The following is a 144,179-nucleotide window of genomic DNA, read 5'->3' as shown; positions in this document are numbered from 1 at the left end:
GTATGATGAGCTGACGGGCAGTCCTCAAGTCCAGCAAATTACCAGCTGCCCCGGAGTTCACAAAGGTCTTTCCCAGGAGATCTCAGCCTTCAGTGTGACACCAGAATCCGTAGGGTTGGGAGTAATGGCTGCTAACATCACAGTCCTCCCAACACTGGGACACCTAAGCAATTTCGTGCTGGAGCTGCAGCTTCGGACATTCGACCGGCTGGTGACCTGCTTCCCCACAGTAATAGCAGCGACCTTGACTCCAACGCTGGAACCTCTCATCGGGGCAACCCAATCTGCACGGGCTCGACAAAATCCTGACCAGGAGTCAGGTACACGTCGTAACCCCAAGGGGACGATGTATAGAAACTCCTTACAGAACAGGACTGGAACTGAACTCTGAACTCCGGAATGCCCGGAGTTGTAATAGTGTCATGCTGACCCCTACACTGCTGTAGTGCCTAAGCACTCAGCCATTGTTCTGTCATCCATGTGCCTATCTAAGAGTTGCTTTAATGCCCCTAGTGTATCTGCCTCTACCACCACCCCCGGCAGGGTGTCTGTAAAACGCAGACATCCCCCCCAATACTTTCCACCAATCACCTTAAAGTTATGCTCTCTTGTAGTAGCCATTTGTACCCTGGGAAACACCTCTGGCTGCCCACTCTATCATCTTGTACACCTCTATCAAATCACCTCTCATCCTCTGAACCACAGAAAAAAGCCCTAGCTCGCTCAGCCTAACCAACAAATAGTACGGCTATTACGGTGATTTCCACTTGGGAAGTTGGCTCTACAGAGAAAAGACTTACTCACTCAACCTGTGGCTATTGCATTCACTTTCACCTGGGAACATTTATCTAGTTTCATTGTGAAAGATATCCACCTTGTGGCTGGCGTATCCAGCAATTTGTGGGTTAATGTGGAGGATAAAGTCATTACTAAGGCCTAGGTAGAATGGATGTGGAGAGGATGCTTCCTATAATGGGAGAGCCTAAGACCAGAGGGCACAGCCTCAGAATTAAAAGGCATCCATTTAGAACAGAAATATGGAGGAATTTCTTTAGCCAGTGGGTGGTGAATTGGTGGAATTCATTGCCACAGATGGCTGTGGAGGCCAAGTCATTGGGTATATTTAAAGCAAATGTTGATAGGTTCTTAATTAGTAAGGGCATCAAAGGTTACATAGAACATAGAGCACAGAAAACCTACAGCACATCACAGGCCCTTCGGCCCACAATGTTGTGCCCACCACGTAACCTACTCTAGAAACTGCCTAGAATTACCCTAGCACATAGCCCTCTATTTTTCTAAGCTTCATGTACCTATCCAAGAGTCTCTTAAAAGACCCTTAGGGGAAGAATGTCAGGAGAATAGGGTTGAAGGATAATAAATCAGCTGTGATGGGATGGTGGAGCAGACTTGACAGGCTGAATGGCCTAATTCTGCTCCTATGTCTAATGTTGTATGAATATCAATTTTATTCAATGGTGTGCATAATTTTATTGGTGTGTTAAAGTTCCTCCCCACACCCTGTTTGGTGCATTGGGCATCAATCTTGTCATTTCTTTAGCATTTGTCTGTTTTATGAGTTGCTAGCTTGACGTTCAACTCAGCATGGATGGAAAGCGTGATGCTGGAAATGTCATGGTTCCGGTTGGCCGTTCCCCTTTAACACTTCTTTTTCCCTGATCATGCCCCAATTTCAGTCAATTGCTGCTAGTTACCCAATAATCGTACACCTGGCTTTCATCAGAGACTGGGAAATAAATACGAGGACGACTCTATCACAGGTTGCCAGTTCGTTGGTTAATTCTTGTGTGATACTTTGTTCCCTGTTCTGATTAGAACCGTTAGTTCTAAATTCCGCTCTAGTTTCTAGAGAGTCCCTGTGAATCTCATCTTCTTGTCAAGATCCCTCTGGTTTCCGGCTCTATGTTCAGGTCTACGCCAGCCTCCCCAACTGAGTCGACGTGCCTGTGTCCTGTGCTTGGGTTCTCCTCCGTTGCCCCCGTGTAACAGGAAATCCAATTGGGCTTGATTGTACTTAGAACTTCGAACTTTTATTACCAAGGTGTATATATATCTTTACAACCTGGAGATTCATCTTCTTGCAGGCAGCCACAAATCAAAGAAACACAATAGAATTCATGAGAAAACCCACACAACAAAAGCAGTCAAACGCCCAGTGAGGAAAAAGACAGAACAAGTTGTGCAACTGATTATAAGAAAAAAGCAAGCCATATTGTGCCCGAAAGTAAGCACACAGCCACAGAGCCAGTTTTAGCGGAGCCTGGATCCAGAGCTGGGCTGGGAAGTGGCAGATGGAGCTCAATTCAGAGGAGTGTGAAGTGAGTCACTTTGGAGGGCTGTACGTGGAAGCAGAGTACAAGGTTAACGAGAGGATTCTGAGCAGTGTGGAGGAATAGAGGGATCTTGGGGTCCACATCCATAAGGTTCCTCAAAGTCACTGTGGTTAAGGAAGTGTGTGTTGTGTTGGCTTTCATTAGTCGGGGATTCAGTACAAGAACTGCAAGGTCATATTGCAGCTCCATAAAACCCAGATCACACTTGGACTATTGAGTTCAGTTCTGGTCACCCCATTATAGGAAGGATGTGGAAGTTTTAGAGAGTGTGCAGAGGAGATTTAGTAGGGTGCTGCGTGTATTGGAGAACATGTCCTATGAGGAAAAGTTGAGCAAGCTATGGCTTTTCTCTTTGGAGTGGAGGATGAGTGGTGACCAAGGTGTACAAGATGATAAGAGGCATGCATACAATGGACAGCCAGAGATTTTTTTGTCTCCTAGTGTGGGAAATGGCTAATACAAGAGAACAAAATTTTAAGGTGATTGGGGGAATTACAGGGGGGAATGTCAAAGTATAGGGGGGATATAAGTTTTTACACAGTAGGGAGTGCATGCAGCACCTGGTGATAGAGCCTGATGCAAGAAGGACATTTAAGAGGCTCTAGGACAAGCACATGGATGATAGAGAAATGGAAAGCTAGGAAGGAAGGATTTGGAGTAGGTTAAAATGTCAACAGAACACTGTGGAGCAAAGGGCCCGTACTGTGATGTAGTGTTAATGTTTTTCGTTCAAACAGACATTTTCATAATTATAAAACAGCAAATAAAGGCTGAGAATGTAAAAGAACCATTGAGCGAGAAAACTCAGTGAAACTCTCAGAATTTTAGAAAATTAATTCGAGAATGGCCAATGAAAACACAGCAAAACTTTGAAGTTTAGAAGTAAAAGCTATGCCTTGCTATTATTAAAGCAATAATTTATAGTGGATGTCATACCCTAGTTTAAGACCATGCATTATTTTACTAATACAGTTATGCTGTTGGGTATTTTCTGCAGATTTTATCAAAATGCAATAAGTGTTCCTTTAATTACATCATACAATCGAGTATTTCATTTATTTTGCTGTTTAAAATAATAATTCAGTTGATTAAGTTTGGCTTGTTGAATTAGCTAATAGAATTCTCAAGAGAGCTTGGAAGAAGATCGGGGAAAATGGAAATGGATAACGAACACTGGAGAAAGACACAGTGAAGTGGTCACAGAACCCATTTGGAAGGGCAGATACGGATGTTGGAAAATCTTCGTGTAGACTATGGTCTCACCGAGACTGTGTGAACAGCTTTTAGTTGGTTAGAACACGACTTTGAAGGAAGTTTGGCATTTTTTTACCTTGGATGTTGCTTGAATATTTATTTCCTGGGACAGGTTCTTCAGTATCGTGAGCAAACAAAGTGAAGCAAACTGGATTGATTGTGCAACAGTGATTATGTGAACAATGTAGACTATTATTTATATACACGATGGGCCCTTTTCTTTATTTTGTATTATATAACAATATTGTGTTTGTTATAGTTTAAAATATTTTGTCCATACAATTTTGATCTAACTTTATACTGGCATGAGTTAAATTATTACTTCCTGGCAAAAAGGACGGGCATCCAGTAACTGCTTTTGTTTTCCTGAGAAGGAACACTCAAACTCCTGTGTTTGTACTCACCTGAATCATATTTACCCTAAAAGGAAGTCACCTGTTACTTTTAGGTTGAATTCCCAGTAATAGCTAATTTATTACCAGCCTGTGGTGAGAGGTTACAAATTAAATTATGACTAAAAACACAAAGAAAGCTAAGTAAAAACACAAAATGCTGGCAGAACTCAGCAGGCCAGACAGCATCTATGGGCGGAGGTAGTGATGACGTTTCAGGCCGAAACCCTTCATCAGGAGTGAAGTAACATGGGATGGTCGAGGGGGGGGATAAGAAGTGGGGGGAGGGATGAAGTAGAGAGCTGGGAAGTGATAGGCTGGAGGGAAATGGGCTGGGGGAAGGTGGAGAATTATGGGAAATAAAAGAGGAAGAAAGGTAGGGCTGGGGGGAGATTATAGTGAGGGGGGAAAAAGAGCGAGAAAGAGAACCAGACTAAAATTATAGATAGGGATGGGGTAAGGGGGGTAAGGCCATTTATACATCGGAGAGACCTGCCACAGACTGGGAGACCGTTTCACCAAACACTGGCGCTCAGTCCTCCAGCAGTGGCGGGATCTCCCTGTGGCCACACACTTCAATTCCACAGACCACTCCCACTCCGACATGTCTGTCCATGGCCTCCTCTACCGTCAAGATGAGGCCACACGCAGGTCGATGGAGCAATACCTTATCTCCTGCCTAGGTAGCCTCCTACCTGCCAGCATGAACATCCAACTCACTGACCTCCATTGATACCCCTGCCCCCCCCTTACCCCATCCCTATCTATAATTTTAGTCTGGTTCTCTTTCTTTTTTCCCCCCTCACTATAATCTCCCCCCAGCCCTACCTTCCTTTCTCTTTTATTTCCCATAATTCTCCACCTTCCCCCAGCCCATTTCCCTTCAGCCTATCACTTCCCAGCTCTCCACTTCATCCCTCCCCCCACTTCTTATCCCCCCCTTGACCATCCCATGTTACTTCACTCCTGATGAAGGGTTTCAGCCCGAAATGTCGTCACTACCTCCTCCCATAGATGCTGTCTGGCCTGCTGTGTTCTGCCAGCATTTTGTGTTTTTATTTATTTCCAGCATCTGCAGATTCACTCGTGTTGCCTAAGAAAGCTAAGTAATACAGTTAGTTGCATAATGTCTTATGGATAGATAATTATACATGTAGATACAATGATGGGGTAGAGATACGTCTCTACAAAAGGAGGTGTGAGGTGCTCCTTACCCCCCTCTACCCTGCAGGTCACCCTTGGTCAAGATGTAGTACCTGCTGAGCACCCCCACCCCCAAGGGAGCAGGTGATGGATGGCCGTGTGAGAAGCTGGTGCAGATCACAAGTCCTGGTTAAGTGACTATTGATGCCAGGCAGACAATCTCTGAAGAGTATTGATAATAGCTGAAGTAACTGGTCTTGTAAAGATACTGCCCAGAAGAAGGCAATGGAAAACCAATTCTATAGAAATGTTTGTCAAGAACAATCATGGTCAACAGATGGAAGACCATGATTGCTCACGTCATTCGATACGGCACATAATGATAATAATACATATCCATTTATAATGTGGACGTATCCAGTTCCATGTGGTATACATCTGTATTTATAGAACATAGAGCGTTACAGTACAGTGCAGGTCCTTTGGACCGCAACGTTGTGGCAATCTGTTGATCTACTCCAAGATCAATCTAATCCTTCCTTCCTGTAGAGCTCTCCACTTTTCAATCACCCGTGTACCTAAGCGATTTATAATGTTTCAAATATCTCTGCCTCTACCACCTTCTCTGGCAGTGCTTGCTACTCTATCTTTCTTTTTCAATCTTTTTATTTGTATCAACTTCATAAGATTGATACATAATTATTGGAATTACAAAATTAAAATAAACATAAAAGGATACATAAACAATAAATACAATATAGTTAAGTCTTCCCAAATCATATGTGATACGAGTATAATATGAACAAGACAAAAAAAAACAAACTAGGTATATCAATATGAAAAAAAAACAGAAAAAGAAGAAAAAAAAATACCCAGAAAACAAGAACTAATCTAACAAACTAACCACTAACTTAAAAAAAAGAAAAAGAAAAAAAAACATGGGCTGTTTATAGTATCTAAGAAAAGACAAAGACTCTTCAGTGTCATCAACTCTGATCCTCTCTACACATATATAATCAGAAACAGAAAAAAATAGGATTGGAACAGGGTCAAACTACATCATGTGAAAATATTGAATAAATGGCCTCCAAGTCTTTTCAAATTTAATAGAAGGGTCATATATGACACGTCTAATTTTTTCCAAATTTAAACATAACATAGTTCGAAAAAAACAATGAAATGTGGTAGGGGGATTAATTTCTTTCCAATCCACCAAAATAGATCTTTTAGCCATTAATGTAAGAAATGCAATCATCCGACAAGCAGAAGAAGATAAATGGATTGACCCCATCATTGGTAAACCAAAAATTGCAGTAATAGGATGAGGTTGTAAATCAATGTTCAATACCGTGGAAATAATATCAAATGTCTTTCCAATATTCTTTCAAAGATAGACATGACCAAAACATATGAATTAGAGAAACTATATCAGAATGACATCTGTCACATATAGGATTTATATGGGAATAAAAATGAGCTAATTTATCCTTGGACATATGAGCCCTGTGCACAACTTTAAACTGTATCAATGAATGTTTAGAATATATAGAGGATGAATTAACTAGTTGAAGAATTTTATTCCATTTCTCAATAGGAATAGTAAAGTTAAGTTCCCTTTCCCAATCATTCTTAATCATAAAAAACCTCTGAACGTATTTTCATAATTACATTCTAAACATTTGATACTACACCTTTCTGAAAAGGATTTAGTTCTAGCATTTTCTCCAAAATACCCATAGAATCTAGATTTGGAAAGGTAGGAAGTACGGTGTTTAAAAAGTTCCTAATCTGTAAATATCTAAAAAAAGAGATCTGGGCAAATTATATTTATTAGATAATTGTTCAAAAGACATGAAACAATTATCCAAAAATAAATCAGAAAATCGTAGTATACCTTTAGTCTTCCAAGCTAAATAGGCTTGGTCCATAATAAAGGATGAAAAAAGAAATTGGATACAATAGGAATGCTAAAACAAATTGATTCAACCCAAAAAATTTCTGAAATTGAAACCATATACGTAGAGTGTGTTTAACTATCAGATTGTCAATTTGTTTATGCAATTTAGAAAGAGCAAAGGGAAGAGAAGTCCCTAAAATAGAACCCAATGAAAATCCTTGTACAGATTTAGTTTTCAAATTTACTCAATGAGGGCTAGGAGATAAATCCAAATCCCTTAACCAACAATTCAAATATCGGATATTAATTGCCCAATAAATGTGCTTGCCACTCTATGTGTAAAGAACTTACCTTTGACATCCTCCCCCCATACATTCCTCCAATCACCTGAAAATTATGTCTCCTTACATAAGCTATTTCAAGACTGGGGAGAAAGTCTCTGGCTGTCCATTCCATCTATGCTAATCATTTTGTACTCCTATATCAAGTCTCCTTCGCTGCAAAGAGAAAAGTTAAACCTGATTTCATAAGACATAAACTCTAATCCAAGCAAAATACTGGTAAATCTCCTTTGCACCCTCGCTAAAGCTTCTACATCTTCCCAAGTAATGATTAATAATGATTAATATTATTATTAATTTATTAATAATTAATAATATTATTAATGTATTGTAACAATATATTATAGTGAGGGCTTCACTGTGATGGACTGGACCACCCTTCATAGGCTTTTCTGTTCAAGCACATTGGTGTTTCCATACCAGGCTGTGATACAGCCAGTGTCAATGTTCTCTCCACCACATAGAAACATAGAAAACCTGCAGCACAATACAGGCCCTTTGGCCCACAAAGCTGTGCCGAACATCTCCCTACCTTAGAAATTACCTAGGGTTACCCATAGCCCTCTATTTTTCTAAGCTCCATGTACCTATCCAGGAGTCTCTTAAAAGATCCTGCCGTATCTGCCTCAACCATCGTCGCCGGCAACCCGTTCCACGCACTCACCACTCTCTGCGTGCAAAAAAACTTACCCCTGACATCTCCTCTGTACCTACTTCCAAGCACCTTAAACCTGTGCCCTCTCGTGTTAACCATTTCAGCCCTAGGAAAAGGCCTCTGACTATCCACATGATCAATGCCTCCCATCATCTTATACACCTCTATCAGGTCACCTCTCATCCTCTGTCGCTCCAAGGAGAAAAGGCCAAGTTCACTCAACCTATTCTCTTAAGGCATGCTCCCCAATCCAGGCAACATCCTTGTAAATCTCCTCTGCACCCTTTCTATGGTTTCCACATCCTTCCTGTAGTGAGGCAACCAGAACTGAGCATAGTACTCCAAGTGGGGTCTGACCAAGGCCCTATAAAGCTGAAACATTACCTCCTGGGGTCCTAAACTTAATCCCATGATTGATGAAGGCCAATGCACCGTATGTTTTCTTAACCACAGAGTCAACCTGTGTAGGAGCTTTGAGTGTCCTATGGACTCAGACCCCAAGATCCCTCTGATCCTGCACACTGCCAAGAGTCTTATTTGCCATCATATTTGACCTACCAAAATGAACCACTTTACTCTTATCTGGGTTGAACTCCATCTGCCGCTTCTCAGCCCAGTTTCGAATCCTATCAATGTCCCGCTGTTACCTCTGACAGCCCTCCACACTATCCACAATACCTCCAACCTTTGTGTCATTAGCAAATTTACTAACCCATCTCTCCACTTCCTCATTCAGGTCACTTATAAAAATCACGAACTGTAGGGGTCCCAGAACAGATCCCCAAGGCACACCACTGGTGACCGACCTCCATGCAGAATATGATCCGTCTACAACCACTCTTTGCCTTCTGTGGGCAAGCCAGTTCTGGATCCACAAAGCAATGTCCCCTTGGATCCCATACCTCCTTACTTTCTCAATAAGCCTTGCAATGGGTAACTTGTCAAATGCCTTGCTGAAATCCATATACACTACATCTACTGCTCTACCTTCATCAATATGTTTAGTCACGTCTTCAAAAAATTCAACCAGGCTTGTAAGGCACGACCTGCCTTTGACAAAGCCATGCTGACTATTCCTAATCATATTATACCTCTCTAAATGTTCATAAATCCTGCCTCTCAGGATCTTCTCCATCAGCTTACCAACCACTGAAGTAAGACTCACCGGTCTATAAATTCCTGGGCTATCTCTACTCCCTTTCTTGAATAATGGAACAACATCCGCAACCCTCCAATCCTCCGAAACCTCTCCCATCCTCATTGATGATGCAAAGATAATCGCCAGAGGCTCAACAAAATCCTCCATCGCCTTCTACAGTAGCCTGGGGTACATCCCATCCTGGTGACTTATCCAACTTGATGCTTTCCAAAAGCTCCAGCACATCCTCTTTCTTAATATCTACATACTCAGGCTTTTCAGTCCACTGCAAGTCATCTCTACAATCGTCAAGATCCTTTTCCGTAACGAATACTGAAGCAAAGTATTCATTAAGTACCTCTGCTATCTCCTCTGGTTCCATACACACCTTTCCACTGTCCCACTTGAATGGTCCTATTCTCTCATGTCTTCTCCTTTTGCTCTTCATACTTGTCGAATGCCTTGGGGTTTTCCTTAATCCTGTCCGTCAAGGCCTCCTCATGACCCCTTCTGGCTCTCCTAATTTCTTTCTTAAGCTCCTTTCTGCTAGCCTTATAATCTTCTAGATCTCTATCATTACCTAGTTTTTTGAACTTTTCGTAAGCTCCTCTGTTCTTCTTGACTAGATTTACAAAAGTCTTTGTACACCACGGATCTTGTACCCTACCATCCTTTCCCTGTCTCATTGGAACGTATCTATACAGAACTCCATGCAAATATCCCCTGAACATTCGCCACATTTCTTCCATACCTTTCCCTGAGAACATCTGTTCCCAATTTATGCTTCCAAGTTCCTGTCTGATAGTGTCATATTTCCCCTTACTCCAGTTAAACATTTCCCTAACTTGTCTGTTCCTATCCCTCTCCAATATTATGGTAAAGGAGATAGAATTGTGATTACTATCTCCAAAATGCTCTCACACTGGGAGACATGACACCCGATGCTCTCCCAGTGGGAGACCTGACACCCTATGCTCTATAGAAGTTTCAGATGACATACCAAATTTTTGCAAATTTCAAAGGAAGTAGAGGTGCTGCTATGTCTTCTTTGTGATTGGGTGCCGGACTCAGGACAAATCCTCTGAAATGATAATGCCAAAGAATTTGAAGTTCCCCTGATGAGGACTGGCTCATGATGTCTGCTGTCCTGCTCCTGAAGTCAATAATCAGCTCCTTGGTTTGGCTGACATCGAGTGAGAGGTTGTTGTTATGGAACCACTCAGCCAGATTTTCGATCTCCCTCCTATATGCTGATGCATCACCTCCTTTGATTCGGCCCACAACAGTGGTGTCATCAGTAAACCTGAATATGGCATTGGAGCTGTGCTTAGCCACACAGTCAGAGCAGGGTCAAATCACACAGCCTTCTGTGTGTTTCTCACTGAGCCCAAATACTAAACAATTTGGTGGGGCGATTCGAACCAGAGTGATAGGACAGAGGATCGGGAGGCTGATATACAAGTAGATGACTATGGGGAAGGACAGGCCATTCATAGGTCAGCAGGATGGGTTGAAATGTGTCTTTAAACTAAGAAGTTCAGGTTCAGCAGTTTGGAAAAGTGAGGATAAAGTAAAATAGAAGGACAGGGCAGGAGAGGTTATGGGAGTCTCCGGAATAAGTCAAAAGAGGAAAAAGTTCAGCATAATGAGGGGGTGACCTCATTGAAACCTATCGAATGTTGAAAGGCCTAGATAGAGTGAATGTGGAGAGGATATTTCTTATGGGGGAGTCAAGGACCGGAGGGCACAGCCTCAGAAAAGAGGGACGTCCATTTCAAACAGAGATGAAGAACAATTTCTTTAGCCAAAGGATGGTGAACCCGTGGAATTCATTGCTCAGGCAGCTGTGGAAGCCAGGTTAGTTGGTGTATTTAAAGCAGATATTGATTCGTAGGGAGAAGTCAGGATAAAGGGGTTGAGAGGGATAATAAAATCAGCTATGATGGAATCACAGAGCAGATGTGATGGGCCAATCACCTAATGCTGCTCCTATATCTTACATAAGACCATAAGATACAGGAGCAGAAGTAGGCCATTCAGCCCATCGAGTCTGCTCTGTCATTCAATCATGGGCTGATCCAATTCTTCCAGACATCCCCACTCCCTTGCCTTCTCCCCAGACCCTTTGATGCCCTGGCTAATCAAGAGTCTATCTATCTCTGCCTTAAATACACCCAATGACTTGGCCTCCACAGACACTTGTGGCAACAAATTCCACAGATTTACCTCCCTCTAACTAAAGTAATTTCTCCACATCTCTGTTCTAAATGGACGTCCTTCAATCCTGAAGTTGTGCCCTCTTGTCTTAGACTCCCCTACCATGGGAGATAACTTTGCCATATCTAATCTGTTCACTGCCCCCAGCACAGCCTCGGACTGTGTTGGTTGTTCATACGTTTCGCTGTATGTTTCAATATACATGTGACAAATAAAGCAAATTTTTCTTTCTTCCTTTCTTCTTTCTTTGTTAAAATCACTGGAGAATTCACACTTCCAAATGATTAGACCTTGTCAAAGCGAAAAGTCTGCTTTCAGTATCTTGTCTTTTAACTTTTCTGTCCACTTTGTTTCGCAAGTTTCCAAAGATTATCCTGTCTAGTTAGCTATCATAAATAGTTTCAGCATGAATTTCTGCCCAAGGTTTCACCTTGACAGACTTATCAGGCTGAATAGTGGCACAATTGTCCTCTGAGGAATCAATATCTGTAACTCCGGATTTCAATCTTGTCAGAAACAAAACCACAGCAATGGATTTCTCACTGCGGACAAACCTGTGGCACCTCTGAAAGCTGAGTGAAATTAATCAACCTGTAACTCTGCTGAAACTTCTTCTCAGGGGAATAACAACTCTCCTGGGCTGTGAACCCTTTCATTAGACAGTGGAAACACCCAAAGATTTAAAGATTCAAAGTATATATGTAATATACAACCCTGAGATTTGAATTCTCCATGGGCAGTCATGAAATGAAGAACCACGGGACCAAACTGTTCAAAGAAAAAATATCAAGCATCAAACCTCCCTCCACCCTCCCGCGCACAAAAATGTCGCACAAAAGGCAACAGACAAACGAGTGAGGACTCAGAAGATAAAGTCAAAAGGCATATTTCAGTTCAGTTCAATTCAGTGTTCATTATCAGCAGGCCATCCCAATTCAAAAATCATCCAAAAGCAGTAGCAAAAAGAGTGACCAGAACTAGAACAGATTATAAACCTGAATTAGAGTCCAAATTGAGAATCTCAACAATTAAACCTTGCTCCGTCACTATCTGCCGACAGCATCGAGGGAGAGAGAGATCACTCCAACTCAAGGACCTTCCCTCAGGAGCAGTGAGAGAGAAAGAGAGAGACCGTAGCACTTAGGCGCCGTCTCCAGCTGCAGCAAGTGAGAAGCTGGTAGACAGTGCTGAACACTCGCTCGCCCTCAATGATTTCAGTCTTCCCAGGCACTCTAATTGGTGAGAGAGAGACAGAGTCGATTGTGGTCTTCTGGCTGCCCGGCCTCCATGCTGGAACCTTCACTCACAGCCTTGTGGAACACTCTCGGAGACGGCAAAGCACCAGATCGCCCGATCAGCCCGAAATTACACTGCCAGAATGTGGATAACAGGCTCCAACAGTAGCAGAACAACATCTGAAATAAGGAAAAGATGTAAAAGAAGCGAACAAAATTGCCTTGTGAACCATCTTGAGGGTGTCACCTTTGGTAGTGTTGTTTGCTGGCGCTGTCTTCGTTGTTCACCAGTTCTAAAACATACTGATTCAGAGTTTAAAGTCAGTAATAACGCTTTTGTATGTTTAAAATTTGATCACCGATTTTCACTGGGGTTTGCATTATGTCCTGTCATAACTAAGAAAAGCACGAGTCCTCAATGGATCTTATTGGATAGTAAGATGAACAATTTTTACAATAATAATAATAGTGACTTTGTACAGCACATTTCATACATTAAGATGTAGGCTCAAAGTAAATTACATAGATTGTAAAGATAGATCAATATAGACATAAAAAATGAGACAAAATTAAAAACGATAAATAAAGAGAATGATTATAAATGTAATCGAATATGCCAAATTATAGAAATGTAAATTCTATAACTTACATTTTGCATTTTACAGGCATTCAGTAGTTCTAAGAGTGAGCTGAGCTGAGGCCTCGGTCAGTCAGAGTTGACCACGGATGTTGTGTCCCGGCTGCCTGGATACGCAAGCCAGGCCAGTATGAAATGGAGAGCAAGCTCAACACGTACAAGCAAGTTGGATGCCCGTGTAGCAAGCTCCCCCTCCCCACGCTTCTGATGAATCCAAAGGAACGGCAGAGACTGATACAGTTTGGCAGCAGCAGCGTCTCAGGAGATGCCAGTCAACATTGAACTCAGAGTCGGTCTGACGTAGGGACACCTGCTCCGGATATTTCCCTCGAGGCTTATTCCCGAAGCCTTCCCCATGAGTGGGTACTCCCAAGGGAGGTTTGAGATCAGAATTTTCTTCCTCCTAGATGAGCTGCCAACCACGGCTGGTGGGCCCCGTCTGCCCAAAGTGACTGGTTTAAGGCAGGGTTCCTGGCAGACTGAAAGAAAACACAGTACAAGGACTGGATCATGAAGGGGAAGGGGCAGTGAAAAGTTGATGCCAATGCTATGGGCATGTGGCACATTGCGACGGACTGCTGAGGAAAAGGGCAGTGGGGTATCAGGGTTCAATCACCAACTATTAACAATTCAAACAGCGCAGTCTCCTTCAGTTTAATGACTTGTTTTATTTGTCACACTGGAACATTGAAACGTACAGTGTTCTTTGCATCAACGGCCAACACAGACCGCAGAGCTGCTGTGGGTAGCCTGCAAGCGTCAACGTGCTTCCAGTGCCAACATAGCGTGCCCACATCCCAGCAACCCTGAGCCTAGCCTTGGAATATGGGAAGAAACGTCCTAATGGCCAATCTGAGTGGGCTCAATGCTAAGATGACTGGATGGGGAGGGGGATGTCAGAATTAAGTTCTTTACACAGAAAGTGGTGAGTGCATAGAATGATATACCAGAGTTGGTGGTAGAGGCAAATATATTAGGGGCATTTAAGAAACTCCTAGATAGGCACATGGCTGTCAAAATGATGACATCTATCATTAAGTGCCCCCATCACCCAGGACATTCCTTCTTCTCATGGCTACCATCAGGGAGGGGTTACAGGAGCCTGCAGACATCGTCAATGATACAGGACCCCCATCACCCAGGACATTCCTTCTTCTCATGGCTACCATCAGGGAGGAGGTACAGGAGCCTGAAGACACACACTCAACATTTCAGGGACAGCTTCTTCCATCAGGTTTCTGAAAGGACATTGAACCCATGAACACTACCTCACTACTTTTTTTCTCTTTTTGCACTATTTATTTAATTTAACATTTTAAATATATACAATTACTGTAATTTACAGTTTTTACTTATGTATTTCAATGTGCTGCTGTGGCAAAACAAAAAATTTCACGTTATGTCAGTGACATTAAACCTAATTCTGATTCTGGATGAAAGAAAAATGAAGGGTTAAGTAGGAGGGAAGGGTTAGATTGATCCAGGAGTAGGTTAAAGGGCCGGTTACCATTCAGTATCTCTAACTAAAATAAAATGTTAATCATTTTTGTCTGGGTTTCTGTCTTACATTCACATTACAAGAGGTTTCTTATACATTTCGCTCCTCTGGTTAGAGAAAGGATGTGAAGGCTTTAGAGAGGGTGCAGAGGAGGTTTACCAGGAGGCTGCATGTCTTACGAGGATAGATTGAGTGAGCTGGGCTTTTCTCTTTGGAACGAAAGAGACTGAGAAGTGACACACACAAAACGCTGGAGGAACTCAGCATGTCAGGCAGCGTCCGCGGAGGGGAATAAACAGTGAACGTTTCAGGGCTAAAATCCTTCATCAAGACCTCCATAGATGCTGCCTGATATGCTGAGATTTATTTATTAATTTTATTTATTTAGAGATATAGTATGGAAAATGCCCTTCTGGCCATTCAAGCCACACTGTCCCTGCTACCCCGATAACCCTGACTTACCCCTAACCCAATCACGTGACAATGGACAACGACCAATTAACCTACCCGGTAAGTCTTTGGACTGCGGGAGGCACCCCGGGGAAAACACACACAATCCATGGGGAGGACGTACAAACTCTTGACAGGGGACGCTGGGATTGACCTCTGAACTCTGGCATCCTGACCTGTAATAGCGTCGCGCTAATCGCTACGTGACTGGATTTTCCAGTTGCTTGGGAATTCGAGAAACTCGTGCTCGCGTTTAAATATTAGGTTTAAATTGCGTAATTTCTTTAATTACTTCCCACGGCAAAATGCAAAATGCAGTCCGAAGCTTCTCTTTGCTTACATATTTTCTAACCTTTTTATTTGCAATCTCACTTTAGGTTTCAAATGAATTAATCTAGAATATTATCTCTTCAACTAAAGGAAGCAATCTCCCTTTTCGTCCTAAACATCACGGTATTTTTTAAAAGTTATTTTGAACAACATTCAAAATGCTGGAGCAACTCATCAGGACAGGCAGCAACTATAAAAATGAATAAACAGTTCATGCTTTGGGCTGACACCCTCCTTTAGGTCCGTCTGACCTGCTGGGTTCCTCCCCCATTTTGTGTGGGTTGCTTAAGACTTCCAGCATCTGCAGAATCTCTTGTGTTAATAATTTATTTTAATTTATTCTGCCGCAGTGAAATTAGTCCCTGTATAATTGGTTTCCCACCTAATAAATCTTGGTTAATCTGTGGTCCTAGGGCACTGCGACATGTTGGAAAATATATGAGGAGCGCCTACCCTGAAGAAGTTTAAATCTTCTCCCATGGGAGTTCAGTGAGACCCTCTCTCTCTGTGATTTCTGCCACTCTCTGACTCTTCGACCATGTACTCAGCCAGATTCATTACCACAGCCCCCCTTCTCTTCTCACCTTCCCGTCACCTCCCTCTGGTGCCCTAACTCTGTCCCTTCCTTCCATGGTCCACTGTCCTCTCCTATCAGATTCCTCCTTCTTCAGGCCTTTACCGCTTCCACTTATCACATCCCAGCGTTTTACTTCATCCAAAATCAGAATCAGATTTATCATCACCACCGTATGTGGTGAAATTTGTTGACTTTGCAGCAGCAGTACAATGCAAAACATGGTGATAGAGAGAAATAGAATCTGCAAATTACTATGTATATATATGTGATAAAATGAAATAAGTAGTGCAAGAAAAAAGAAAAATAAGTATTGAGGAAGTGTTCATGGGTCCAATGTCCATTCAGAATTCGGATGGCAGAGGGGAAGAAGCTGTTCCTGAATCACTGAGTGTGTGTCTTCAGGCTTCTGTGCCTCCTCCCTGTGGTAGCAATGAGAAGAGGGCATGTCCTGGGTGATAGGGGTCCTCCAGTGGCGTCACTCCTTAAAGATGTCCTGCATACGACAGTGGCTAATGCCCATGATAGAGCTCTCTGATTTTGAAACTCTGCAGCTGACTTTGATTCTATGCAGCAGCCGCCCATACCAAACTGTGATGCAGCCAGTTAGAATGCTTTCCACAGTACCCCTGGAGAAACCTGTGAGTGTTTTTGGTGACACACCAAATATCTTCAAACTCCTGATGAAATACAAGTGCTATCTTGCCTTCTTTATAGCTGCATCGATATGTTGGGACCAGGTTAGGTCCTCAGAGATCTTGACACTCAGGAACTTGAAATTGCTCACTCTTTCCACTTCTGATTCCTCCATGAGGACTGGTGTGTGTTCCCTCGTCTTACCCTTTCCAAAGTCCACAATCAGATATTTGCTGTTATTGAAGTTGAGTGCAAGGTTGTTGCTGCCACACCACTCAACTAGCTGATAAATCTCACCCTGTACGCCCTTTTGTCATCATCTGAAATTCTGCCAGCAGTAGTTGTGTTGTCAGCAAATTTATAGATGGTATTTGAGCTTTGCCTAGCCACACAGTCATGGGTATAGAGAGAGCAGAGCAGTGGGCTAAGCACACACCCCTGTGGAGTGCCAGTGTTGATTATCAGTTATGCTATTTCCAGTTGTGGTCTTGTGTTTAGGAAGTTGTGGATCCAGTTGCAGAGGGAGGTACAGAGGCCCAGGTTCTGGAGCTTTTCAATCAGAACTGTAGGAATGATGGTGTTAAATGCTGAGCTGTAGTTAATGGCCAGCATCCTGACATGGTCATTTGTATTGTTCAGGTGGTCTAAGGTCAAACTTGTAGATCACAGGTTCCTAGCCTGATGTCCATGGAACCCTTGGTTAATATTTGTGGTCCATGGAATAAAAAAAGTTGGGAAGCCCTGATCTACAAGTTTACAGGTGATACCACTGTAATGGGCCACGTCTCAAATAGGGATGTCGGAGTACAGGAAGGAGATAGTGAGCTTGAGGGCATGGTGTCATAAGAACAACCTCTCCCTCAAAGTCAATAAGACAAAAGAGCTGGTGATCGACTTCAGGAAGGGAGGTTGTACACATGCTCCTGTCAGTATCAACAGTGTTGAGGTTGAGAGGGTTGAGGGCTTGATGTTCCAAGGTGTGAGCATCGCCAGTACCCTGTCCTAGTCCAATCACATAGATGTCATGGCCTAGGAAGCTCACCAAGCGGGGAATGAGCCAATGTTTGGCTACAAGAGTGGAAATAGAGGCAATTTGAAGTGGCAGAACAGAGGCGAGGTAGAATTAAGGAGGTGGGGACCAGGCCCGATAGCAAGGAACAAGCTGAGGTTTGACTGATTTAACTGCTGGGCTGAATTGGAAAGGTCGATTATGGAGCATATCAAAGCAGCGGGCCTGGTCTGAGAGCGAGGAATGATCCAAGCATCGGATGAGTTAAGTGCTGTGCCGGATTGAAAAGCTCAGGGTTTCGGGGCTGGAGCTGAGGAATGGGCTGTTTCACCTCACTGGCCACAAGGTTTACTTGTCTCTACACTGAACTAATCCTGTAGCCTACAACTAACTGGCTCCTGGACCAGCTGCGACTGGCTCCGTGGCTTCAGTTCTCAATGTTGTTCGCTTGTTTCTACTGTTAGCACAATTTAGTTTTTTTTGCACTTTGGGTGTTTCACCGTCTTTTTTAATGGGTTCTATATTGTTTCTTTGTTCTGTGGCTGCCTGTCAGATGAATCTCAAGGTTATGTATACAGTGATAATAAATGTACTTTGGACTATGAACATCCTCAGGAGGCTGAAGAAATTCGGCATGTACCCATTGACTCTTAGCAATTTTTATCGATGCTTTCCATCTGGTTACATCACAGCTTGCATGTGACTGCAAGAAACTGCAGAGAGTTGGGACACTGCTCTGTGCTTCACGGGAACCTCTGTGGACTCTGTCAGTTCATCTCGCTACCTCAGTAAAGCAGCTGGCAAAATCAAAGGCCCAACTTACCCCCGAGGTTCTTTTAGTTGAACTATAAAGTAGGGGTCAGGGTGGAGATAGCAAAGGAGGTGTGAGGTGCTCCTTCCCTCCACTAGCCTGCGGGTCACCCTTGGGCAAGGCGTTGCACCTGCTTAGCCCCCCCACCCGATCAACATCACATGAAACCATGTGGGTAGCCAGTGGATGGTCATATGAGCAGCTGATCCTGGTTATGTGACCACTGACACCAGGCAGACAATCTCTGAAGAGTATCGATAACGGCTGGGGTCACCCGTCTTGTAAAGGTACTGTCCAGAAGAAGGCAATGGAAAACCACTTTTGTTGAAAAATTCGCCAAGAACAATCATATGATTGTCTACGTCATATGACACAGCTCATAATGAGAGAATGATTTACATTGAACAGATTTCTTTATATAATTTTATTTGAAACATTTGAACTGGGAGCAGGATAAGACCAACCAGCTCTTGAGACTGCATCACTATTCAACAACACAACAGTTTAATTTCTATGACATTTTCCTGTTCTCTCTCTTCTCCCCCTCCAATGAAGAAAAAAGATACAAAAACCTGTAAGTACGTACCATTACTATCTCACCAGCATCATTTTCCAGTGGTCCATATCAACTCTCACCTCCCTTTCATTCTTTTTATAAATGAAAAAAACCTTTTAGTATCCTGCTTTATATCTTTGGCTAGTTTGTCTTCATATTTCATCTTTTCCATTCTTATAACTTTTTAGTTGCCTTTTGTTGGATTTCAAAAACTTCCCAACCACCCAATTCCCACTCAGTTTTGCTACCTTATATGCCCTTTCCTTGGCTTTTATGCAGTCGTTAACTTCCCTTGTCAGCCACAGTTGCCTACCCTGCCATTTGAGAACTACTTCTGTGGGACCTTTCTATTCCAAGAAGCTGCTCTGCCGTCATCCCTGCCTGTATTCCCCTCCAATCCAATGAATTCGATCATATTATGATCACTGCCTCCTAGGGTTCCTTTATATTACTCAACACCCAATCTAAGATAGCCTTTCCCTGAGTAGGCTCAAACACAAGCTGCTCAAAAAAGCCATCTCACAGGCATTTAACAGATTCCCTCTCTTGCAATCTGACACCAACCTGATTTTCCCAATCCCCTAGCCCAGGGGTCGGCAACCCGCGGCTCCGGAGCCGCATGCGCCTCTTTCATCTCTGTGCTGCGGCTCCCCGTGGTTTGTTAGTTTTTGAAATGTAATTCGAAATTTGAAGATTATGGTGATCTTGTACAATCTAAATAAAACGTTGTGGCGACCCCATTTCCTGGCACATCCGAACCTGCTCACAATTAGCCACCGTTCCGGCTAAGGGAGATAGCCTGCGGGGGTTTGTGAGTACATGTCTTTTGGAGCATCCGCGCCCACGGGGGGGGGGGGGGGCGGGTTGAGGGAGGCTTTAAAGCAAGGCTGTTTAGTTCGAATAAAGTTATCTTTGACTGCAGTGTTGTTATCTTAGCGCTGAGTGTAGCACACCGCCACAACGTGTTTTTTATCGCTATTAATATACGTCACCACTGCCAATCCCTGACACCTGCTAGTGCGCGATTTCTTTTAATTTTTCGATCGAAGGTAGGCTAACTATGGAGTAACCTTCAACCCAACGTCTTTTTTTTGGAGTTCAAAACGTTTTTGTTGCATGCAGAAATGTAATTTCGTTTTCTCTGCAGGAGTTCATCGATTTCATAAATGTAACACATTATAGTTTGTTTATACATAGCATAAAGGCAAAAAAAACCCATTGTATGCAGTGTTATTTCATTTTAAATGTCAAACGGGTTTTGTGGCTCCCAGTATTTTCTTTTCTGTGGGAAATGGGTCCATATGGCTCTTTCAGTGGTAATGGTTGCCGACCCCTGCCCTAGCATATTGAAGTCCTCCATTACAATTGTGACATTATCCTTATTACATGCCTTTTCCGGCTCCCTTTGCAATTTCCCTTCTGCCATTGGAAACCATTTGTCATTTATCAAAAACGCTTGGTTTTGTGTAAAGTTGAAGATTAAAGTTTAGCTCTATTTGTCATGTTTGTCAAAATATATGTAAAATGCATCGTTTGCATCAATGACCAACATAGTGTGGGGATTGTCTTGGGCATATTTGGTTTAAGATGGGTGCTGGTGAATCTCAGCAAATTCTGGCTGGTTAATGATAAAACAAAAAATAAGCACCTAAATACTTTGTAAAACATTCTTTATCTGGTAAATGATTACCACAAATTATATCCTCCCTTTGGACCTGGAGGCATTTCAGTATGGCAGAACTGACGTGAAATGAGGCAGCAGGCCCATTGCCGATAAAGAGGAAGGCCTGAGGTTTGCTGGGCCGAATCCAAGAGGTTGTGTGCAGGCCAAATGGAAGTGGTGGGGTCCAGGCCCCAGACAGTGTTGAGGTGACTAAACCTGATTGTTTGGATGATGCTTTAGGTGCTGGGCCAAATTAAAAATGGTCAGGGTGTTGGGACCCGAGGAGAGGGATGGGCTCGTTCTGCTTGCTGCTCTGCTCCATGCTGAACTAAGGGTCTATGGATGGATTTGCTTTGTGAACTTCAGTTCAGAATGCTATTTGCTTGTGTTTATAGTTTTGTTTTTTTTCTCTCAGCTGTATGACGATTTCCTTTTTTTAATGGGTTCTTTTGGGTTTTTTTTGCTTTGTAATAGCCTGTGAGGAGACAAATCTCAAGGCTGAACTTCGAAGTGTCACCAAGCTTCTGTGGTTTTGAATATTGATTTACAACCTCATCCTATTACCGCAATTTTTGGTTTACCAATGTTAGATTCACAGCATTTATCTTCCTCAGCCCGTCGAATGATTGCATTTCTAACTTTGATGGCTAGAAGATCTATATTGTTGAATTGGAAAGAAATTGATCCTCCCACTGTATTTAATTGGTTCTCTCAAACTATGTTATGTTTAAATTTAGAAAAAATTAGAAGTGGTACTTTTGAGACTTCTATTAAATTTGAAAAGTTATGGAGACCATTTATTCAACATTTTCATATGATGTAATATGACCCTGTGCCAAGTACATTTGATTTCCCAGCTTTTAGCTTATGTATTTTGAGAGGACTGGAAGTGACGGCATTGATGAATACTTATTTTTGTGAGATATTATAAACAGCCCACTTTTTTTTTCCTTCTCTTTTGTTTGTTTTTTTTTCTTTTATATTACTTATTAGTTATAGTTATTAGATTAGATTAGTTAGTTTTGCATTATATAAATTTTTTTTGTTTTTTTTTTCTTTCTTTTTTCTGTTTTTTTATATTATACATTATGAAATATTTAGATTTACTATGTCCATACATATATCTTATGGCTTATGTCTTGGTAAACTCATTTATATTGTAACTATTATGTATGTTTTTTTTCATATGTAATGGAATGTGTATGTTGGTAATTTCTTTATCAATATATCATCTGTATTCTGTCCATATTATTAATATTAATAAAAAGATTTAGAAAGAAAGAAAGAAGTGTCACCAAGCTTCAGAGCATGCCCACAACTAACTAACTGTACGCCTTTGGAATGTGGGAGGAAACCAGAGCACCAGAGAGAATGTACAAACTCTTCACAGACAGCGGAGGGAACTGAACACCAATCGCTGGCACCGTGCTATCGTGCCATACTCTGCCAGTTCCCAGCCCAGCCTGCCAGAACAATGACACCCTCTTGACATTAGATGCACAACATGAGGCAAGAACGCTGGGGAATCAGCTCAAATGGCTTGGCGTGTGAGAGGTAGTGGGGTCAATGCCCGCATTCTCCAGAGCTGGGTGATACAGTAGCTAGCGGTTCACGTGATGCTTTTACAGCTTGGGGTATTCCAGAGTTCAGAGTTCAACTCTGGTGTCCTCTGTAAGGAGATCGTCTGTAAGTTCTCCCTGTGAACAGTGGCAGTTTCCTCCCACAGTCCAAGAACATACGAATTAGTAGGTTAATTGGTCATTGTAAATTCAAAGTTCAAAGTAATTTATTACCAAAGTACAGTGCATGTATGTCACCATATATAAAGCTGAGGCTCATTTTCTGTGGGCATACTCAGTAAATCCAAGAAACTTAATCAAATCAATGAGAAACCACACCCAACGGGATGGACAAATAGCCAATGTGCAAAAGAGAACAGTACAAAAGAAAAAAGGAATAATATTAATAATAAAAAATAAATAAATACTGAGAACAGGGGATGAAGAGTCCTTGAAAGTGAGTCCTTAGGTTGTGGAACATTTAGAAAGTTAGAAACACAGAAACATAGGAAACCTACAACACACTACAGGCCCTTTGGCCCATATTGCCCTGCTGTACCTGTCCTTACTTTAGAAATCACCTAGGGTTACCCATAGCCCTCTATTTTTCTTAGCTCCATGTACCTCTCCAGGAGTCTCTTAAAAGACCCTATCATACCCGCCTCCACCACCATCGCTGGCAGCCCATTCCACGCACTCATCACTCTGTATAAAAAAACACTTTTCCCTGACATCTCCTCTGTACCTACTTCCAAGCGCCTTGAAACTGTGCCCTCTCATGCTAGCCATTTCAGTCCTGGGGAAAAGCCTCTGACTATCCACATGATCAATGCCCCTCATCATCTTATACACCTCTATCAGGTCACCTCTCATCCTCCGTCGCTCCAAGGAGAAAAGGCCAAGTTCACTCAAAATATTCTCATAAGGCATGCTCCCCAATCCAGGCAATATCTTTGTAAATTTCCACTGCACCCTTCCTATAGTTTCCACATCCTTCCTGTAATGAGATGACCAGAACTGAGCACAGTACTCCAAGTGGGGTCTGACCAGGGTCCTAAAGCTGTAACATTACATCTTGGCTCTTAAACTTAATCCCACGATTGATGAAGGCCAATACACCTTATGCTTTGCTAACCACACAGTCAACCTGCGTAGCAGCTTTGAGTGTCCTATGGACTTGGACCCCAAGCTCCCTCCCAACTTGAACCACCTCACACTTATCTGGGTTGAACTCATCTGCCACTTTTCAGCCCAATTTTGCATCCTATCGATGTCCCGCTGTAACCTCTGACAGCCTCCACACTATCCACAATACCTCCAACCTTTGTGTCATCAGCAAATTTACTAACCCATTCCTCCACTTCCTCATCCAGGTCATTTATAAAAATCACAAAGAGTAAGGGTCCCAGAACAGATCCCTGAGGCACACCACTGGTCACCAACCTCCATGCAGAATATGACCCATCTACAACCACTCTTTGCCTTCTGTGGGCAAGGCAGTTCTGGATCCACAAAGCAATGTCCCCCTTGGATCCCATGCCTCCTTACTTTCTCAATAAGCCTTGCAATGAGTAACTTGTCAAATGCCTTGCTGAAATCCATATACACTACATCTACTGCTCTACCTTCATCAATGTGTTTAGTCACATCCTCAAAAAATTCAATCAGGCTCTTAAGGCACGACCTGCCCTTGACAAAGCCATGTTGACTATTCCTAATCATACTATGTCTTTCCAAATGTTCATAAATCCTGCTTCTCAGGATCTTTTCCATCAACTTACCAACCACTGAAGTAAGACTCACTGGTCTATAATTTCCTGGGCTATCTCTACCCCCTTTCTTAAATATGGGAACAACATCTGCAGCCCTCCAATCCTCCAGAACCTCTCCCATCCCCATTGGTATTGGAAAGATCATCGCCAGAGGCTCAGCAATCTCCTCCCTCACCTCCCACAGTAGCCTGGGGTATATCTTGTCAGGTCCTGGAGACTTATCCAACTTGATGCTTTCCAAAAGTTCCAGCACATCCTCTTTCTTAATGTCTACATGCTCAAGCTTTTCAATCCACTGTAAGTCATCCCTACAATCATCAAGATCCTTTTCCGTAGTGAATACTGGAGCAAAGTATTCATTAAGTACCTCTGCTATCTCCTCCAGTTCCATACACATTTTTCCACTGTCACACTTGATTGGTCCTATTCTCTCACATCATATCCTTTTGCTCTTCACATACTTGTAGAATGCCTTGGGGTTTTCCTTAATCCTGCCTGCCAAGATCTTCTCATGGCCCCTGTTGGCTCTCCTAATTTCATTCTTAAGATGTCTCCTGCTAGCCTTATAATCTTCTGGATCTCTATCATTACCTTTATTTTGAACCTTTCGTAAGCTTTTCTTTTCTTCTTGACTAGATCTTCAACAGCCTTTGAACACCTGGGTTCCTGTACCCTACCATCCTTTCCCTGTCTCATTGGAATGTACCTATGTAGAACACTACGTAAGTATCCCCTCTGAAGTTCAGTGAAGTTATTGCCTTTTGTTTGAGAGCCTGATGGTTGAGGGGTAATAACTGTTCCTGAACCTGGTGGTGTGAGTCCTGAGGCTCCTGTACCTTCTTTCTGATTGGCAGCAGTCAGAAGAGAGCATGACCTTAGTGGTGAGGGGTCTCCGATGCTCTTTTGGTGCAGATTTTTGTGTAAACGTGCTCAACAGTGGGAAGGCTATATGTGAAGGACTGGTCGTATCCGTTGCTTTTTGTAGGATTTTCCTTACTAGGCTGGGATGCAGCTACTCTCTCTACAACACTCATCTATAGACATTTGTCAAAATTTTGGATGCCATACTAAATCTTCTAAGGAAGAAGATGTGAAGTGCTTTCTTCATAAATACCCTTATGTGGAATTATGAATTTTCCTATTATTAGCTAGTGTTTATAAAGGTGGGTTATTGGGTGTGCGACTTGTTGGGCCAGTGGGGGGGCCTATTTCATGTTGTATCTCTAAACAAAAATAAAATAAATGATCAACACACACAAAATGCTGGAGGAACTCAGAAGGTTAGGCAGCATCCGGGGAAATGAATAAGGAGTTGACATTTCAGGCCGAGACCCTTCATCAGGACTGAGAAGGAAGGGGGAAGATGCCTGAATAAAAAGGGAGGGAGTGGAAGGAGGTGAGCTGGAAGGTGATGGGTGAAGCCAGGTGGATGGGAAAGGTCAAGAGGTAGAGAAGAAAGACTCTGATAGGAGAGGAGAGTGGACCATGGGAGAAAGGGAAGGAGAAGGGGACGCGGGGGAAGTGATAGGCAGGTGAGGAATGGTAAAAGGCCAGAGTGGGGAATAGAAGAAGAGGGGAGGGAGAGGGAAAATGAATTTACCAGGAGGATAAATCAATGTTCATGCCATCAGGTTGGAGGCTACCCAAATGGAATATAATGTGCTGTTCCCCCTCATTGTGGCAATTGTGGCCATGGACTAATATGTCAGAATGGGAATGGGAACTGGAATTTCCAGGAACTTCTACAGGTGCTGTACAGAGCCAATTTATGTCCAATCTCACCAATGTAGAGGAGGCCTCATTGGAAGCCCTGAATACAATAGACGAGCCCAACAGATTCACAGTTGAAGTGTTGCTTCACCCGGAAACATTGTTTGGGGCCCAGAACAGAGGAGAAGGAGGAGGTGAACAGGCAGGTGGAGCATTTCTGTCACCTGCAGGGATATGTAGCAGGAGGGAGATTGGTAGGGAGGGACAAGGGAATGATAGAGGGTGAAGTCCCTGCAGAAAACAAGAGTGGGAGGTGGTAAAGATATGTTTGGTGGTAGGATGGTGGCAGAAGTTGTGGAGAATAATGTGTTGGATGTGAAGGCTCACAGCTGGTAGGTAGGACAAGAGGAACTCTATCCCTGTTGAGGCAGTGGAAAGATGGGTGAGGGCGATTGTCCAGGAAATGGAGGAGATGCGGATGAGGGCAACAACAATAGTGATGGAAGGAAATCTAAGGATAAAGAAGGAGGACATCTAAGGAAAGCTCCATCCTAGGAAGAGATGCAATGGATGAAGGAACTGAGAAATGGCAATAGAATTTTTACAGGAGACAGTGTGGGAAGAAGAATAGTCAAGATAATCACGGCAGTCAGTATTGTATATAAAAGATGTCTGTACAAAGTTTGTCTGCAAAGATGAGGTCAGAGAGATTGAGAAAAGTGGGGGAGGTGGCAGGAATGGACCAAGTGAATTTTAGGGCAAGGTGGAAGTTGGAGGCAAAGCTGATGAAATTGATGACTTCAGCAAGGGTGCATGAAGCAGCACCAATGCATTCGTCAATGTAGTGCAGGAAGTGATGGGGATCATTACCAGGGAAGACTTGGAACATGGACTGATCTACATAGCCAATGAAAAGGCAGGCTTAGCTGGGATCCACGTGGATTACCGTGGCTACTCCTCGAGCTGGGTAGATTAATCTAAATGATTTATATGCAATTCTTTCAGCATAATTCAATTGTTTATGTTCCCTTGGGAGCTCCAGTTTCCTCCCACCATCCAAAGACACATGGTTAGGCCCAGTGAGCTGTGGACATGCTGTGTTGGCACAGTCTTCACTGATTTGATTTGATGCAAAAGACACATTTCACTGTATGTTTCAATGTACAGGTGGCAAATATGGCGAATCTTTAAGCAGATAAAAAATACTAAAATAACTAAATTTCCCATGATCTGAAGTACATATATCCCAGATGATTGTGGAGTTAAAGGAGATTACAGAACTAAAGAGAGCTTTTGATTTGAAAACTTTTGATTTGAATGGAAAATTTCAAAACGGGGATTTCCCAACCATTAATCATTTCAGCAAGTACAAGACTGAAGGTCAAACTTGACTTGGCACAAGTTAGGACACCAGATCAAGTTGGCGTACTTTGGGTAATCTGATGTGTACATAGAGTGGGAATGGGATGCTGATCGAGCTTGCATTAGAATAGCCAGATCCAGAGAGGTCAAAGGCACAACTGTCTATCTGCAACAGGTAACCTGAGTCAGATTAGCATTGGAATAAGCATGGGTAAATTAAACAATGTTAACGTTTGCTGTTCATTGTGGGTTAAATACGCTCAGTGGCCACTTTATTTTGTCCAGGACTGGAACCCAGTGTGGTCTTCTGCTGCTGTAGCCCATCCACTTCCAGGTTTGACATGCTGTGTGTTCAGATATGCTCTTCTGCACACCACTGTTGTAACGTGTGGTTATTTGAATTACTCTTTCCTTCCTGTCAGCTTGAACCAGTCTGGCCGTTCTCTCATTAACAAGGTGTTTTCACCCACAAAACTGCCACTCACTGGATTTTTTAAAATGTTTTTCACACCATTCTCTGTAAACTCTAGAGGGTTTGCGATTCTCGACTTCCTCACCAGGAGACCAGAGTTTGTGTGGATTGGAAATAACATCTCCTCCTCACTGACAATCCACACTGGTGCACCTCAAAGATACTTGCTTAGTCCACTGATCTACGCTCTGCACACCCACGACTGTGTGTCTCGGCACAGCTCAAGTGTCATCTATAAATTTGGCAATGGCTCAACTATTGTTGGCGGGATTTCGGACGGTGCTGAAGAGGCATGCAGCAGTGAGGTAGTGGTAGCTGAGTGGTGTTGCAACTACAACCTTGCACTCAACACCAGTAAGACCAAAACACTGACTGTGGACTTCAGGAAGGGAACACAAACCAGTCCTTATCGATGGGTCAGATTGGAAAGGGAGGGCAGCTTCAAGTTCCTGGGTTTCAACATCTCTGAGGATCTATCCTAGGCCCAACATATTGATGCAACTTCAAAGCAGTGGCTATATTTCATTAGGAGCTTGAGGAGACCTGGTATGTCACCAAAGACACTGATGGAGAACATTCGAAATGGTTGAGTTGTTGTCTGGTACGGAGGGGCCACTGCACAGAATCAGAAAGAGCTGCAGACAGTCGCAATCTCAGTCAGCTCCATCATGGGCACAAACCTCCCCAGCATCGAGGACACCTTCAAAAGGTGATGTCTCAAGAAGTGGCATCCATCATTAAGGACATTTCCTCTTCTCATTGCTGTGATCCAGCAGGAGGTACAGGAGCCTGAAGACACACACTCAGCGATTGGACAATTAATCCTCAACACTACTTCACTATTTTTGTCCCCTCTGTTTTTGCACTACTTATTTAATTAAAATTTTAATATATACTTACCTTAATTTATAGGTTTTTTTTATTTTTATGTATTGCACTGTACTGCTACCACTAAACAAAAAAACTTCAGTTAATTATATTAAAGCCGATTCTGACTGTGAAGGTAGGTGGGTGGGGGAAGGGATGAAGTTGGAAGCTGGGAGGGTATCACTCTGAGCTTCTTGGTTCAGCTCCCCCCCCACTCCACCTACCCTCCTCCCTCCCACACTCTACCCACTTCTCTATATAGCTCAGCCTCTGTCATTCCAAAGAGAGGCATTGGCTAAGAGGTTTGTGGCCTGCGAACACTGAGGAGAGCTGATGTACTCAGCTCTTGCTCAGTCAGGATGCTGCTGTTGACTTGGGGAAAAGCCATTTCTAACTCTGGCTCCGTATGACTCCAAAGACCAAAGGTGAAGCGTGAGAGTGGTTGAGACGTGGGGTCAAGACACGAAGGTCAAGCGTGATCAGAGAGTCCTGGGGTTGGTCCCCCAGGGGCTGGCGAAGTCCAGAGGCAAAGCTGAAAATCAATTCCAGAGCTTGGCAAACCTGGGGGCAAACCTGAAGACCGAAGCCCCTGAGTTGGCAGGATTGAAGGTTGAGGGCAGATGTCTGAGAGTCTGTGAGGTCAAAGCCAAGGATATGGATGCCCGGAGGTGGCCTGTCCTGGGTTAGAAGCGTGTGAGTGTGTGTGTGTGAGTGAGAATGAGAGTGTGTGTGAGTGAGAGAGAGAGCGTGTGTGTGAGTGTGTGTGTGAGTGAGAGAGAATGTGTGTGTGAGAGAAAGAGTGTGAGAGGGAGTGTGTGTGTGAGTGAGTGTGTGTGTGAGTGAGTGTGAGAGTGTGTGTGTGAGTGAGAATGTGTGTGTGAGTGAGTGTGTGTGTGTGAGTGAGTGTGTGTGTGAGAGAAAGAGTGTGAGAGGGAGTGTGTGTGTGAGTGAGTGTGAGTGTGAGTGAGTGTGTGTGAGAGAAAGAGTGTGAGGGAGTGTGTGTGTGAGTGAGTGTGTGTGTGAGTGAGTGTGAGAGTGTGTGTGTGAGTGAGAATGTGTGTGTGAGTGAGTGTGTGTGTGTGTGAGTGTGTGTGTGTGAGTGAGTGAGTGTGCGTCTTTTTTAAAAAAATTTTTATTGAGTTTTCAAATGGTTACAAAAAGAAGAAAAAAAAATTATCTACCCTTCCCCCTCCCCCCAACATCCCTATAGAAAAAAAGAAAAAGAAGAAAAAAGAAAGAAAGAAAGAATGCCTGAATATCGGAAGATCCCCACATGCTCCACGGAGTTCATAATAACTTTAGTATATATATTTATTTATTTCCCCAAATAACCAATTATTTTATCTTCGGAGCACCTATATATTTAATCCTGTCTTTTGTAAATAAGAGCACCAAATTTTCAAAAATGTTTCATATTTATCTCTTAAATTATAAGTAATTTTTTCAAGTGGAATACAGCTGGAAATTTCATTCTTCCAATGATTGTGTGAGTGTGTGCGTGTGTGCATGAGTGTGAGTGTGTGTGTGAGTGAGAGTGTGTGAGAGAGAGAGTGTGTGTGTGTGTGAGTGAAAGAGTGTGTGTGTGAATGAGAGAGTGTGTTTGTGAGTGAGAGAGAGTGTGTGTGTGAGTGTGAGTGAGAATGAGAGTGTGTGTGAATGTGAGTGTGTGAGTGAGAATGAGTGTGTGTGAGTGTGAGAGTGTGTGTATGTGTGTGACAGAGTGTGTGTGTGAGTGTGAGAGTGCGTGTGTGTCAGAATGAGTGCGTATGTGTGAGTGAGAGAGTGTGAGTGAGAGAGAGTGTGTGAGTGAGAGTGTGTAAGTGTGAGTGTGAGAGAGACTGTGTGTATATGTGTGAGTGAGAGAGTGTGTGTGAATGAGAGAGTGTGTGTGAGAGTGTGTGTGTGTGAGTGAGTGTGAGTGAGTGTGTGTGAGAGTGAGAATATGTGTGTATGTGTGAGTGAGAGTGTGTGTGTGAGAATGAGAGTGTGTGTGTATGTGTGAGTGAGAGAAAGTGTGTGAGTGAGAATGAGAGTGTGTATGTGTGAGTGTGCATGTGTGTGTGAGTGAGTATGTGAGTGTGAGTGTGTGTATGTGTGAGTGAGAGAGTGTGTGAGAATGAGAGCGTGTGTGTGTGAGTGAGAATGAGTGTGTGTGTGAGTGAGAGAGAGTGTGTGTGAGTGAGAGAGTGTGTGTGTACGTGTGAGTGAGAGTGTGGGTGTTCACCAGCCCTGATGAGGGCTTCCGGCCCAAAACATTGACTGTTTATTCCACTCCCTAGATGCTGCTTGATCTGCTGAGTTCCTCCATCATTTTCAGTATTTGTTGCTCAAGATTTCAAAGATCAAAGCACATTTATTATCAAAGTATATATATATTATACAACCTTGACATTTGTCTACTTACAGGCAGCCACAAAGCAACGAAACCCAAAGGAACCCATTTAAAAGAGATTGTCAATTACTCAATGTGCAGAGAGAGAGAAAAAACAAATCATGCAAACAATAAACACAAGTAAATAGTGTTCTGAACTGATGTCCACAGATCCTCAGTTCAGCGCAGAGCAGAGCCAAGTAAACCCTGAAGCAGCCCATCCCTTGCCTTGGACCCCATCACCCTGACGTTTTCAGTCTGGTCATCATCATCCAAACATCAGGTTCAGTCGCTTCAATACGCTCCGGGGCCTGGACCCTGGATTGTACCTGATTCAGCCGGTGCTTAACTCGATCGAACCTTGGCCCGGGGCCTGGACCCTGGATTGTACCTGATTCAGCCCGGTGCTTAACTCGATCGAACCTTGGCCCGGGGCCTGGACCCTGGATTGTACCTGATTCAGCCCGGTGCTTAACTCGATCGAACCTTGGCCCGGGGCCTGGACCCTGGATTGTACCTGATTCAGCCGGTGCTTAACTCGATCGAACCTTGGCCCGGGGCCTGGACCCTGGATTGTACCTGATTCAGCCCGGTGCTTAACTCGATCGAACCTTGGCCCGGGGCCTGGACCCTGGATTGTACCTGATACAGCCCGGTGCTTAACTCGATCGAACCTTGGCCCGGGGCCTGGACCCTGGATTGTACCTGATTCAGCCCGGTGCTTAACTCGATCGAACCTTGGCCCGGGGCCTGGACCCTGGATTGTAGCTGGCCTTTTTGATTCAGCCCAGTGCTTAACTCGATCAAACCTTGGCTTTTTCTTGCTCCCAGTGACTGGCCTCGCCTCAGTTCTGCCACATTGAGTTACCTCCAAGTCCAAAGGGAAGTGACAGGCTCTTGTCTGTAATGATCATTTACCAGAAGAGTGATTAACAAAGTATTTAGCTATTTTCTTTGTTTCATTGGCCACCAGTCAGAAGTCACTAAGATTCATTTGCGCCATCTTAAACTAGATTTCTTACACGTGTGGAATCTCTCCTGTGTGCTATCAACATGGGAACACAAAATAACAATAACTGAGAACTGTCTCAAAGGAGGCAGGCACACTACATTAAATATTTTCGGAGACAATGTGTTAAGGGAGAATAAGAAAAGAAGAAAATTAACTTCTGAAAATGGTTTAAGGTTGCTATAGCTGGGGGTGGTAGTGGGGATAAATGCTCCCAATGGCAGGTGCCTCAGATAGCCTCTTACAACCAAGTCCAGCTCCTGGCCTTCACGTGTGGCTTAGTTACTAAGCCCAGCGGAACCGTTTCTACTGACTGGAGAAGGAGAAAAGGTGCCTTAAGACCAGTTGCTTTGGGCTGATGGGGCTCGTCGGCTTTGGTTGGCTCACATCTAGAAGAAGGAAAACGCTGATCTCAAGCCTTCCCACTCATAGGGAAGGTTTTGGGAGTAAACCCCGAGGGAAAAATCTGGAGCTGGAGTCCCTAAGGCAGTGCTACGTTGAGTTCAACACTGACCGGCAACTCCTGCAACACCGCCGGTCTCTGCCGTTCCTTTGGATTCATCAACGGCGTGGAGAGGAGCGGGGGAGTCTGCTGCGTGGGCAACAGCTTGCTCTTTATGTTGTATTCCCCTGGCAGCTAGGACAAAACATCCATCGTAGACCCCGACCAACGGAGGCCTTGCAGTATCAGCATTCAGAAATGCTTTATATCATAACTTCCACCAAACAAGTCAGTAAATAGTTATTGAGTCTATAAAAGAAATTGCTCAACTGTGGAAGACCTTTTGTTTGTGCACAGTCAGCTGTCTGGGAATTAAACATGGGCAAGTGATGAATCATTATTTAACTAATCTAAAAAAAGTTATGCAAGTGTACATTTCCTTAGGCACAGTGATTAAACTTGCAGACAGTACTCCAAGTACAATTTCATCAAAGCCCTCGCATTCAAAAATATTCAAATACTATAAAAACAGGTGTAAAAAATGCTTTGATGGTGAAGGCAGGGTAATAAAAAGGACGTGTTGTAAGAAGGGAATTCTGGGGATCAGATCTGCACAGACAGCTAGAGGCAGGATCATACCTACAAGACATATAGCAGGAACAGAATTAGGGCATTCAGCCCCTCCGGTCTGCTCCTTCATTCAACCCTGGCTGAGTTTTTATTTACTTCTAATTTTATTTTATTTAGAGATACAGCTCTTTCTGGCCCTTTGAGTCATGCTGCCCAGAAATTCCCAATTCAATCCTAGCCTAGTTATAGGACAACTGACAGTGACCAATGAACCTACCAACTGGAACGTCTTTGGACTGTGGGAAGAAACTGCTACACTGGGAGGAAACCCATGTGGTCACGTGGAGAACTTGTACAGGCAGTTGCGGGAAACGCAGCCGGGTCGCCAGTACTGTAAAGCGTTGTGCTAAGCACTAAGCCCAACCATATTCTCCTGCCTTCCCTCTACAACCCTCATCTGCACTGAAGGACAGAGACTATACGACATAGGAGCAGAATTTGGCCATTCAGCCCATCGAATCTTTACAGAATTAAAGATAAAGATGAGCTTTATTTGTCACAGGTACATGGAAACATAGTGCAGGGTGGTGAATCAGCAAGTATTGTGCTGGGCAGCCCACAAGTGTCACCATGCTTCCAGCACCCACAGAACACACTCATAACTCACTACCCCTAACCTCGGACACCATTGGGTTGGGAGAGGATAGAAACTCCTTACAGGCAATGGCGGGAATTGAACCTCGATTGGTGATAGCGAGAGCTGTAGCGAAATGCGTTAACTGTTACGGAACTGTGCACTGCTTTGCCATTCAATCGTGGATGGCTTTTCTCCCATGATTCTCACACCTTCCCTTCATAGTCCTCATACATACAGGCTGAAAAATAAAGACTATAAAACATAGGAGCAGAATGAAGCAATTCAGCCCATCAAGTCTGTTCTGCCATATGATCATGGCTAATTAATTTTCCCTCTCAACCTTGCCTTCTTCCTTTTGAATCCCTTACTAATCAAGTCAAGTCAAATCACTTTTATTGTCATTTTGACCATAACTGCTGGTACAGTACATAGTAAAAATGAGACAACGTTTTTCAGGACCATGACAAAGTACAAAAACTAGACTGAACTACGTAAAAAACAACACAGAGAAAAAAAACACACAACAACTACACTAGACTACAGACCTACCCGGGACTGCATAAAGTGCACAAAACAGTGCAGGCATTACAATAAATAATAAACAAGACAATAGGGCAGGAAGGTGTCAGTCCAGACTCTGGGTATTGAGGAGTCTGATAGCTTGGTGGAAGAAACTGTTACATAGTCTGGTCATGAATCAAGAACCTATCAACCTCTGTTTTATTTATAGTTTACCCAATAACTTCACCTCCACAATCATCTACGGCAATGAATTCCACAGATTCAGCACTCTCTGACTAAAGAAATTCCTCCTCATCTCCATCGTAAAGGGATGCCCTTGTATTCAGAATATGTTTACAGATACCCAATGAGTTGGCCTCCACAGCCGTCCATGCTAATGAATAGAGCGGAGACAGCCAGTGCAAAATGTAGAGGAACAGGGTGGAGCAAGTTCTGGGAAGCAACATGGGATCCAGGGGACAGGAGTGATAGGTTGGTGGAGAAGGGAAGATTGGAAATTGTGACAAAGACTATATTGGATTGGGTTGTAAATTGTTATTTTTCTTTTAGTGTAACTTTTTTATGCCTGTCTGCATTTTTATATAATCACCCATACACCTGTGGTAAGGTGGCAGGGTAGAGCTATCCCTTTACTCCTTCCCTCTGCTCATCTGCAGGTCACCCTTGGGTAAGGTGTGGTATCTGCTTAGCCCGTTGCCTTCTTCTGGGCAGTGTCTTTACAAGATGGGTGACCCCATCCATTATCGAAACTCTTCTGAGATGTTCTGCCCGGTGTCAGTGGTCGCGTAACCAGGATATGTGATACGCACCGGCTGCTCATACGACCATCCACCACCTGCTCCCATGGCTTCGGGTGACCCTGATCGGTGGGCTAAGCAGGGGCTACACTTGGTCCAAGGGTGACCTACAAATTAGCGGAGGGAAGAAGTGCCATACACATCCTTTGGTAGAGTCGTATCTTTACCCCGCTACTCTGGTATCCTTAAATAAATAAATGAAATCAACAAGTTTTATGCCTTGTTCAACTTCCAAAGAAGCTTCTGATAGTAAAAACATCAGGATCCACCAGGTGGAGGCTGCAGATGATGGAATCTGATAGAAGAAGGTAGAGCTCAGAACCAGATCAGGGATGTGGGATGGACCCTTGATGAGAGGATGCAGTTGGAAGAGTGTGAGGCGATGGGCAGATGTGGGTAGAGAGTAAAAATAAGTAGAGGGCTGGGGTGGGTGTAAGACTAACAAGAAGATGAAGAAAAGGGACAGAAGTTTACTTAAAACTGGAGAATTCAATGTTCAAAATGGTTCAAAGGTTCATTAATTATCAAACTATACAACTCTGAAATTCTTCTTCTCCAGATAGCCACAGAATCAAGAAGAAAAGAATGGCAGCACAGGCACCAAATCCCTCCAGCCCTCACAAACCATGAACAAAGATGGAACAGGCACATCGACCCCCAGATCCCCTTCTCCCACACACAATAAAACCAAGAAAGATTGGGCAAACAATACGGGACATAAAAATCTGTAAGTCTGAAAAGAAAGGCCAAAGTTGAGTGCCTGTCTGATGGACTCGCTGAATTCCTCTAGCATGTTGTTCAGAAGCAAAACATCCTCGTCCTGGTTTCTGTTAGGAAATGAGGAAGGAAAAGAAAATAGTTACTAAGCAGTTATTCAAAATTATTATTTGCCAAGTTAAAAATAAAATCCACTCCTGAAAACACAAGACATTTTGCAGATGTTAGAAATCCTGAAGAACGCAAACAAAATGACCGAGGAACTCAGCAGGGTGCTTTGGCCTGAAACGTCGACTGTTTATTTTTCTCCATAGATGCACTCTGAGTTCCTCCTGTTTATTGTATGTTGCTCTTGAGTTCCAGCATCTGAAGAATCTCCTGAGTCTATGATTTTCCTGCTCTTCTCCTTCTCCTCCCTCTTTTCGGGAAGAAGATACAAAAGCCTGAAAGCACAGACCACCAGTTTCAAGGACAACTTCTACCTTGCTGTTATAAGACAATGAGATTGTTCCCTCGTACACGGAGATGGATTTTTGACTTCACAATTTACCTTGTTTATGGAGGAGAACCATGGTAGTGTAGCGGTTAGCGTGATGCTATTTCAGGGTTGTGAGTTCCGTTCAGGCGTTGTCTGTAAGGAGTTTATACATAATCCCTGTGAGCATGTGGCTTTCCTCTGGGTGCTCAGGTTTCCTCCCACAATACAATGACAAATTCTGTTGGTTAATAGGTCAATGTAAATTGTCCTGCACTTAAGCTAGGCTTACATAGGTAGACTGTTGGATGGCGTGGCCTGTTGGGCCCTTAATGATGGATGCTGCCTTCCTGAGGTGTCCTGGATACTGGGGAGTCCAGTGCCCACGATGGAGCTGGCTGGGTTTGCTGCTTTCTGCAGTCAAAGAAATCAAATCCTATGAAGCTTTTCATTGTATCTTGGGACATTGAAAATAATAAACCAATTTACCAGTTTAATTGTTCTACAAGAGATGAATAGGGCTGCCACCCTACTGTTCCAGCAACCTTCATTCAATCCTGACCCTTGTTAGTGTCTAATGACTGCATGGATCTCCTCTGAGGGCTGATGGTTTCCGTACATGTTGCAAAGATGTGCAGACTGGTAGATTAATAAGGCACTGTAGATTGCCCATATTGTAGGTAAGTGTTACCATGAGCCATAGGAGCAGAATTAGACCATTCAACCCATTGAGTCTACTGTGCTATTCGATCATGGCTGGTTTTCAAAACAGCTTTTTCTCTTGTTCTTCCTTTACAGCAGGAATTCCTAACCTTTTTTATGTCATGGCCCCTCCCATTAACCCCATAGATCCCAGGTTGAGAACTCCTGCTTTAGAGCAAGTACTGTGGATTCTAGTTAATTGGGCCAGCTGCTTATTTGGGACAATTCTTAAAGAACAAAAATTAATCTAGAAACTAGGTAGGATTCCCTTTCTTTACGCTGCTTAATTGATACAGGACACTGCTAAGAACATAGAATATAGAATAGTACAGAACATTACAGGCCCTTCGGCCCACTATGTTGTGCCGACCCTCAAACCCTGCCTCCCATATAACCCCTCACCTTAAATTCCTCCAAATACCTGTCTAGTAGTCTCTTAAACTTCACTAGTGTGTCTGCCTCCACCACTGACTCAGGCAGTGCATTCCACGCACCAACCACTCTCTGAGTAAAGAAACCTTCCTCTAATATCCCCCTTGAACTTCCCTCCCCTTACCTTAAAGCCATGTCCTCTTGTACTGAGCAGTGGTGCCCTGGGGAAGAGGCGCTGGCTGTCCACTTTATCTATTCCTCAATGTCTTGTATACCTCTATCATGTCTCCTCTCATCCTCCTTCTCTCCAAAGAGTAAAGCCCTAGCTCCCTTAATCTCTGATCATAATCCATACTCTAAACCAGGCAGCATCCTGGTAAATCTCCTCTGTACTTTTTCCAATGCTTCCACATCCTTCCTATACTGAGGCGACCAGAACTGGATGCAGTACTCCAAGTGTGGCCTAACTAGAGTTTTATAGAGCTGCATCATTACATCCCGTCTCTTAAACTCTATCCCTCGACTTATGAAAACTAACATCCCATAAGCTTTCTTAACTACCCTATCTACCTGTGAGGCAACTTTCAGGGATCTCTGGACATGTACCCCCAGATCCCTCTGCTTCTCCACACTCCCAAGTATTCTGCCAATTACTTCATACTCTGCCTTGGAGTTTGCCCTTCCAAAGTGTACCACCTCACACTTCTCCCGGTTGAACTCGATCTGCCACTTCTTAGCCCACTTCTGCATCCTATCAATGTCTCTCTGCAATCTTCGACAATCCTCAACATTATCCACAACACCACCAACCTTTGTGTCATGTGCAAACTTGCCAACCCACCCTTCTACCTCCCCATCCAGGTCGTTAATAAAAATCACGAAAAGTAGAGGTCCCAGAACAGATCCTTGTGGGACACCACTAGTCACAACCCTCCAATCTGAATGTACTCCCTTCACCACGACCCTCTGCTTTCTGCAGGCAAGCCAATTCTGAATCCACCTGGCCAAACTTCCCTGGATCCCATGCCTTCTGACTTTCTGAATAAGCCTACTGTGTTGAACCTTGTCAAATGCCTTACTAAAATCCATGTAGATCACATCCACTGCACTACCCTCATCTATATGCCTGGTCACCTCCTCAAAGAACTCTATCAGGCTTGTTAGGCACAATCTGCCCTTCACAAAGCCATGCTGACTGTCCCTGATCAGACTATGATTCTCTAAATGCCCATAGATCCTATCTCTAAGTATCTTTTCCAACAGCTTTCCCACCACAGACGTAAGGCTCACTGGTCTATAATTACCTGGACTATCCCTACTACCTTTTTTGAACAAGGGGACAACATTCGCCTCCCTCCAATCCTCCGGTACCATTCCCATGGACAACAAGGACATAAAAATCCTAGCCAGAGTTTCACCAATCTCTTCCCTCACCTCGTGGAGCAGCCTGGGGAATATTCTTTCAGGCCCCGGTGACTTATCCGTCCTAATGTATTTTAACAACTCCAACACCTCCTCTCCCTTAATATCAACATGCTCCAGAACATCAACCTCACTCATATTGTCGTCACCGTCATCAAGTTCCCTCTCAGTGGTGAATACTGAAGAGAAGTATTCATTGAGGACCTCGCTGACTTCCACAGCCTCCAGGCACATCTTCCCACCTTTATCTCTAATCGGTCCTACCTTCACTCCTGTCATCCTTTTGTTCTTCACATAATTGAAGAATGCCTTGGGGTTTTCCTTTACCCTACTCACCAGGGCCTTCTCATGCCCCCTTCTTGCTCTTCTCAGCCCCTTCTTAATCTCCTTTCTTGCTACCCTATATTCCTCAATAGACCCATCTGATCCTTGCTTCCTAAACCTCGTGTATGCTGCCTTCTTCCACCTGACTAGATTTTCCACTTCACTTGTCACCCACGGTTCCTTCACCCTACCATTCTGGGACAGATTTATCCCTAATATCCTGCAAGAGATCCTTAAACATCGACCACATGTCCATAGTACATTTCCCTGCAAAAACACCATCCCAATTCACACCCGAAAGTTCTAGCCTTATAGCCTCATAACTAGCCCTTCCCCAATTAAAAATTTTCCTGTCATCTCAGATTCTATCCTTTTCCATGATAATGCTAAAGGTCAGGGAGCGGTGATCACTGTCCCCCAGATGCTCACCCACTGACAGATCTGTGACCTGACCCGGTTCGTTACCTAATACTAGATCCAGTATGGCATTCCCCCTAGTCGGCCTGTCAACATACTGTGACAGGAATCCATCCTGGACACACTTAACAAACTCTGCCCCATCTAAACCCTTGGAACTAATTAAGTGCTGATCAATATTAGGGAAGTTAAAGTCACCCATGATAACAACCCTGTTATTTCTGCATCTTTCCAAAATCTGCCTCCCAATCTGCTCCTTGGTATCTCTGCTGCTACCAGGTACCCTATAGAATACCCCCAGTAGAGTAACTGCTCCCCTCCTGTTCCTGACTTCCACCCATACTGACTCAAAAGAGGATCCTGCTACATTACCCACCCTTTCTGCAGCTGTAATAGTATCCCTGACCAGTAATGCCACCCCTCTTCCCCTTTTCCCCCCTCTCTATCCCTTTTAAAGCACTGAAATCCAGGAATATTGAGAATCCATTCCTGCCCTGGTGCCAGCCAAGTCTCTGTAATGGCCACAACATCATAATTCCATGTATGTGTCCAAGCTCTCAGTTCATCACCTTTGTTCCTGATGCTTCTTGCATTGAAGTACACACACTTTAGCCCTTCTACCTTACTACCTTTATACCCTTTACTCTGCTGCTCTTTCCTCAAAGCCTCTCTATATGTTAGATCTGGCTTTACTCCATGCACTTCTTTCACCGCTCTATCGTTCTGGGTCCCATCCCCCTTGCAAATTAGTTTAAACCCTCCCGAACCATGCTAGCAAACCCACCAGCAAGGATATTGCTCCCCCTCGAGGTCAGGTGCAACCCATCCAATCTGTACAGGTCCCACCTTCCCCAGAAGAGATCCCAATGATCCAAAAATCTAAAACCCTGCCCCCTGCACCAACTCCTCAGCCATGCATTCAACTGCCATCTCCTCCAATTCTTACCATCACTATCACGTAGCACTGGCAGCAATCCTGAGAACGCCACCCTTGAGGTCCTGTTCTTCAGCCTTCTGCCTAGTTCCCGAAACTCACACTTCAGGACCTCATCCCTCTTCCTGCCTATGTCGTTGGTCCCAACATGTATCACGACTTCTGGTTGCTTTCCCTCTCGTACCAGGATGTCATGCACCCAGTCAGAGACATCCCGGACCCTGGCACCCGGGAGGCAACAAACCATGCAGGTGTCCTTCTCACATCCACAAAATCTCCTGTCTGCTCCCCCGACTATAGAGTCTCCAATGACGACAGCTCTCCTCTTCCCCGTCCCATCCTTCTGCACCACAGGGTCAGACTCAGTGCCAGAGGCCCTGCCACCGTGGCTCACACTTGGTCGGTCATCCTCACCAACAGCATCCAGGATGGTAAACTTGTTATTCAGGGGAATGGCTACAGGGGTGCTCTGCACTACCTGTCTACTCTCCTTCGCTTCCCCCCCTCGGACTGTCACCCAACAACCTGCTTCCGGCAGCCTTGGTGTGACTACCTCCCTGTAGCTCTCATCAATGACTGCCTCATTCTCCCTTATGAGTCGAAGATCATCCAGCTGCTGCTCCAGATTCCTCACACGGTCTTCCAGATCGCCCAGCCGCAAGCACTTCTGGCAGATGTGACTCTGCGGGAGAGGGGAGCTCTTCCAAGACTGCCTCATCTCACAGGAGAGGCACATCACCGTCTCAGGAGGCATTGTAAAGCCTAACTGGGAGCAACCTCATCCTCCGCCTCTTCTCGTCGAAGCCTCTTGAGTCAAAGCCTCAAAGCTCCACTCCTTCACTGGCCCGCTCACTCACTGGCTGCTTTCCACAGGCCGCTCTGCTTGAGGTAACCCTCTATTTATTTGCTGCCGAAGAGTTTCTAACTAGCTTTCCAATGTGTGGCTGTTAAATACTAAAGGTGAACAACTTTTAAATAGTGTCTGTTGTGTGTGTTTGTGTTCAAAAACAGTGATTTTTGTCACTGATAGCTAGCAAGAAACAAGCAGCAAGATCATTCAGAGTTGTTCACTCACTGCAGTTCCAACCTCATGCTTGCAGGTGCCAGAAACGCCAGGAAGTGAAAATGAAATGATTTCACCCACTTCAACAAGTTAGGAACTATGAAGGATTTGAAAGTATCGACAATTGTCTTGCATATTACAACAAAAGTGAAAATTCAGAAGACGCAATCGTCTATAGAATTGTATGAAGGCAGTTTATTATCTGTGCTGATGGATGAATTCCTCTGTCCATAACTATTAGGAACTAATACACAGTTTTATAATACTGTAGTAGATTGATGGTGTTCTAATTTATTCTGTACTTCATTTAAATACATTATTTATTACTCAGTTAAATGATAGTTTGTGTTTTTTATACCTTTTAAAATTATTTTGATGAAACTTTGGCTGTTTGGGGCAGCTGCTTAACTGGGCCAAAATGCACTGGCCCCAATTAAGTAGAGTCCACTGTATATCTCTTTTTTTTTAAGGTCAGGTGACAAAATTGTACATAATGCCTTATATATTGCTCCCTCATAATTGTAGGTGGACATATTTACCGTCTTACTCAAATATTCGTGATAAATGACAACTTTTAATTCTATCAAACTCAACTTTATGGATAATAAAATCTTACAAGAATCAAGCGTGCAATGCCTATTGGTTTTTTACTTTTCTACTCAATGCTTTCAGTACCGTTCTATATATTCCCACACACCAAGAGCACCGTCGCCACTCCTGTGCCCTCCCGGGAGTGGTACATTACCACTAACATTGAGGGGCCTTCTCAGTAACATACCCTTTGCCGTGTTCGGCATCTGTTATCTGCACTTCAACAAACAGTGACCTGTGTGCATCCTCTTCCCCTTTAATGCAGACATATCTCAATCCCTCGACGTTACGAAATGATTAACACTTCCGTTTTTCAACCGAAGTAGACAACCACACACTGTATACTCTGTTTGCTATGTTGTTGCGCAGTCTGCCTCATTTTGAAATTTCGACCTCCGTATTTACAAATAAAATCTACGCTACACTGCAGCTTTCTGTGAAGGTAACGGTGGTTAAATCACTTTTGGACCTCGGGGGCCACAATTTCCTGCAGCTTCTTTATGTTTGAGTGTTACAGCTCCGACGATTCATTCCAAGTATTATAACCTGTGTATCACGAATATTACTTTTAGGCAAGTTATTTTGTTACAAAGAGTAATTGAAAATACACCTCCAGTTATTCCAGTTCCTGTTTGGGCACAGATGATATTTGTCGAAAAAGAGAGGAAAATTTTAAAATATTACATCTTTGAGCTACTCGCACTGAAAAGATAGTAGTGCACCGCGTTATAAACCTGTGGCAGGATGGGGCAATTAAATGGCGAAAGGAACAATAGCGGGACCGACAGTGAAGTACGAAAACTCCAGAGCCAGACTTTGCAAACAGAACGTGCGGCCAAGCGATCAGCAGCCGCTCGGCCAATCAAAACGCGACCACTGCAGCGGCTGGTCCAATCGCACTCGACCACTAATCATAGGTTCGATTTCTCCCCGAGCTGAAGCTGAAATGAACAAACAAACACTTAATCAGGGCGGGCGGCCAGCCTGCGCTGGCATCCCACCAGCGCATCTGTTGACACTAGCGGACAACGGCCAACCACGCGCTTTCCGACCGAGCCAATCAAACCTGGAGCAGAGAAGAGGGTTAGTTGGAGGTACCCAATGAACGGGGTCTATTTATTGAGCGACGGCGATATTCTCCAATGGAGAAGGAGATAATGCATCGCGTCTCCGTTCTGACACTCAGGTGACGAATGAGAGAAGGGCTCGAATCGGGAGGACCAATCAGACACAATGTGGCGCGGAGCCCGTGGCGGACCAATCAGGGAAGCCGTGTTATCGTTTCCGTGAGGAGGGGGGTCGGTGAGGAGGCTTCAGCCAATGGGAGTTAGCGTGTCATGGGGCCGTCGGGGCGGCAGGCTCTCCTCGGAGCGCAGAGTTAGTGGCGACCGTGGTGCTGGTGCGGCTATGGCTGGAGTGTGTCGGGGCGCGATGCTCGGCTGCGCGATGCTGCTGATCGGCGTATCCCGCGTCCTCGGTGAGTCGGTGAGAGGTGTGGGGCTTTGTAACGGTGGCGGACTGGGCCGGGCCGGGCCGGGCCGGGGTTGCAGTTAACCTCTCTTGCAGCCTCCCTCCCAACATGGCGAGGGGCCGGGGCGACGAGGAGGGCGGGGGAGGGGAGGAGTGGTGTGGTGTGGTGTGGGGGTGTTGGGGCCGGATTGCTTGCAGGACCCGTCCCCGAGAGTGTAGGGTCCCGAGTGAAGGTGGCGAAAAAGGAAGCCATTGTTTCTGAGCGGGGCTAGTGGGGTGGGATGGGAGGGGGAGCGACTCCCCCTCTGCCCCCTCTTTCTCTCCCTCCCTTCCTTCCCGAATCAAACCTTGACATCAGGTCCGTCACCCGGACCTATGGTCCGGCCAATTGGACAGCGCGGCCGGGAGCTGCGCCGTTTTACCTTGTCCAAACTTAGACCGGCCAGACCCGGTGGTGGTGGTGGGAGATGGGCTGGATGGTAGGGCTATATTATTATACCAGTTACAAAATCTTCTTCCCTCTCCTGCAGCCAAGTCATACTTGTTTTCTTTTGTTTCTGTATCCCCGTTTCGCTCCCAAACATACTGCAGGTCGGTTAGTGACAATCACTGAATTAAAATCCTTTCTGTAACTAAGTGCACGTGTGAATTTGTAGCTTTGGGCAAACAACTTGTTATCCGTTTGTATAGTTTGGATGTAAACACGGGAACACACACGACAGTTTGGAACTCGTTTTGTGATCTCTGATGGAAAACTATTATCAATTCGGGGCACCCTTTTTGGAGAAGAATCACTCTCTAGTTGACCTGTTTATGAAATTGTCAGGAGAGCAGTGTCGCAATAGCGTCTGCTGCCGTGGAATAACTGGAAGTATTCTTTGTAACAGAATAACTTGCGCAAAAGTAACATTCGTAATAGACAGATAGTTATTGTCATTGCTGAGAACAACAAGATTGCAGTGCTGCTCCATTAGTGCAAAAGCATCATACTGGCGATCCAATTACTAAAACACAATGACTACATTGAAAATAACGCCTGGGTTATTCAGAATGTCATCTAAATTACAGCTGAATTACAAACAAGTCCAAGATTAAAAGAAACAGTGGCTGTCCCGTTCAAGTGTTGCACACCCGTTGTTATAAAATCCAGAGATTAAATATAAAATAACATCAAGAATTGAACTTAAACATTTGAATCCATGCCCTGGTATTGCACTTAGTGATTGTCTTTAGCGACTATGGGGGGTGGGGGAGTGAATTGTTCAGATGTGCAACAGCCCTGGGGGAAAAGAGTTGTTTTTCATTCTGGATATCCATGCCGGATGTTTCTGCATCTCCTGTAGCAGGTAATTACTGGGGTGGGATGAGTCCATCATGATGTTATGCCATCAGGTAGAAGGTACAAGAGCCTCAGGACTGGTACCACCAGGTTCAAGAATGGTCACTACCCCTCAACAGTCAGGCTCTTGTACAAAACTCTTCTACTGAGGTGTTCTCACAACCAATGATCTCACTTTAAGGACTCTGTGTCTTGTTACTTCATGCTCTTGTTATTTATTGCTATTTATTTATATTTGCATTTGCACAGTTTGTTGTCTTCTGCAGTCTGGTCGACCTTTCATGGGATCCTGTTTTAGTTACTATTCTATAGATTGGCTGAGTACGCTGGCAGGAAAATGAATCTCCCGGTTGTATGTACTCTGATAATAAGTTTTACTTTGAACTTTGCGTTGTAGATGGTTTCCATATCGGGTATTTTGTCCCCGTGATGTTCTGTGCAGTCCTGATCACTTGCTGAAGTGCATTTCGGTCATTCTGATGTACCGTGCTGTCATGCTGTAGATCAGAATGCTATCAGTGGCACTATGATATAATGAAAGGTGCAATAAATGGACATGGCTGTTAGAAAATTGTAACTAAACACACGTTCTTTTAGATAAGTGTAGTTGTTGTTGGCTTGCATGTTTTGAGTTTCATTAGTGCTGTGGAAAACCACTTGACATTGTAACATATGGTTTCCTGGTCTGGAGGTGGTCTTGGAGGGGAAGGCGATAGTTAGTGGGGTGGGGGTTGTCTGTGAATGTGTGGATGGTGAAGCTGCCTCCGCAGTATGAAGCCATATCTCCTTGGATAGAAGTACAATAGTGAAGGATGTTCGAGTGTCAGTAACCATCAAAAAGAGCTATGTTCTGAAGAAGGCTCTCAGCCCAAAACATCGACTCTTTACTCTTCCATGTAAATGCTGCCTGACCTGCTGAGTTCCTCCAGAAATTTGTGTGTGTTGCTTTGGATTTCCAGCATCTGCAGACTTTCTTGTGTTGGTGATCTTGTGTTAAAGTTTTGCTGGAGCTAGTATTTGCACAAAACTTGCTCTATAATTTACATTAACAGTTAACATTTCAGTCTATTGGAATGTGAGCCTTCATTTAAATATGTAATTAATTAAGTTAGTTTCCAGAGCAGTTTTATTGCTGCTTGTAAAAATTGTATCTCCACAATGTAAATATGTTTAGAAGATGGAGGCAACACTCCCTCTAATTTTTATTACAGCTGTGCTGGAAAATTTTACATGGCTTGAAAACTGCACTGCACTTTTAATTTTTTTTTGTAATTTGCACATCAAAACAGCAGCCACAGCTCATGGCACAAGTAAACAATGTCAGACAGTCAGTGACTGACAGGCACAAACGACAAAAGTAAAATGTTTTGACCAGTCAGGGTCAACGGGCCAGCAATTTATTAACAGTGAGCTACTGTTTTCCATTCTGTGTTTATTGTCACAATTTGTACCACTGTTACAACTTGAAACATTGACATTGTAAATACACTGAAGCTCTAAAATGTTTCTGAGTAAAGGCTGTGGTACATTTATTTACAAAATTTATGGATTAAGTTCATTAGTACATAATTACAGGGTATCACGCAATTATATTAACATATATTCAAATTTGTAAAAGAAAATTCTAGCTGTGTGGCAGCATCGGCTATGTGTGTGGGAGTATTTCAGTTACTGCACAGCCACACATCCACGCTGCTTAGAGTGGACAGTGGGGGTGGTGGTGGGGGGATTATTTGCAAGCAATATCTGTAAATAGCTAGTTGAATTAATACCAGCGTAGTTCTGTCATTCTCGATGCTTTTGCTTTCAATAGATTAAGCTTTTGTCTATTTTGCGCTTGACTTCAGGATGTCACGGTTAGCATGATGCCATTACAGCTCAGCAGTTCAGAGTTCAATTCCAATGCCATCTGTAGGGCGTTTGTACATTCTCCCTGTGACCGTGTGGGTTTCTTCTGGGTTCTCAGGTTTCCTATTCCAATCCAAAGCAGGTTAATTGGTCCTGATGAAGGGTCTCGGCCCGAAACATTGACTGCTCGTTTCCACGGATGCTGCCTGACCTGCTGAGTACCTCCAGCTTGTTGTATGTGTTAGGTTAATTGGTCATTGTAAATTGGCCTGGCTAGTGATAAATTGGTGAGTTGTTAGGCAGTGCAGTATGGTGGGCTGGAAGGGGCTGTTCTGCAGTTTATCTATAAATACAATTAATACTTAGGGCCTTTTTTGTCACTGTATTTTTAAATGGTTTTTTTCTGCACAAAACTAAATATGTGTATGGAACTTGTGTATACTAAATCCTGTTGCTGAACATAAATGTGTCAGAGGCAGTTACAGACAAGTAGCACTTGCAGGTGGCTTTTTATGTTAAACTATTAAGTTGCGTATCCTCCTTGTGTTGAGTCTAAGTTTTCATGTTTAGTATTAAACGATTAAGATGAACTAACTGGATAAAAGTTTGGGCCGTTTAGTGTTGCTGATGTGGATGTGTTGTGTCTTGCCTGAGGCACAATCTGTCCAAGTTCAGCTGCTGCACTAACATTGTGTAGGACAACAGCCATTGTTTGGAGGTATGGGGAAAAGCATGCATTTTAAAAGAAGCCGTATTGAATTTTAGGAGAAACAGTTTTGGACCTTGCGAGCTGTTTGCTTTTCAAAAAGCATGCATTTTAAAAGACACTGTATTGCCTTGTAGGAGAAGTTTTTGGAATAATGGAATTGTTAGCTCTTCAAATTAGTTAAGATGATACATTTTTGAAGGAGTAATTACTCATCCTAAATTTAAAAACAACACGAGTGAATCTGCAGATTCTGGAAATAAATAAAAACACAAAATGCTGGCAGAACTCAGCAGGCCAGACAGCACCTATGGGAGGAGGTAGTGTCGACGTTTCGGGCCGAAACCCTTCATCAGGAGTGGTGAAAATGAGGCGGTGGGGGCCAGGGTACTTGAAATCTTAGGTGAAAATTCATCTCCTGATGAAGGGTTTCGGCCCGAAATATCGTCACTACCTCCTCCCATAGATGCTGTCTGGCCTGCTGAGTTCTGCCAGCATTTTGTGTTTTTATTTAAATTTAAAAATATTAGCTTTCTGTGAGATGGACACACATGATGAGAGAGTAGATATGTGATATAAATGCCAGAAGGACAAGGATTAATTTTATTCTTTGTATTAATTTACATGTGTTGGAAATTTGTTGTATGTTGGTCAGGGTGTGAGATGCAACAAAAAGCAATATTCTACAATTATAATTAAGAATTATATAAAAAGTAAAGTTGGAGGTTAGTGTAAATAAAATGTAGAGTGGCATGCAAAAGTTTGGGCACCCCGGCCAGAATTTCTATTACTGTGAATAGTTAAGTGAGCAGAAGATGAATTGATCTCCAAGAGTCATAAAAGTAAAGATGAAACATTTTTTTCAACATTTTAAGCAAGGTTAGTGTATTCTTTTTGTTTTGTACAATTTTAGAGTGGGGGGGGAAGAAAGTAAAGGAGCACCATGCAAAAATTTGGGCACCCCAACAGATTTGAGCTCTCAGATAACTTTTACCAAGGTCTCAGACCTTAATTAGCTTGTTAGGGCTAATACTTGTTCATAGTCATTGTTCGGAAAGGCCAGGTGATGCAAATTTCAAAGCTTTTTAAATACCCTGACTCCTCAAACCTTGTCCCAACAATCAGCAGCCATGGGCTTCTCTAAGCAGCTGCCTAGCACTCTGAAAATTAAAATAAATGATGCCCACAATGCAGGAGAAGGCTATAAGATAGCAGTGTTTTCAGGTAGCTGTTTCCTCAGTTTGTAATGTAATTAAGAAATGGCAGTTAACAGGAACGGTGGAGGTCAAGTTGAGGTCTGGAAGACCAAGAAAACTTTCTGAGAGAACTGCTGGTAGGATTACTGGAAAGGCAGATCAAAACCCCCATTTGACTGCAAAAGACCTTCAGGAAGATTTAGCAGAATCTGGAGTGGTGGTGCACTGTTCTACTGTGCAGCAACACCTGCACAAATATGACCTTCATGGAAGAGTCATCAGAAGAAAACCTTTCCTGCATCCTCACCACAAAATTCAGCGTCAGAAGTTTGCAAAGGAACATCTAAACAAACCTGATGCATTTTGGAAACAAGTCCATTGGACTGACACAGTTAAAATAGAACTTTTTGGCCGCAATGAGAAAAAAGGGTGCAGAATTTCATGAAAAGAACACCTCTCCAACTGTTAAGCACGGGGGTGGATCAATCATGCTTTGGGCTTGTGTTGCAGCCACTGGCACAGGGAACATTTCACTGGTAGAGGGAAGAATGAATTCCGTTAAATACCAGCAAATTCTGTAAGCAAACATCACACCATCTGTAAAAAAAAGAGCTGAAGATGAAAAGAGATTGGCTTCTACAACAGGATAATGATCCTAAACACACCTCAAAATCCAAAATGGACTACCTCAAGAGGCACAAACTGAAGGTTTTGTCATGGCCCTCACAGTCCCCCGACCTAAACATCATCGAAAATCTGTGCATAGACCTCAAAGAGCAGTGCAGGCCCAAGAATCGCACAGAACTAGAAGCCTTTTGCAAGGAAGAATGGGTGGAAATCCCCTAAACAAGAATTGAAAGACTCTTAGCTGGCTACAAAAAGTGTTTAGAAGCTGTGATACTTGCCAAAGGGGGTGTTACTAAGTACTGACCATGCAGGGTGCCCAAACTTTTACTTCGGGTCCTTTTCCTTTTTAGTTATTTTGTAACTGTAAAAGAAGGAAATTAAAAAAAAGTAATCTTGCTTAAAATAGTAAAGAAATGTGTCATCTTTAACGTTATGCTGCTTGGAAATCAGGTCAATTTTTACTCGTTTAGCTGTTCACAGTAACAGAAATTTTGACTGGGGTGCCCAAACTTCTGCATGCCACTGTACATAAATAATACCAGTATGTGATTTGGAAAGTTTATAGTGCAGTGACTGGGCAGGGGTGGGGGTAATAAATAAAGGGGGATGGGGCTGACTAGAATGGTTAATCAGAAAAAGCCTGCCGGGGGGGGGGGTGGGGGAGTAATTTGAAGATAGTGTGATTTTATTTTAATAGCCCTATAGCGCTGTCCTGAAGGGAGCTTTTGGAAAAGGCAGCTTGCAGGATGGGTAGTGTCTGCAATAATTGTCTTGTCTGCTTCTGTTCTGGATCCATGAAAATATGGTTAGCTTTGCTTGAACTGGCTGCATTGGCAAGTCTGCATATCTAACGGCCTTAAAAGTATTTAATTGCAAAAAGGAAATCAACTAATATTCAAAGTTTCTTTACGTGAGTATCATTTGCAATAAATTTGTGAAAGGAGGCAGAATTTGTAATACTGCTTTGCTTTATTTATGGAAGATTGGCAATGATGGGCCAACTAGTGTGGAAATATAGTTTTGATACTGGTCAGTTTGTACTGTTTTGTTACAGTGCAATGCAATGAACACTAGCCTTTAAAAATAAAAAAAAAATGTACTTTTTTCTTTTAAAATCTTTTTTAAAAAAAGCCCTGCATTAAAAAAAATCCAGTCAATTACTTAAATGTAGGTGTGAAGGTTTGGGTCCAGACAGCACTGATGAATGAACAAGAAAGAGGATCGGCTATATTTTTTTCTCATCTGTTCTGAGGCTTCAGTCCTGATGTACAGTAAAAGTATTGATAATTTAAAAACAAACAGTAGCAGTGCATCTACATTTGTAAATTGAGCTTTTTATTTTAATATTGCAATAGCATGACCCCTGGAAATGGTAATACCTGATTCAGTGATGGCCATACACTACAGAAAGCCATGTGTAAAATGATGCTCACTGCCTCTTTGAATCCATTCACATCTCTGTTCTGAGCAGAATACTTTTTCTTGCCTGCAACTAAATATAGGGAACATCAAACCTTTGTACTGTACTGCTACCGCTAGTTCATACTATCAGACACAGGAGTGGGATTGGGCCATTTAGCTCATCAAGTGCTCCACCATGACTGATTTATTATCTTTCTCAATCCCATTTTCCTGCCTTCTTGACGTAACCTTTACCCATATTAATTGAGAACCTAGCAACCTATGATTCAAATATACCCAATAAATCGGCCTCTACCCCTGCCTGTGGCAATAAATTCCTCCTGATCTGTCCTAAAGGACGTCCTTCTATTCAGGGACTGCCTTTTGGTCCTAGGCTCACCCACCATAGGAAACCTCCTTTCCGCATCCACTCTATCTAGGCCTTTCAATATTCATTGGGTTTCAATGAGACTGTCTGCACTCCCATTCTATCAGCTCTCTCCTTCTCATGGGTATCTTTTTGAAGCTGAACCAGACTTTCTACAGCATTGAGCATATTTTAACGGAAGTAGATTTCTACCATAAAGATGAGCTTTAAGTCACCTGTACATGCAGTGAAATGCATCATTTACATCAAATCCATTCAGTGAGGGTTATGCTGGGCAGCCTGTTAGTGTGAACATGCTTCCGGCAGTAACATAACATGCCTACAACTCATTACTGCAGTTCTTGGCGTATGGGAGGAAACACATATGGTCATGGGGATAACGCATAAACTCTTTGCAGGCAGGGGTGAGAATTGAACCTAACTGGCACTGTGAAAGCATTATGCTAACTGCTGTGCTACTGTGCTGCACTTATCTATCTTGAATCTAGATTCTTGACAGATCTTGACTTGGTACAAGTGGACCTGCTTCTTCTGGCTCATGCTTTTGAGGACTTTAGAGTAATTGAAAAGTACAGTGCAGAATCGTGCCCTTCAACCCAACTAGGCTGTGCTGAACCATTTAATCTGCCTATTCCCATCTACCTGAACTGGGATTATAGCCGTTAGGACCTCTACCATCCATGTACCTATCCAAATTTCTCTTAAACATTGAAAGACCTTAAGATATTGGAGCAACATCAGGCCAATTGGCCCATCAAATCTGCTCTGCCCAAGTCCTAGCCTATTCAATCTTTCCGTGTAACTTAAGTCCTCCAGTTCCAGCAGCATCCTTGTAAATTTTTGTTCTACACTTTCAATCTTATTTACATCTTTCCTGAAGGTAGGTGACCAAAACTGCAGACATTACTCTAAATTAGGCCTCACCAACATCTTATACAACTTCAGCATAACATCCCATCTCTTGTACTTAATCCATGCAATCTTTAAGATGACTGGGAACTTTGTTTGCTATAACTTGCATCAAATGCAAATTAACAGTAACCCTGGTGTTCATGGTTTTACATTTGCTCCTGATGAAGTCTGTTTTAAAAATTATTTATTTATTAAATTTTTAGAAAATTACAAGAATAAATGTGATAATAAAGTAGTAAGAAAAATATTATCCCCCCCCCCTCCCCAGCCCTTATCTAAAGAAGAAAAAAAGAAAGAAAGATTGCCTGGATATCGGAGGATCCCCACATGCTCCATGGAGTTCAAAATAATTTTAATATTTATTTTTACTTTCCCCAATTACTTTATAATTTTATCTTCAAAGGACCTATGTACTTAATCCTATCTTTTGTAGGTATGGGAGCAAAATTTTCAAAAATATATTCATTTCTTAGATTGTATGTGATTTTTTTTCAAGTGGGATACAACTATGTATTTCATTATTCCAACGATCCATAGTTAAATATAAATCAGATTTCCAAGTAACTGCGATAACTTCTCTGGCTACTGCCAATGCAATTTTTATAAATTTTTTCTGATACTTATTCAATTTAAATTTCGGTATTGTCCCTTCAATGTCTCCTAATAAAAATAATACTGGACTATGTGGGAGTTGTACTCCAGTAATTTGTTCCAATAAAAGTCTTGGATTTATCCAAAATGGTTGAATTTTAAAGCAAGACCAAGTAGAATGTAAAAAAGTACCAATTTCTCGATTACATCGAAAACATTGGTCAGACATATTTAAATTTAATCTATTTATTTTCTGTGGTGTTATATATAATTGATGTAAAAATTATATTGCATTAATCTAAGTCTAACATTTACTGTATTTCTCATACTATCAGAACATAATCTTGACCAATTTTTTCCATCAATTTTAACATTCAAATCAGATTCCCATTTTTATCTTGATTTATGAATTCCTAATTTAATTGTCTGTTTTTGAATCAAATTATACATACAAGATATAATTTTTTAAATTCTTCCTTTCTGAATTAATATTTCTATTTCACTAGGTTTTGGCATCAACATTGTTTGACCCAGCTTTTCTCGTAAATAAGTTTTTAATTGAAAAATAACAAAAAAAGTATTATTTGATATTTTATAATTTTTAATTGATCAAATGACATCAATATACCTCCAAAACAATTACCTATATATTTAATCCCCTTTTGGAACCAATTATGTAAAAGTTTATTATCCATTGTAAAAAGAATAAGCCTATTTTGGATTAAAGTTCTTTTTGCTGGTAAAGATTTCTTTATCTCATCGTCCATATTTACCTTATTCCATAAATCAATCAAGTGTCTTAATATAGGAGATTCTTTTTTTCCCATATCCATTTGGATTCCCATTTATATATAAAATCTTCTGGTATGTTTTAAATTTTACCCCTTACTAAAGGAAATTATAATCAATGTCAATTAATAACTCAATTTCGATGGTCAATAAATGGGATAAAATATTTAGGTATTAGATAATGATGTAAAAAATATATATAAACAAAATTATTTGCCATTATTAAAAAAAATAAAAGAGGATCTTGATAAATGGATGATGTTACCAATAACATTAATAGGTAGAGTTAATGCTGTAAAAATGAATATATTTCCTAGATTGCAATATTTATTTCAAACTTTACCAATACAGTTACCTCAGAAGTTTTTTCAGGAACTGAATAAATATGTAAGGAAATTTCTTTGGAAAGTAAAGATGTCAAGAATATCATTGGAAAAATTGACATGTAAATTTGATTTAGGAGGGTTACAACTTCCAAATTTTAAGAATTATTATAAAGCAAATCAACTTAGATTTATTGTGTCTTTTTTTGATGAAGAAAGACCAGCATTGATTAGAATAGAATTAGATAAGATAGGAGAAAACATACCAGAAGATTTTCTATATAAATGGGAATCCTGATGAAGTCTTGTCTTCGTTTTCATTCTCGTACTCTGGCTTATTCCTTCCTTTTCATGTATTCTTCACGCATGGCCACATGTAATGTGCTCCCAGCTTGACCTTGAGGACATCCTTAGTTTTGACCTTTCCACCATCCTTAGGCAATCTTTGATTTGGCAAGTCGTCTTTCCTCAGTAACACACACGATGCTGGAGGAACTCAGCAGATCAGGCAGCGTCAGTGGAGAGATCCCGATGAAGGGTCTCAGCACAAAACATTGACTCTTTATTCCTGACCAGCTGAGTTCATCCATCATTTTCTGTTGCTACTTTGGTTTTCCAGCATCTGCAGAACCTCTTGTGTTTGTATCTATGGAGAGGAATAAATAGTTGATGTGTCATCAGGAAGTCTTTCTTCGCTACCGTGTCTCTTTCCCCATCATCAGACACTTAATAGTAAAACTACCTTTTTTTTTGAGTATTATGTCATCTGCCTAAATATTTGCTTGTGTGGCTTTGTGTTCGATTTATATGAAAATGTCCTTGAAGTGCCTTGGAGATTTCATTACATCAGGGTTGTTATATAAATATTACAGATTATCTTGGATGCACATGCCAAAAGTCATTAAAATAGGAAAGGCTTTATTTTCGTCACTTTGTTTAAAAGGTTGCTCTTTCTCTCCAACTAGTAGCAACACCCCTTTTGTTTTCATCTCTGGCTTGTACTGTGTTGCAGAAATTTTTAGACAAAGCTTGATCTCTTATTAGAACCATAGAAGATTACAGCACAGAAACAGGCCTTTTGGCCCTTCTTGGCTGTGCCAAACCATTTTTCTGCCTAGTCCCACTGACCTGCTCCTGGGCCATATCCCTCCATACACCTCTCATCCATGTACCTGTCCAAGTTTTTCTTAAGTGTCAATAGTGAGCCCACATTTACCACTTCATCTGGCAGCTAATTCCACACTCCCACCACACACTGTGTGAAGAAGCTCCCCCAATGTTCCCTTTAAACTTTCCCCCCTTCACCCTTAACCCATGACCTCTGGTTTTTTTCTCCCTTGGCCTCAGTGGAAAAAGCCTGCTTACATTCAAGTTAACATACTGTACTGTTAACATAGTAACCCCAGAACTTATTTAACATAGTAATTTCAGTTTTACCCCTAAAACTTAATGCTGTCGTTAGTGTTATTTGAATTGGCTGGTATTGGCAACATTATAACTTTATTTTTTTGATATTCAAAACATGGTACAATATTTGAATTACTACTGTTTTCTGTGTAACTATTCACACATGCAAATCTGGCTGCACATCCATGTTTTCCTGTGTCGCTTTGCCTTAATCATTGGTTTAAATGATTAAATCAACCTTAAAGAATGAATTTGCATTTCTGTTTGGTATATCCCAAAACATTTCACAGCTGTGGATTTATTTTTAGAGTACTTTAAAGTTTACTGAGGTAAATATGGCAATTAATTAAAAGATTGGCTGGGGGATGGTACAGAATAAGCTAAAGCGATTTAATAGTTCTTCCTAAAAAAAAAATCCTAGTCACCAATGTCATGAGCATCTGGTTAATTAATACTCTTCCATTTTAATCATGAATGGGGAACGTGTTCAACCACCTTTGTAGTTGTTTTTGTTTAATGTTGCAGTGCATGTGGAAAGGGGTGGTGGTTTTAAAAGCTGAACAGTTGACTGAATAATCTTAAACACAGGAGATTCTGCTTGCTTAAGCCCATCACTCTTGTTGGAGCATAGGCTGCTGATAGCAGCTTGACTGTTGTCTGTCCTGAGCCTGTCTTTCAAGTTGTCCCTGGGTGCAGCCCATCTTAGATATTTCCTCTCCTGGGGATGAGGTTGTGGCGACCCACTTCCTAGCGCACTCGAACCAACTCACAAATAGCCAGCGCACCGGCACAAAGGCCAGTCCCAAAAGGGCGCCAGGTCTGCTTCACCAACAAAGGGAAAAGCCTGCGCGGGATTGTGAGTACGTGCCCCCTACAGCATCCACGCCCGGGGAGGGTGAGATCAGTGAGGCTTTAAAGCAAGGCTGTGAAGTTCGAATAAAATCTTCTTTAACTGCAGTTTACCGACTCCGTGTCGTTATTTAGTGCTGCGTGTAGCACACCGCTACAATTGGTGACCCCGACGGTCCAAACAATTTTTGGACCGGAGATGACCGACGCCGCATCTGTTCATGCGGGTTTGTTGAAACTGCCAAGCTTCTGGACGCTGCGACCTCACCTATGGTTCCAGCAAGCAGAAGCCCAATTCCATGTTCGGCAGATAACCTCAGAGGACACACGTTACTACTACGTGGTGAGCTCCCTCGACCAGGACACAGCGGCCCAGGTCGCGGAGTTCGTACAGTCGCCCCCGGCAGACGGCAAGTACACGGAATTCAAAGCCCTGCTCCTCAGGACTTTTGGACTCTCACGGCGCGAGCGGGCTGCCCGTTTACTGCACCTGGATGGCTTGGGAGACAGACCTCCAACGGCTTTAATGAATGAGGTGCTGTCTCTGGCCGGCGGACACAAGCCCTGCCTCATGTTTGAGCAGGCATTCCTGGAGCACCTGCCCGAGGACATGTGCCTGCTGCTGTCCGACGCGGATTTCAGCAGTCCGACGCGGACCGGGCGGACTTGCTGTGGAACGCCAAGTAGGTGAGTGGGCATCGGTCGCACAGATTACCAGGCCACGCTCCCAGCAGCAAACCAGACCAGGCCCGACCACAGAGCCTGCTAACCCCAGAGGCAGGGGTGAGGAGCCCAACGGACAATGGTGTTTCTACCACCAGCGGTGGGGTGCAGAAGCCTGCCGCTGTAGCCGGCCCTGCAAGTTCCCAAGAAACGCCAGGGCCAGCTGCCGCTAATGGCTATGGCAGCTGGCCATCGGGATAGCCTCCTGTATGTGTGGGGCAAGAGGTTGGGACACCGTTTTTTGGTCAACTCCGGTGCCGAGATCAGTGTCTTACCTCCGACGAGTTACGACACCCGCAACAGGGCACCGGGTCCCCTCCTGAGGGCCGTGAAAGGCAGCATGGTAAGGACCTACGGCACCCGTACGGTGCAGCTATGGTTCGGCTCCAGCCGGTTCATGTGGGACTTCACACTGGCCGCCGTAGCCCAACCGCTTCTTGGTGTGGATTTTTTGCGGGCTTACAGCCTGCTGGTTGACCTGCCGAGGCAGAGACTGGTCCACGCCGAGACCTTTCAGACGTTCTCCCTGGGAGAAGCCCAGTTGCCAGCCCCACACTTTGACTCCATCACGCTGTCCGACAACGCTGTTCCGACACGCTGTTCGCCCTGATGTTGGGTCCGGGCAAGGACATTACCTGGGACGAGGAGTCCGCCGCCGCTTTCATTGAAACGAAAGAAGCCTTGGCAAATGCCGCGATGCTAGTGCACCCCAGAATGGACATCCCTACCGCTCTCACAGTGGACGCATCTAACATGGCAGTCGGTGGGTTACTGGAACAACTCATTACGGGTCGCTGGCAACCCCTGGCATTTTTCAGCAAACACCTGCGGCCACCCGAGCTCAAATACAGTGCTTTCGACCGGGAACTGTTGGCGCTATACCTGGCGATCCGGCATTTCAGGTACTTCTTAGAAGGTAGGCCCTTCACCGTGTTCACGGACCACAAACCGCTTACCTTTACGTTCACGAAGGTGTCCGATCCCTGGTCGTCCCGCCAGCAGCGCCATCTGTCCTACATATCCGAATACACGACGGATGTCCGGCACGTCTTGTGTAAGGACAATGTCGTGGCAGACGCGCGCTCTCGCCCTAACATTCATGTCCTTTCCCAAGAGGTAGACTTTGAGGCGCTGGCAGAGGCGCAGCAGGAAGACGAGGAGATCCCGAGTTACAGAACCGCAGTCTCCGGTTTGCAGCTCCAGGACCTCCCTGTAGGCCCAGGTGAGAGGATCCTACTCTGTGACATCGCCACCGGCCAGCCCCGTCCCGTCATCCCGGCACCTTGGCGGGGAGTTCATACCAGCCCGAAGGGGGCAAGAGGAAGAACCCGCAGCAGTCCTGGGCAGACTACGCGAGAGGCTCGGGGAACCCAACCTGCGTACCCCAAGACCTGCAGAACTGTAAGTTTGTGTTTGTACGAAGGGTCATAGATACGTAGGTAACAGAAACAGGCCCTTTGGCACAGCTAGTCCATGCCAAACCATTTCAACTGCCTAATTCTATCGACCTGCACCCAGCCCATTGCCCTCCAAACCCCTCCCATTCATGTACCTATGCAAACTTCTCTTTAAATGTTACCATTTCTGTAGCTCTCTGTTTTTATGGGATAGAGTGCTAACCCCATGGCCAACCCTCCTCCTTTCACAGACAAGCTTGGGATCATCTGTGTGGATTTGAGACATTCTGCAGATGCTGGAAAACTGGAGAAACACACTCAAAATGCTGGAGGAGCTCAGCAAGTCAGGCAGCATCAGTCCTGATGAAGGGTTTCATCATGAAATGTGAACTCTGTTCTTTTCCATAGGTGCTGCCTTGCCTGCTGAGATCCTCCAGTATTTTGTGTGTTGACTGTATAATGTGTTCTTCTATTCACAAGCTGATGTTTACAACAATCCAGAATAACACGCACACCAAATGCTGGAGAAACTCAACCCATCAGCATCATAAACAGGCAATGTTTTAGGCCAAAACCCTTCATTGGGCTCCTAATGAAGAATTAACATGGATTTCAAAAGAGAAGTTCTTGACTGACAGATGTTAATGCATTTTTGAAGAAATCGTAAAAGGAGTAGACAGTGATAATGTTGTAGATGTAATTAATATAGATATTCAAAGGACTCACGGTAAGGAAGCTTGTTATCTAATGAATCAGGTCATGAGGTTCAGAGATAGGAACAGAGCAGCATGGAGTGTCTTCAGGGTAGGAGCGCAGGTGTTTGGTCTGCCAGAGAAAGCAGGATCTCCCAGTGGCCACACATTTTAATTCCACGTCCCATTCCCATTCTGATATGTCTATCCATGGCCGCCTCTACTGTCAAAATGAATCCAAACTCAGGTTGGAGGAACAGCACCTATACTAGCTTGGGTAGCCTCCAACCTGATGGCATGAACATTGACTTCTCTAACTTCCGTTAATGCCCCTCCTCCCCCTCTTACCCCATCCCTGACATATTTAGTTGTTTGCCTGTTCTCCATCTCCCTCTCGTGCTCCCCCCTCCCCCTTTCTCCTGAGGCCTCCCGTCCCATGATCCTTTCCCTTCTCCAGCTCTGTATCACTTTCGCCAATCACATTTCCAGCTCTTAGCTTCACCCCACCCCCTCCGGTCTTCTCCTATCATTTCGCATTTCCCCCTCTCCCCACTACTTTCAAATCTCTTACTATCTTTCCTTTCAGTTAGTCCTGAAGAAGGGTCTCGACCCGAAACATCGACAGTGCTTCTCCTTATAGATGCTGCCTGACCTGCTGTGTTCCACCAGCATTTTGTGTGTGTTGTTTGAATTTCTAGCATCTGCAGATTTCCTCGTGTTTGTTATTTAGCGTCAGTTAGTCAAACGTTAGTCTTAGTATATAGTATATATTTTGCCTTTCTATGCATATAAAACACTTAAGAAACTTATGTATTCCAATAATTAAACCACTGCATTGCTTAGTAATAATTGTAGTTTTCATCGGGGCAGGGCTTTTCACATGCTCCATTATTCTCACTTTATCTGTTATCCTATAAAATTGTTCCGATTGTTGACCAACTGTAGCCTAACGCTTTTCTGACTGATGGCGTTTCACCTCTTTCCAAACGCTTTATTATTTCCACTTAATTTTCAATTGCGATCGCTTCCCCGTCAATGGAACAGAAACACTGTGGGCGTTGGGTCCCGACCTCCGCCGGCTCCCGAGGTCCGCTGGGTCCGAACGACCACCGTACTGAGACAGGCTGAATGGGACAAGTGGGGGCTGTGCTGGGTTTGGGTATTTGATCATCCACAATACTCTGTGTGGGAATTTAAACTGGAGGTGGCAGTGTTTTTTTTTTACGAGGTCGAGTTACAAGCTTGATATCAACCCGGCACGGATGGTACGGGAGTCACTGAATCGACATCAACCCGGCACAGGAGTGGTCTGTCACTGGATTGATCTCTGAAACCTCCATTCACCAGCCCGGCACTGATCTTACTGTGCCACCAGCCGACCAGGGTCAGGGTGAATCTTACTAAGAAAATTTTAAGCCAAATACAAAGTTAGACACTCAACACAGTGTCAACGGCAACGACTTAAAATGACGGACGTTGTTGGGATCAGACTTAAAATGGCAGACGGCGTTCTCCTCCCTCGGTTCGTAAGTACGAGTTGTCCGTAAGTCGGACGATCGTAACTCGGGGACTACCTGTACCTAATACAATGTAAATGCTATGTAAAATAGTTGTTATACTGCATTGTTTAGAGAATAATGACAAGAAAATAAAGTATGTGCATGCTTGAACAATAAGTGCTTGAAGAGCATTTCTGGGTTTTCTTGATTTGTGGTTGGTTGAATTGCGGATGCGGAACTCGCGGATAAGGACTGTATAGCTGAAATAGTTTAAGTTTTGTATACTTTGACGGTCATTTGTTACGGTTAGTTCCTAATTGGTCAAACCAAAAGATTTTGAGGTGCTGCTTATGTTTTAGTTTTGCCAAATGAAGTAAGGAATTTCATCTTTCTCCCAGTAAAATCAAGATTCCTAGTATGGTTTATAAATTGGAATCCAAAGGGACAACTTTGCATATTTTTTGGTAAACTCCAGTGATTAAGGATACATGGGACACCACAGTAGGTTAGTGATTACGTGACACTGTCACAGCTCTGGGCGTCGTTGTGTCGAGTTCAGTTCCAGCATGTTATATAAGCAACTTTGTACATCCTTCCCCTGAGCACATTGGTTTTCTTCGAGTGCTCCAGTTTCCTCCCATATTTCGAAGGCATACTGATTAGTTGGTCATTATAAATTGTACTGTGATTAGGCTAGGGTCAAATAGGTGGGCTGGAGGGGCCTGTTGTGCGCTGTGTCTGGACAAACAACAGCTTGGCTTGACTATTTCTGTCTTCTAACATTTTGCATCAAGAGTTTGTAGAACGCAGAAGTGACATTTGCACTGAGTCAATGTAAAGCCATCACAAATACAACTGTTGTACTTGAGTAGAAATCATCCTTACTCTGGAAATCCTGGCTTGCCCAAAGTCAGTTGTGCTATACGTCCTGTGTGAGTGGGGAAAGAGTATGATTTATTTGCTGAGTAAAAGAGAAAATTTAGATTTATTATGCCTTAAGCTGAGATTCTTTCTCCCCTTTGTCTCCTGAAGGCATTAAGTTTCATCAGGCGGCAGGGAGCTTGAGACACGAACTTTATATGCAATCTGACTACAGTACTGAGATACCAGCAATTCACCCTGATCTTCTGAGTATGTGAATGAATTGCATTTGGGATGTGTTAGCCTCTTATCCATAGTTTGCATTAAAAAAAACCTGATGTTTAAGCTGGTTTGATATTTTATGTTTGCTACTTCACTTTCAATTGTTGATCCAAAAATATATCCCTGTTATTTACTTCAAAAAGGAAAGAGATATTTTTGTAATTCCTGGCCAGTCTGCCCAAGGTCGATGGTTAGAGAATTTTGAGATGACAGTCAGGCACAAATAGCATCCAACAAAGCATGCTAGTAAATGAAAATTAAATAATTTACACATTAAATGGAAAATTCAACCATTTGACTTGGAGTCCACTTCCTTTCATTTAATCATAAGGGCCAATGGCGCAGAAAAGTTTGGGACTAACGAGGATACTTAAGAGAATATACACAACAGGTTCTGCAGATGGATGAAAGAAAAACAGAGGCTATGAGAAAAGGGAAGAGTCAGATTGATCTCACATTAAAGGATCAGCACCATAACATGGACCGAAGAGCCTGTGGTGTACTGTTCTATGTTCCAGATACTTGAAATCTTGAGCAACATGCATAAAATGCTGGAAAAACTCAGTAAGTCAGGCAGCATCTAAGGAGGGGAGCAAACAGTTGATGTTTCAGGCCAGAACCCTTCATCACAACTGGAAGGGAAGTGGGCAGAAGGTATTTATTTTTTTCAGACGTACAGCATGGTAACAACCCTTTTGATCCAACAAGCCAGAGCCACCCAATTACACACATGTCACCAATTAACTGTGTTTTTGGAATGTGGGAGGAAACCTACTTGGTCCAGGAAGAAAATACAAACGGCTTTCAGATCTGGGTCACTGCTACAGTAATTGAGTTACCAAGCTATGTTACCGTGCTGTCATATAGTATCCATCCCATTCACATTGCTGCATAATATTCTAATAATAACTAATGAGAGTACTATATAGTAATGTGTATATGAAATTTCAAAATACAGTTAGCAAACATTAGCCAAGCTAAATGCTGATGAGATATGTCTCTTGTATAGTGTATGGACTAGTGATGAATATTCTTGAAAGCCAATGAGAAATATTTGAAGTTTTGCTAGTGCAGCAGCTAAAGAGGACTGTTGTAGAACAATAGCATCTTCTATCATATAGGGGAAGATTCTCTGAAGTAGTTTTGTAATCTGTTGTGATGTATCCTGTCAGTTTATACGTAGAAGTATGGGTTACTTGGCTTCTGGGGCATGCTCCACTGCACTTTGGTTTGTGGATGATTTGAGCTTAACTTTCTTTTTGCTTTTGACTGTTTCACCTTCACTGCTGACTATTTAACAACATTGAGGTTGGTTGGAGTTAGGGTGGGGATAGATGTTCCATTTTTGGATTTTTTTTTGTACTTTTAACAGTTTGCCATTTAAGATTCTTACTGTATATTTCCACTGGTGAAAATAATTTCTTCTTGCAGGTCTCATCAAGGTCTAATATTTTAGACATGTTTTAAGAGTACACTTGGGACTGGGAATAGATCAGTTATTGCTTGGGGCCTGCTGGTCCATTTTATGTCTGTTTTGGGAGCAATAGTCCAAAAAGTAGGTCAGTTACTTGGAAGGATAAAGATTAGCTTTTGTTTGTCACATTGTAGTTTGAAACATGTACATCTTTGCATCAGTGGCCAGAGAGGTCACCTGATAGAGGTGTATAAGATGATGTGGGTAGCCAGAGGCTTTGTTCCAGTGCTGAAATGACTAACATGAGGGGGGCATAGTTTTAAGGTGCTTGGAAGTAGGTACAGAGGGGAAGTTAGGGGTAAGTTTTTCCACACAGAGTAGTGGTGTGTGAAATGTACTGCCAGCGACAGTGGTAGAGGTGGGTACAATAGGGTCTTTTAAGAGACTCTTAGATAGATACATGGAGCTTAGAAAAATAGAGGGCTATGCAGTAGGGAAATCCTAGGCAGTTTCTGGAGTGGGTTACATGGTCAGCACAGCATTGTGGGCCAAAGGGCCTGTGTGCTGTAGATTTCTATGTTCTATGATCTGTGAGTCCAAGGATGTGCTGGGGACAGGCCGCAAGTGTTGCCATGCTTCTGGCGTCTCGGTAGAGTATCCACACCTTACCAACCCTAACCCGTTTGTGCTTGGAATGTGGGAGGAAACCAGACCACTCAGACGAATCCCACACAGTCACAGGGAGAACATACAAATTCCTTAGAGAAAACAGTGGGAATTGAATCCTGATCAGCATTGCAATTGCTGCTACATTATTGCCCCAGTGTGGGAAGGTTCCTGAGGAATAAGACATGCGTACATCTGGAAAGAGGGCTTGATTCGGGGCAGTCAGCTCGACTTTGTACATGGGAAATAATATCTTACGAGCTTGGAGTGTTTTTTTGAGGTGGTTGATGTGGTTTATCTGGACTTCAGTAAGGCCTTTAAGTTTTCAGAAGGTTGGATTGCATGGGATCCAGGGAGAGCTAGCTAATTGGGCACACAGTTGGCTTGATGGTAGAAGGCAGAGGTTGTTTCTTGGACTGGAGGCCCAATGCCTTGGGGGATCAGTGCTGGGTCCATTGTTGTTCGTCATCTATATCACTGATTTGAATAAGAATGTAGAAGGTGTCATTGATAAGTTTGCAGATGACACTGAAGTAGATGGTTTAGTGGCCAATGAAGAAGGTTTTCAAAGTAAAACTTATTATCAGAGTGCATGCATGTCAATAGACAATAGGTGCAGAGGTAGACCATTCGGCCCTTCGAGCCTGCACCGCAATTCTGAGATCATGGCTGATCATCTACTATCAATACCCAGTTCCTGCTTTGTCCCCAAATCTCTTGATTCCCCTATCCATAAGATACCTATCTAGCTCCTTCTTGAAAGCATCCAGGGAATTGGCCTCCACTGCCTTCCGAGGCAGTGCATTCCAGACCCCCACAACACTCTGGGAGAAGAAGTTTTTCCTGAACTCTGTCCTAAATGACCTACCCCTTATTCTCAAACCATGCCCTCTGGTACTGGACTCTCCCAGCATCTGGAACATATTTCCTGCCTCTATCTTGTCCAATCCCTTAATAATCTTATATGTTTCAATCAGATCCCCTCTCAATCTCCTGAATTCCAGCATGTACAAGCCCAGTCTCTCTAACCTCTCTGCGTAAGACAGTCAGGACATCCCAGGAATTAACCGTGTGAATCTACGCTGCACTTCCTCTACAGCCAGGATGTCCTTCCTCAACCCTGGAGACCAAAACTGTACACAAGTGTGGTCTCACCAGGGCCCTGTACAAATGCAAAAGGATTTCCTTGCTCTTGTACTCAATTCCCTTTGTAATAAAGGCCAACATTCCATTAGCCTTCTTCACTGCCTGCTGCACTTGCTCATTCACCTTCATTGATTGTTGAACAAGGACTCCTAGATCTCTTTGTATTTCTCCCTTACCTAACTCTACACCGTTCAGATAATCTGCCTTCCAGTTCTTACACCCAAAGTAGATAACCTCACACTTATTCACATTAAATGTCATCTGCCAAGTATCTGCCCACTCTCTCAGCCTATCCAAGTCACCCTGAATTCTCCTAACATCCTCATCACATGTCACACTGCCACCCAGCTTAGTATCATCAGCAAACTTGCTGATGTTATTCTCAATGCCATCATCTAAATCGTTGATGTAAATTGTAAACAGCTGTGGTCCCAATACCGAGCCCTGTGGCACCCCACTAGTCACCACCTGCCATTCCGAGAAACACCCATTCACTGTTACCCTTTGCTTTCTATCTGCCAACCAGTTTTCTATCCATGTCAATATCTTCCCCCCCCCCCCAATGCCATGAGCTCTGATTTTACCCACCAATCTCCTAAAATTCTGTCACCACATACAACCCTTGCTTTACCACAACTCCCACTCAGGGTGGTGAAGAAGGCTTTTGGCATACTAACCTTGGTATATATATTTTTAAAAAAAACAAGTCATTTGTTTGTTCAGACTGCACTTGTAGGTCTGTGTTCAGGTTTGGTTGCTCTGCTATGGGAAAGATTAAACTGGAAAGAGTGGAGAAGAGATTAACAAGGATGCTGTCAAGTCTTGAAGGACTTAAGTGATAGGGAAAGGCTGGATGGGCTAGGACTTTATTCTTTAGAATGCAGGAGACAAGTGATTTTATAGAAATTTTGAAAATCATGAGAGGGCATAGAAACATAGTAAACCTACAGCACAATACAGGCCCTTTGGCCCACAAAGCTGTGTCGAATGTGCCTTTACCTTAGAAATTACATGGGTACCCATAGCCCTATTTTTCTGAGCTCCATATACCTGTCCAAGAGTCTCTTAAAAGACCCTATTGTATCTGCCTCCACCACCATTGCTGGCAGCTCATTCCACACACTCACCACTGCATTTTTAAAAAAAAAACTTACCCCTGACATCTCCTCTGTACCTACTTCCAAGCACCTTAAAACTGTGCCCTCATGTGCTAGCCATTCCAGCCCTGGAAAAAAGCCTCTGACTATCCACATGATCAATGCCTCTCATCATCTTATGCACCTCTATCAGGTCACCTCTCATCCTCCGTCGCTCCAAGTTAAAAAGGCTGAGTTTACTCAACCTATTCTCATAATGCATGCTTTCTAATCCAGGCAACATCCTTGTACACCTCCTCTGCACCCTTTTTATAGTGAGGCGACCAGAAATGAGCATAGGTAGGCTGAATGCCCTGAGTCTTTTTCATGGAATTGGGACATCAAGAACTAGAGGGCATATGTTTAAGATGAGTGGAAAAATACTTAATAGAAATTTGAAACTTTTATTTTAGATAAGGGTAGTATCTTTGTGGCATGAACTGACAGGAAGTAGTTGAGATGAGTATAATAACAACACTTAAAAGACATTTGGGTGGGTACAACTTGCAGAAGTTTAGAAGGTTATGAGCAAATGGGTTGGCATTTTGGTTGATGTGGATCAGGTCAGTTGACGGACCTGCTTCTATGCTGTACTCTGTTTAATTTTGATTTACTCTTTTTGGTATTCAGAATGGCATGTACCCCAATAGCCAGGCAACCATAACCCTTGGAGTACATGATTTGCATATCTGAAAAATCTTTTATGAAGAAGGTTCTCATCCTCTTGATTTCTAAATGGCTTATCCCTCTGTTCTGCAACTGTTTCTTAGTTCTGGATTTTCCAACAGTGAGATACAACTTTTCAACTGTTGTGTGGCATCCACTTAAAAAGTTGTACTTTCTGATGCATGCTCCTTAATTCTTCTAAACTATATGAGTCCCTAAGGTTGCAATAGTCAGTTGTGGGGAGGCCATGGGGTAAGCTCCCACGAACTATTAAATGCTCCCAATAACGTGTGTCTCAAATAGCCTCCAACAACTAAGTCCAGCTCCTAACCTTCACATGTGGCTCAGCTACTAAGCCTGGTGGAAATGTTTCAACTGGAGAAGGGGAAAAGGTGAGTTGCTGGCTCCTTAAAACCAATTTAGGCAGATGGGATTCATCAATTATGGTTCGCCACTCATCTGAGAGAAGGAAAATTCTGATTTCAAACCAATGCTGCCCTGTGGCTATACCCAGTCATGGGGAAGACTTTGGGAGTAAACCCTGAGTGGAAAAATGCAGAGCTGAAGTTCTTAAGGCAGTCCGAAGTTGAGTTCAACACTGACTGGTACCTACTATGATGTGGCTAGTGCCAACCTGTATCAGTCTCTTCTGTTGCATTGGGCAACAGCTTGCTGTCCATATCGTCCTGCCTGGCTTGCATATTGACACGTAGGCAATTACAATGCAACCTCAACAATTGACTCCGACCAGTGGAGGGCCTGTCTCTATATACCCATTCCACTCAACTAGAATCTAAAACAAGTTACTGTATAGTCGATGCTGCTAGTGTAAGATAGAAACAGAATGTACTGCAAATACGGAGTCAGCCCCCATCTATGGAGAGAGAAATAATACCTTGGATTGCTAGCTTTTACATAAAACTGGGGGACATTAGACATTGCAGAGAAAAGGTTAAGGAAATTGAGATTGTTGTTCACGTTGAACATGTAGCATGGATCACCTGAAGCAACATGACTAGGGTATATTGGTTAAATGACTTAGGTTAATTTGCAGGTTGCGTCTGTGGTGAGGAAGGAAAATGCAATGTTAGCAGTCATTTCAAGAGGACTAGAATATAAAAGCAAGGATGTAATATTGAGATTTTATGAAGCACTGGTGAGGCCTCACTTGGGGTATTGTGAGCAGTTTTTAGGTCATTTATGTTATAAAGGATGTGCAGAAACTGAAGAGGGTTCAAAGAAGTTTCTTTGCAACAAGCAGCTGTGGAAGCCACATATTTGTGTATAATTAAGGCACAGATTGTTAGGTTCTTGATTGGTCAGGGCATGAAGGGATATGGGTAGGAAGCAGGAAATTGGGGCTGAGAGGAAAATCGGATCAGCCGTGATGATAAAGTGGAGCAGACTTGATGGGCTAAATGGCCCAATTTGCTGCTATATCCTATAATGTGGCATGATGACTGAAGCTACATCTAGAGAGAAAAAAGTCAAATCAAATTTAAATTCAGCTTTTGCGTTTTGCATTTTCAGTTTAAAAATTGTGGTCTTAAGTTTAAATAACAACCCTGGTAATAGTTCAAAAACTGCTAGATGATTGCTCAAAGAAAACATGATTTGCTCTGGGAGAAGAAATCTATCATCCTCTCCTGGGTATTGCAGGGGTTCTGGTGTGGTTGGTTCTTAAATGGCCTTTGGAATGATACTGCAAGGTATTTAATTGCGATGTAGTGGTTAGTATAATTCAATTGAGGCACCAGTGGTTTGATTCATATCATAGAGAAGTACAGCACAGAACTTCTACCGCTGTCAGTAAGGAACTTGTACATTTTTCCTGTGACTACGTGCGTTTCCTCTGGGTGCACCAGTGTCCTTCCACAGTTCTAAGGCATACGGGTTAGTAGGTTGGAGGAACTCAGCAGTTGGCATTTCGGGCCATGATGCTTCATCAGCCCTGATGAATGGTCTTGGCCTGAAACATCAACTGTTTATTCTTTTCCATAGATTGCTGCCTGGCCAGCTGAGTTCCTCCACCGTTTTGTGTGTGTTGCTGTGGCTTTCCAGCATCTGCAGATTTTCTTCTGTTTCGGTTAGTAGATTAATCAGTTACATGGGTGTAATTGGATGTCATGGGATTGTTGGACTTGGAAGACCTGTTATTGTGTTGTATCTTGAAATAAAATAACCTGCAAGCTTCAGTATATAAAATGGAAGACCATCCTGGAAGTTGACCATGGCAAAATTTTTACCCAGTCCTAGAAAATATTTGGGTACAAATGTCAAAATTGGGTCAGCTTGACTGAAGGGTGGGGTGCAGTGATATGGAATTGGGAGGGTGAAGGACCAGCCCTTAAAGTTTGTAATGCTAGCTTGGAACCCATGAAGAAAGCATGATTTTCCCTTTCAGCTGAGGAATTGTTGCTGGTTCATGTTGAGCCATGTTAGCAAGGGTACAGAATGTACACGAATAGGGGAGTTCCACTCACAGGGTGGTTGGATGGCGCAAGCACAAGTTGTCCCTGCCTTTACCTGCTGCCGGCGTGTCCAGACTAGATCTATAGTGGGTAATAAGTAAAGAAACTCGAAATAAATATGCACGTCCACCTATGACACAATGGTAAGACTGACTGATAATGTTTCTTGTGGAGATAGACCTGTGTTAACAGGAAGGCTGGCTTGTTTTTAAGATACAAAACTGCTAGTTGTCCTTTATCAATACATAAATGCAAAAGAATGAAATGATTGCTACTTCAGATCTGATGTGGTATAAAAACATAATAAGCTTAAAGAACACAAAAACACAAATGTAAGTACATAAGATTAGCTTGTACATAAAGTGACGAGAGGTACAGAAGTACTTTACAAAAGGTGACTGACAGGAAATGATAAAGTGCTGATTTAGAGTGTGTGGTGGAGTGGGTTAGTGGGAGGGGCTGTTGATTCGAGCTTTGACAGTTTCTGATTCTGGTGTTCATGGGTGACGGGTGGAGATGTGTCCCTACAAAGGAGGTGCAAGGCGCTCCTTTCCTCCACCAGCCGGCAGGCCACTGTTGGGCAAGGTGTAGCACCTGCTGAGCCCTCCCCGGATCAGGGTCCCGTGAAGCCACAGAAACAGGTGGTGAATGGTCGTATGAGCAGCCGGTGCATGTCACAAGTTCTGGTTAAGTGACTATTGATGCCAGGCAGACAGTCTCTGAAGATTATTGATAATGGCTGGAGTAACCCATCTTGTAAAGACACTGCTCAGAAGAAGGCAATGGAACACGAATTTGTTAAGAACAATCATGGTCATAGACCATAAACGCTTACTTCATACAAGACACAATGCATAGGTACATTTAATGTAAGAGAAATGTTATACAATATACATCCTGAAATTCTTTTTCACAAATATCACAAGAACAAAGGAGTGCCCCCAAAGGATGAATGACATTTAGGTGTTAGAACCCCAAAGCCCACCCCCCAACTCCCCCTTCCATGTATAAGTAGCAGCAAAGAAACAATCCTCCCTCCCCCACCAGCTAAAAAAGCAATGGCACCCCCACAGAGCACTCAGGCATCAATAAAGACACAGGCTTGCAGTACCCCAAAGTCTACTCATTCACCTGGTATTCAACATGCCACCGGCTCTCTCTCTCCCTAATAAGGGAAAAAGAGGTGCGTCCGTTTCACAGCGAGAGGGGAGTCATTGCATCGCTTCTTCCAAGCCCTGTGCCCAAAGAACTCTGATCTCTGGGCATACAGCCAGCCCACTGCTTACGATCTTCTGTCTCCCACGACACACTGATTTCCTGCAGAGACATCAACCTCGGGGCCACTGGCATCCAGAGCCACAAATTCCTGGAACCCTGAAGGTGTACTTGGCTTCTAGGCTGTGTCTTGGCATTTTGAATAGCAGCCAGTCATGAGGCCCTGAGAGTGGGTCGTTCTTTTGCAAAGAACCGAAGTCAGTGTGTAACTCCAGGTCAGGGTCTTCAAAAGAATCCTGAAAGGAAAAATATAGAGATATTAAAGATAGAAATAGAGCTGTTCCTGAAGATGCAAGCAAAGGGGATGCTGTTGGACGCTGTTGTCCTCCTAAACGTAATGATGTTCCTGACGTGGATGCTGTATAGCTTTTTCCCTGATGAGTGTGGAACAAACATTTCATGAGTAGGCTGGATGGGATCCTTCATTATATTGTTGGCCTTTTTCCAGCACCTTTCTGTATCTGTGTCCTTGATGACAGGTAGGCTGGGGCTGGTGATGCATTGGAATTTTCTAACTACCTGTTGGAGAGTCTTCCTGCCCACCGCAGTGCAGTTTCTGTACCACACGTTGATGCAGCATGTTAGGATACTCCCAAGTATGAATTTGTAGAAGGCCATGAGTATTGATGTCCAGTTCTCTTCAAGCTCAGAAAGTAGGAATTATTGTGTCTTGTGTGTGGCATTACATTTGTGCTGAAGAGAGCAAACTTGGAATAGATCTGGCAGGCCTGTTGGGACTGTATGTAGTGCTATAAATCATTGGCCAATTCTAGTAATCGCGAGTAAACAACTGATTACAGCAAAGTTCAGTGAATAGCTCAGTAATACAAGGCAATGCAATGAAATGTTATGGCCATAATGAATGTAATTAACTTGTTGACTGAAGTTACAAACTTTGATTCATGGTGCTATAATGTGCTGGAGCAATATAGAATGTACCGACATTTCGGCCCACAAATATCTTTCCAACCTCTTAACCTATTCTAAGATCAGTCTAGCCCTTCCTTCCCACATTGCCCTCTTTGTTTCTTTCATCCATGTACCTATCTAAGAGTTATTTAAATGTTTCGAATGCATATACCCCTACCACCATCCCTGCCAGGGTGTTCCACGCACTTATCACTCTGAAAGATAAAACTTCCCTCTGACATCCCTTCCCCATATTTTCTTCCAATCTCCTTAAACAGTTGGTTGAATTTGTATTTTGCTTATGAAGAAGATGCACTCACACCCCACGTAACACTACACCACATACTGCAGATTCTTTACAACGTGATCATTTAATTCTTTATTGAGATTGAAAAAAATGACAGCAATAAATTCAAAACAATACTTAAAACTTTTCAAGAGTGGTTGCCATTACAGTAAGCACTCAATCAGCCAATGAGAGTGCTTTACATACTCTGAGCCACTCACGGCCTATCACGTATTAGTTTATGCTCTGCCCCCCATCGCGTGTGTAAACATTCTTGCTCCCTTGCCAATTTATTTCATTTTTTCCCACGATGTCTGGAAAATGGCCTGCGACTTCTAGTGAGGGTAATATATGTCTCAGAAAAGCATTAGCATGGATGCGAAACTACAAGTGATCCGGCATTTGGAAGTTGGTGAGCATCAGGTTGATGATGGCACCTCTCTGAAATTGGCTACATCGATGATCAGAACGATGATAAAAAGAAATGCAGACAAGTTAAAAGCTTCTGCAATTACGACTTTAAAGTTATCACCAAAGCTGACTTGTCCAAGGAGTCATTTGCTTGAAAAAATGGAAAATAGACTAGATATATGGGTGGATGACAAAACACAATGCAAACAAGCCCCTAAGCCAGCTGATAATGGAGAATGCAAAAGGCATCTTTAATCATATTCAAGAAGAAAAAGATACATTGGTAACATTCTCAGCTTGCAGAGTTTAGTTTGATAGACTTAAACAGAACAGTAACCTTCATAGCATGAATGGGTGTGGAAGAAGCTATGGCCAGAAATTGCAACATCATCCTAGGATTTCAGGTAGAACCAGTCATCCAAACCATCGTTGAACTGGCCAATGATGTATGATTAGAGGGTTAATGATGGCGTTGTTGAAGAGTTCCTGCATCCTCATGGTGAGAGCTTTAATAACAAAGATGCTTCGAGAATTAGCAGAGCAACATATCCTGGGTGAATCTGAGGACATGGATGGAGAAGAGGAAACACCAGCAAGAAACCTTAGCACCAGCGTCACCACGATCACTCAAAACATGGACCAGTTCATCGATAATGACCCTGACTGGCAGCAGAGCAATAAAGCAAAGAGAGGTGTTCTTGACATGATTTCCTGTTGCTGAGAACTGAAGAAAAGGCAGTCAAATCTCGACACCTACTTGAAGAGGAAGGCAAAATTGGATGAGGACCCACAACCTGGTCCCTTCTCCAAGATGTAACCACCACTTGCTTCCCTCTGCTGCTGAGATGTGTTGCTGCTCCACTGATGAACAGGTCTGGCCTATTTGCATGTTTGTTACTCCATGTATTATCTGTATACATAAAAAAAAAACAAGCCTGAGATATATGATACATTATTTTATCAGAAACACATGTCCATTTACGTAATGTTATAATGACCTCGCAGAGCATTCTGCTTCTGAGGAAGGCATCCTCAGCATTAAGCAGGATCTGAGCGTGTTGAGGTGGATTGGATTGTCTACTGTCACTTCCTATTTTTCCAAACTTTGGAACAGTTGGAGCTAGATTCCTAATTTGTATATTGTTATGTATAAGCTACAGTTTATAGTAATAACTTGGTTTTATAGTTTTTGAATAGCTGATTGAGCTTGGTCAAAAGAAATGAAATCCCAATAATATAATTGAGTTAATGTATTCTTTGCCACTTCTTGAGTATTGAGGCATTAAAATTTGAAATTTGCATGCAATCCCTCTAGCTATTAGTATCTGGTGGAAAGAAACAGTTGGTTCTCCTGGTACAGAATCTTGTTTGATTTTAAACTGAAATCTTTTCTCCTTGCAGTATTATTTTAATCCATGTAGATGAAAATCTATTCCATTAAACTTTACTAAATAATTTGAGTTTTGGAATTTTTTTATATCTATTTGTGCGGTTTGTAGAGTTTAAGACTTTTTAGGTGGATGCTCCCATAAGTTTAAAAGAGGAATTTCATTGAGTGGTAAGTGAATGTTAGTGTCTGATCAGCATCCTAACAATAGATATTTTACTCCCCCCCCCCCCCCCCCCCCCCCCCCCCGACTTTACCCACTTTAAAACTTTGTTTGAATTCTGTAAAGTATCTGCATGGCTGGAACAGTGTTGCACATTGATTTTTATTGGGTTTTTCCAAGTTTTGGAAGAATGGGCATAAATATCTGGCAACGCAACTATATTTCAAATGAAGATAGTATTAGTACACAATGTATTCTGGAGATTGGTTATAAATTACATGAAAAGTGTGTATTCTATTGCAATCCAATAAAATGTACTTAAATTCTCACCAGAACTTGAACATATTTTAAAGTGCTAGTGGTCTTGTAGATCAACCTGACAAGGGATGTGGAATAAAATCATTGCTTTCTGATTCTGGGTAAAAAGCAGATGAATTATTTTTTTAAATTGGTTGCATTTTCTTGCAGCATGATAGCATAGTGGTTAGCACAACACTTTACAGTACTGGCGACCAGGGCTCAGTTCCCGCCACTGTCTGTGAGGAGTTTGTACGTTTTTTCCCCTGACAATGTTGGTTTCCTCTGGATGCTCTGGTTTCCTCCCGCAGTCCAAAGACATAGTGGTTTGTAGGTGAATTGGTCATTGTGAATCGTGATTAGGCTGGGTTAAATCGGAGGTTGCTGGGTGGCTCAGCTCAAAGGGCTAGCAAGGCCTATTCCATGCTGTATCTCAATAAACAACCACCAATGAAAATATTGTCATGTGGCATCTGTGGAGCGACTACTCAGAACATTTTACGAAGTTGAGTAATTAGAATTTCTTTCACTATAACTTTAAGTATACTGTGTTTTAATATGGGTGAATTGCTCTTTCTAAGGTTGGTTACAAATTTGAACTCTGCATATGTTTAAGCAATGTCATCTTGCTACTGACCATGTTACATTTTGAGAACGGGTGAATGAGTGTCAATAGCTTTGTTTCATTGTGTAGGAAGAGCATCTTTTCTGCCTTAAAGTTGAGTTCAATTGTTCAACTGCACATGAATAGCAATGAATACAGCCAAATGAAGCAGTGTCAGTCGCCAAGGTGCAAAACTCAGAACCAGCAGTTATTTGCAGCATATAGAACGTAGAAATCTACAGCACATTACAGGCCCTTTGGCCAGTGATGTTGTGCTTACCATGTAACTTCCTCTAGAGACTGACTAGAAATTCCCTACTGCATAGCCCTCTTTTTCTAAGCTCAATGTATCTATCCAGGAGTCTCTTAAAAGACCCTATCGTATCCGCCTCCACCACCGTCACCAGCAGTGCATTCCTTGCAGCCACTTCTCTCTTTGTGGAAAAGCTTACCCTGACGTCCTCTGTACCTACTTCCAAGCACCTTAAAACTATGCTCCCTTGCGTTAACTATTTCAGCCCTGGGAAAAAGCTTTTGGCTATCCACATGATTAATGCCTCTCATCATTTTGTACAACCCTATCAGGTCACCTCTCATCCTCTGTTACTTCAAGGAGAAAAGCCCAAGTACACTCAACCTATTCTCATAAGGTACACCCTCCAATCCAGGCAACATCCTAGTAAATCTCCTCTGCGCCCTTTCTATAGTCTCCACATCCTTCCTGTAGTGAGGTGACCAGAACTGAACACAGTACTCCAAGTGGGATCTGTCCAAGATTTTATATAGCTGTAACACTACCTCACAATCCCACATTTGATGAATGCCAGCACACCACATGCCTCCTTAACAGTACTGTCAACCTGCACAGCAGCTTTTGAATGTCCTCTGGGCATGGACCCCAAGTTCTCGCTGATCCTCCACAATGCCAAGCATTTTACCATTTGTATTATATTGTCTTCAAATTTGACCTATCACAATGAACCACTTCACAGTTCAATGAATTCCATCTGCTACTTTGCAGCCCAGTTCTGCATCCTATCAATGTCATGCTGTAACCTCTCCAGACTAACCACAACATCCCCAACCTCTGTGTCATCAGCAAACTCACTAACCCACCCTTCTACTACTTCACCCAGGTCATTTATAAATACCACAAAGAGGAGGGGTCTCAGAAGAGATCCCTGCGGAACACCACTGGTCACTGACCTCCATGCAGAATACAAACTATCTACAACCACACTTTGCCTTCTGTGGTCAAGCCAATTCTGGATCCACAAGCAAAGGTCTCCTTGGGTCACATGCCTCCTTACTTTCTGAATGAGCCTTGCATGAGGAACCTTATTGAATGACTTACTGAATTCCCTATACACTGCATCTACTGCTGTACCTTCATGTGTTTTGTTACATCCTCAAAGAATTCAATTAAGCTTGTAAGGCATAACATGCCCTTGACAATCTCTCTTTGCTAAATTATGTATTGCATTGAACTGCTGCTGCTAAGTTAACAAATTTTACGTCACATGGCAGTGATAATAAATCTGATTCTGATTATTGCTTTTCAAAAGCTCTAGCACATCCTCTTAATGACTATATGTTCAAGTGTTTCAATCCACTGCAGGTCATCCCCATAATTGCCAGATATGATCACTACCTCCAAAATGTTTTCTGAGTGAGAGATCTGACACCTGACCAGGTTCATTTCCCAATACCAGATCAAGTACGGCCTCTCCTCTAGTTGGCTTATCTATATATTGCATCAGGAAATCTTCCTGAACACACCTAACAAACGTCACCGCATCTAAAACGCTTGCTGTAAGGAGATGCCAGTCAATTTTAGGAAAGTTTAAAAACTCCCATTACAGCAACCCTATTATTATTGCACTGTTCCAGAATCTGCCTCCCTATCTGCTCCTTGATGTCTCTGTTACTATTGGGGGTCTATATAAAAAAAGGTAGAGTTATTGTCCCCTCCTGTTTCTGACTTCCATCCATGCTGACTCAGTAGATAATCTGTCCACAACTTCCTTCTTTTCTGCAGCTGTAGCACTATCCCTGATTAGCAATGCCACACCCCACCTCTTTTGCCTCACTCCCTGTCCTTTTTGAAACATCTAAAGCCTGGCACAGCCTGCCCCTGAGACATCCAAGTCTTTTAATGGCCGTAAGGTCATAGTGCTAAGTATTGAACCACGCTCCAAGTTCATCCACTTTGTTTATGATACTCGCTGCATTTGACATATCTCAAGTATGAGTGCATCTTTGCTCTATCATTTGCCTGTCCTTCCTCACAAATTCCCTTCAAGCCATCTCTACTTGTGCATCAACTGCCCCATCCTATGCCTCTTTACTTTGGTTCCCACCCCACTGCAAATCTAGTTTAAACCTTCCCCAATAGTATTAGCAAATCTCCCTGCCAGGATATTGGTCCCCCTTGGATTCAAGTGCAACCCGTTTTTTTTGTATTGGTCCCAATGATTCAGAAATTTGAATCCCTGCCCCCTGCTCCAATTCTTCAGCCATACACATTCTATTCCTGTACTCACTGCCTTGTGGTACAGGCAGTAATCCTGAGATTACTTCCCCTGGGGCTTGCTTCTCAGCTTCCTAACCCCCTGTATTCTGCATTCAGGACATCTTTTATTTCTACCTATGTCATTGGTATCAATCTGTACTGTGACCTCTGGCTGCTCACCCTCCCATTTCAGGATATATGTGCACAAAGCACATATAAGATACAGTCCCACAGAAAAAATATAGTCTCAAGTCCCTGAGTCTATGAATATTACATCTGTATTCATGAGATTTTATGCAGGGCCATTGAGTAATGTGGAGTCATGAATCCTTGCTTGTGCCATCGCCTCACCTTAAAATATTTATAAGGTCGGTAGCAGAGTCTTGGTCAAATATTCAAACTTTTTGAGTTCTGTACCTTTGTTTTACAGTAAGATGGAACAGATTATGTTGTCAAGTAAATTGCATCTAGTACTTAATGCCATTTTTGTGATCTGTTGCATCTCCTTTGTAGCTGCTTCTTTTTGTTTAACTTGAATGTTTTCCTCTTTCTAAGCATGAGAAGTGTTCTTCCACCAGATCATCAACTGTGATAAAAGATTTGGTCACAGTTCCCTTGTATGTATCCAGTTTGTTGAGTGACCATCAGGATATATTTTGTTTAAAAGTGCAAGTTTGTATAATGTTTTACTTACAAATTTATTTAATTGCTTGTCTAATTTACTCTATAGATTCCTAATTATGAAATTAAACCAGTCTCCTAACATTCTGCTTTAAAGCACAACATTTACTTACGATGCCACCAGAATTTGAAGAGCTGGTGACCTTGTAGGTTAACCTGATGAGGAATGTGGAATAAGTTCCTTGCGTTATAACCATATAACAATTACAGCACGGAAACAGGCCATCTCGGCCCTTCTAGTTTGTGCCGAACGCTTACTCTCACTTCTTATTGTTCTGGATAAAAAGTTAATTTTTTTTGAAGATTTGTTGCATTTTCTTAAGCACCATTGTAAATATTGTCAAGCTGTTGTGCAGTTGTAGTTTTGTCATATCTGTAATATCAGCAGGTTGGTTTGCTAATGTTCTATATTGCCCAATCTCTGTTTAAAATAGTCTTGACATTTCCGGGAGTGCATTTGAATGGCAAATGTGTAATATCAAATAACACGAGCACAGGTGCCCATTTTCCAATGCAGTCAAGAAAAAGAATTGGAATAATCTTTAGTAACTGTCATATATGTTTGTGCACGTGTGTGTGTGTGTGTGTATATACACACAAATGAAACTTAGAATATTTCTAAAAATATTATGCCTGTATTTGAATGCAGAGAAATATTAACAAGAAAGTACAGTGCTGAACTAAAATCTTAGGCACATACAAAATATATTAAAAATAAAACATGAAAGCTTACGGGGGGGGGGGGGGGGGAGGTTGAATACTTTTTATGGACACTGCAGGTGCCTAAGGTTTTAGCACAGCACTATAATTTCTTGTGAATATTTCTCTGCATTCAGATACAGCATAACAGTTTTTTAGAAATATTCCAAGTTTTATTTGTACACTGACTCTGATTACAATACTTTCTTGTGAAAGCTTCTGGGGGAGGAGTTAATACTTTTTATAGGCAGTGTATATATAACAAGGCTACCTAAGACTTTTGTACAGTACTGCAATAATATATATTGCACTGTACTGCTGTGGCTACAAAAAGAAGTTTCATGGCATGTGTGAATGTTGATAAACCTGATTCTGATGTGGGACCCTCTTGTGGACTGAGGGTGGGAAGGGGACAGAGCGAGGGGAATCGTGTTTGGGGGAAGGGAGAGGGGATGAAGTGGGAAGCACCAGAGAGACATTCTGTAATGATCACTAAACCAATTGTTTGTAATCAGATGACCTTGCCTGGTGTCTCAGGGCTGGGTGTGTCTGCACCCTGTTCATGTGTCACCACACCCCACCCCCACCATTGCTTCTCTGCTGCCTGTCCCACACTCCTCCTGTAATGTACTGTTCTTATTTTTTTCAACAATACTATCAATCTCTGGCCTAGTGGACAATTTTTCTATTGCTGAATGTTCTTCATTAACAGCAGTAAAAGCAAGTTGCCTTTTTCTGTGGAAGCAATCAGTGAAATAACATTCTTGAATATATACTTAATATATAACAGGCATTTTATATTAATATGACTGTTGGGCATGTATTTGTAGTCTAACTTTATCTTTAACTTCTGAGGTGCAAATAAAAACTGGTTATATCCTGTAGAGAATGAATTCCAGAATTATCACTTAATATCACATATTTCACCACATGAAGGAGAGCTAATTTATGCTTAAGCGTAGTTCATTTTCACCTTAGATTGGTTTCAAAATAGAAAATTCACTAAAGCTTATGCTAACATCTGTTGGATTCTGGTGTTTTTGACCCAAGTTTCTTTCAGATGTCAGGAAAGAGGCACAAAACCTGTTGCTTCACGATTGTTTTATTTAATACTTATAAAAGAAAGGAAACAGGAGCAGATTCTAATAGCAGAAAGCTTAAAGACAAAATCTGAGATGCTAAGAAGATCAAGATGGCACTGCTGTGTTTAGAAATTTTATAACAGGTGGAAAATTCCAATTAAATTTATAGATAAGAGTTAAATGAGAAAGTACTCATTTGAATATTACAGTATTAAGATAACAAATGCACTTATTCACTTAATGCAGAACAAAGAAGCTTCCGGAGCTTTCCAGAATTTGGTGCATTGTTTGCAGTGGTACAGTGCATTCATATTAAGTTATATTGCAATAAAAAAGTACAAAAGAGTTATAGTGAGTTAGTGTTCCTGGACCATTTGGAAATCTGATGACGGGGAAGGAACCGTTCCTAAGTTGTTAAAGTAGAGCTTTTTAATTAATATTGTGAAAATCATATAAATGTTACACCTTCTGCTGCTGAAAACCTTTGAGATCTACCATATTACTCCATTAACGATCTTTGATGTGTTTATACTGTGGGGCCTTTCACCATGTTTGATTGCTCCTTTGTCTCTATCTTTGCCCTATAACTTTGTTTACAAAGTATCCACGTTTGAGTTTTACACATGTAAGGAAGAAATACTGCCAGTCATAGTGATAGAGCAATACAGTAGTTACAGACTCTTCAACACAATGACTAATGCTGGCCCGTGTTACAATCTCCTGCGGTTGATCATATCCCTCCAAGTCCCAGCCATCAAAGTGCTTCTTAAGTGGTGTAATTGTACCTATCTCAACTCTTCTTGCAGTTTGTTCCATATACGATCAGAGGAGAAGTAAATATTTCCTTTGCTAAATTTCAGTCTTGCAAAACAATTTGAACTTCATTAGATTGTAGGATGTGGAATAATGATTACTGTTTAATGCATTCTGTAACATAACAAAATACCTTTACACTGAATCATGTAAATGTACACTTGCATAACTGTGCTTCTAGGAGTGAACATCTTTATCTAGCAGCTCAACTGGTTGTGATCTTGTACATATTGTGTGCCTGTTCAGTCTCCTGCCATGAGCTACAGAAACATCTTAACCAGTCTTCGCTGTGGAAGACACTAACAGATGGCAGGGCAGGGGTCATGAACTCTGAAGTTACCATTACTAGAGAATTACTGGGAAACTGAAAGGTCTGAAGTCACTTGGACCGGATGGTCTCCACCCCAGGGTTCTGAAAGAGGTGGCTGAAGAGATCGTGGAAGCATTAGTAATGATCTTTAAAGAATCACTAGATTCTAGAATGGTTCCAGAAGAGTGCACATGTGACTCCACTCTTCAACAAAGGAGAGAGGCAGAAGAAAGGAAAGTATAAGCCAGTTAGTCTGACCTCAGTGGTTAGGAAGATGTTGAAATCAGTTATTAAGGGTGAGGTCTCAGGGCACATGATAAAATGGGCTGGAGTCAACATGCTTTCCTCAATGGAAATTCTTGTCTGACAAATCTGTTGGAATTCCTTGAAGAAATAACAAGCAGGAGAGAAAGGAGAATTGGTTGATGTGTATTTGGATTTTCAGAAGGCCTTTGACAAGATGCCACACATGAGGCTGCTTAACATGCTATGAGCCCATGGTATCACAGGAAAGATTCTGGCATTGAAAAAGCAGTAGCTGATTGGCAGGAGGCAGAGAAGGAATGAAGAGAGACTTTTTTGGCTGGCTGCTAGTGACTAGTGGCGTTCCACAGCAGTCTGTGTTGGGACCAATTTTTTTGATGTTATATGTCAATGTTTTGGATAATGGAATTGATGGCTCTGTTGCAAAGTTTGCAAATGATATGAAGATACTGTAGGTAGTTTTGAGGAAGTAGAGAGGCTACAGAAGGACTTAGAAAGATATGGAAAATGGGCAGAGAAATGGCAGATGGAATACAGTGTCAGGAAGTGTATGGTCATGCACTTTTGTAGGAGAAGTGAAAGGGTTGACTATTTTCTAAATAGAAAGAAAATACAAAAAAAACTGAGGTGCAAAGGCACTTGAGAGTCCTTGTGCAGAGTACCCTAAAGGTTAATTTGTAGTGCGAGGCTGTGGTGAGGAAGGCAAATGCAATGTTTGAATTCACTTCAGAGTGGTGAATCTATGGATTTATTTGCCACAAGCAGTTGTGGAGACCAAGTCTTTGTTTACTTAAGGCAGAGGTTAATAGATTCTTGATTGGTCAGGGCATGATGGCATATGGGGAGAAGGCAGGAGATAGGGGCTGAGTCTGGAGTGACACTGCAGTCTGTTGTTTTGAGCAATGACAGTAAAATTCTGTTCTACACCAATGCTCTGTGTAATGAATTGATCTGTATGAACAGTATGTAAGACAAGCTTTTCATTTCGGTACATGCAACAATATGTTGTGAACTGAACATTAGTTGGCAGACAAGAACAGTAATATCAATGGATCTTTCTTGGAGCATCAGGCAGTGACAAAACTCTATTCGTGGCTATTACAAAGAGGGATGATTTTAAGGTGATTAGAGTGAAGTATTGGGCATTTGTCAGAGGTAGGTTTTTTTTTACACAGAGTGATGAGTGCATGAAACGCGCTGCCAATTGATGCTTGTAGGGGCAGATCCATTAGCGGAATTTTGGAAACTGTTAGGCTCATGGTTAATAGAAAAATGAAGGGCTACATTAGAGGGAAGGATTAGATTAATCTTAAGGTAGGTTAAAAGGTTGGCACAACATCATGGGCTGAAGGGCCTGTAACATCTATGCTCTGTATATGAAGAAACAGATTATTTTCTAAGTTCACATACAATATGGAACTGATGTCTTCACAGTGATTAGGACCAATTGAATTAAGTGAGAGTGTGATAAATTCAGCCATGTCAGAGTACACTGTTTTGTTTTTGATTACAGTATTTAGTTTCTTCAAGTGCTATTTTGATATATGCTGAAGTGCGATATAGACCACAGTGAGGATGATGGAGAACTCCTGCACTAGATAGAATGGTCAGCACTTTACTGCTCAGGGAAGCTGGGTGGGACAAAGCTGCTGTATCTGCGCACCATGAGGAGTTTATGACAGAGTCAGTGCTGCCTCTTTTTCTCTGCTGTCTTGTCCATCTAAAACCTTCAGGCTGGAAGCACTGAGTCAGGAGAGTTGTCAGATAATCATATCGCCGTGGAACCGAACACAGCAGCCCCCTGTGTCCCTTTGATAAAGTAATCTTTGAGGTCCTCAATCTTGTTTTCTTGTGATTGCAATTAGCTTGGGATGGGGTGGCGTGTTCCTGTCTTCCTCAGCAGTCACCCTTTCTGAGACAGTTGAGGCTTCCCTGCTCTATCCAATTGCAGTGTTCGCTATCTGCGTGGTCCAATTGCTAAATACTTTAAATGACTTAAAAGTATGTTTACTGCCATAAACAAAAGAAATTGTGCAGAGTAATACACAAGAAATGTGGAGGAACTAAACAGGTCAGACATCATCTATGGAGAGTTTCTGACTAAGATGCATCATCATTACCGATGTCCTTTCCATTTCTGTCTTGACCCAAAACATCAACTGTTTATTTCCCTACATAGATGCTGCCTGACTTGATGAGCTCCTGATGCATTTTGTGTGTTGTTTACTGCAATTTCCAGTTTTATAAGGATCAGATCTCAAGTAGGAAACTACATTGTTGATGCTGTGAAGAGGGAGAAACCACGGATGATACTGAGGTGACGGCTAACGGAAGATGAGGACTGTCTTTTGAGCTCACTTCCTAACATTAGTCGAAATATTTTTGCATATTAAGGGCATTCAGAAAGCTTTGGGACAGTGCAGGTAAATGTTATTGAAGTAAAAACTGAGCTATGATTTTGATGAATGCTGGGACTCCTATTTCACCTTTTTAGGAAAGGAATTCAAGTTTGGGTCCTAGGCCTTCAAAAGCAAGCTTTTGTAGGATTGACTTTTATAGATCGAAGTACTGAGTACAAGAGTTGGGATGTTAAGTTGAAGTTGTATTAGACGTTGGTAAGGCCTAATATGCAGTTCTGTGTGCAGTGTTTAGTCACCTACTTACAGGAAAGCTGTAAGTAAGTTGGAAAGGGACGGAGAAAATTTACACGAATGTTGCTGGGACTGGAGTATCTAAATTTTAAGGAAAGATTGAATAGGTTTGAATTTTATTCACTAGAACATACAAGATTGAGAGAAGATTTGATGAAGTTTACAAAATTATGAGGGGTATGGATAGGGTAAATGCAGCAGACTTTTTCCACTGAGGTTGAGTGATACAACAACTAGAGGAACTAGAGGTCACAGGTTAAAGGTGAAAAGTTTTAGAGGAGCACGAAGGAAACTACTTCACTCTGGGTAGTGATGGTGTGGAATGAGCTGCCAGCACAAGAGGTGGGCATAATTCTGATTTCAGTGTTTAAGAGAAGTTTGAATAGTTACATGGATGGGATAGTATGGAGGGCTTTGGTCCGGGTGCAGATCGATGTGAGTAGGCAGTTTAAATGGTTCAGAGCAGACTAGATGGGTTGAAAGGCTGTTTCTGTGCTTAGTTTTCAATGACTCAAAGATGCAACAACCGCTGTGGGAAGGATCACATTGGAGACGCTCGTGACTCTATAAATACAGCGTAGAGAAATATTTATTATTAGGGATAACAGCACTATAACAGGCCCTTCTAGTCTAATGAGCCTGTGCCACCCAGTTATGCTAATGTGACCAATTAATCCACTAATCCATTTGTCCTTGGAATGTGGGAAGAAATCAAAACACCTGAAGGAAACCCACCTGGTCACGGGAAGAATATACAAACACCTTGCAGCTAGAGGTGGAAATGAATCTGGTCACTGGCACTTGATAACGTTAAACTAACCGCTACACTACCATGCCATCCCAATACTTCAGAGGGGACATGCAACCAAAGCTACAGTTAAATTTGAAAACTAGGCAAAGAACTTTAAAACCAACACTGTTCAATATTGGTCAATAGGGGGTGGGAGGGAATGGGGGCAACAACTTTGTCTGCCCTTGGTTAAGACACCAGTGTGTGAAGGAGCTACGAAGCAGGCATATGCAGTAGATAGTACCGATACCACAGTTCTAGTGACCCAGTTCTGATTGTGACTGCAGAATTTGCATTTTATCCTTTTGACCACTTGCATTTACCCTGGAGCATTTCATCCCTGGTTGGTAGGTTAATTATTAGTAAGTTAACCCTGGAGAGATGAACATGGCTAAATTGTATAATTTATACAATCTGGAAGTGACTAGTCTTAGGAATGGTGTCAGTAGATGTATGAGCAGAATTAGGCCATTTGGCCCATTGGGTCTGCTCCACAATTACATTATGGCTGATTTATTATACCCCTCAACCCCATTTAGGAATCGGAAGGCAGAGGGGAAGAAGCTGTTCCTGAATCACTGAATGTGCGCCTTCAGGTTTCTGTACCTCCTTCCTAATGGTAACAGTGAGAAAAGGGCATGCCCTGGGTGCTGGAGGTCCTTAATGTTACAGATATTCCAGTGGTTTCTTGGGTGTCACAGTAGTGTATTGGTTAGTGTGATGCTACTATAGTTCAGGCCTTTGGAGTTCAGTGTTCAGTTCTGACGTCATCTGTAAGGCCGCCTGTACATCCTCCCCGTGGAATGCATGAGTTTCCTCCGGGTGCTCTGGTTTCCTCCCGCAGTCCGAAGATGTACTGGTTAGTAGGTTAATTGATCACTGTAAGTTGTCCTGTGATTAGGCTAGGAGTAAATTGGGGGTTGCTACAATGCAACTCAAAGGGCCAGAAGGGACTGTTCTGTGATGCAGCTCAATAAATTAATAAACTCTCTCAAGCTTGTGTACAGATTAATGGTGTAGTGCTTCAGGATTTTCAAAGAACTTGATGTGTTGGAGATTTTGTGCTTTACTACGTGTGGAAAGGCCTAGGTCTCTAGGTCTAGGACAGGGGGCGTTTCCTGAACGTCTTGGCTTTGACTTTAAGGTTATGAAATATTTCTAATCACACCGTGCCAGAAATATGTAAATCCCAGGGAGAGCACTAAAGGCTTATTGAATTTTAAGTCTGAAATCATATTTGTTTGGTTTTCAAGTCAACGTGGGTGGATGAGTAAGCTCTAGATGTCTTTCCAATTGTTGGGTCTAATTGGGTCCATTTGGTTTTGCTTATTACTTGATTCAAGATGTTGATCCCACTTTTTGTTTTGGAGCATTACTGATTTATAGATAAATTTGTTTCTTTTTATTTTGAGCTTGGGATGTTAAAAGAAACATATAAGCTACTTTTTGGCCAGTGGAATGGGAAAATGCAAGTCATAAATTGTATTTAAATTGCACCATTTGAAATTTCATTTGTAGAATACATAGCTCATATTGGATGCTTAAGAAGTTTGCCTTATTTTGTCAGGAGATGCTGTCTGTTACTTAGGCTGAAATCCTACTTGTGGTTTTGGGGTTTCCTGTGCTTATTTAGCCTTTGGTTAGAAACATAGAAAACCTACAACACAGTACAGGCCCTTTGGCCCACAATGCTATGTTAAACATGTACTTACTTTAGAAATTGCCTAGGGTTACCCATAGCCCTCTATTTTTCTAAGCTCCATGTACCTATCCAGGAGCCTTTCAAGAGACCCTATCGTATCCGCCTCCACCACTGTTGCCGGCAGCCCATTCCACACACTCACCACTCTCTGTATATAAAAAAATACATAGAAATAATTTGCCCCTGACATCTCCTCTACCTACTTCTAAGCACCTTAAAACTGTGTCCTCTCGAGTTAGTAATTTTAGCCCTGGGGAAAAAGCCTTTTACTATCTGCACGATCAATGCCTCTCGTCATCTTATACACCTCTAATCAGGTCACTTCTCCTCCTACATTGCTCCAAGAAGAAAAGGCCATGTTCGCTCAACCTATTCTCATAAGACATGCTTACCAATCAGGCAACATCCTTGTAAATCTCCTTTGTACCTTTTCTGTAGTCTCCACAGCCTTCCCGTAATGAGGTGACCAGGACTGAGCACAGTACTCCAAGTGGGGTCTGACCAGGGTCCTGTTAGGTTGTTAGGTTGAAAATGTCTTGTGGATGCAGGGTGTTTGGTCTCTTGGTTATGTTGTCTCTGTAGAAAGCCTGTAGGTGTTGACATTAGTGCTGGAATGGTAGTTTCAGTGGTAGTATGATGAGCTGTGCAGAATTTTTTTGCTGTATATATTTGTAGACCCAGTCTCCATTGTATATTTGACTTGAGTGAGGATCTTGGTTGAGCTGAAAGCAAGAACCGTACATATTACAGCTGAACAAGACAGTGTGTTTCTGGGGTCAAGGTGCAAAACATTCAAAGTAGCAAGTAAACTTCAAAATAGCAAGTGATATTTAAAACAGCAATTAACATAATTCAAAATGGCGACCAAAGAAGCATATTCACTTGAGGGAAAAAGAAGCGTGTGTGGGTATGTGAATAGTCCAAAACCCTGAGCGATAACGTCCAACAATCGATGGTAATGTCCCCCTGCAGTGTACAGACGCATACAACCCAGCCTGTCATTCCACTGCTCGAACATGGGAGGCCAGCAATGATGGGAGAGGTCAGGCCCCAGCCAAGTGCGGACAGCACACTATAGTGTTTCTGTGTCACCTACTCTGCAGCAGCAGGCAAGCCTGAGGACTGAGGCCACACAATTCACATGTCGCCTGTCCCAGCCCAAACAAGGGTAACACATCATCCCTGGCCAACGATCGCAAGTGAAACACCCGAGATAATCTCCTACAGTTGCACTTCACCAACTTCGAAGCTTCTGAGTAGCAGCCAGCAACGTGATCTGCAGCCAGATCAGCTTCTCTTTACCCAAATGGGCCCCTTTCAGAGTCCTAGCTGAAGGCATTTTTGTATATAAAAAAAGTATAAATCTGTTAGGACTCAGAACTATGGGGAAAAAAGTGAGCAATGTAAAGCTTATGGGGTTTTATTTTAATTTTATTGAAATACAGAATAGAACAGGCCTTTCTGGCCCTTTGAGCAATCCCCTAATTTAATTCTAGCCTAATCACGGGACAATTTTCCTACCAACAGATACGTCTTTGGACTGTAGGAAGAAACCCACACAGTTACAAGGAGAACATATAAACTTCTTACAGGCAGCGGCGAGAATTGAACCCGGGTCATTTGTATTATAAACCACTACACTATTGTGCTGCCCATGCATTTCTAAAGAATATGTATGGCGGGGTGTGAAAAGAAATAAATTGAAAATTATAAATCATTTGTAGGATCTGCATATTAAAATTTGTTATTTTTAAAGCATTTTTGAAATGACATTTTGATAGTTTGATCAATTGGGTTTGCTGAAATTTAGTTACAGATTTTATTTTGTAATGCCCCCAATTTGACAAGTACTCTGGCTGAGCAGTATTTATGTGGAGTCTAAGTTTCATTTGTGCTTCAGTAAGTATCAGGTTTAGTTGTGTTTGATCAATCAACAGTTGGGTTTCCACTAAATTTTAAATCAGTCATACATGCCTGAATGTCACACAAAAATCAGTGATTATTAATCTGCCGGATATTAATTGCGATAAGCAATTGTACACATCCTGTATTTGAGATGTTTCAACACAAATTCAATTCATTGTATGCTATACTTCAGGTTCTGGCTTCAAATTTGGACTATATCTTTGCCAGGAAATTTTATAGCTGTGCTCTTAAGTCGACAGCTAGTCCAAGGCTTCCTTGAAGTGAGGTTTCCATAAACAGAGATACTGCCTTAACTAGTAAGATGGCTGTGTGCTCAGATGCAGTGGCCTTTTGCGTCCAAGTGTAGATGCAGTTGTTCATGATTAATGTCTTTTTCAAGATCACAGGACACCGCAGGATATTAAGAACACCAAGTACTGCAGGACTACCCCATAAACAAGTTGCTGGATGGTGTTGAATCTGGACTTGTTGTTCGCTGTGTTGTAGCCTGTTGTACTACCCAGGGAGGAAGTTGTCAGAGATGGTGTGTGGTCCAATGGACAGTGCTGGTGATTGTCTTGGATGTTCTTGTTGTGATTGCAAGACCCTGTTGGACATAGGTAATGGAGAATATCATGAGTTCATTCACAGGTTCATTGGAAGGACTGGTGGTGAGGAGGCTGCGTTGCCTTGGCTGTTGTGCGGACCAAGCCTTCGTGCTCTGCGGTCGCCTTATCAGCCACCAGGAAAGGAGGTGCTGGAGCTGGATTCCGTACTGGGTTTGGGACTTTCCCCTCCAATTGGTGCTACCCTCTGATGTTTGCTTGGTGGAAGACGAGCTTGATTGCGTTTGTCTGTAGCTACACTTGTGCGCAATGAGGAACTGCTACAAATTACTCTTGACTAAATGTGACTGCAGATCAAAATCCGTGCACCGTCAATCTACAGGCCATGATGTTCAGGGACTAGAGTGCATTATTATTATTTAATATTTTTGTGACTACAGTTTTCTGCTATTGTAATTATATATTTTGTGTATGACTTGACTTAGTGCCTTGCAGCTTGGCTCCAGAGTAATGCTATTTAATTTGATTGTATTCATGAATGGTTGAACGACAATTAGACTTGATAAACACACAGGATTCTGCATGTTGTCCCTTTATTCGTCTTTATAGATGTTGCCTGACCTGTTGAGTTCCTCCAGCATTTTGTGTGTGTTACTTGAGACCAGCTCAACCATTTTTAATGAACACTATCTGTGAAACAATGGAATTTGCTTGCTTTGGTGTTGTGGAGGCAATTGAGCTTTGCCACCTCTGAGATGAATTGGAAAACATTGCAAAGCAAGTTGCTTCAGGTTGATTGGGTTATCCTCTGTTTTGTTACTCAGGCAACAGTATAATCCCCACTCTTTCAGAAGGCATTTGGAAGATGCTAATTTGAAATCAGTGACAAGTTACTGAATATACTACCTTAATAGATACTTTTGGGAAGTTATCTGTAAGTTCTGTCATCTTGTTTATGTGAAATTGGATTCTCTGCACCAAGTTGCACTGAAGACGTATTGCCCTTGAAGACAGTAACTGATGCAGAATCAGAAAGCTCTAGAAGATGGGGTATGCCATAGGAACAGACCATTTGGTGTACAGTGTTGTGTGAACCAGCTAAAAGACTAATCAAAAACACCTAAGAACTAATCCCTCCTACCTACACCATGTCCACATTATCCATCTTCTTACATCCATGTACCTGTGTCCAAACGTCTCTTAAAAGCCTCTAATGTATTTGCCTCCTACTACCATACCAGGCAGCACATTCCAGGTATCCACAACTCTCGAGTAAACCCCCCCCCCCCAAAAAAAAACTTCTCCCTTTCACCTTCAATACATGTTCTCTGGTATTAGACATTTTCACCCTGGGAAATAAATGCTCTCTGTCTTCTCTATCTGTGCCTCTCATATTACTGTTAGATTTCCCCTCAGCCCCCTGACGTTCCAGAGAAAACAACCCAAGGTTATCCAGCCTCTCCTGATAGTATATCCTCCCAAACCAGGCAGCATCCTGGTGAACCTCTTCTGCACCCTCTCTTTTTCGTAATTCTCCTACCTCCACAAACCAAGAGATGGAAACAGCTTTCACATGAACGTGGGTGTCAAATTGTGACAGGCGTCTGTATGGGTAATTTAAAATTATGCAATAGTTAAATTGTTATGTATATTAATAGACCACCAAGCAATCATGTTAAGCATAATTTCACATTCAGTCTCTTTTTATTGATGGAAACTGAAGTGAGGTTTTAACTTAAAAAATTGCAACTCAAAAGTCAGGTGAGTGTGGATAAATACCCAGCTTAGAATTTGAAAACTATTGGCAAAATGTATTAGATTATCTACTATATTGGATTATCCCCAAGAGGCTCACTACTGTAGAATGAACCATTGGTACGATGTTGCTGATGTACAAGCTAATCATAAATTGCTTTTTCTCCTAGGTCTGAAATGTTACTGCACCCACTGTGTGTTAACTAACTTCACCTGTGAGACGGATGGGCTCTGTATGACTACTGTCACTCGCAAGGAAGACCGGATAGTACATGGCAAGATGTGTGTTTCAAATGCTGAACTGATACCTCCAGACAGACCGTTTCTATGTGCAATATCCAAAAATGACGCTGTATCAAATCGTTGCTGTGATACTGATTTGTGTAATCGATATGATTTACCTGTGCCAACAAGAGGTAAGTTTCTGGGTGGATGTTTTCATACGTTTCTGAGAAGGCATTGGCTGTTAATTGCGTTTAAGTAAGATGTTGACGGACTTCCTGTGCAAGATTGTCCTTGAAGTGTGATGAGCTTGATATTTCCTCAGACAAGCATAGGTTAGAAAAATTGCTCTTTGTAAGCAATCATGGTAACTTGAATTTTTCTAACCTACTTTGTGGCATGTGGTTAGGTTTGTGAAGTATTCTCTATCTTGTTAGGGTTTTTTGTTTCAAATCTGATAGCAAATGTGGTTTGCAAATTTGGTTTCTTGTATGAAAGCAAGCCTAGATCTGCACATCTTATTCATCACATTAAAGCAATGTGTCTTTTAAAGTTTCCTGGCTGAGCTATAACCAAATGATTTGTTTTTAATTGTGTTTGTTTACAACATCGTACAGAACGGTACAAAAAAATAAACTAGTACTTAAACAATAAACTAAAGGAAGCCATACATTAATTGTATTAGATTGTATTATTGTTTGACACAATCAAAATAGCTTGCAGTTGTGCCCTTTTAAAATCTAATTATTAAAAGTGTAAAATCTGGCATTGTCACTTTATTTTACAACTCTGTTTATGCATTGTTCCCAGTGACTGATGCTCCACCTCCGTGGTTAAACTTGGGCCCTGTGGAATTGGCGGCAATCATTGCTGGACCAGTGTGTGTAGTTTGCATCTTACTGATGGTGACCTTCTACTTCTTTCACAACCGCACGGTCGTACATCATCGTGTCCCCCATGAAGAAGACCCATCGTTAGATCATCCGTTCATTTCTGAGGGTACCACTCTCAAGGATTTAATTTACGATATGACGACTTCAGGGTCTGGTTCAGGTAAAGCAATCATTTTAAACTATGAATACAATCATGAGGGACACTTGAGAAGCTAGTGATGGCAATGGAGAAAACGCTAGGGATGTACTGATTGAGAATCATTGTGTGGTAAACTGAAATGATTGATTATTGATTGATTGGGGAACAGTGTTTGGATAGGCCTCACCACCGTGCAATCCCCTGGTTTAATCCTAGGCTAATAACGGGGCAATTCTCAATGACTAATGAACCTATCAACTGGTACGTCTTTGGACTGTGGGAGGAAACCCACGAGGTCATGGGGAGAATGTACAAACTCCTTGCAGACAGCGGCAGGAATTGAACCTGTATCCCTGGTACTGTAAAGCATTGTACTAGCCACTAGCCACTACACTACTCTGTTGCCCTGTAGGCTTATCACTTTCGACTATTATCTATCTGCCCATTTGTAGCATTATCTTATTTTGTGGTTTTACACTTTTCTGGATATTGTGAAAGGTCTTGAGCCTGCTATAGTATTTTTTTGTATTTCAGTCATGAACTTTTGAACTGTTACAACTTGTATATGTGAATACAGTATTTAATGAACATTCTGACAAGAAGTGAACATGCTATCAGTCTCTGTTTACTAACAAGTAATTGTTGTTTCTCCTAAATAAAGTAATGATCTGAGCCCATGTCTAAAAGTTTATATTACAAATTAAGTCAACTGCAGAAAGTTCAATCATCTTTCTTACAACTGAACTTGTATTTGATTACCCTGGTTTTCATTCTCTGCTACTTGGCTAAATCTAAATAATTAGTCATTAAATCTTCAGCACTGGAAATATTCAGAGATGCACATTTTATTCCATATCTGTACTTTTACCTCTAACTTTTTATGTAATTCATTATAATTGTTGAATGATTTTTTGTTGCATGTTGTGCCAGCACACCACAGGAAAATCCTAATACTTGTACAACAATGCGCAAAAGTCTTGGGCACATATTAAGAGTTAGGGTGCCTCCAGGTTTTTGCATAGTACTGTATTTGTCAATGTGGAGCAGAGAGCAAGTTTGTAAATCTGACGGCAGCAAAGGATGTTGGAGATGGCGAGGTTGGAGCATCATGGGAGGGGTGTGGGATGGGTAGCAGAGGAGGAGTGCCAGGGCTGGGTGCAGACACACCCAGCCCTGAGGTACCAGGCAAGACCATTTGATTCCAAACAATTGGTTTATTGATCATCAGAGAATGTCTCTCCAGTGCTTCTCTCCCTGCCCCCTTCCCATTCTCGGTCCACAACAGAGTCCCATATCAGAATCAGGTTTTATCATTTCTGACATATGTCATGATTTGCTTTTTTGCAGCAGACTAGAACAGATAAGATATATATGCAAGATTATGATCTAGGAAACACTCAGAGTTAGAATGCATGAGAGCTTTACTGAAGATAAGATGTCACTCATGAGGGAGAGCTTGACTATTAAAATAGTAACAAATGATTGTAATCGAAGGCTGAAAGATATTTTTATAAAACAAAAATAATTGTTGATTGCAACTTGTATGGTTATTTTCATGGATTAATACTGAAGGGATTGATCTGAATATTACCTAATATACCATCTCATAATCCCTCCAGATGGTGTAGTAGAAATTTGGAAAAATTATGGATGGGAAAACTCTTATCTTTTGTGCATGTTGCTCTGCTGTATGTTTTTTTCCGTAAAGGAATTTGAAATGAAAACTCTTATTTGCTTTAAAACAAGGAGCCGATCTCAGTCAGTGACAATGCAGTGGCTCAGCTTGTAAAGCTGCTGCCTCACAGACCCAATGGACAAACTTAGTGTCCATTAACTAGAACCAGTTCAGTGCCTGAGCAAGTCTAGAATTAGTGGAAGTTGAGGGTTGGTATGGGTTTGTTGGGCTGAGGGGTCCGTTTATGTACTACAACTCAATTTCAAAACTTAATTTGGTGAACTTCTAACTACTATCTTCAGTGAATGGGTCTTTTGGCTAAAATTCAGCTTTATTTATCACATGCACATTGAAACGGGGTGAAATGTGTCATTTGCATTAAATCAAATCAGCAGGAATTATGTTGAGCAATCCGTAAATGTCGTCATACTTTCAGCGCTAACATGCCATGCCCACAGCTCACTAATCCTAACCCGTATGTCTTTGGAAAGTGGGAGGAAACTGGAGCACCTGGAGGAAACTCATACTGTCATGGGAGAATGTACAAACTCCTTACAGGCAGCAGCAGCAATTGAACTCCAGTTGTTGGTTCTATAAAGCAATGTGGGTTGGACTGGGGTTCAATATTAATGAGCTAATATGGGAAAAAAAATCTGGATGCAAACTTTGAATCGTTTTAATTGTTACCCAAATCTTACTAATAATTCTGCTTAATATTTTAGGGTTGCCTTTACTTGTGCAAAGGACAATTGCAAGAACAATTGTACTACAAGAAAGTATAGGTAAAGGTCGATTTGGAGAAGTCTGGCGAGGAAAATGGCGAGGTGAAGAAGTTGCAGTTAAAATCTTCTCTTCTCGTGAAGAAAGGTCATGGTTTCGTGAGGCAGAAATTTACCAGACGGTGATGTTGCGCCATGAGAATATTCTTGGGTTCATCGCAGCAGATAACAAAGGTTTTTTTTATTTCTATTATTTTTTTCTCCTTACCTATACCAATAACTGAGAGAGAATTAGATCATTTCTTGTCTAATCCAAAAAGTCATTAATCATTTGAAAGTTAAATTTGATAAAACTACATCATTGATAGTAAGTAAATCTTAGCCATTTATATTTGATACAACTACCACTGGTTGCAAGTTAATCTTAGACATTTCTTTAAGTACAATTTAGTTTCATTACTGAGTAGTTAATTGGTGTGCCATTGTTAAGACTGCTAACTGAATAGGCGAGTTCGAGATTAAGTATTTCTTCTACACTAGATTGTGGGCTTCTGAATAACTTTGGAGAGCGAAAGAGCAAGCATTGGAGAAAATATAGTGGGCAAGTTGCCTTTGTTAAACCAAAATACTGTTTTTAGGCAAGAAATGCTGGTCTTCTTTGGCAATCTATCGGCAATATTTTAATTTCTATTAATCTAGAAGATCTTAATGTAACGTGTCCAACCATCAACCTCAATAAAGTTATTTGCTCCTCTTTATGGTAACATCTTCACTCATTTAATAATCTCATGGTAATTGAAAATCCCACTTAAAGTATTTGTCCCAATGGTTAATCCATCCTTTTCCTCCAATTTTTGCTTCTGGATAAGATTATTCATTTCTATTTTAATGTCCCAGTTTGGTACATCCCTCAGTGTATCCTGACATCTTCAATAACATGTACTTGCACACTCTGAAACAATTTTTTGTTTCTGTATCCACTTTAAAGTCGTGCCATTTTAGCTTGCCATTTAATTTTCTATCTTTGTGAAATCAGAACTTTATTCAGTGTACTTTTAAGTTGCTTTTAAAATCTTTGAGATGGTTATTCAAAGGAGAAATTTTTTTAAGAATGGCAGCACTTTTGTAAATAATCTTGATCCCATCAAAAAGTTAGGTGTAATGATTTAGAATTCCTGAGATAATAGTCTCTACTTTAAACAATTATTGAGAAAGGTTTTGAAGAAATTGTGCTGATCAACAGTCAGAACTGCCAAGTAGATGCTTTATGTGTTTTGCTCAAGATCACCAGCGCCACCATCATTTGATTGATTCTGTTGTATTTCTATGCTCTACTGTGAATGCCTACAAGAAAATGAATCTCAGGGTAGTGTATGATAATAAACATTCAATGGCCTCTTAATTAGGTGCACTTGTAGGCTTTGTTAGTACAAATATCATATCAGCCAATCATGTGGCAGCAATTCAGTGCATGTAGACATGGTCAAGAAGTTCAGTTGTTGTTCAGACCAAACATTCGAATGGAGAAGTGTGTTCTAAGTGACTGACTGTGGATTGATAATTGGTGCCAGACAGGGTGGTTTGAGTATCTCAGAAACTGCTGATCTCCTGGGATTTTCATGCATAGCAGTCTCTAAAGTTTACAGTGGTGTGAAAAACAAAAAAAGAATCCAATGAGTGGCAGTACAGTCAGCCCTCCTTATCTGTGAGGGATTGGTTTCAGGACCCCCCGCAGATACCAAAATTCATGGATGCTCAAGTCCCTTATTCATCCTGTCTGAATACAGTGGACCTTAGGATCCAGTGGAACCCCAGACCTTATTTAACCTGTCTCAGTGCGGTGGACATTAGGACCCGGCACCAGAGCTCAATCCGCAGTGTTTCTGTTCACGAAAGTAATCAAGATCACAATTGAAAATAAAGTGGAAATAATAAAGCGATCAGAAAGAGGTGAAATGTCATTGGTCATTGGAAAAGCGTTAGGTTACGTCGGTCAACGATGGGAACAATTTTAAAGGATAAAGTGAGAAAAGCTCTGCCCCAATGAAAGCTACAATTATTACTAAGCAACGCAGTGGTTTAATTATTGGGTTTTGGGGTTTTGAGTTTTTGATCCTCCACATCAACTGAAATTTTGTGCTCGAAAATGGTCTGTCACTGGATCAAACTCGGGAACTTCCCGAGCCCGGCGCTGAAACATACGTTCTAAAGAGTTTTATATGCATAGAAAGGTAAAATATATAGTATATAAGAAGACAAACGTTTGACTAACTGACACTGAATAATACCAGATTTACCAGTTCCTACTTAGTTAGTAAGAGAACTTACAATTTTTTTCAATCCCAATCCACGATAACCCACACACATCCTCCCATATACTTTAAATCATCTCTAGATTACTTATGATACCTAATATGTAAATGCTATGTAATATAGTTGTTATGCTGCATTGTTTAGGGAATAATGACAAGAAAAAAAAGTCTGTACATGCTCCAACAAGTGCTGGAAGAGCACTCCCAGGTTATCGCGATTTGCAGTTGGTTGAATTTGTGCATGCGGAATTCGCGGATAAGGAGGGCTGACTGTACTGTGGGTGAAAACGCCTTGTTAATGAGAGAGGTCGGAGGAGAATGCCCAGACAGGTTCATGCTGACAGGAAGATGACTAACTCAAAGTTAAGAGACTTTTGGATAGGTATGTGGAGCTTAGAGAAATAGAGGGTTTATGGGTAAGCCTAGTAATTTCTAAGGGACATGTTTGGCTCAACTTTATGGGCTGAAGGGCCTGTATTGTGCTGTAGGTTTTCTATTTTTCTAATCATTGGCACACTTTATGCCAGACAAGGAGGAGTTTGATCTCTGACACAATAGAATTGTTACTTGTCTTCGTGTCCCTCAAGATCCTTGTTCAGAAACTTAACTGGATGCAGCCAGACAAACCTAACTGGACCCAGCCCTGATGAACGGTCTTGGCCCAAAATGTTGACTGTACTTTTATCCTGGCCTGCTGAGTTCCTCCAGCATTTTGTGTGTGTTGCTTAAATTTCCAACATCTGCAGATTTTCTTTTGTTTGTAATTGGACCCAGCCATAACTTATTTGCAGAACACCACACGCAAAATGAGTGAGTGAAGCAGCGTCTATGGACAGCAATAAATGGTCAATATTTCTGGCCGTGATCCTTTATCAGGACTTCTCTGTAGATGCTGCCTGATTTGCTGAGTTCCTCCAGCATTTTGGTGAATAATTTGCTTGCATCCATTCTATTTATTAGAGAATAGCTGGTGTTTTGTCTGCTCAAAGCTGCCTCTCCATTTATGCATCACTTCACGACTAATCCCAAGTGTGAAATGTTTAAGGTATTTATCAGTAACACATAGTAAACAAAATGGCAAAATGCAGTCATCAGTGCAGCAGTAAAATACCTTGAATCCCATTGCATTTGGCTTGTTCGGTTTAGAAAAACCTATAATTTTGATTTGCAAAGATCTGGTTTCGATATGTGTTGTTTAGGGCTAATTAACAAGTGCATCATCTATTGTTTTAGACCATATTCCCAACATGACAATTATTGCATCAAGTGAAATTTGACTATAAATTCTGCCCTGAAGAAATTAAATGAGGAAAGTCACTGAAAATGCACTGTTCAAAAATAAAATCTGATTGAAAATAACATAGCTGCCTAGAATGAAGCAGAACTAATTTCATGTTGTCCTATCAGTGATGGTGGGTGGCAGGGTGCAAGTAAGTCTCTACCAAAGGAGAGGTGTAAAGTGTTCCTTCCCTCTGCTATCCTGCAGGTCATCCTTCAACCAGGTGTATGATCTGCTTAGCTGCCAGATCAGGGTGTGGTTATGCAACCATTGACTGTCAGGCAGACAATCTCTGAAGAGTATTGATAATAGCTGGGATCAATTGTCTTGTAAAGACACTGACCAGAAAGTGGCAATAGCAAGCCACTTCTATAGAAAAAATTACCAAAAACAAAAAAATGAGACTTTGATCACCTATGTTATGCAGCAAATAAGAACATAAGAAATAGGAGCAGGAGTAGGCCACCTGGCCCGTCGAGCCTGCTCTGCCATTCAATAAGATCATGGCTGATCTGGCCATGGACTCATCTCCACCTACCTGCCTTTTCCCCATAAACTTTAATTCCCCTACTATGCAAAAATCTATCCAACCTTGTCTTAAATATATTTACTGAGGTAGCCTCCACTGCTTCATTGGGCAGAGAATTCCACAGATTCACCACGCTCAGAAAAGCAGTTCCTCCTCATCTCCATACTATATCTACTCCCCCCAATCTTGAGGCTATGCCCCCTAGTTCTAGTCTCACCTACCAGTGGAAACAACTTTTCTGCCTCTATCTTGACTATCCTTTCATAATTTTATGTTTCTGTAAGATCATCTCTCATTCTTCTGAATTCCAGCGAGTACAGTCATAGGCGACTCAATCTCTCCTCATAGTTTAACCCCCTCTTCTCTGGAATCAACTTGGTGAACCACCTCTGCACTGCTTCCAAAGCTAGTGTATCCTTCCTCAAGTAAGGAGAACAGAACTGCACACAGTACTCCAGGTGCGGCCTCACCAGTACCCTGTATAGTTGCAGCATGACCTCCCTGCTCTTGAATTCAATCCCTCTAGCAATGAAGGCCAATGTCCCATTTGCCGCCTTGATAGCCTGCTGCACCTGCAAACTAACCTCTTGTGGTTCATGCACAAGCACTCCCAAGTCCCTCTGCACAGCGGCATGCTGCAGTATTTTACCATTTAAGTAATAATCTGCATCCACATTTTCCCTTCCAAAGTGGATGACCTTGCATTTACCAACATTGTACTCCATCTCCCAGACCCTTGACCACTCACTTAACCTATCTATATCTCTCTGCAGACTCTCCCTATCCTCTGCACAATTTGCTTTTCCACTCAATTTAGTATCAACAGCAAACCTAGATATACTACACTCGGTCCCTTCTTCCAGATTGTCAATGTATATTGTGAACAGTTGTCCCAGCACCAATCCCTGTGGCACACCACTCATCACTGATTGCCAACTAGAGTAACACTTGTGTATCCCAACTCTCTGCTTTCTATTAGTTAACCAATGGCGACTTCTTGGACACTTGTGAAACCACAGGTCATTTTCCATCTGAACAGAAATAGGTTTTACAATCAACTATTTTAATAAAGTTAATGGAAGTCTTGGAGAGTTTAGCTCAATAAACATGCATCCATATACCATCAGTAATCTTGAGCTATTCAGTGGAATCCTCACTGCATGAAATGCAAAACTAATCTGTATATCTAGTTTTAAGTTGTTAAGTAATATTAGTTATTCAAAGCAAACTTGGATATTAGGCAAATGATTGATTCTTCATTGATTTTCCAAGTTGATTTTAGTTGGCCTTATAATAGATCTTGGACATGTGGTGGTCTTGTGTGTGGATAAAGTTATGTGTCATTTGGTGTAGACGTTCTACATAACCAGATTGAAATGCCACTGGTGATGGTGGCTTCTGTAATGCTGAGTCTACAGGCAATAAGCTACAGCAAAAATTTGGACCTCATTTGGAGTATTGTGAGCAGTTTTGGGCCCCTTGTCAAAGAAAGCATGTGCTGCCATTGGATAGAGTCCAGAGGAGGTTTGTGTGAATTATCCTTGGGAATGAAATTGTTAATGTATGAAGAGCATTTGGTAGCTCTGAGCCTGTACTTGCTGGAGTTTAAATGAATGAGTGGGGTCTCATTGAATCCTATCAAATATTGCAAGGCCTAGATAGTGTGGACATGGAGAGGATGTTTCCTAGAGTAGGAGAGTCTAGGATCTGAGGGCACAGCCCCCAATAGAAGGACCTCCCTTTAGAACGGGTAATGAATTTATATAGTCAGAAGATGGTGAATCTGGAATTCATTGCTTAACAGTAAATGACCTGGCTTCCACGGCCATATGTGGCAGAGGAATGGTTACAGGGAGAAGACAGGAGAAAGGGGTTGAGAGGCATAATAGATCAATCATGATGGAATGGCTGATGAGCCAAATAGCAGGGAGTTAGTGAATTTCATTCCATGTTTGTGGAACCAATAGACATGAAAGTGTTTACTTTGAATCAGTAAAGCAAACAGAACATTGAACTATGTAGACAAATCGTTAAAGTATTATTCTGTGTTTGGTGTAGAAGCTTACTGTGCTGTGGCATAAGAACAATGGTTGGTTTGTGATGTGAGTAATTGTGAGAAGTTTTGTGGAACTAGATATCAGATAAGACTTGAAAGCCTAGTTACATTACGATTGCAACCAAAGAAAGCAACGGAGGAAAAATGCTCATATGCAAAGTGATCAGAACTGTTATCAGGATTTAAAATTAAGAATAATTAGCCAAGGACTGTTGAACAGGTAGTACTTAATTCTACAACCTATGGACTCATTTTCAAGGACACTACAACTCAAGTTTTCAGTAGTTGCATAGTTTGTCTTTTGCACATTGGTTGTTTGTCAGTCTTTGTGTCATTTTTTCCCATTGATTTTATTGTATTTCTTCATTCTACTGAATGGCTGCAAGGAAATGAATTTACTGTGAACTTTAAGTAATCTCTCCTTCAATAGTCAGAGTACTACAGCACAGAAAAAGGCTCTTCAGCTCATTTAGTCTGGGCCGAACTATTTAAACGGCCTACTTGCATTGACCTGCACGGAAACCAAAACCCTCCATACTCCAAACTTCTCTTAAACATTGACGATGTTCAGTTTGTTTTGCCTATAGATGTGAGTAACTGTATTAGAGATTTTGTGGAATAATTTGGACAATTGGATGATGATATGGTACAATATTCTCTTATGGAATAACACTATTATTTTACAGAGAAATAACAGTGTTTTCTTGTGCTGTTATGAAATGCTTAAAATGTGTATGATCTATTTATATTTTTTGATGTTTTTCTTTCCCTTTTAGATAATGGGACTTGGACGCAGCTGTGGCTGGTATCAGATTATCATGAACATGGTTCCCTTTTTGACTACTTGAACAGGTACACTGTTACTGTGGAAGGAATGATTAAACTGGCACTTTCTACAGCCAGTGGACTTGCACACTTGCATATGGAAATTGTTGGTACACAAGGTAAGAACACACATTTGTATTGTTTGTTTTCTGATGGCTAAATGATGCAGTGAAGAAAATGAACATTGTTATATAAAAACACCTTATAACAGAGGCCATCTTTTTCAATTTCCCACTCTGGTCATCGTCACTTTTCTCTTCTCACCTGCCTATCACCTTGTCCAGTGCCCCTCCTCCCCTTTCGCTCATGGTCCACTCTCCTCTCCTATTCGATTCCTCCATCAGCCCTTTACCTCTTCCATCTATCATCTCCCAGCTTCTTACTTCATACACCACCCCCCCACCCACCTTCCACTCATGTGACATGAGCATTGACTTCTCTAATTTTCAGTAATTCCACTCCCCCTTGCCCATCTCTTTTTTCTCTTCCCCTCTTTCCCCGTTTCTCCTCACCTGCCCATCCTTTCCCTTTTTCCATAGTCCAGTTTCCCCTCCTATCAGATTCTTCCTTCAGCCCTTTTCTACTTATCCCCATATAGCTTCTTTTTTCATCCACCTGGCTTCATCCATCACCTAACTTGTACTGCTTCCTCTCCCCCACTTAGTTATTCCGCTTCTTCCCCCTTCCCTTCCAGTCCTAAAGAAGGGTCTTGGCCTGAAATGTCGACCGTTTATTCCTCAGTATAGAAGCTGCCTGACCTGCAGAGTTCCTCCAGCATATTGTGTGTGTTGCTCTGGATTTCCAACATCTGCAGAATCTGTTGTGTTTAATATACTTATGGATTTTGAGATTGAAGATTAAATACCAAAATGCATGAAAGATAATTTTTGTAAATAAACTTACGAATCCTTCCGTGATGGCACCGAAGTGTTTGACAAATTAGTCCAAATCATACAAATCCGTGCTTCAGCCGTGTTTTCATATTCACATGGAAACTTTTTCTTCTGTAGGAAAACCTGCCATTGCACACAGAGACCTCAAATCAAAAAACATTCTGGTAAAGAAGAATGGAACTTGCTGCATTGCAGATTTAGGGTTGGCAGTAAGGCATGACTCAGCCACAGATACGATTGATATTGCTCCAAATCACAGAGTGGGAACAAAAAGGTAAATTGATACTCTGCACTTATTGTATTTTTTTCTGAAATAATCAAACTAAAAGTTGCAGGTTTGCATTTTAACTGGAGAACAATATGTGACAGTTTTCCCCAAAGAGCACTATTCCTTCAAACTATAGAATTCTACATCTGTATTTAAAATTCCTGATGTGTTTTCAGGCCTTGCTTCTAACATTTACTTTAAAACCACCTCTTTGACCCGGCTTTTGGGCTGATGTTCTGTTCTAAGCCCTTTTTGGCTCTGAATGCTACACTGGACTCGCTTCAAGACTCCACAACTCGTGTTCTTTGTTTTATCTTTTTATGTATTTTCATAGTTTGTCTTCATTTGCACATCAATTGCTTGTCAGTTGTTTTGTGTAGTTTTTCACGATTCTACTGTATTTCTTTGTTTTACTGAGAGCCTGCAAGAGAATGAATCTTGGGGTTGTATATGGTGACATATACGTACTTTGGTAATAAATATAATTTGAACTTTGAATGTTGGTCTGAGTTTCAATGGAATGTTGTGGTTCATTTTCCTACATTCAAAGCGCAATTTAAATGCAAATACGTTTGTCACCTCAGTGCAGAGGTAAGAGTGCCCATCCGTGTAGCATAGCAGATCTATTGGGGCGAAGAACAATCTGGAATCATGTTTGAGTGACGTGTTTTGTTTCTGTCTTTGCCCCTTAATTAATGTCTGTCTTTTCCTGAATTCTCCATTTTGCCTACATTGAATAGCGGGTAGGGGTGGACTGAAACGTTCTTTGGCATTAAAATCCATCTTCATCTTTTGACACATTTGTGCTTGGAATGCATTGGTCTGTTTGACTTTTTTGATTTTAGCGAGACAGCACAGAATAGGTCCTTCTAGCCCAGCAACCTTAGCCTAATCATGGGACAGTTTACAATGGTGACAATGAACTATTAACCTGCCAACTGAAACTTCTTTAGACTGTGGAAGGAAACCGGAGCACCGAGAGGAAACTCACACAGTCATAAAGAATGTACAAACTCCTTACAGACAGCACTGGAATTGAACTCCCATGGTGTAGTAGCGTCGTCCTAACTGCTAAGCTCCCACAGTTTGAAAAGACTTGTTACTCTTTTCAAACAGATAATCTTTATTTGTTTTATTTACACTACACCTGGTTATTTTGTACACCAGCTTCCATTCTTTTCACGTGCTAAATGGGCTTGAGACTTCATAGAAAACTACAGCACAGAAACAGGCCCTTCAGCCCGTCAAATCTGTGCCGAAGTGTTCTTTTCCCAAGTGGTTGGCACCACTAGCTCAGCTATTATTGTCTGGGAAGCAGAGCAAATGTTTTAAATTGGGGCTAACCTACTAAATTGTTGGGATGTGTAATCAATTGCTTGCTGATGAATGTAGAAATGAAGTTTATTATCACAGTCTTATGACGTGGCATTTGTTTGTGCACAAGCGCAATGCACAAACATAAAATTACTATATAATGCAAAGTAACAAGTGCAAGAGGAGGAATAATGAGTTAGTGTTCATGGACCATTCGGAAATCTGATAGCAGAGGGGAAGAAGCTGTTAGACCTTAATTCATGGGGCAGAATTAGGCTATTTAGCCCATCGAGTTCCACCATTTGATCATGGCTGATTTATTATCCCCGTCAACCCCATCCTTTTTCCCTCTCCCCATAACCTTTGACACCATCACTAATCAAGAACAAATCAACCTCCGTTTTAAATATACTCAATGACTTGGCCTCCACAGCTGGCTGTGGCAATGAATTCCACAGATTTACCACCCTCTGGCAAAAGAAATTCCACCTGTTCTCTGTTCTAAAGGAATGTCTGTCTATCCTGAGGCTGTGCTCTCTGGCCCTAGACTCCCCCACTGTAGGAAACATCCTGTCCACCTCCACTGTTTTAACATTCAATAGGTTTCAATGAGATTTCCCCACCCCCTCATTCTTCTAAACTACAGTGAGTACAGGTCCAGAGCCATCAAACGCTTGTCATATGTTAATCCTTCCATTCCCAGGATCATTTTGTGAACGTCCACTGGACCCTCTCCAGTTGAGTGTGGGATCTTCGGGCTGATGGTATAATGAGAAGAGGGCATGTACCGATGTTGAGGGTCCTTAGTGATGTTGAGGCACCAACTGTTGAAGATGCCTTCGGTGGGGACGGTTGCTGTGCTTGTGATGGAGCTGGCTGAGTTTACAACACTCCGCAAACTTCTTTGATTCCTTTGTATTGGAGTCTCCTTACTGTGATGCAGCCAGTCTAAATGCTCTACCATTCACCTATAGAAATTTGCAAGAATCTGGTGATATAAGACATAGAACAGAGCGAGCCTTATGGTCCATGATGTTGGGCCAATCTATGAACATATTTCAAGATTAATCTAATCTACAGAAACTATAGCTGTCCAATTTTCTTACATCTGATGGGCTGCCTTAGAATCTTTTAAATGTTCCTGTTGTGTCCACCTCTACCACCATCCACCACTTTGTATTATAAACTAAAAGTCTTCCCTATAACATCTCCCCTAAGCTGCCTTCCACTCAGTTTAAACAGATGTCCCCTGGTATTGGGCAAAAAAGTCCACTCTGGACCTCTCAATTTAATCAATTTATCAAACTGCCTCTCTTCCTAAGTTGCTCCAAAGAGAAATCTAGGTCATTCAAATCTAGGTCACTCATACGACATGCTTTCTAATCTAGGCAACATCTTGATATATCTCCTCTGTACCCTCTTCAAAGCTTCTACATTATGGAATCATAGAACACTGCAGCACAGGAACAGGTCCTTTGGTCTATCTAGTCCATTCTCCATTACTCTGCTTACTCCCATTGACCTGCACCCTGACCGCAGCCCTCCATGCCATAAGACAACGGAGCAGAATTAGGCTATTTGGCTCATTGAGTCTGCTCTGCCATTCAATCATGGCTGATCCTTTTTTCCCCCTTCCTCAGCCCCACTCCGCAGCCTTCTCCCCATAAACTTTGATGCCGTGTCCAAACAAGAACCTAATCAGTCTGTTCCTTAAATACACCCAATGACCAATGTCAAAGGCCTCCACAGCTGCCTGTGGTAATAAATTCTGCAAATTCACCACCCTCTGTTTTAAATGGACGCTCCTCTATCCTGAGGCTGTGCTCTCTTGTCCTAGATTCCCCTCCTATGGGAAACATCCTTTCCATATCTACCATGTAACCTTTGATGCCATGTCCAATCAAAAACCTATCAATCTCTACCTTATGTACACCTAATGACCTGGGCTCCACAGCTACATGTGGCAACAAATTCCACAAATTCACCACCCTTTGGCTAAAGAAATTTCTCTGCATCTCTGCTTTGAAAGGGTGCCCTCTATCCTCCAGGGCTATGCCCTCTTTTCCTATACTCTCCCATCATGGGAAACATCTTTTCCACATCTACTGCCTAGGCCTTTCAACATTCAAAAGGTTTCAATGAGATTCCCCCCACCCCCATTGTTCATCTAAATTGCAGTGATCCACAGCCATCAATCGTTCCTTGTATGATAACCCTTTAATTCCCAGAATCATCCTTGCAAGCCTCCTCTGAACTCTCTCAAATGCTAGCACATCTTTTCTAAGATGAGGGGCCCAAAACTGTTCACAATACTCAAGGTGAGGCCTCACCAGTACCTTATAAAGCATCAGCATCACATCCCTGCTCTTGTATTCCAGACCTCTTGAAATGAATGTTAACATTACATTTGCCTTCCTCACCATTGACTTTACCTGCAAGTTACCTTTAGGTTGTTCTGCATAAGGACTCCCAAGTCCCTTTGCATCCATATTTTTGGATTTTCTCCCCATTTCGAAAATAATTTGCACATTTATTTCTACTAACAAAGTGCATGACCATGCATTTTCCTACATTGTATCTCATTTGCCACTTTCTTGCCCAAGCTACTACTGTTAAGTCTTTCTGCAGTCTGCTTCTTTCCTCAACACTATCTGCCCTTTCACCAATCTTTGTATCATCTGCAAACTTGGTAACAAGACCATTCATTCTGTCATCTAAATCATTGATGTGCAGTGTAAAAAGAAGCAGTCCCAACACTGACCCCTGCGAACATCACTAGTCACTGACAGCCAACCAGACAGGGATCCTTCTATTCCCACTTGCTGCCTCCTACCAATCAGCAAATCATGCCAGTAATATCATGGGTTCTCAACTTGGTAAATTGCCTCATGTGTGGCACCTTGTCAAAGGCCCTACGAAAACCCAAATATACATTCACTGCATCCCAGTTATCATCCTAGAGTCTCCTCAAAGAATTCCAGCAAGTTTGTTAGGCAAGACCATGCTGACTTTGTCCTATCTTGTCCTGTGTCACCAAGTACTCCGTACTGTCATCCTTAATAATTGACTCCAACATCTTCCAAACCACTGAGGTCAGACTAACAGGTCTATAATTTATTTTCTGCTGTCTTCTTCCATTCTTAAAGAATGGAGTGACATTTGTAATTTTCCAGTCCTCTGGCACCATGCCACAGTCCAATGATTTTTGAAAGATCATTCCTAAAGCTTCCACAATCTCTACCACTACCTCTTTCAGTTTTTTTGAGCACCTTCTCCCTTGTAACAATAACTGCACTCATTTCTCTTCCCTCATAACCTTCAACATCTGGCTAGTGTCTTCCACAGTGAAGACTGATGCAAAATACTCATTTAGTTCATAAACCATCTCCTTGTCCCCCATTATTATTTATATATATATATATATAAAACAATCACAGCACGGAAACAGGCCATCTCGGCCCTCCTAGTCCGTGCCGAACTCTTAATCTCACCTAGTCCCACCTGCCCGCACTCAGCCCATAACCCTCCACTCCTTTCCTGTCCACATACCTATCCAATTTTACCTTAAATGACACAACTGAACTGGCCTCTACTACTTCTACAGGAAGCTCATTCCACACAGCTATCACTCTCTGAGTAAAGAAATACCCCCTCGTGTTTCCCTTAAACTTCTGCCCCCTAACTCTCAAATCATGTCCTTTCGTTTGAATCTCTTACTCTCAATGGAAACAGCCTATTCACGTCAACTCTATCTATCCCTCTCAAAATTTTAAATACCTCGATCAATTCCCCCCTCAACCTTTTACGCTCCAATGAATAGAGACCTAACTTGTTCAACCTTTCTCTGTAACTTAAGTGCTGAAACCCAGGTAACATCCTAGTAAATCGTCTGTGCACACTCTCTAATTTATTGATATCTTTCCTATAATTCGGTGACCAGAACTGTACACAATATTCCAAATTTGGCCTTACCAATGCCTTGTACAATTTTAACATTACATCCCAACTTCTGTACTCAATGCTTTGATTTATAAAGGCCAGCGTTCCAAAAGCCTTCTTCACCACCCTATCTACATGAGACTCCACCTTCAGGGAACTATGCACTGTTATTCCTAGATCTCTCTGTTCCACTGCATTCCTCAATGCCCTACCATTTACCCTGTATGTTCTATTTGGATTATTCCTGCCAAAATGTAGAACCTCACACTTCTCAGCATTAAACTCCATCTGCCAACGTTCAGCCCATTCTTCTAACCGGCATAAATCTCCCTGCAAGCTTTGAAAACCCACCTCATTATCCACCACACCTCCTACCTTTGTATCATCGGCATACTTACTAATCCAATTTACCACCCCATCATCCAGATCATTTATGTATATTACAAACAACATTGGGCCCAAAACAGATCCCTGAGGCACCCCGCTAGTCACCGGCCTCCATCCCGATAAACAATTATCCATCACTACTCTCTGGCATCTCCCATCTAGCCACTGTTGAATCCATTTTATTACTCCAGCATTAATACCTAATGACTGAACCTTCTTAACTAACCTTCCATGTGGAACTTTGTCAAAGGCCTTGCTGAAGTCCATATAGACTACATCCACTGCCTTACCCTCGTCAACATTCCTCGTAACTCCTTCAAAAAATTCAATAAGGTTTGTCAAACATGACCTTCCACGCACAAATCCATGCTGGCTACTCCTAATCAGATCCTGTCTATCCAGATAATTATTAATACTATCTCTAAGAATACTTTCCATTAATTTACCCACCACTGATGTCAAACTGACAGGTCTATAATTGCTAGGCTTACTTCTAGAACCCTTTTTAAACAATGGAACCACATGAGCAATACGCCAATCCTCCGGCACAATCCCCGTTTCTAATGACATCTTAAAGATCTCCGTCAGAGCTCCTGCTATTTATCTGGCCTTATTTTCTAGCAGTCCTATATCCACTCTCATCTCTTACATACTTGGAGAAGCTTTGATATTGCTTGCTAGCTTGCTTTCATATTTCATCTTTTCCCTCCTAATGACTTGTTTAGTTGCTCTCTGTAGGTTTTTAAAAGCTTCCAAATCCTCACTAATTTTTGCTTTGTATGCTTTCTCTTTTGCTTTTATATTAGCTTTGACATCCCTTGTCAGCGTTGTTGTACTATTTTGCCATTTGAGTATTTCTTTGCTTTTGGAATACATGTGTCCTGCACCTTCCTCATTTTCCCCATAAACTCATGCCATTGCTATGTCCCTGCTGACATTTCCTTCCAATTTACTTTGGTCAACTCCTCTCTCATGCCTCTGTAATTTCCTTTACTCCTCTGAAATACTGCTGTGCCAGACTTTACTCTCCCTATCAAATTTCAAATTGAACTCAATTATATTGTGATCACTGCCTCCTAAGCGTTCTTTTATCTTAAGCTTCCTAATCACCCCTGGTTCTTTACATAACACCCAGTGCAGTATAGCTGATCCCCTAGTAGGCTGAATGCTCTAAAAAATCATCCCATAAGCATTCAACAAATTCACTTTCTTAAGATCCATTACCAACCTCATTTTCCCAATTGATGTGCATGTTGAAATCTCCCATGACTGTCATAACATTCCCATTTTGACACACCTTTTCTATTTTCTGTTTTAATCTGTGGTCCACATCCTAGCTATTGTTAGGAGGCCTGTATATAACAGCCATCGGGGTCCTTTTACCCTTGCAGTTTCTTAACTGAATCCACAAGGATTCAACATCTTCCGATCCCTTGTCACATCCTTCTACTAATTTGATACCATTCTTTATTAGCAGAGCCACACCACCCCATCTGCTACCTTCCTATCCCTCTGATACAATGTGTAACCTTGGACATTCAGCTCCCAACTTCAACCATCCTTCAGCCATGATTCATTGATGGCCACTACATCAGACCTGACAATCTGTAATAGTACCCCTCCCATCCATGTCCAAATTTTGCTAACATATTGAAATCAAACTTTCATCCAGCGCTCTTGTTGGCAGCTTGTTCAACACTTGCACCATCCTCTGAGTGAAGAAGTTCCTCCAAATGTGCAAAAGACAACAAAATTGTGCAAAAATTTTAAATAATAAATAAACAATAAATATGGAGAACATGAGATGAAAAGTCCTTGAAAATGAGTCTTTTGGTTATGGGAACATTTCAATGTTGGGGAAACCTGAGGGGCTCTGTTCCTTCCTTATTATCTTCTCAAGCATCTATCAGCAATTCCAGAGCAGCTGCATCATATGTAGAGTGAAAATCAGCAGCTTAGCTTTATTTGAAATGCTGGTTTGGATTGAGAGCTTTATAGGATTGCATCCTCTTTTCCACCAGATACATGGCTCCAGAGGTTCTCGATGATTCCATAAACATGAAACATTTTGAGTCGTTTAAAAGAGCAGATATCTATGCCATGGGCTTAGTATTTTGGGAAATAGCACGAAGATGTTCAGTTGGTGGTAAGTAATGCACTTCATATGTCCAACTTGTCCTGGCATTTAGGGTAGAGATTTTGTTTTATTCTGATTCTCTGCATGTCCAATTTTGACTGGTTGCTGAAACAGCTATTTACATTTTTTCATCTTGATGACCACTTTGAGTTATGTCGTGGGAAGCTTACTGACTTGCCACTTTTCTGGTGTACAAGTGATTATAAGTTTGGCAAAATAATTACCAGATTCTTGATTAGTCTCTTAATACCTGTGATATTCTAGTTTTTCTTTTATTTTCATGTATTTCTGAATTGTGAAATGCAAACACAGGTCTTGAAGTTCCATGTGACCATGTTTCAGGTATTCATGAAGACTATCAGCTACCTTACTATGACCTAGTACCATCAGACCCGTCGATTGAGGAAATGAGGAAAGTGGTGTGTGAGCAGAAACTACGGCCAAACATTCCTAACCGATGGCAAAGTTGTGAGGTAACCCAACTTGTAAATATAAATTATTTATCTTTAAGATCCATCATAATGGTATGTGGTTAGAACATTCCATTGATAAAAGATCTTAACTAGCTTCAGTTAAATGACTGTCATAACGTTCCCATTTTGACACACCTTTTCTATTTTCTGTTTTAATCCGTGGTCCACATCCTAACTACTTTTAGGAGGCCTGTATATAACAGTCATCGGGGTCCTTTTACCCTTGCAATTTCTTAACTGAATCCACAAGGATTCAACATCTTCCGATCCCTTGTCACATCCTTCTACTAATTTGATGCCATTCTTTATCAGCCTTACTCCTGTATCCCTCTTTTGTGCTTTAAGTTTGTACCATTGGAGTTCATATCTAAATTTTTTTTCTCTCTCAAGTCAACAGTAGCTGTTTGTTGTTAGTCTGAAAAGGTATTACTCTTCTAAAGAGGGGTCTCGGTCCAAAATGTCGACTACTGTTCCTCTCTGTTGATGCTGCCTGACCTGTTGACCTCAGCTTTTTGTGTGTTTTGCTTTAGTATTATTCTCAATCTTTAATTTGTGTATTTGTGCACAGAAATTTGAACAAATATTTTGTAGATATATATACTAAAGCTATTATGAACTCCATGGAGCATGTGGGGATCTTCCAATATCCAGGCATTCTTTCTTTCTTTTTTCTTTTTTTTTCCTCTTTCTATAGGGATATATTATGGGGGAGGGGGGAAGGGTTAATTTTTTAAAATAATTTTTTTTCCCTTCTGTAATCTATTTGAAAATTCAATAAAAATTTTATTTATTAAAAAAAAGAAATTTGAACGAAAGATCATTGGTGTTCAGAAGTGTAGTTCATGGATATTGCCATTGATGCTGTGCTGAAGCAGTTTGTTTTTACTCAAAGAATTTTTACTCTAATGTTAAGACAGCACTAGCAAGAAGAAAGATGTGTCTGCCTTCTATTCGAGTCCCACAGAGGTGTTATGGCCTTCCCTACTAGCTGGTAACTAAGCTGTTTTCCAAATGGTTGAAATATTGATTGTTAATTGCAGGGATAAAGAATGTTTTTGAGGAAAGCCCCTAGAGCACCCTTGGGTTTTGGTAGAGGCAGATACGTTAGGGATGTTTAAGAGACACTTGGCTCATGAATGCAAGGAAAGGTTTAGATTGAATAGGTTAAAAATTTGGCACAGCATTGGGCTGAAGGGCCTGAACTGTGCTGTAATATTATATCTTCTAGGTAAACGGTGAAGTGTAGCTCCAAGGTGGTTATGCAAAGGCTGGGATTAATAATCTTGGACAGGCATTCAAATTCAATTACAGCAGTTCAGAGAACTAATGCAAAGGAATCTCCATGTTTCAGGGGTTCAACTCAGGGCTATCAACCCTGAGCAAAACAGGATAAACCAAAATTGTTACAAAAACAGCAATGAAAGATCCTACATCTGAATGAGACGGCATTCCTGAGTCTCCACCCTCTGGAACTTGCATGACTGACATTGCTTGACATGATGAAGGAAGCGCTGAACACCACCAGAGATCGTTAAACTGTTGGCATTTAGGGCAGCGATGGTCTGTAGGTGATGCAAAGAAAAGAGGATTTGCTTGGTTATCTTTTGCGTATTTACTGGTTGTCGTGGTATCCAGCCAGAACAGTAATAGCAGTAAAAAGTGATGCTTCTTGTAGGGCGGGGGTTCCCAACTTTTTTTTATGCCATGGACCTCTCCCATTGACTGTTGTAGAGGCAAAATTCTGTCCTTCAAATTTGATGGTGCCCATCATGTACATTCATAGTAAATCAGATAAATTTGGAGAAGATTTGGGAGTTCCTACATCTGGATCCTATGCATTCTGTGGCTAACAGCAAGCAGCAGCACCATGCACTCTGTCTGTAACCTTGTGGTCTGGCATGCCCATTTTGCTGTCACCACTGGGCATTTGATCAATCCTTCAAGCATGTGGAGACCTACAGAAGGCAATAGATGTTCCCTTCAGAATAAGGTGCTAACAAGTAGCGATCAGCATACTATAAGTAAGATAGATAATCCCATTAACTGTATTTCTCTCACATAAGCACTGTGTGCTTAGCCCATTGCTGTTTACACTGCTAACACATGACTGTGTAGCCAGCTTCAAGGAGAACCTGATCATTAAATTTGCTGATGATACTACAGTGGTGGGGCTTATCTGCAAAAATGATGAAACAATGTTCAGGGAGGAGGTTAAACACCTAGAGAGCTGGTGCAGTGACAACAACTTGATGCTTAATGTCACCAAAACCAAGGAGATGATCGTTGATTTCAGATGGTCTCAGCCTGAGCACACACCCCTCAGCATCAGCGGCTCCACAGTGGCAAGAGTGGAAAACATCAAGTTCCTTGGGGTGCAGATGTCGGACAATCTCACCTGGTCCAGGAACACCACTGCGATTGTGAAATGAGCCCAGCAGAGATTGCACTTTTTGAGGAAGCTTAAAACAAGCATCACTCCTGTTACGTATCCCGTAACTGGATAACTTACCAGCAAAGATAGAGAGGTCCGTTGAAGTCTGATGTCACTATTTTCAAACGTTTTTATTTATAAAGGGGCACAAAAGTAAGGTTAATACAAACATTCAGATAATTCATGTCGTCAATACTCAATCTAAAGCGCGGGTATAGTACTAATCATCATTAAGAAGTGAGCTATACTGTTGTCTAGGGTTAATATATTGTCCGTTGGAAATATAAAAGTCACTCAGAAGTCTGCAGGCTTCAGCCTTTTGGGAATCGCTGGGTTTCACGTGGGGCGACCGAGAGAGAGAGAGATTGGGGAGAAGAGGAAAAACTTGCTGGTTCTTTATGAAGCTTCCATGGAATCGGGGGAGCGTTGGTTCCCTCTCCCCAATGTTAGTTAAAAGCAGTTTTCCGTGATTCCAGCCACAAATTCCAATCCCGGAATCTAACGCTTCCTTCAAAATGGCTTCCCGCTGCTGCGGGATCACTCTCGTGTCTTCTTGGTGCGTCTGAAGGGGCTGTCCCCCTGAGACCCTCCTTTATACTTCCTCACGGGGTCGCAGGTGTCAATCAGGTTGGGATGATGCAATCTCTCTCTCAACCAGCCCACCTTGCCCGAGGGCTTTTCACGTGGTCTCCATGGGACAATAGTCACTGTCGCCTTATTTTGCATCCCGGGTGGAACGTGCTGTTCCGCACATTTCTCTCTCTCCCACTTCCTGAGTCTATTCAGCATGTCTCTCTCTCTCTCTCTTCCTGGGTATACTGACCCCCCCCCCCCCCCCCGAAGGGTGCTCTTGTGATTCTCACAAAGGAGGGGGCTGGGATCATAACACTCCCCACTAACATCTTAACTACATTCTACAGAGGAGTGGTTGAGTGTGCTGACCTTTTGCATCACAACCTGGTACTCCAGCTGAAGTGCTGCCGACAAAAAAGCCTTGCAGAGGGTGGTTAGGGGAGCAGAGAAGGTTATTGGGGTCTCCCTACCTTCTGTCCAAGACCTCTTTAAGAGTCGATGCCTCTAGAAGACACGGTACATCATTAAAGACCCCTCACACCCTCTCCATGAACTGTTTGTTCTTCTGCCATCAGGCAAACGTTACAGGAGCATCAAAACAAAAACCACAAGGCTACTAAACAGCTTCCTCCCACAGGCAGTCAGACTGCTAAATAGCTGCTCTACCTGACTGCTTTGAACACTTTAACTTGCACTAGACACTTATAACTTGTTTTTAACTGACATGTGGCTGTTGTGTTCTTACTATTTATTGTTTTGTTTATTATTTAGTGTTGCGTTTGTTATGTTATGATTGCACTGCTCCTGGGAAACGCTGTCTCATTCTGCCCTGCAGAGCTGATGTACGGTTAGAATGACAAAGTTTTTGAATCTTCAATCTTGTCCTTTAGTAAGAGAAGGCATCACATCCTTCTTCTCTGTTATGGTGGAGTCACTGAGTGCAGAAGCATAGCTAAAGTGTGTGAAGTCTGCAGGTCTCTCCCCTGTTGTCATAGAAGCCAATCGGCAATCAGTTTGGTTTACAGACAGACAGACATACTTTATTGATCCCAAGGGAAACTGGGTTTCATTACAGCCGCACCAAGAATAGTGAAGAAATATAGCAATATAAAACCATAAATAATTAATAATAAGTTAATCATGCCAAGTGGAAATAAGTCCAGGACCAGCCTATTGGCTCAGGGTGTCTGACACTGCGAGGGAGGAGTTATAAAGTTTGATGGCCACAGGTAGGAATGACTTCGTATGCTGCTCAGTGTTATATCTTGGTGGAATGAGTCTCTGGCTGAATGAGACTATTGCTTGTGAGACCCTGAGAGCGCGTTCCATTCCTGCAAAGGACCGAAGTCAGCATGTAACTCCAGGTCAGGGTCTTCAAAAGAATCTTGTAAAGGGAATATAGAGATATTAAAGATAGAAATGGAACTATTTCCAAAGATGCAAGCAAAGGAATCGCTGTTAGGCACCGTAGTTTCCTAAGCTCCAGTTGGGCCAGTTCGGTTTCTTACGAATGTAAAGATGTTAAAGGAGACTCTGATGGTAACATCAAGGGGAGATGATTAACCTTTCTTCTAATGCAACATGGATTTTACTTGCCTCATGTTAGTTCTCAAGATTAAATGTAGTAAGATTTGCTGAAGTGGATTTGCTTACTGGATTTGCTATATACAGTGTAGTCTCCACCCTCCAGAGCTTTTGTCAACCTACATTTATTTTCTGAACAATTTGTTGAAGTTGCAATTAGCTTTGTAGTTGGGGAATTCAGAACATGCATAAAACACTTGTTCTCAGTTCTGATACAAGCCAAGAGAAAATCTGCAGATTCTGGAAATTATTTTGATTCTATTAGATAGTTTAGGGCCTTTACTTGGAAACAGGACCTCCTTTTCACAAAAACTGACCCAGGAATTTACCTGGAATCGTTCAAGTGCACCATGTAATTAATACTCCTGCGGGCACTGCAGCAAATAAAGGGGAAGAACAACTTCACCCGTCACCACTTCTAGTCCACATAAATTTCTACTTTAACACTAGTTATATAACTCTGATCCAGAGATGCTTACAGACATCTCAAGTTACCCTGGGCCTGATATAATTGTCCAAATGTGAAAATTGTCCCTTGGTTGTCAATAAGACACAGGAGCAGAGTTAATCTGCTCCACCATTTCATCATAGCTAGTTCATTTCCCTCTCAACTCCATTCTCCTGCCTTCTCCCTGTAACCTTTCACACCCAGACTAATCAAGAACCAATCAACTTCCACTTTAAATGCACCAGTTTTGATGGAGTGTCTTGGCCCGAAAAATCAACTGTTTATTCATTTCCATAGACGCTGCCTGACCTGCTGAGCTCCTCCAGTATTCTGTGTGTTGCGCATAACAGTATAGTCAGCTTTCTGTTCTTTGGGCCCTATTTGACTAGCTAAGAAGTTATCCAAAAAATGCAAGCTTCACTTCAGAGATTACTTCAAAAATGATTTGGAAAAAAAAAGATTGCTGTAATTTGGTAGTGTCTGGTTCAGTGAACTTCACTCACCTCAACACTGAATTGATTCCACAACCAAGAAGTCACTTTCAAGGATTCGGCAAGTCATGTTCTCAGTACTATTTATTAACTTATTATTTTAGTTTGTATTTCCAGTTTGTCTTTTGCACATTGGTTGTTAGTCTGGATTTTTGAGTAGTTTTTCTTCAATTCTTTTCTATTTCATTGTGCTGTTGTGAATGCCTGCAAGAAAATGAATCTCAGGGTACATGTACTTTGATAATTTACTTTTTGAACTTTTTTGAAAAACTATTTGTAGCATTACAGTGAAGAGTATCTTTGCTTGTCACATGCAAATGAACGCCATCCAATTTATCCACTTTCCACAGTCTATATTAGCAGCCTCCTTTCATCTCCAAACATCTGTCTCTTGAAGTTTGATTATGAACTTTGCACTGAAGCAAAGCAAAGGTACAGTTTAAAACAATTTCACTTGGTAACAGGTCTCAAGAAAAATCCTTAACTCACTCCCATTTACTTCCACAAAAAAAACAATTGTTTTCAAGCACCACTCAACAGCAGGTTCTGAGGTCATAAATATCAGGGCATCCTGGTTTCATATTTGGCAAGAGAAAGTTGTCGTCATTACGGGCTAAGTTGTATGACGTAGGCAATCGTGGTCTTTCCAAGACCATTATTGTTCTTGGCAAATGTTTCTACAGAAGTGGTTTGTCATAGATGCCTTCTGGACAGTGTCTTTACACTGGTGACCCCAGCCATTATCAATACTCTTCATGGTTTGTCTGCCTGGCATTGGTGGTTGCATAACCAGGACTTGTGATCTGCACCAGCTGTTCATATGACCATCCACAACCCTCTCCCATGGCTTCACGTGATCCTGATCGGCGGTGGGGGGGCCAAGCAGGTACTACACCTTGTGTAACGGTGACTTGCAGGCTAGAAGAGAGAGGGACCACCTAGCAGCTCCTTTGGTAGAGAAATTACTCCACCCAGTCACCCAAAATTAAAAGTATCCCTGTCAAATGTAAGAGTTAATAGCTCGAACTTGCTTCTGATCCTTGCATTGATTTTCTCCCCAGGTTTAGTTGTGTTCTGAAGAAACTTTGTGCTTCTAGTCTATTAATTATGGACCACATTTCAAGCAGACTTGAAGCTTTAGTTTCAAAACAAGGCAGCTTCATTCTCAATCTTGGCTTTGGTACTTGGCAACCTTCTTACATTAAAGTTCTCTGTTTTTAGACCGATAAGCCAAAGGCTAAAAAGATTTTAAAAATCCTTGTCAATGTATGCCTAGTTTTCCCAAAACTCAGAAACTGTCCCTTTTTTTCCCTCTCTTGAACAGATCTGTACCATTTGGTAAAAGTGACAATTATTAAGAACACTCGGTTTGAGGAAAGACCAGGTTTCTTGAGTTGCCATATTATTGCCACTGAAATGCGAGAGTGTTGATTTAATAGACACTCACTAAAGGTATTACTAAAGAGATAAGACATAGGAGCGGAATGAGGCCATTTGGCCCATCAAGTCGGCTCCATCATGGCTGATTTATTATCCCTCTCAACCCCATTCTCCTACCTTCTCACCATAACCTTTAACGCCTTGATTAATCAAGAACCTATCAATCTCTGCTTTAAATATACCCAATGACTTGGCCTGCACAGCTGTCTGAGACAATTAATTCCACAGATACACAGTCCTAGACTCTGCCACTATAGGAAACGACCTCTCCATGTCCACTCTATCTAGGACAAGGGTTCCCAACCTTTTATTATGCTTTGGGCCCCTATCATTAACTGAGGGGTTTGTGGACCCCAGGTTGGGAGCTCCTGAGCTAATAGAATCAGGCCACACCAGTGCAAGAACAACTTCACTGTGATTGTGGCCTGTTAGCTTTGAGGAAATTCCCAGCAATGCGAATTGAACCCGGGTTGCTAATGTTACACCAAGGAAGTGGGGATTTGGTGAGAGCTGGTTGTTATCTGAAAGAGGTGCTGAGGCAACTATTAATCAGTCATGGATAACCAGAAAGAGGTGCTGAGGTCAAAGTGATGAAAATTATTGAACTGGATGGTCTCTTGGCATGGGGTATGAGAAAGTAACAGAAGATTCATGCTCTGGCAAGGGGCACTGTTCGACAAAATGGAATGAGAGTGAGGGAGATGGAACACTTTGAGACCAAGTTGAGCAGAACACAATATAAGATTGTGATTTCTAAAATGTCTCATTTTTTTCATATGGAATTTGAAATTATGAATAATTTTTTTTTGTTTAGGCATTCTACTCCCATTTTGGGAAATGGGTGAAATCAGATTTGCATTGTTTAATCACAATGTGCAGTTAGTCTGTAACTTGGAGATCCTTTTATTATATCTACAACCATACAGTATAATCTGATCTAATCCTGTCATGTCTTTTTGGTGCAGGCTCTCCGCGTAATGGCCAAAATCATGCGCGAATGTTGGTACGCCAATGGAGCAGCCAGATTAACTGCTCTTCGGATCAAGAAAACGTTGTCTCAGCTCAGCCAGCAGGAAGGCATAAAAATGTAGTCACAGGCAGTCCGGAGATCAAGTTGACAGGATGCTAACTGCAATTGGATTGCAGTTCTGTTGGAAGGGATTCTTGTTCTACCTCATCGAGGGAGCAGAAGATGGATCACTCTGTCTGCACCGCATTTTCTAAGTCACATAGGAAATTTCCACCATACAAAGCTCTCTAATGGACGTGCTGGGTGCAGGCTGAGGTCCACTTTGTGCACTGAACGCCACCTTCCCAGGACATTGACATATTATGTAGCTTAGGGTTTTTTAATTAACATTTAACTTGACGACAAAGTTTTATTATTGGTCTTAATAGTAGAAAAGCTGGAACACTTCGGCCTTTACCAATACTGCCCCAGAAATTTTGGAGAGACTGGTAATGGGGCTAGTCCCGCAAAGGAATGAAATTTCTGTGCAAGATACAGTATTACACACAAAAAAGTACTCTTAAGGGTTGAGTACTAGTTTCACTGCTTAGAAACTCAACATAATGTTGATGCCTTGCAATCTATCATCACCTTGTTTGCTAAAGCTTTGAGTCAAGAATTCTATACCACATTTGGTTTGAAGAACTACTTCACCATGTTGAAATGGCCTGTATTTTTCTTCTGGGAACAAAATTGAAAGCTGTTGCTATTTGCGGAGATGAGGCTGTTAGTAAATTGTGGGTTATTGAAGTAGATACACAAATTCAAGCCTATGAATGGTAGCCACACCTATTTTAAAGAAATACACTATCGTAATCACGGATAATTTCTAAGTTTAGAGATAATTAGGTGAGGGGCTTCAATTGGCAGGTTTTATTTGATAAATTCAACTTTGTTTTAACTGGACATTTTTGCACTTACATCTTTGGAGTTCTTGTTTTTAAACTTACGAATGCCAATTCCTAATTGCGTGCTCTGGATGCATACCACTCTCTTCATAAACACCTGGAGTGGAATGTGCACTGCTGTTGCTCATAGGTTTGTGGTGGAGCAGCAAGGAATGTACTTACACTTCTGAAGCTTGGTCCCCTGATAATGGAGGCTTTCCTTTTTTTCTGGGGGTGGGTGGGGGTGTTAAGTTGTGGTGGGGAGGAGAAAGTGTTAGATGGGGATGGGTTGGGGTTCCACTGGTAGTCAAAGATTGCTTAGTTTTTGCTAAGAAATGGTTATTTTGCCATTTTAGACTTTTAAAATAGAAATGCCTCTCTACCAAATAAAATTCTAATGCATTTTCTCACTAAATGGTAGCAGTCAAATTGATTGTTATTGTACATGGGATAGTATGTAGATTTATCTTGACAAATATTTGCCTATTTTTCTCTCTGCATTATAACACTAATGACCCAACCAAGTCTTATTCAATGCATTAAATGTTTGCAATTTATCATGCCATCTTTTTGAAGTGAAAACATTTTACTTACTTATCAGTGCCATTAAAATCACATTAACTTTAATGAATTTAGAACTGTAACTAGAGTTACTTAAATGAACTTACTATCTGGAGTATACCAGATCTTGGCTTTTGAAAAGACAATGTTTTGCAGGAACAAGTAAGCAAAGCAGTTCAAAATCTGAATTAAATCAACTTATTCATGCAAATTATTTCCCCTATGATTTACATGCTGCTCAGTTCCTACCCTAGCAATGTTTCTGTATTTTTTAGCCCCAAAATGAATTTTGTTTGTGTTTTTTGGGGGGGGGGGGAGTTGAGGACAAAGGGGAAGATTTTTTTTGTGCATGAATACTTTCATTGTGGCTTTATTAGATGATTCTTTTAATTTCTGATGCTATGTTTCTGCGGCACATAATGAAATAGCAGTGGGTGTTGCTTAGGGGTATCTTTCCTGCCCTGTTAACCGTCTACAAAATTTCCGGCTTGGAATCTGCTTCTTTATTTGCACAAAAGAAAGTCATCACAGGCCTTATTATGTTGCACGATAAGTTCTCAAACTGTGTGTAAATCCAAGGCTATCTGGCTGCCTACTGTTTACTTCTCTTGGAGCACTTAGTCTGCTAACAGCTTTTTGAGGAAAAAACAGTCCAAAAAAATCCCTCTCCCTCACAACTTTAAGATGCACTTCATACACTGCATTTATTGATTACTGAGCGCTTTATCAAGCCTGTGAAGATAGCTACAAAGATTCAACATCCTAATTAAACCCAAGGATGAAGTGACTTTAGCAACTTGTATTTATTACAGCACTACTGTGCAGTATTGTTCCTTGAATTTGGCAAATACGCAACTAACCAAATATTATCTGGTTGCATTAAAATTACCTCCATATGTTAGTGTAACTTTTAGTTTTAACTTAGCTTGCATATATTATATATTTTCAAATAAGAAAGCCCACAGTAAGAAAAGAGTTTTATTGCTACAGCTTTTTATATCATGATTAACATATATCAAACCTGGTAAAAGAAAAGTGTGGACAAAATTATATAGAAAATGTTGCATTTAGTTCAAGTAAATCCAGATCTTTTCTCTTGTTCTTAATCTCAAAGTATTTAGTTCCCTGGCTGAGAAACAGTATTATTATTGCAAGCTATGGAGGAACATGAAGTGGCAGAGCTGCTGCTTAAACCCTTGGGTAAATGTGTGGTTGCTTGTTTTTAAAAAAATTCTCATCAGTCATTCCTGTTGTAAGTAATCACTGAGTACATTGTCATAGGTCTAATATATAGGTCAGAAAACATCCTTAAACGTATTACAAGTTTTGTATGGTTGGCTTACGTGTGCAGCAAAATGCACACCTTCCTCTGAAACCATAGTAATTGCTGTGATCTGTGTGGCATGTTAAATGTGCATATTGGATATGCTCGTTTATTACTATGCTAAATCTACCCATGGCAACTCTCAGTGCAAGCGATACTGCTACATATGTAATGTTAATGTCAAATTATGGAGCATTGTGTATTTTTTTTTCCCTGTATTGAGTGCCACGGCTTGCCCTCTCCAGGACAGTCCCACTTACCTTGTGTTTCTTCATGTAGCCTTTCAGTGTATCTGGTATTACCCTTTATTCTACACTCAAACCATGCAATTGAACCTTTTTATGTAGTTTTCCATTAAATTAAAGATACCTCCGGAATGACCAAGTTGTATTTACCTCACTGTGTTTGTGATATTTTATATATATGCACAAAGATATTTAATATATATAAATATATCATATCACACTGATTAGGTTCAGTAAATCAGCACGTTTGCAAACTCAAGTTGATTTATATAAAATATGGATGCTGTATTAATTTAAAAATCCTGTATCTGTCCATGGTACTGAAGTGTCTTGTGTATGTATTGCGCCTGGCTTATTGTATACTAGGTATTCCTTTGTATTGTTTGTATAAAGTTGCTGATCCAGGAAGTATCCACGCTGCCCTTGCATTGTTTCTTTTCCATTGGAGGTACAGCTTTACAGCTAGTGTGTATGGAAAAAGGAAATATACTGAAGTCAGCAAATGTGCTGCATTCAACATTTTTTTTCTTTCTTCCTAAAGTTCTATTATCATAAATTATGTAATACAACTCCCTGGTTTTTCAAATCATGGTATTTTGTACAATGTGCACAACAGAGATGGGCAATGCTAGATACTGAATTAAATGGCTTACTGAAAGTATTGGCATTGTACAATGCATCTGACAAAACCTGATTAAAAATAAACTCTATCATCTAGATAAGTGATTAATGGATCTGTTTCCTCCTTCCTGTCAGAATTCAAGCTTGCAACAAGGCAGTTCTGGCCTGCAATATTTCACTGACACTCTTGTCTGCCTACAAGAGAAACCAGTTAAGAAGCCATGAGCTTAAGTTGTATGATTCATTTTCAACATTACAGCATGATACAGGTCCTTCAGCCCACAATGTTGTGCTGGGCTTTTAACCTACTCTAACCCTTCACTTCTATATAGCTCATCATTTTTCTATCATCTATGCACCTCTCTAAAAGATCCTTAAATGTCCCTAATGCATCTGGGCCTACCACTCTCTTTGCACAGCTTACTTACAGGAATCTGTTATTGAAAGCAAAAATCAATTTATTTCCAAATCACAAAAACAGTACATCACAGTACAGGCCCTTAAGCTCACAATGTTGTGCCAACCTTTTAAATTCTCGAAGATCAATCTAATAGACAGTAGGTGCAGGAGTAGGCCATTCAGCCCTTCTAGCCAGCACCACCATTCACTGTGATCATGGATGATCATACACAATCAGTACCCCGTTCCTGCCCTCACCCCATATCCCTTGACCCCACTATCTATAAGAGCTCTATCTAACTCTCTCTTGAATGCATCCAGAGACTTGTCCTCCACTGCCTTCCGGGGCAGAGCGTTCCACACATCCACCACTCTCTGGGTGAAAAAGTTTTTCCGCATCTCTTCTAAATGGCCTACCCCTTATTCTTAAACTGTGGCCTCTAGTTCTGGACTCACCCATCAGCGGAAACATGCTTCCTGCCTCCAGTGTGTCCAATCCCTTAATTTTATATGTTTCAATCAGATCCCCTCTCATCCTTCTAAATTCCAGTGCATACAAGCCCAGTTGCTCCAATCTTTCAACATATGACAGTCCCGCCATTCTGGGAATTAACCTTGTGAACCTACGCTGCACTCCCTCAATAGCAAGAACGTCCTTCCTCAAATTTGGATACCAAAACTGCACACAATACTCCAGGTGGGGTCTCACCAGGGTCCTGTACAGCTGCAGAAGGATCTCTACTATACTCAATTCCTCTTGTTATAAAGGCCAGCATGCCATTAGCTTTCTTCACTGCCTGCTGTACCTGCATGCTTGCTTTCATTGACTGATGTACAAGAACACCTAGATCTCGTTGTACTTCCCCTTTTCCTAACTTGACTCCATTTATATAGTAATCTGCCTTCCTGTTCTTGCCACCAAAGTGGATAACCTCACATTTATCCACATTAAACTGTATCTGCCATACATTTGCCCACTCACCCAACCTGTCTGTCACCCTGCATTCTCATAACATCCTCCTGACATTTCACACTGCCACCCAGCTTTGTGTTATCAGCAAATTTGCTAATTTTACTTTTAATCCCTTCATCTAAATCATAAATGTATATTGTAAACAGCTGCCGTCCCAGCACCGAACCTTGCGGTACCCCACTGGTCACAGCCTGCCATTCCGAAAGGGACCCATTAATCACTACTCTTTGTTTTCAGTCAGCCAGCCAATTTTCAATCCATGTCAGTACTCTGCCCCCAATACCATGTGCCCTAATTTTGCCCACAAATCTCCCAAGTGGGACTTTATCAAAAGCTTTCTGGAAGTCCAGGTACACTACATCCACTGGCTCTCCCTTGTCCATTTTCATAGTTACATCCTCAAAAAACTCCAGAAGATTAGTCAAGCATGATTTTCCCTTCATAAATCCATGCTGACTTGGACTGATCCTTCTACTGCTATCCAAATGTGTTGTAATTTCCTCTCTTATAATTGGCTCCAGCATCTTTCCCACTACTGATGTCAGGCTAACGGGTCTATAATCCCCTGAGGTCCCCTGTACTTCAAGCATCCATTCCTTCCTCATTGTCCCCCCCCCCCCCCCTTCTCTCTTCTAGTATCCTTGGTGTAACGACCTCACTGTAGGTTCTGTCCAGAAAACTCTCATTCTCGCGGATAAACCTGAGGTCATGCAGTTTTTTCTTCAGTGCTGCAACATGCTCCTTCAGAAGCTGAATCTGGACACACTTTCCACAACTGCAGCAGCCAGGGGCACCATCAGTGTCCCTGACCTCCCACATCATGCACGTAGCACACTGAATCAGCTTAGTGGTCATGTCTTCACCCTCTCCAATTGTGCCTGGCGTAGTCTTTTCCCTCCGCCTTCTCGCTTCTCGCCGAAGATTATCAGTTTCACATATCTCTCCATTTTTCTTTCATTCATCTGCCTCTCTTGCCATAGAGTTGTCTGAAGGAATAAAAGTCTTAACCAGAAAGTAACTTTCCCAGGCATATGACAGTGTCTTTGAGGATGATGTGTTTTTGTTAAATGATGTGTTTGAGATGAAATTTCTGGATATTTATCCTGAATTGCAAGTCCATCATTCACCAGTGTTTTGTTTACGTACTGCTCGTTACACCACAGGCACTTAGAGCAGCAGTGAAGCACCTCCATCTCTGGCGGTGTTCAGGGCCTCTTTCATCTCAGGAGCTTCCTCTGGGTTTTTACTACTGTCATGCAAATGCTGGGCAGAGACTCAGCATGCTGTCACAGTCTGATGCAGAAGCATTCTCAGTGCTCTTTCTGTAACAGTTAAGTTCTACCAGCCAGGGTTGTTAGCCCAGAGCTGAACTGTAGGACCAGTGGACCACTCTTAACCTGGCCTCTACCCTTTTACTTGTTTGGCATGGGTGACCCTACCAAGAGCTAAAGCAGAAGGCCCAGACTGCAGCCAACATAGCAATCTGGGTCATTGGGACACGCCAGCCTCCAAACCCAAAGATAAGGTGTGGTCCTCTTGGAGGTTGTTTATTGCTAAACTCCCTCCACGTTCAACTTGTGCAAGTTCAAGTTAATTGTCATTCGTCTGTAAGCACGTAAACAGCTAAATGAAACAATGTTCATCAGGGGCCAAGGTACAAAATGCAGTGTGTGTATATGGTGACGTAGTGGCATCAGAACCCCTGGCTTTGAGGTGAGTGGCCCCAGGTTGGAATCCGGCTGGCTCCTTGCGTGCCTTCCGTCCATTGCTAGGTGGAGCATTGAGCTAGAACTTGGCCTGTTTTTGAAAAAACATAATCAAATGCTATGGAAATAGAAAAACTGCTGCATGATGCGCCACAAGGCGAGGAAAGGAAAGCAACATATATCATGTAGAAGTAATATTAACACAAAATTAACAGATACCACACACTCTGTAGATGTACAATTTGACAGTGCATATATGGCATATAGTTAAATATAGAGTAGTATAATGCTGTTGGCATTGTCAATAACAATGGTAGTAAAGTGTTGAGAAGTCTCACAGCCTGGGAGAAGAACAGTTATACTGTGTACCTTCCGCCTGATGGTGGGAGGTCAAAGAGATTGTTAAGTTTAAATTACGATTTAAGTTAAGATTTAACAGTTACTATTTATTAAACCTTCTCCTCAACTTGCAGGATTTTAATTGACTTCAAAACTTGTTATCACCATTCAGACATTGGAGTGTGCTCTTTGTTACTCACCCTGGGTTTTGGTTTTCAAGTTGTCAGGTGGCTCAACTGACAAATTCCATTCAAGGCAAGATGACTCACTCGAAGAATTGGCTGAGTGAGGGAAGTGTCTTTGTTTTTTATTGGAAGCTTGTGGTTAGTCGTGCACAACAGGTGTTGGAGGTGGACCTTCACAGTACAGGCTTCAAAGTAAGAATTTGTCATCCAAGTACATACATGGTACCTTAGGCTACCCTGAAATTTTATTTTCATGCAGGAATTTTCAAGGAAAAATGAAATAGAAGAGAAATTTTTAAGACGTATACCTAAAGACTGACAAACAACCAGTGTGCAAAAGACAGACTGAAAATAATACTGAGAATGAGAGTTGTAAACAGTCTTTGAAAGTGAGTCTGTAGGGTGTAGACGCTGTTCAGAGTTGAGATGGGTGAAGATCTTCACACTGGTTCAGGAACCCGATGGTTGAGTGGTAGTAAGTTCCAGACCCTGGTGGTATGAGACCTCTGCTTTCTATCTCCCATCTGATGGTGGTAGAGATAAGTAAAGCACAGCCTGGATGGTGAGGGTCCAGGCGGTGCTCAAATGATTTGGATTTGAATGTAGAAGAAATGATTGTGTGTGGTAGTGTGGATAGTGAGGAAGATTCTCTCAGGCATACTTTAGATTGGATGGAAAGCCATGTAGAGTATTGGCAGAAAGCTGAGCCTACCGGGCCTGAACTCCTCCCTCTGCAACTGGATCCTAGACTTCCTGACTGGGAGACCTCAGGCAGTCCGGATTGGAGGCAGCACCTCCAACACCATCACACTAAGCACGGGGGCTCCCCAGGGTTACGTGCTCAGTCCACTGCTGTTCACTCTGCTGACCCATGACTGTGCTGCAACACACAGCTCGAACCATATCATCAAGTTCGCCGATTACACGACCGTGGTGGGTCTCATCAGCAAGAACGACGAGTCAGCTTACAGAGAGGAGCTGTAGCGGCTAACGGACTGGTGCAGAGCAAACAATATGTCTCTTAATGTGAAAAAAACACAAGAGATGGTTGTTGGCTTCAGGAGGGCACGGAGCAACCACCCTCCACTGAACATCGACGGCTTCTCGGTAGAGATCGTTAAGAGCACCAAATTTCTTGGTGTTTACCTGACGGACAATCTCACCTGGTCCCTCAACACCAGCTCCATAGCAAAGAAAGCCCAGCAGCATCTCTACTTTCTGCGAAGGCTGAAGAAAGTCCATCTCCCCCCCACCCCCCATCTTCATCACATTCTACAGGGGTTGTATTGAGAGCATCCTGAGCATCACTGAGCATCCTGAGCATCACTGCCTGGTTTGGAAATTGCCCATCTCAGATCGCAAGACCCTGCAGTGGATAGTGAGGTCAGCTGAGAAGATCATCGGGGTCTCTCTTCCTGCCATTACGAACATTTACATTACGCTCTGCATCCGCAAAGCAAACAACATTATGAAGGACCCCATGCACCCCTCATACAAACTCTTCTCCCTCCTGCCGTCTGGGAAAAGGCTCCAAAGCACTCAGGCTCTCACGACCAGACTATATAACAGTTTCTTCCCCCAAGCTATCAGACTCCTCAACACCCAGAGCCTGGACTGACACCTTACTGCCCTATTGTCCTGTTTATTATTTATTGTAATGCCTGCACTGTTTTGTGCACTTTATGCAGTCCAGTGTAGGTCTGTAGTCTAGTGTAGCTTTCACTGTGTTGTTTTTTACATAGTTCAGTCTAGTTTTTGCACTGTGTCATGTAACACCATGGTCCTGAAAAACGTCGTCTCATTTTCACTATGTACTGTACCAGCAGTTATGGTCGAAATGACAATAAAAGTGACTACTTGACTTGAGATGGAATTTAATCCCAGCAAGTGTGGGGTAATAAATTTTAGCAAGTGAAATGGGGACAGGATGTGAGTATTAAATGGATAAATGTAATACTAATGAATGTTGATGAACAGGGAAATTAATGAGAGCATGGTAAATAGAGAAATTTCAATGGGGGTGGGGGGGTGGGAATATATCACTACACAGAAAAAATTTACTGTATACAGCTAGGGTGCCTGAGATTTTTACACAGTACTGTATTTGTCAACATGGAGTGGAGAGTGAGTGTGTAAATCTGGTGGGAGCAAAGGATGCACCTCTATCAAGTCATCTCTCATTCTCCTTTACTTCAGACAGAAAAGCCCAAGTTTACTCAACCTATCCCCATAAGGCATGCTCTCTAACCCAGATGGTATCCTGGGAAATTTCTGAATCCTCTTAAAACTTCTACATCCTTCCTATAATGAGGTGACCAGAACAGAACACAATATTCCCAGAGCTTTATAGAGTTGCAAAATTACCTCTTGAACTCAAGCACACAAGGATACCAGTGGGGTGCCTTAAATGCCAACATGCTGGCATTGTGTAGGTTAGGCGTGTTTTCCCTGGCAGAACGGAGACTGTGCATGACCTGATCGAGGTATAAAATTGGAAGAGGTTTATACAGTAGATGGAATCATATTCCCATGGTAGGTGTATATGAATGCTCAGGTCCTCTGGACCCAGCAACATCCTTGTAAATTTTCTCTGTACTCTTTCAACCTTGTTTGGATCTTTCCTGTAGGTAGGTGACCAAAACTGTGCACAGTACCCCAAATTAGGCCTCACCAACATCTTACACAACTTCAACATAACATCCCATCTCCTGTACTCTGTACTTTGACTTATGAAGGCCAACATACCAAAAGCTTTCTTTACAACTACTTGACACTACTTTAAATAGAGGTAGAGGCAGGTTCGATATTGTCACTTAAAGCAAAATTGGATAGGTATATGGACAGGAAAGGAATGAAGGGTTATGGGCTGAGTGCGGATCAGAGGGATTAGGTGAGAGTAAGCGTTCGGTACGGACTAGAAGGGCTGAGATGGCCTGTTTCTGTGCTGAAATTGTTATATGGTTATATAAATGAGTGATGGACCTGTATTCCTAGATCCCTTTGTTCTACTTCATTCTCCCTTTGATGGGCAAGCAAGTGGGGGCATGGGGAGGGTCCAGGTGTGAATCATGATAGAGAGAAGGAAACGCATGAGGTGAGGACTACTTGGCAATGGAAAATTCAGTGTTCGTACTGTTGGGCTGTAGCCTACCCAGGTAGAGTGTGTTCTGTTTTACGTTGGGTCCCCAGGATCAGAGAGATCTTGAGGTTCATGCCCATAGATCCTGCAAAGTTGCTGTGCAAGTTGATAGGGTGGTTAAGGAGGCATATGTTGTGTTGGTCTTCATTAGTCGGGGGACTGAGATCAACAACTGTGAGGCAATGTTGCAGCTCTGGTTGGAGCATACTTTGTGGTCAGTTCTGGTTGCCTCATTATAGAAAGGATGTGGAAGCTTTAGAGAGGGCACAAAGGAGATTTATGAGGATCAATTGAGTGCGCTAGGGCTTTACTCTATGGAGCGAAGGAGGATGAGAGATGACTTAATAGAGGTGTACAAGATTATAAGAAACATTGATAGAGTGGGAAGGGGGATGGTAGAGGTAGATTTTTTTTACACAGTGGCAAGCGTCAGAAACGTGGTGGTGGTAGAGGCAGATATATTAGGGGCATCTAAGAGACTCCAAGATAGGCATAAGCTGCATCACTGCTTGGTACTGAAAGCATACTGCAGCGGACAGGAAAGCTCTACATCAGGTAGTCAAAGCTGTCCAAAACATCGCCGGCCACAGTCTACCTGCCATTTATTTATTTATCTGTTTATTGAGATACAGTGTGCAACAGGCCATTCTGAACCTTCGAGCTGCACAGCCCACCAATTTAATCTGAGCTTAATCAAAGGACAATTGACAATGACCAATTAACATACTGACCAGTACGTCTTTGGACTGTGGGAGGAAACCTGAGCATCTGGGGGTGAGCAGTAACGGGGAGAACGTGAAAACTCCTTGCAGGCAGTAGCGGGGGCAAGGATGTATGTACAGAAAGTGCTGGAAAAGGGCTAGTAATATCATGAAGGTTCCCATCCACCCTGCCCATGGACCTTTCCCCACTCCCATCACGGAGAGGCTACATAGCGACCATACCAGGAAAACCAGACTCAAATATCGTTACTTTCCTCAAGCAGTCAGGCTGATCAACACCTCCACACACTAACCCAACCCTCCACTCCACACACCTCCACCCACTAACCCACCCCTCCACATCCCACACTCCTCTCCACACACTAACCCACCCCTCCACATCCCACCCTCCACTCCACACACCTCCACACACTAACCCACCCCTCCACATCCCACCCTCCACACACTAACCCACCCCTCCACATCCCACCCTCCACACACTAACCCACCCCTCCACATCCCACCCTCCTGTCCACACACCTCCACCCACTAACCCACCCCTCCACATCCCACCCTCCACTCCACACACCTCCACCCACTAACCCACCCCTCCACATCCCACCCTCCACTCCACACACTAACCCAGCCCTCCACATCCCACCCTCCACTCCACACACTAACCCAACCCTCCACATCCCACCCTCCACTCCACACACTAACCCAGCCCTCCACATCCCACCCTCCACTCCACACACCTCCACCCACTAACCCACCCCTCCACATCCCACCCTCCACTCCACACACCTCCACACACTAACCCACCCCTCCACATCCCACCCTCCACTCCACACACTAACCCAACCCTCCACATCCCACCCTCCATTCCACACACCTCCACAGACTAACCCAACCCTCCACTCCACACACCTCCACCCACTAACCCACTCCACATCCCACCCTCCACTCCACACACTAACCCAACCCTCCACACCCCACCCTCCACTCCACACACCTCCATCCACTAACCCACTCCACACCCCACCCTCCACTCCACATACCTCCACCCACTAACCCACTCCACACCCCACCCTCCACTCCACACACCTCCACCCACTAACCCACTCCACACCCCACCCTCCACTCCACACACCTCCATCCACTAACCCACTCCACACCCCACCCTCCACTCCACACACCTCCACCCACTAACCCACTCCACACCCCACCCTCCACTCCACACACCTCCACCCACTAACCCACTCCACACCCCACCCTCCACTCCACACACTAACCCAACCCTCCACACCCCCAAACACTACTACTTTATCACTTCAAGTCAGAGTCACCTTATGTACAGACAGACACTTCTGTGCCTCGTGTCACTTTATATATAGTGTCAATGTATATTGGCTATTTTATGTATTTATATTTATTGTGTTTTTATTAATGTATTTTTGTGCAGCATTGGAGATGAAGTAACAATTATTTCATTCTCAGAGTCATAGAAAGCTACAGAAGAGAAACATTCCACATGGACCATGCTGGACCAGTTAAACTGCCTAGTCTCATTGAACTGTACCAGGGCCATAGCCCTCCATACCCCCACAATCTATAGACCTAGTCAAACTTCCCTTAAATGTTGAAATCGAGCTTGCATGCACCACTTGTCCTGGCAGCTCATTCTACACTCTCACCACCCTCTGAGTGAAGAAGTTTCCCCTCATGTCCCACTTAAACTTTTCATCTTTCACCCTTAACCCATGACCCCTGGTTGTAGTCTTACCTAACGTCAGCGGGAAATAGCTGCTTGCATTTACCCTATCTATAGCCCTCAGAGTTTTGTTCACCTCTGTTAAATCTCCCCACATTCTTTACACTTGTGCACTGGAAATAACATTAAACAATTTTTGAATCTTGAATGGATGGGCATGTAGGAAGGAATGGTTAGATTGATCAGGTTAAAATGTGGGCTGTACTGTGCTGTACAATTCTACATTCTCTAAGTAACCTGGCAGTGATCACCCATTCCCACCCATTGATCAGCCAGTCACTTCAGCGCTTGCAGACATTGTCCCTCCGATCTTCCTCCCACTGCGTCCTCCCTAGCTCCTCACCTGGATCCATCAGCCTATTTTTTAAAACCCCTTGTCTCCTCTGTCATCCACCTCCACCCCCCTGTCCTAACTTTCCTCCTTTGGGGCCCTTGTCTCTTAACATCGACTTTAATTCACAATCAGATTGGCCGTATTACCTCGGTCGCGTGTCCTGAACTTTGCTGTTCTGTAGCAGTAGCACTGAAAGGAAAACTCAAACGTCACACATCACAGGAAGAAGTGCAAATTGAGGGATAATGAGACAGAGATCACGGATTCCTGGAGGGAAGAAGCTGTTACCAAAACACTGAGTGTGCATCCCCCGGCTCCTGTGCCTCCTCCCTGATGGTAGGAGTGAGAAGAGGGCATGTCCTCATAGTGAGGGTCCTTCTTGAGGCATTGCCTTTTGAAGATGGTGGGGAGGCGAGTGCCCATGATGGAGCTGGCTGAGTCTCCAGCAGCCTGCAGTTTTCTCTGGTCCTGTGCAGTGGCCCCTCTGTACCAGACGGTGATGAAACCAGTCGGAATGCTCCCTGTGGTACATCTGCGGAGTCTTCGGTGAGCCGGGGCTTCAGAATCAGCGTCAGGCGTACTACCACTGACACGCTGTGAAATCTGTTGTTTTGTGGCAGTAATACAGTGTAAGACACAAAATGTTCTATGTTACAATAAGAAATGCCCGTATAAGCCAAAAAAGCAGTGCAAAAAGAGAACAGAATCGTGAGGAAGTGTTCATGGACCATTCAGAAATCTGGTGGAAAGGAAGAAGCTGTTCTTGAAACAACCGGCTGTTATTGTAATATTATCCTCTGTCCTGTTTTTGTTCTTTTCACATCTTTCCTTGAGCTTGTTCTGCATCTTGGATCACCTGGGCAACAGTAATATCTGTGCCAGGCCATTGCTTATTGACTACAACTCAGATTTCAACACAATCATGCCCTCATTTCTAATCAACAGAAATATCTGTGCCGGGCTATTGCTTATTGACTACAGTTCAGCTTTCAACATTTCTCATTTCTAATCAACAAGATGAAAAAAAGAATGGGCCTCTGTACCTCCCTCTGCAGCTGGACCCTTGGCTTCCTCTCCGAGAGACCACAATCAGTACGAATAACATCTCCTCGCTGACAATTAACACTGGCACACTTCAAGGATGCCTGCTTACCCCGCTGCTCTACTCTCTCTACACCTACCATCTATAACTATCTATAACACCATCTATAAATTTGCTGACGACACAACTATTGCCAGGATTTCAGACAGTGAAGAGGAGTGAGATAGATCAGCTGATTGATTGGTGTCACAGCAACTCAACATCAGTAGGACCACGGAATTCTAACTGTCTGAGACAGAGGGGCCACTGGACAGGATCGGAAAAAGCTGCAGGAAGTTGGAAACTCAGCCAGCTCCATCATGGGTTCTTGTCTCCCCGCCACAGAACCCCATCACCCAGGCATACTGATGCACCATCAATAACTTTCGGAGACGAGAGGCGAACAATAGGCTTTGTATTAGCAGCAAAATGGATCCTGGCATCTCGGAGACTGAGGCAGGAGCAGTGCCTCCAATCGCCTTTATACAGGGGTCAGTGGGAGGAGCCACAGGAGCAGTCAGCAGAAGGGCGTGTCCAGACAGGTATATGTAGTTCACCACACATACCCTCTTCTCATTTGTACCATCAGGGAGGAGGTACAGGAGCCTGAAGACACACACTCAACATTTTCCCCTCTGCCACTGGATTTCTGAATGGAGAATGAACCCATGAACATCACCTTAATACTTTTTCTACTTTTTGCACTATGTATTTTATTTAACTTTTTGTATATGTGCTTACTGTAATTTAGTTTTTATTATGAATTGTAATGTACTATTGCCACAAAGCAACATATTGTCAACATGCAATGTATCAGTGATAACGGCCATGATTCTGACTGTGTACGTGCCAGCTTTGCTGTGTTAGTCAGATTATTATCATGTCATCGCCGTGCTGTAACCTGATTCCACAACCTAATGAAGTGTACAATGGTACAGCAAAGTAGCTAAGCAGGTACTGCTGAGTAAACACACACACAAGTCTGAGATTCATGCAATGGCTAACACACAGTACAAACAGCAACAATTTAATATTATCATCAAAATATTTTTTAAATGTTTAATGCAATACAGACCAAATGTATTTATTTTTATTTATTGAGGTATATCATGGAAAAAGCCCAACTGGCCCTTCAAGATGTGCTGCCCAGTGTAATCCTAGCCTAATCACGGGACAATTTACAGTGATCAAATAATCTACCAATTGGTACTTCTGTAGACTGTGGGAGAAACCGAGAGTGCCCAGAGAAAACCCGTGCGTGCATAGGGAGGATCTTTAATGTGGTTCTTTTGATTAATAGAAATGGAGACGGTTAATGGAGACTAAGGGGATGATTTGCTTTGGGCAGTGTCCTCACTGGAGATTGACCAGTGTTGTTTGGGAAGATTTAGGATGATTTTGCAGGAGACTCAGCAGCAAGTAGGAAGCGGAGAGGGAGAGAGGGGGAGAGGGGTGAGTAAACTCAGAACTGTTTAAAGATAGGTCGAGGTAAGAAATGGCAGTAGGCCGTAGGCAAAGATGGGTTTGAACTGTGCATTGGTCATGTGGGAACTCAGCGGAAAGCCGGTGGACGAACATCAACTCAGAGTTCTGCAGCACCCTCTTCCCCACCTCCTCCCTACCCTCATCCTCCTCCTTCACTATTGCTTCCTCATTAAAACCCATTGTGGAGAGTGAAACTGGTTGTCGCAAGCTGCTGAACTGGCCTGAGAAATGGCAGATGGATTTCAACTCAGAGAAGGCAGGGGAAAGGGCAGGTAGGTGGAGGTGAGCCCTTAGTCAGAGCAGCCATGATCTTATTGAGTGGCGGAGCAGGCTCGAGGGGCCAGAAAGCCGACTCCTGCTCCTATTTCTTATGTTCTTATGTTCAAAGAAAAGGGTCTCCCTTCCTCCACAATCAAAGTTGCCCTCAACCACATCTCTTCCATTTCACGGACATCTGCTATCACCCATTCTCCCACCACACCAGCAGGGATAGGGTTCCTCTTGTCCTCCCCTACCACCCCATCAGCCTCCACGTCCAGCACATAACTCTCCTCAACTTCCGCCGTTTCCAACAGGATCCCACAACAATGCAGATCTTTCCCTCCCCTCCCCCCCACTTGCTGCTTTCCGCAGGGATCGCTCCCTACGCAACTCTCTTGTCCATTTATCCCTCCCCACTGACCTCCCTCCTGGCACGTATCCTTGCAAGCGGAACAAGTGCTACACCTGCCTCTACTCCTCCTCCCTCACCACCATTCAGGGTCCCAAACAGTCCTTCCAAGTGAGGTAATAAGTGAGACCTGTGAGTCTGTTGGGGTCATATACTGTGTCCAGTGCTCCTGGTGTGGCCTCCTGTATATCGGTGAGACCCGACGTAAATCGGCAGACCCCTTCGCCGAGCACCTATACTCCATCCACCAAGAGAGGATGAGGCTTTTCATTCCAGGACGAAGGAGATGTCTTCCTTTTTCAAACAAAGGGACTTCCCTTCATCCACCATCAACTCTGCTCTCAAATGCATCTCTCCCATTTCCTGCACATCTGCCCTCACCCAATCCACCCGCCACCCCACTCGGGATAGGGTTCCCCTTGTCCTCACCTACCACCCCACCAGCCTTCAGGTCCAATGTATAATTCTCCATAACTTCTGCCACCTCCAACGGGATCCCACTACCAAGCACATCTTTCCGTCCCTCCCTTTCTGCTTTCCACAGGGATCGCTCCCTACACGACTCCCTTGTTCACTCGTCCCCCCATCCCTTCTCACTGATCTCCCTCCTGGCACTTATCTTTGTAAACAGAACAAGTGCTACACATGTCCTTACACTTCCTTCCTCCCTCACCACCATTCAGGGCCCCAGACACTTCACCTGTGAGTCGGCTGGTGTGGTATACTGCGTCCGGTGCTCCCGGTGTGGCCTTTTATATATTGGTGAGACCCGACGCAGACTGTGAGACCATTTCGCTGAACATCTACACTCGGTCCGCCAGAGAAAGCAGGATCTCCCAGTGGCCACACATTTTAATTCCACGTCCCATTCCCATTCTGATATGTCTATCCATGGCCTCCTCTACTGTCAAGATGAAGCCACGCTCAGGCTGGAGGAACAACACCTTATATACCGGCTGGGTAACCTCCAACCTGATGGCATGAACATTGACTTCTCTAACTTCCGTTAATGTCCCCCCTCTCCTTCTTACCCCATCCCTGATATACTTAGTTTTTTTCCCACTCCCTTTTTTTTCTCTCTCTCTGCCCATCACTCTGCCTGTTCTCCATCTCCCTCTGGTGCTCCCCTCCCCCTTTCCTTCTCCTGAGGCCTCCCGTCCCATGATCCTTTCCCTTCTCCAGCTCTGTATCCCTTTTGCCAATCACCTTTCCAGCTCTTAGCTTCATCCCACCCCCTCCGGTCTTCTCCTATTATTTCGCATTTCCCGCTCCCCCTCCTACTTTCAAATCTCTTAGTACCTTTCCTTTCAGTTAGTCCTGATGAAGGGTCTCGGCCCGAAACGTCGACAGTGCTTCTCCCTATAGATGCTGCCTGGCCTGCTGTGTTCCACCAGCATTTTGTGTGTGTTGTTTGAATTTCCAGCATCTGCAGATTTCCTCGTGTTTGCTTTTTAAACATCCTGGTAAACCTCTTCTGCACCCTCTCCAAAGCCTCAATGTCCTTCCTATAGTGGGGCAACCAGAACTGTGTGCAACACTCTCGATGTGGCCTGACTAGAGTTTTATAAATATGCAACATAACTTCCCGACTTTTGACCTCGGTGCCTTGACTAATGAAGGCGCACATGCCATATGACTTCTTATCCACCTTATCAACCCGTATAGCCACTTTCAGGGAGCTGTGAACTTGACACCAAGGTCCCTCTGGTTATCAGCATTTTTAGGGGTCTGGTCGTTAACAATGTATCGTCTCTTGACATTTGGCCAGGTTAAACTCCATCTGCCATTTCTCCGCCCATATCTGCAACTGATACATATCGCGCTGTATTCTTTGCCAGTCTTCTACACTATCCAGAACACCATCAATCTTCCTATCATCTGTAAGCCTACTAACTCACCCATCTGTATTTTCATCCAAGTCGCTTATAAGACAGTAGGACATTGGAGCAGGATCAGGCCATCGAGCTTGTTCTGCCATTCCACCATAGCTGATTTATTATCCCTCTCTACCCGAAAGGGGATGTCCCTCGATTCTGAGTCGTTTTAAAACAGAGATGAGGAGGAATTTCTTTATCCAGAGGGGGGTGAATCTGTGAAATTATGACCTGAGGCCAGGTCATAATTAAAATGAAAGTTGATATGTTCTTGATTAGTCAGGGTGCCAGATGTTATGGGGTAAAGGCAAGATAATGGGATTGAGAGGGATAATAAAACAGCCATGATGGAATGGTGCAGCAGACAAGTGGAAAGTGGCCAGTGAGTGAGTGGGCCAGTAAAGGATTGCAATCCAACAGGTTTGGCAGTTGGACTGTCCTATATCGAAGCTAGTATTTGGGGGCCTGTAGATAACTCCTATTAGGGTCTTTTTGCCCTTACAATTTCTCAGTTCTATCCATACTGACTCTACATCTCCTGATTCTATGTCACCCCTCGCAAGGGACTGAATTTCATTCCTCACCAGCAGAGCCACCCCACCCCCTCTGCCCACCTGTCTGTCCTTTCGATAGGACGTATACCCTTGAAAATTCATTTCCCAGCCCTGGCCCTCTTGCAGCCATGTCTCTGCTATTCCTACAACATCATACTTGCCAATTTCCAACTGAGCCTCAAGCTCATCCACTTTATTTCTTATACTTCGTGCATTCATATATAATACTTTTAATCCATTACTCCCCTCGCTTCTCACAATGATCCCTATTGCACTTGGCCATACTCTCCAATCCCTTCCTGAGCTTTCTGCCCCGTCAATTCTGTTGTCTTTCTTAACTTTTCTTATTCTCTCTTTCCCTTTAATTCCATCCTTATATTTCCAGTTCATCTCCTCCCCCCCAACTTAGTTTAAACGCACCCGTGTAGCAGTGACAAACCTGCCTACCAGAATGCTGGTCCCCCGCCTGTTAAGGTGCAACCCGTCCCTTTTGTACAATTCATCCTTACCCCAAAACAGATCCCAGTGGTCTAAGAATCTAAATCCCTGCTTCCTGCACCAGCTCCTCAGCCACACATTCAGATCCCCTATCTCCCTGTTCCTGCCCTCACCGGCACAAGGAACTGGAAGCAAACCGGAGATAACCACCCTGGAGGTCCTGCTTTTCAGCCTGCTTCTGAGTTCTCTGAAGTCATGCTGCAGAATTTCTTTCCTCTTCTTCCCGCCGTTATTTGTGCCGACATGCATTACCACTTCCAGCTGTTCACCTTTACCCTTGAGGATGCCCTGCAATCAGTTCATGACATCCTGGATCCTGGCACCAGGGAGGCAACACACCATCCTTAAATCCCGCCTGTTGCCACAGAAACCCCTTTCTGTAGCTCTCACTAAGAAGTCCCCTACTACCACGGCTCTGCCTGACGTCTGTCTCCCCGGCTTTGCTTCAGCGCCAATTTTTGACTCGCACCTGTCCGCTTCTCAGACTGACAGTGTCTTTTGTCCCAACAGCTTCCAAGAGGGTGAACCTGTTTTCAAGAGGTACATCCCATGGGGTCTCCTGTATTCCAAGCATCCATCCCTTCCTCGTCATTGCCCCCCCCCCTTTCTAGTATCTTAAGTGTAATGATCTCGCTGTAGGTCCAGTCCAGGTGAACCTGAGATCATCCAGTTGCCTCTCCAGTGCCCCAATACGGTCCTTCAGGAGCTGAACCTGGTCACGCTTTCCACAGTTGTAGCAGTAGGAGGCACCATCAGTGTCCCTGACCTCCCACATCAGGCAAGCATCACACTGAATCAGTTTACCCGTCATCTCTTCACCACCTCTCACCCTCTCCAACTGTGGCGTAGTCTCCTCCTTCAGCCTCCTCGCTGAAGACTCTCGAGCCAAAGACTCGCACTTTTCTCGCAAGACACTTCCCTTGACAAGGCTGCTCCCTGAGTCAAAGCCTCAAAGCTCCACTCACTCACTGGCCGCTCCGCTTGAGCTACCCCTCTAATAATTTGTCTTGAGTTTTTCCAAACTGCTTGGTCACCTGACCTCGATTGCCAAATCAGCTGCTTTCCACTGAGACTGAGCTATTCAAATCTTGAACTGTCTAATTAACTGCTTTCTGCTGAGCTATTCAAACCTTAATTGACTTGGGTGCAAGTTGAATCAAGAGTTAAAATTAGCATGTTGCAAAGGTAATGCTACGGTTGTAATGGGGGATTTCAACATGCAGGTAGACTGGGGAAATCAGGTTGGTACTGGACCCCAAGAAAGGGAGTTTGTGGAGTGCCTCCGAGATGGATTCTTAGAGCAGTTTGTACTGGAGCCTACCAGGGAGAAGGCAATTCTGGATCTAGTGTTGTGTAATGAACCGGATTTGATAAGGGAACTCGAGGTCAAGGAGCCATTAGGAGGTAGTGACCATAATATGATAAGTTTTAATCTACAATCTGAGAGGGAGAAGGGAAAATTGGAAGTGTCAGTATTGCAGTTGAATAAAGGGGACTAAGGAGCCATGAGGGAGGAACTAGCCAAAGTTGACTGGAAGGATACCCTGGCAGGGAAGACAGTGGAACAACAATGGCAGGTATTTCTGGGAATAATTCAGAAGGTGCAGGATCAGTTCATTCCAAAGAGGAAGAAAGATTCTAAGGGGAGTAGGGGGCAACCGTGGCTGACAAGGGAAGTCAAGGACAGTATAAAAAAAAGAGAAGAAGTAAAGATGAAAAGCAAAGATGAGCGGGAAGCCAGAGGACTGGGAAGCTTTTAACAAGCAACAGAAGATAACTAAAAAGGCAATATGGGGAGAAAAGATGAGGTACAAAGGTAAACTAGCCAAGAGTATAAAGGAGGATAGTAAAAGCTTCTTTAGGTATGCGAAGCGGAAAAAATTATTTAAGACCAAAGTTGGGCCCTTGAAGGCAGAAACTGGTGAATTTATTATGGGGAACAAGGAAATGGCAGATGAGTTGAACAGGTACTTTGGATCTGTCTTCACTAGGGAAGACACAAACAATCTCCCAGATGTAATAGTGGCCAGAGGACCTAGGGTAACAGAGGAACTGTAGGAAATTCACATTTGGCAGAAAATGGTGTTGGGTAGACTGATGGGACTGAAGGCTGATAAATCCCCAGGGCCTGATGGTCTGCATCCCAGGGTACTTAAGGAGGTGGCTCTAGAAATCGTGGATGCGTTGGTAATCATTTTCCAATGTTCTATAGATTCAGGAACAGTTCCTGCTGATTGGAGGGTAGCTAATGTTATCCCACTTTTTAAGAAAGGAGGGAGAGAGAAAACAGGGAATTATAGACCAGTTAGCCTGACATCAGTGGTGGGAAAGATGCTGGAGTCAATTATAAAAGATGAAATAGCAGCACATTTGGATAGCAGTAACAGGATCAGTCCGAGTCAGCATAGATTTATGAAGAGGAAATCATGCTCGACTAATCCTCTGGCATTTTTTTGAGGATGTAACTATGAAAATGGACAAGGGAGAGCCAGTGGATGTAGTGTATCTGGACTTCCAGAAAGCCCTTGATAAGGTCCCCCATAGGAGATTAGTGGGCAAAATTAGAGCACATGGTATTGGGGATAGGGTACTGACATGGATAGAAAATTGTTTGGCAGACAGGAAACAAAGAGCAGGGATTAACGGGTCCTTTTCAGAATAGCAGGCAGTGACTAGTGGGGTACCGCAAGGCTCGGTGCTGGGACCGTAGCTATTTACAATATACATTAATGATTTAGATGAAGGGATTAAAAGTAACATCAGCAAATTTGCAGATGACACAAAGCTGGGTGGCAGTGTGAAATGTCAGGAGGATGTTAGGAGAATGCAGGGTGACTTGGACAGGTTGGGTGAGTGGGCAGATGCAGTTTAATGTGGATAAATGTGAGGTTATCCACTTTGGTGGCAAGAACAGGAAGGCAGATTACTATCTGAATGGTGTCAAGTTAGGAAAAGGGGAAGTACAATGAGATCTAGGTGTCCTTGTTCATCAGTCACTGAAAGTAAGCATGCAGGTACAGCAGGCAGTGAAGAAAGCTAATGACATGTTGGCCTTCATAACAAGGGGAGTTGAGTATAGGAGCAAAGAGGTCCTTATGCAGTTATAGAGGGCCCTGGTGAGACCACACCTGGAGTAATTGTGTTCAGTTTTAGTCTCCAAATTTGAGGAAGGACATTGCTATTGAGGGAGTGCAGCGCAGATTCACAAGGTTGATTCCTGGGATGGCAGGACTGTCATATGTTGAAAATTGCAGCGACTGGGCTTATACACACTGGAATTTAGAAGGATGAGAGGGGATCTGGTTGAAATATATAAGATTATTAAGGGATTGGACATGCTAGAGGCAGGAAACATGTTCCTGATGTTGGGTGAGTCCAGAACCAGAGGCCACAGTTTAAGAATAATGTGTAGGCCATTTAGAACGGAGTTGAGGAAAAACTTTTTCACCCAGAGAGTTCTGGATCTGTGGAATGCTCTGCCTCGGAAGGCAGTGGAGGCCAATTCTCTGGATGCTTTCAAGAAAGAGTTAGATAGAGCTCTTAAAGATAGCGGAGTCAAGGGATATGGGGAGAGGGCAGGAACGGAGTACAGATTGTGGATGATTAGCCAAGATCACAGTGAATGGCGGTGCTAAGGGTCGAATGGCCTACTCCTGCACCTATTTTCTATTGACTCAATGGGCTGAATGGCCTACTTCTTCTCCTATGTCCTATGGCCTAAACCTACTCTCTGTCACTGATATTCTGGGAGAAATCTGCAACCCTTGCCGGCTGGGGCTTTTTCATTTACTGCATCCCAGCAAAGGTGAATGAAATGCAATCAATTCAAGTTCAAGTTGAAGTTTAATTGTCATTCAACCATACATGACTGCCTCTGGATACAGTCAAACAAAGCAGTGTTACTCCAAGGCCAAGGTCCAAAACACAGTGCCAACAGGCATTCACAGCACAAGGCAGATGTAAGGTAGCAAAACAAAGAAGATATCAGTATAATACAATCACACAAAAAAATTCTGTCTGACCAGGGTGTCTCAGCAGACACCAAGCTGTGGGATGCAGGAAGTGTCTCCAACTCGGCCTGGAGGAGCCAGGCATACACACAACCTTTGCTGCTGTCACCTCGACAGGCCGTCCGTGTTTTCCTTTGAAGTTACGGAACAAGATGGGTGACGATGTCTGACGTCAGGCGGGAAGGTCTCACTGATGCACACGTTGCTGTCGGCCAGATTGCTTCTCAAGAAACAAGAGCAGGAGTTTGCTGTCTGGCTCTTTGAGCCCGTCTCACCATTTAACATTGCCATGCTTGATCTGCCCATGAGAACCTGCATGCCTTGTCCGCACAACCCTTAATTCCCCTGCTTTGCAAAAATCTAGCTAACTACAGGGCTGTGCAAAAGTCCTAGGCACATATACATACATATATAGAGATAGGATACCTAACGTTTTTGCACATTACTGTAGTAATTTTATGTGTTACACTGTACTGCTGCCAGAAAAAACAAATTTCATGACATATATGAGTGACGATATGGGTCTCTATTGTGGACTGAGAGTGGGAAGGGGACAGGAAGAGGGGAATCATGGTTGGGAAAAGGGGAAGGGAGAGGGAGGTTATGTGACCACTGACACCAGGCAGGCAATCTCTGAATCGTATTGATAATGGCTGGGGTCACCCGTCTTGTAAAGACACTGCCCAGAAGGCAGCAAAGGCAAACAACCACTTCTGTAGGAAAAAATGTCAAGAACAATCATGGTCATAGAGCATGGCACATGACGATGATGATAAAAAATAAGATAAAATCTTACGGTGTTACAGGAATAAAGGAATGGCTGACAGGTAAGAGGCAGCGAGTGGGAATAAAGTCTTCTGGTTGGCTGCCAGTGACTACTGCGGTTCCTCAGGGGTCAGTATTGGAACCACTACTTTTCATATTGATGGTGAATGATTTGGATAATGGAATTGATGGCTTTGTGGCAAAGTTTGTGGATGATATGAAGATAGGTGGAGGGGTAGGTAGTGCTGAGGAAGCAATGTGATTGCAGCAGGACTTAAGGCAAATTGGAAGAGTGGGCAAAAAATTGGCAGATGGAAAACAGTTTTGTGGGAATGGATAATAATGCACTTTGGTGAAATGAACGATAGTGTAGACTATTATATAAATGGGGAGAAGGTTCAAACATCAGAGGTGCAGAGGGTCTTGGGAGTCCTCGTGTGAGACTCCGAGAAGGTTAATTTACAGGTTGAATCTGTGGTAGAGAAGGCAAACACAATGTTGACTTTTATTTCAAGGGGAGTAGAAAGAGATAATGCTGAGGCTTTATAATAGACAATAGACAATAGGTGTAGAAGTAGACCATTTGGCCCTTTGAGCCTGCACCGCCATTTTGAGATCATGGCTGATCATCTACTATCAATACCCGGTTCCTGCCTTGTCCCCATATCCCTTGATTCCCCTATCCATAAGATACCTATCTAGCTCCTTCTTGAAAGCATCCAGAGAATTGGCCTCCACTGCCTTCCGAGGCAGTGCATTCCAGACCCCCACAACTCTCTGGGAGAAGAAGTTCTTCCATATCTCTATCCTAAATGACCTACCCCTTATTCTCAAACCATGCCCTCTGGTACTGGACTCTCCCAGCATCTGGAACATATTTCCTGCCTCTATCTTGTCCAATCCCTTAATAATCTTATATGTTTCAATCAGATCCCCTCTCAATCTCCTTAATTCCAGCATGTACAAGCCCAATCTATCTAACCTCTCTGTGTAAGACAGTCCAGACATCCCAGGAATTAACCCCGTGAATCTACGCTGCACTTCCTCTACAGCCAGGATGTCCTTCCTTAACCCTGGAGACCAAAACTGGACACAATACTCCAGGTGTGGTCTCACCAGGGCTTTGTACAAATGCAAGAGGATTTCCTTGTTCTTGTACTCAATTCCCTTTGTACTAAAGGCCAACATTTCATTAGCCTTCTTCACTGCCTGCTGCACTTGCTCATTCACCCTCAGTGACTGATGAACAAGGACTCCTAGATCTCTTTGTATTTCTCCCTTACCTAACTCTACACCATTTAGATAATAATCTGCCTTCCTGTTCTTACTCTCAAAGTGGATAACCTCACACTTATTCACATTAAACATCATCTGCCAAGTATCTGCCCACTCACCCAGCCTATCCAAGTCACCCTGAATTCTCCTAACATCCTCATCACATGTCACACTGCCACCCAGCTTAGTATTATCAGCAAATTTGCTGATGTTATTCTCAATGCCTTCATTAAATTGTTGACGTAAATTGTAAACAGCTGTGGTCCCAATACCGAATCCTGTGGTACCCCACTAGTCACCACCTGCCATTCCGAGAAACACCCATTCACCGCTACCCTTTGCTTTCTATCTGCCAACCAGTTTTCTATCCATGTCAATGTCTTCCCCCCAATGCCATGAGCTTTGATTTTACCCACCAATCTCCTATGTGGGACCTTATCAAATGCCTTCTGAAAATCAAGGTACACTACATCCACTGGATCTCCCCCGTCTAACTTGCTGGTTACATCCTCGAAAAACTCCAATACATTAGTCAAGCATGATTTACCCTTGGTAAATCCATGCTGGCTCAGCCCAATCCTATCACTGCTATCTAGATATGCCACTATTTCATCCTTAATAACGGACTCTAGCATCTTCCCCACCACCGATGTCAGGCTGACAGGTCGATAGTTCTCTCTTTTCTCCCTCCCTCCTTTCTTAAAAAGTGGGATAACATTAGCCATTCTCCAATCCTCAGGAACTGATCCTGAATCTAAGGAACATTGGAAAATGATTACCAATGCATCCGCAATTTCCAGCACCACCTCCTTTAGTACCCTAGGATGCAGACCATCTGGACCTGGGGATTTGTCAGCCTTCAGTCCCATCAGTCTAGTCATCACTGTTTCCTTCCTAATGTCAATCTGTTTCATTTCCTCTGTTACCCTATGTCCTTGGCCCATCCATACATCTGGGAGATTGCTTGTGTCTTCCCTAGTGAAAACAG

At 42.6% G+C, this 144,179-nt stretch overlaps 1 protein-coding gene across 1 annotated transcript; it reads left to right on the top strand.

Annotated features, from left to right (window-relative positions):
* Window positions 1-43,186: 43,186 nt before the first annotated feature.
* On the top strand, window positions 43,187-121,537 carry LOC132402103 (TGF-beta receptor type-1-like). Its single transcript, XM_059984701.1, has 9 exons — window positions 43,187-43,374; window positions 89,929-90,174; window positions 90,791-91,033; window positions 93,410-93,640; window positions 100,359-100,526; window positions 101,418-101,574; window positions 109,230-109,354; window positions 109,688-109,818; window positions 117,751-121,537. The coding sequence occupies exons 1-9, from the start codon at window positions 43,218-43,220 to the stop codon at window positions 117,874-117,876; spliced, it is 1,584 nt and encodes a 527-aa protein (XP_059840684.1). The 5' UTR covers window positions 43,187-43,217; the 3' UTR covers window positions 117,877-121,537.
* The last annotated feature ends 22,642 nt before the right edge of the window (window positions 121,538-144,179 follow it).

The sequence above is a fragment of the Hypanus sabinus genome, chromosome 1 (assembly GCF_030144855.1).
Source record: "Hypanus sabinus isolate sHypSab1 chromosome 1, sHypSab1.hap1, whole genome shotgun sequence".
In the NCBI taxonomy this organism is placed as follows: Eukaryota; Metazoa; Chordata; class Chondrichthyes; order Myliobatiformes; family Dasyatidae; genus Hypanus; species Hypanus sabinus.
This window is presented reverse-complemented; position numbering and strand designations above follow the sequence as displayed.

What these genes read in the sequence shown, in the direction of transcription:
- LOC132402103 (XM_059984701.1), top strand. Translation starts at nt 43,218, where the DNA reads ATGGGAGTTAGCGTGTCATGGGGCCGTCGGGGCGGCAGGCTCTCCTCG. An exon ending in GGAAATTGTTGGTACACAAG is followed by an intron (nt 100,527 to 101,417) that starts GTAAGAACACAC and finishes TTTCTTCTGTAG; the next exon opens with GAAAACCTGCCATTGCACAC. An exon ending in CACAGAGTGGGAACAAAAAG is followed by an intron (nt 101,575 to 109,229) that starts GTAAATTGATAC and finishes CTTTTCCACCAG; the next exon opens with ATACATGGCTCCAGAGGTTC.